A 144179-nucleotide genomic window follows, 5' to 3' on the forward strand; every position below is an offset into this window, starting at 1 on the left:
CTTTACTACATTGTGTAACTCAAACATTCCTCCAGGACACAACCCACCTTTTCCAGTGGATCTACTGCACTGATTTTCCTGGAGGCAGTGTGGAAGTAGTGGGGAGGGGGAAGGAGGGGAAGTATGTGCTTTTGGAGGATATTGTGGATGGGGGAGTGGATGGAGACAAAGGGGGTAGGGAATGACAAGCCAGGGTGGAAAAAATAAGCACCACTGCCACCAAAATATTCTGCTCAAGGATGAGAGAGTACACCCTACAGCTGTTAGCAGTGTTCAGCATATTTAGCGTATTTACATATACCAAGTATTTCCAAACAGCTTTGTGTTTGTTTTAAAATCCCACACAGAGATGTCTGGTAAAGCTGTTACTGTGGAAAGCTTATTTTCTTGGTGATGTTTGCAAAACTGTTTTAAAATTTTGTGTATGCATCATAAGTGGAGCAGAAGAATCAGTCATTACCCACATTATAGAGAAATCTGGATCAGTCCATCTACCACTCAGACAGCATTCAGAGCAAAACACCCTTGTTCTAAGAAAAGAAGGTACCTTCTTGGTAAAATTCATTTTGTTAATTTAATTTTTCCCATCCACATTTATCCCTTCTATGACCTCTTCCACCTCCATCCACCTCCTCACCCCTGCAATCATCATACTATTGTCCATGTCCATGAATTCTCACTCTTTTTTTTCTTTTTGTTCCATCCCTCCATTCCCCCCACAACTCTCACCCCCACCCTCAACCCCCAGAGCTGTCTGCCTGCTCTCTATCTTTAGTCTACAGCCATACCACCCTGAACGCGACTGACCTTGTCTATCTTTAAATTGTTATTTTTGGTTCAATATAAAATAAAACATAGATAATCATACAGTGATCCTTGGTTAGTCCTGAAGCCACCAAAGTATTGCTATTGACTCTCATCTTTAATTTATAACTTTTTTTGTTTGTTTGTTTTTTGGTAAAAAAAAAAAAAAATAGTAACACTGGATAGCTTTTTCATACAGCCATTTTCTTTTGGAATTGTAAAACACCATAAAACCACATATAGTCCATTTGTAAAAGATTAGGAAACTTCCAGCAGAAGGAATGGGGTTGTTTAAAGCTATATTTTCCTTTTAGCAAGATCCACAAGAAAAGGATAGAGTGTCATGCTTAAAGGGGAACAGATTTTGTATTTTTTGGCAAGATATTAAATCCTCTGTTGCTATATTTGGCTCCCTGCAAACAGTCTCTTGTGCAAGTGCAACGAAAAGATCAATGCTGGTGTTCATTCAGCCACAGCCAAAGCTGGTATGGGAAGTAAAGCAGTTGTGCTTGAGTGTTGTTTTTAAGAGAGTCTAGCTCACTTATTGATTAACAGCATTTTAGAGTAAAGGTACCTACTTTACACATTAAATTGATCAAAACATGTTGGCTTTCCATAGCAGTTTTTCCACTGCTTAACTGATAACAGATGCAATGATTCAATCTAGACAGAAATACAAAAGCTTTACCACGTTAATGTGGTCATATATATAGATATTTAGTCAAATGTGTATAAGCAAGTCAAATGAGATGCTTGGAGACTTAGAACATCACAGAATGGGCATATGTTCCCAAAAAAGGAAGCAAAACAATTAAATGGTAGTGATTGTCCCCAAAGAAAACACACTTCAGCTAGGAAGAATCTGCACCAGATGTCCTGTCCCCACCCCCGTGAGTGCCTGTCTGAAATAAATACCACATAACCCTTTGGATCCCAAGGTACTGTAATAACCACGTGAGACGTTTAAGAGAGCAACAGGAATTTCCTTCATATGCAATTATTTAATTGAAGATGAATCTTGCACAAATGACCTTTGAAAACATGGAACAAGCCTTGCTAGTTTCAGTGATACAGTAAATTCCCTCACACTACAAAGCTGATGAAAAAAAATTATTGAAATCTGTAAACATGTTGCCTAACATTTAAGGACTTTGCCGGTGGAATTAAATCAAGGACTCGGAAATGGGAGATTATCCAGGATTATCCAGGTAAAGCCAATGTAATTACAAAAGTCCGTAAGTGTGTAAGAGGGAGGCAAAAGAGGGTCAGAGCGATGCCATATTAGAAAGACTTGACCAGAAATTGCTGGCTTTGGAGATGGAGGAAGGGGGCCATTAGCCAAGGACTGGAGATCCTGAAAACAGCACTGAAACAGATTCTGCCTTGGAGTATCCAGGAATGCAGCTGACACTTTGATTTTAGCCCACTGAGGCCAGGGCCAAATGTCTGACCTACAGAGCCGTAAGATAATACATTTGTGCTGTTTGAAGCCATTGAATTTGTGGTAATTTTTACAGCATCCATAGAAAACTTATGACACTAGTCTGGTCTAAAGATATGCAGACTGTTAAAAAGCCTGTGCCAAGTTATTTCACCTGTAATGCTGGAGGCACTACTGATTTCAATACTGATTTTCAGACTTGGCACTATCACGTTACAGATTCAGTTAATAAGGAAATAGAAGTCCCAGGTAGGGAAATTCTAGCTTCCTTTAAAAATATCAGGTCTTGGACTTCCTTCTTGGTGCATTTCAAAGAATTGTTGGGAAAGTTTGGTTTCTTTTTCCATACTGCTCATCTGTATCAACAAATGCAAAAAAATAAAATAAAATAAATGTCTCTCTCCCAAAGAGTCTATCTATAACTTTAGAAATATTGTATTAAAAGATTCATAAGCTTCCCTCAGTTATGTAATACAGCCCATTTCACTTGCTCGTCCATTATTAACAATTGTTTTATAACCTATTTCTCCCTGTAACATACATTTCTTGGCTCTAAAAATTAACTAAATCTCATTTAAAAAACCCCTATGATGTTTTAATTTCCAAAGATATTTACAAGTTGCTTAAATAAAAAGAAAACAGAGAGCTTTAGTTAAGAGTCAAGAAATACAAATTAAACCAAAATGCTACATTAAATATAAACATTAAGTTCACATTAAATTATTTATTGAACAAATTGAAGTCATTTATTTTTATTACAAAGTCCTCCATTATCTTATATCATCAACACATAGTTATGAGACCTGCATTTGAAAAGTGAATAGAAATATGAAAATGCCTCTTTCCCCAACCCCAAGAAAAACAGGGGGGAAATATGATTTTATAATTAGTTTTAAAGCCAAAAATTTTATGAATTACATCTATTTTTGTAAATTAAGAATGACAATATAGCTAAGATTCATTTATCTTTCTGGAAATGTAAAATTAAGATGGCAAAAATTTGCTCATAAAACTAACAAATCTGGAATTTGACTGTATTTCAAGATTGTGAGATATTTCTAGCATTAATTTTCAGTTTACCTAACCAAGTAACAAATATAAGTTTAACACACTATGTATTTTTTTACAAAAGTACATCTTAGATTTATATGATGAAAACAAAATTAAATCTGTGTTTTCCTTTCAATATATGCACTTTAAAATGATACAAATAATTCACATGAAAATCCTTCCCTATGTTGTTAATCCGTTAAAATATATGGAATAGTATTTTAAAATCAAATATAATATCCAAGATTGTAAATAGCCTAAGAAATTAAATCAAGTATGTAAATAATCATTAATTTTTGCCCTTGCCACAGCATAGGAAAAAATGCACATCTCTATTAGTATAAAGAGATATCATTTTAAAAGTTCACATCTTATGCATATACCAAAAATGCTAAATAAAGAATCTTGTATAGTAAAAGAATTATTCTTAAATCAAAATTTAGTAGTCCAGAAACAGTTTGAAAGAAAGCTAATTGATGGTGACCTGCACTTTTCTAGAAAGTGTCATTGTTTACTTATACAATGAAATTGGCAAATTACACTTACTATTTCTTGGAATTTTAAAAGGGTGATAGATAAATTTATTGGACTAAATTCATTTGCAATTTCAAGATAAATAGTTTGATCAATTATTTGAAACTATAAGAATATTTTCACACCAACAAAAAAAAGCACAATGGACAATAAAAGAAATAAGGAAAGTATGATAGTTTAATAATAATGACTATTTCTATACTTTGGAAAAGTGTATACGTAATATTCCCAGAGAGCACTAAAAGAAAGAAAAACCTACAGAAAAATTCTGAAAGTCTGTTCTGTGACCAAGTTCCTAAGGTAATTAACATTTTGAGGCTATTTAGACTCAGGTCTCCTTGCAGGCCCCACCCGTACCCCAATCTCCAGAGTCATCCACCTTTGTGTAGTTTACAGATTCACTTACAATATACATCACTGATCAAAAACTTTAACCTAATTTTTCTAAAACAACTTCAATAATTGTTTTAATGCTTTAATACTAAAGTGTTCTTGGGCCAAGATTTTAGGAACTACATTTTAATTTCTCTCTCAAACAAGGCTTACATTTTCTCACAGATGTGTCTTTTATCCTGGATGAAAGAATAAAACAAAACAAAACTGCATCCTTAGGTCCTGCATATTAAAATTGGCAGGCTGGTTACAGTCTTGGTCTCAAAGTTTCTGCTTTCTGCTGTCCTTCTGTCTGTTGTGAAGGTGATCAATCACAGGAATTCTAACTGCCATCAATACTCCTTTGTAACTGCAATGGTTCAACTGAACTCTTTCCATCTTCAATAACCGACACAGTGTCAACATCTGCTTCCAATAAAGTTGTTTCTTTTTTTCTCAAGCAGAGTAAATCTGCTGACTGAGATCTTAAAGGGTTCTGTTTTTTTCTTTTTTTCTCCCTTTCACATGCAGACAATTTTTTTCCACCGTATTTTGCAGTTTTTCCTCCATAGCAAGTAGAAAAAAAATGAATAACTTCAAAAAAGATGTTTTTATTCTAGGTGCTAAGGAAGCCCCAAATATAACTGAAAAACAATAACTTTGGTGATTTAATAAACCTGTTGCCTTAATTTTGGAGAAAATAATACACAGGGTCCTAGATGAATCCAATGTTGAAATAAGTAAGAAAACTCAGAGTTGAACCTAGATACCACTAAGAGGTTATTTTCCTTCATAAATGGTACACTCAAATATTAGAGATAATTAAGAATTTTACATTTTATCTTCAACACCTAGAAGGCAAAGATTCTCTTGCATTAATTTGTTATGGAAAAGCACAGTGATATATCTACTGCTGCAGAAATGGGTATGGGAAGTAAAGAGAGAGGACATTTGGGAGCTCAGTTTTATGACCTACTTTCTCAACTGATAGACATGAGTGAGCTGTTATTTACTGAAGATCTACTATGAGCTGATGATGGATTTTATATACATATATATGATTTTCAACCTTCACAGCCTGCCAGTAGGTATTATTATCCCACTTTACTCATGAGATAAATAAACCCCCAAATCACATATATCTAATTGTGGTTAAGCCAGAATTCAGAGAATGACCCAATGCCCAACACAATGCACTTTTCCATTAATTCATTCTACTTCTCAATTCATATCCCCATCAGAACGCTAACATAAATTCTTTCCTTTTCTACAGTTAATGCCACTGCCCCATTGACTTAATTCAGCAAATATTATCTAACAAAGGGACACTCAGTAAGAAATAGGATGCAGTTTCTTGAAATATAGTTTCTGATTGCCCCTTTAAATTACAAATGTAACATTAAACCAGACAGTAAATGTAAAAGTGAGATAGATTCTGTCATGTATTCTATAGGTCTCACTTAGAGTAAGAATGGGCAAATTCTATGTGTATAATGAATGAGTTCCTCAATGGCACATTTAATCCAATGCCTGGGATGTGTTGTTTTTAAAGTTTCTTATAAAGTTAAAGAAATTAATTCCTCAATCATTTGTCATCCACTAGTTCTCATTTGCAAAATTCAAAACAATCCTGGCCACTTTTCCTTAAAATAATATTGTAATTTTAAGAGGAATGAGAAAGAAGAAAAAATAGAGGAGTGGATGGTTAACCTTCTTAAGAAGAAACACTGATTTTTTAAAAGTTTAGCACTCTTTTCAAATAAACAATGAGGGACCGATAACCTGTTAGGATCGACTTGTCACTATTATGTTGTTCCTTAGCTCATGATAGTTTAGGTGGAAGAATAAACTAGATGTCAACTAAATCAGATCATTTTCTAGGGGCTAGTTCACAGATTTTTAGAAAGCTTAAGTAATGATAATGTGATCATAGTAAAGGGTGCCAGACAATTGTAGACATGCACTCAATCTTTTTTCACTTAGATTGGATCCACTCCTTGCATATGCAAAAATCTAATCCTTGCTGTGCCAACACCACCTAGGCCCCTTCTCACTTACAAATCTTTCCCGTGTACAGCAGAATTTAGGTCCCCAACTTTTCTTAGGCCCCCAGAGCCAAGGAATATTTTATCCTATGGTTGCCAGGAGTGACACAGAACACAGTCTCAAGTTAGAGTGAAGCTATCTAATTGCTCTCTCTCCTTCAATTCAATTCAGTGGAGAATAAGGAAAAGAGCAGAAAGTTAATACTTTTCTTCTCTGAACTGGGAAAATCCAATTGAATGATTTAGATGAGTTGGTATACCATACCATTCTCAGAGACACTGAAAAGGAAGTTAATAGGTTCCAAGGGAAGAAGAGAAAAATAAATAATCCCCAGTGAGTCTTCCCATGGGAATACCAAATATTTGTCTTTGAAAACTCAGGAGGACACAAATGAAACCAATTTTATAGATACATTCAACTCTGTGCTCCACAGATTTTGGCAAAATTACTAACAACTGTAATATATCAAATTGTAAATCAAAATGTAGATCATTTAACTAAGCCAGGCCCTAAAAATCTAAGTTCATGTCATTAGTAAGTGGAAGATACCTTAAGTTTGGACCTCACATTAGGTACCAATGCATATTGTGCTAAGGAGAGTCTGGCTAAGAAAAAGCAATGGATGGAGTGATAAGAATACCACAAGACAGTGTATACCTCATGAGATGCTCCAGGAAAGAAAACTAGTACATGAAACACAGCTAAGGGACATATTTGAAAATTATCTGTGAGAACTCTGCCTAGCTAAGCAGAGGTTTTGTTGTTCTTATATCTAAAATGTTCACATACATAATATACACACTTTAAGATGAAAAGTGGTCTTTCACTAAATATTGTATTTCACATGGGTGAAGACAGGGATGGAAAAAATTTGAGATTTTTTTTTTTTACCAAACAAAAAACTTCTCTACAACATTAACTTTTTAACATGACCCATCTCTGAAAAGACCTGGAAAAAAGAATGGACTTTGCATGAAAAGTCCTTAAACTATCATTAACTGCTACTTTCATAAACTTTTTCTAGAAGGGTCTTGATAATTCCAACTTACCCTTATTTACATTCTGATGGCCAATCAATTTGAATTGGGGTTTTCAAAAATAAATTTTAAATAACAAATTATCAAATTGTAAACCCAATTTCAGTAAATGTGGTATAAATTCAAATTGAAATTTCATTTTGCTCTAAGTGTCTTTCTTATAAAGAATTAAATCACCTAAACCCAGATTTAAAAAAAAAAAAAACACTTGCAAAAGCCTATGTTTAAAATATTGCACATACACTACATTAGTTTTCAATTCACAATGATAGGTAACATGATCAGAAAGAGTCATTGAATTAAAGGCTTTGTAATATGTCTAGTAGTTTCCCAAATAGTATCCCTTCAAACTGTGTTTAGGAAAAGAACTCCACTTAATATATGACTTAAAAATTGCCATGAATTAAGAATGAGAAAATAAGTCACTGGCACTCCAAGGTAGCATGATTAAATGCACTTTTTCCCAGTAGTTGGATATAACCTCAGGTTCCATTTATCAAACTCAGATGGACTAGAAAGAGAATTACATATTCTATGCAAACTCTTCATCTGATTGCAGTTTATGTAAAACTTTTTAAATCAAGCTACAAGTACTAATTGGGAGAAATCAAAGTAATCAAATATTCTTTCTTTAGTGTGTTCATTAAAAAACTTCCTTTTCAAGCTATACATATTACTCAAAGCAAAGTAAGGTAGCATAGAATTCAATCTTCACTGAGATTTAATGTGATACAACACTACATCGGCTTGGCTACGGTGTTACTTTTGTAAAAAGGGATAAACTATCAGACACTTGAGGTAACCTAGAAAGCACAGAGCATATCACAGACATCTTAAAAGACAAGCATTTTAAACATTTTTTTTTTTTTGCCAGTGCTTCTCTGAGTGCAAGTTCTTTAAACAGAACTTAACAATTTTTACAATATTAAAAAAAATACATCCCTCAAAAATAGCCCATCAATGCTAAATCAAACTTTCTGTATTTCTACAAAAATAGATGCACATAGAGCTATAAAATTTTATTCCTGAAAGAATGAGCATATTCATTTGTGATTCATCTTTTCCTGACAAGGTGGTTGGTTAAAAAAAAAATCAAAATGAAACAAAAATTAAACCATGTATTGAGATAAAAAAAAACAACAAATAAAATAAAATAAAATAAAAAGAGTTGCACAGTTGGCAAAGGCTCAGATGAGGGGAAAAATAAACAAAAATGCTTTTCTTCAATGTCTAGGACCCACTCTGCTTTCTCAAGAAAAGGCTCCAATGCAAAGTCAGCTGGTTGACACTCCTCTTCTCCTTCCATGTCTATTGCGTCCAATCGCAGAATGGAAAATCCTGGCAGCATCTATTCCCAGTGGGCCCGAGGATTCATGCTCCAATCTGACTTATTAATACTGTGCGTTTCAGTACCATGGTGATTCCTTGCTCTTGTCTTGGTGCTGTAGACCTAGAAAAAGTGACAATGAGAGCAATGAAAAGCATTAATATATGGCACACTAAAAGAATAGGCATAATCTACAATGCATGAGATACAGAAACCAAAAAGACAATCTTGGCTGTGAGGTCAGAACACCTGATCTCTAAGGAAATTCAGTGCTTGAGCTCATAGTTTTAAAAATATTAACCAACAGGTGACAAAAACTCTTGACCAGACAGTAGTGCTATTTGGACAGTACAAATTCTTCAGTGTGTTTTTTATTTCCTAATAAAACATTTATTTCCTAATAAAATGAGTGAATAAAACAATAAAATAAACCATATTATTTCTAATTTCAAAGGGAGCTGATATTGGGGGGGAAATGATGTAACAAATCTTTGGGATATTTAGACAGCACTTCAGTTAATACTGTAATACCTTAGAGTAACAAAAATCATACTTTTTGGACTAAAATAGTAAATAAATTCTAGTGTTATTTTGAAATGTATTCCACTGTGGGATTGCTATAAATTATGGTGAGCAATTAGGGTTAAAAACTGAATCTAGTATTGTCAGCAAAATAGATATAGTCAGTTCCCAGCTAATAGCATGAACCTATATTCTATTTATAAATGTCCTTATTTTTAGCACATTTCCCTCCAGAAAGTAGTTAAGATGGCTTACAAAAATCCAAACTTCATAGAAAGAAAATAAAATTTGCAGGTAAATTTAAAAGAATTAGTGACAAAAGGAAAATATGTGAACATGTATGAATTCCAACTCATAGCAAAAGTTTATCAAACAGTAAGTGAAACAAAAATGTAACTCTGATTTAGTACTCATAGAGTCAATTGACTAATTTCTGATATGGCAATTAGTATAACTCCTTCAGTTTCCATTATTTTTGTCCTGGGGCATAAATATTTGGAAGAGTAAAGATCCAGAATAATGGTTGCGCTGAATTTTTTTAAAACCAAATACCAAAACATGAAGTTAAGGCTATTACATAAGGGATAGAACGCAGCCTGATTGCTGTTTTGTGGGTGCTGGGATCACAGGCTAGCTTCTTGATCCTAGGTCTAAAACTGCTGAAGTCTGGGCTGGATGTCAGCAATAGAACGGTTAAATGAACCAGTATGGCTTTCAACTGCAATTGTTACTAAACCAGATGCAGGGATTTCATTTCTTGTCCTTCCAACTTGTCAAAGAATTTTATAAAACAGTGGGTATCAGTACAAAATGGATACAGTTAGCTAGTCATTGATGGGAGACATTAAGACAGTCTCAAAACAAACTACATGAAGGAAGAGAAAAAATGGAAACAAGCAACTCACAGAACCACAAGTCACTATCTGAGTTCTGTAGCATTTGTGTATTGGGGAAAAACAACACTTCCTGAAGAAAGTTTAGTCCCATCTTATTTTTTCTCATGTGTATATAGATTATGTTTAGATACAGAGTCTACAGCCCCCTTCACCTCCCCCCATTTCAAAGGAAGAATAGGAGGATCAAGAGGAGAATGAGGGGAGAAAGGAGATAAAAGGATTTGGGGTATACCAATTCACTCTGTTTGCTTTACTCATTTTCAAATGATTGTGTGGTTAGAATAATTTACAACATACCATAGTCTCTGTTGGGTGACTCTTATAATCTAAACCACCTTAACTGACAATCTGCTGACTGCATAAATATTTTTTTCATTATTAAAACGTCTCATCTTCTGTATGACTCAGTATTTCCACACTTGAAGACTCCATCAATCTATAGAATGTCAGCACCGCAAGTCATGAATAGTGTTGGAATCATCAAGTGGTTTGAGTGTCTTTTTTCCCCTTTAAATAAAGGCAATCCCTCGTTTGCTTTGCAAAGACATACGACTCCTTCAAAATCATGTTAGCCTTTTTCTGTGGACAAGAATTGAATTACTTAACATAGCCCTACATTTTCCAACCAGAATAACAGAAGGCATTCTCTCATTATAACTTCATCTCTTCAATTTTTTTGTTGTTGTCAAGTCTTTGCATTATCTTGAAAAAAAATCAATTCAATTCATCTATGACCTGAAATGCATTAAATATCTAGTGTGGTGAAGGCACATAAATCAAACCTTTCCTTTAATGGCCAGATAGTCATACCTGTAAATTTCAAAACTGGCATAAGCAAAGCACAAGAAATGAGCCACAAGCACCAGAGCCTACTACTAATCAGTTGCAACAGAGAAGTGTGGCTATAATTTTTCTTGTTATACAGTTGATGAGGGTAGATCAGGACATTAAAAAGCCATTCAGTACACTTAGTTTTCCCAATAAGGGTTAAAGAGGACAAAATCATTAATCCGCATGAACTTTATGTGGTCTCCATATATCATTAGCTTATCATCCTTATGTTATCTACATATATTTAGGATTTCCCTTAATTGTTTACCAGAACACAAAACCCACTGCTATGATTTTGTTCCTATTCAGGCTTTTTTTTTTTTTTTTTTTTTTTTGCCTTCTCACTTCCCTAACTGAAACCCATATAAAATATAAAATAAGTTTATAACATATCCTAAAATCTCCCCACTGGCTATCTGAAATCACCCATATTCATCTTCTATACTTGTAATCCACAATTGCTTTATCATTTAGTCAATGAGATTGTCAGTAGAAAGGAAGATAAACAGCATAAAAATAATGTTAATGAGCATTTTCTTAGGGCTGAATATGCCAGGCACTGTGCTAAGTGCTTTACATGAAATATTTCATTTAATGCCTCCCACCATGCTATCATAGTATCTATTTTACAAATGAGAAAATTGGAACTAAGAAAAGTTATGCAACTATCAAGCAGTAGAGCTAGGATTGAAGACGAGATGGTCTGATGTCAGAGCCTGGCGTCTCCTGTATGGACTACGTAGGCTGTAGGCTGTGACAGTAGCTTATACTTCCTTAACTTCCCAAGTCAAAATTCTTTCATAAATTAATTCAAGGAATTGCTAATGCATTTTTATATAATTTTTTCAGTTTAGAAACACTTTAAGGGAACTGATATCAGGATTAACAAAATAGCAGTCTTAGTGATTTTTTTTAACTATACATCTGCAATGTTTTTCCTAAGATGTAGTAAATGATTAGTACTTGTTATACTTCGAATGAAGACTATGTACTTTAATAATGCAATAGGATATGTCATATTAACTGGAATGTTTTTTGATATTGATAACCACTTCCCCCCAAACTTCCTCAGTGTGAACATTGAAGACATGAGGTAGCCATTTGGCCTACGAGGTTGTCGTAAGAAATGGACCTGGAAACAAAAACATCACACCGTTGGCTTTGGAGTTGGGAGTATGGGACTCAGTTAGAAGAAAAACTGAAAAGAAAATGTCAACCCACAGACCCAGGTCCTCCCTCCATTTCTGTCACCATCACCACCTGACCACCAAAAGAAAAGGGAAAAACCAGACCTAGGAAGAGCGTGAAAAAAGTATGAACATAGAAAATAAATTTAAGATAATTAGCAATAGAAGAGAAGTCTTGATCAAGAAAGATCATAATATGATCTCCCTTTAAAATTTGAAAAATCTGTTGAATAAGGCACCACAACTCATTTTCTAGCTGAGATTTAGGGGGAGGCAATAGCTTCACAGATTCAACTTTTGCAAAAGACTCTAGGGATAAGGAAGTAGAAATAGCAAGCATAAAAAGCCTGGAGAATTCCCCCTCCTTAGATCCTAAATTGTTCCTGGGCTCTCCAAGAAGGATACATTAGCTCAGGAAGTATTATGCAGAGTCTGCCGGTATGTTCCATAGCTACAATGTGGGCACCCCATGGCAGGAGAAATGACATGGGCCACACCACCTGAGCATCTGGGAGGATCATAAGAGGCTGAACTCAAGTGAAATAGTTCATTATCAGGGGAGCCTGGTACAGAGAATGCATGGAGAGGGAGAGCGCAGGGAGGGAATATGCTTGGAAACAATGGCCAGGATAGGATTGAAATGACAAGACCAAACATCTGATAGCAACCTCTTAATGGACAATTTTTGAAATGTGACTAACTTTAGGAGTAGAGAGACAACCCTAGGGAGAAAGTGAGGGAAGACTTTGAGAAGAGGTTTTATCTCTAAATGGGAAAATCTTTTATTTATTGATTAATGAGAGAGAGAGAGAGAGAGAGAGAGACATCGATTTGTTGTTCCACTTATTTACACATTCATTATTGATTCTTTATGTGCCCTGACCAGAATCAAACCCACAACTTTGGCATATTGGAATGATGCCGTAACCAACCAACTGAGTGCCAGACCAGCTCCGGTAAATTGTTTTAAACTAAACACAATGGAGATATCATTGGATTGAGCTAAGAATACTCACTCATACTTGGTGCAGTTAAATATTCTGCTATTGAGTAGAAATAAGTAATAAATTGGGTTACTGCAAAGGTGACACTCTGACGCACCTGAGATTTAGGCAATGTTTGCTAGTCACATCCATTAGAAAAGCACGTCTTACTTCCAAGGAAGCATAATCGCTTAACAACACTTAAATAAGTAGAATATGTTTTCAATTACTTTTATTGCTGGAGATAATAAAAGTAATGTGGTAAACATACACTAGCGGTACATGCTATTGATATAAAGAGAAGAAAAAGTGAAACATAAAACCTGGAAGTGTGGCTAGAATATTTTATGACCTAAAAGTAAATACTTAAATAAATAAATATAAACTTTTCATTTCATAGATAATTAGAGTATAGAAACCCTTTCAAATCAGAATGCTTACTATTAGATAAGTTGGTAGCTTATTTTTACATTAAAAAACACAAGAAGAATCTCTGCTTTAATAAGATATGCCATATTCATTATAAATATAAATATATACAACATTGTATTTGATGCTTTATCAAAATATCCAACCTTCACCACTGATCTCTAACACTGACACAATGAGAAATGATCACAAAGAAAGTGATGCTAGAGACAGTCATATTATTTTCTCCTACTTTATAAAATTATCACTGGTAATGATCATACAACCACATTTGTTTGTCTGAGTCCTGGGACAATCGGTTTAAATGCTGGTTAAGAATTTCCAAATAAGATCTATGTGGAGGTAGCACCTTAACTCTAATGTTCAAGAGCGGGGGCGGGGAGTTAAGAGACAGAGCGACCCAATTTGGGAGCTCTGATTTCATTTCAGGTGCATATCAAAATAGATCGTGTTTAACCACCATGGAGTCCCCCTTTATTCTTTTTTCTTTTTCTAATTTCAAAACATCATAGATTTATTGTTTGAAAATCAAGTTATGAAGTGTTTAGAAAGTAAAAGTTCTACATAATATCCCATCATCAAACAACTCGCTCAGTATATTTTGGATGTACTCACACCTCTATTTATACTGTGCTTACAACATGCTTATTTCACCAGCAATATTATCTTGGAAAGCCGTTCAATGTCAGAATATGTAGATAAACTCTGTGGAGGGGCTGTACAGTATCCATTGCATCCTATGTCATAAATTACACAATTCTCTATAGATCTACATCATTTAGATATATACACTTACAAATAGGTGAATATGTTACTTATGTGAATGCTTTAGTAGATAAGATATTTCTGAAAATGTGCTTGCTGAACCCAAGCACTGTGTACACTTACATTTGCATATTTCATTGTTGGTGTTAAATGTTTCAGGAAGTCTGTACAATCATAATTTATTTCCTATTTATTATTATTATTACAGATTAAAGTATCTGATTGTTTCATTTTGCAGTTTTTCCAGCATTAGTGAAGCTGAACATAATTTGATTATGGCATTTCTTTCTCTGTGTTTTATCTTTGGCCAATTTTCTATGCTTCTAAGAAAGTAATTTCCCCATAGATTTCTAAATATTTTTGTATATTAAGCATATTAACTTTTTTCTCATATATTAAAAATGTTTTTGCCAGTTTGATGAGTACTAAGTACCTCCACACTTAGTATTTAAATGTTGAACAACAGTTCTTTTAAAGTCATTTCAAATAAGATGTACTTTTAAAAAATTTACTTTTATTGTTGAAAGTATTATAGATGTCCCCTTTTATTCCTCATTGACCCCCTCCATCTCGCCCCCGTTACCCCCGAGGCCTTCACCATGCTTATGCATGTAAGTTCTTGGGTTACTCTCTCCCCGCACACCCCCTGAAAAGAGATTAAGTATATTATGACACTTGAATTACAATTACCTTCTTATCATTACATCTCTTATACACTAAAGCAATGGTAAAAGACTCCTAAATATGACAGTGTAGTCATTTATCAGCAGAGGGAGGTTTTTCTGTGTATGAAGATGTTTCCTCAAGGCACATTTAGAATTGATTTTAAATCTCCATGCAGTAGTGCTGTCAGAAGCAATGAGGTGAAAACTGTCTGAACTTGTCAAAATGTCTTTAAATTCAGATTTAAAGGAGTAGAAATGTAAAACCCACTGAGCCTGATGTTACCATTAGACCAACATTTACGATGTTTTTGTGAGGAGCACAGCACCTGCACACTGAGGCAAACACTGCAGGGACAAGCCGTTAGTGCCGACGTGTTCCCACTGCTCCTGTTTCCCAGACCCAGACAGCGAGCACCTCAGTCTGTCTGCCCTCTCAGAACCTTCTCCCTCCAGAATCACAAACCCTCCCAAGCACAGAATCTTCAGCCTTTGCCTTTAGCGACATCCAATTCCTCAGACACGTGCATGTTAAAATGCCCTGCTGGAAGAGAAACTGGCAAATACTTTCAGCATTGGGATATGGAGGTACAAATCTGAATCAGTCATTTAAAAACGAACCTTGCATACAATATAAAATAAAATATAAACCACAGAGTTACATAGTTTTTGATCATAGTGGAAATTTACCATGCTCAAAATTTTAATGTCAGTGTGAAAACCTCTTGGGTAAAAGCAGTTTGGGATCAGGAGGTGCAATATGGAATGCAGACACTGCTCACCAATCCAGTGACCTCAATTTCAAAAGCAGATACAAAGAAACTTTGAAGACAGAGACAAAGAATAAAGGGAAAAGAGAGTGGGGAGGAGTGAAATGGAACACCCTCTGTAATTTCTTCTACAGATTTTCTCCCAGAACTGGAGAGGAGCAAATCCAAAAAATGCTTGGATCACTTATTGTAACTGAAACCACAAGTTATAGTACTCTCAAGAGATTCTAACTATCCAGACATCTGTTGGAGAACAAATGCAGCCAAACATGCATCTTTAAAAAGGTTTCTAGGTTATGCAGTGACAGCTTTATGATCCAGAAAATAGATAATCCAACCAGAGGAAGAGCTAATCGGGATTCCTTGCTTATCCACAAAACCATAATTAGGGACACAACACTGACAGGGTAAACACTTTACCTGTGAGTACTAATGAGTTAAAGATATGAGATTTAAAAAAATTACTTTACAACTGCAGAAATACAAATCTGTTTTTATGACTATTTGGTTTAATTAATCAATCTCTCCATTAAATCAAAACATATTGGGAAAGATATATATATATATATAAATTCTACCTTGACATAAGTAATTTTTCACAAGCTTACTCTCTGACATTTTCCAGAAAAGTCTATCTAATCCAAAAAAACACACCAAAAAACATAAAGAGAGCTTCAATGATTATGAGGATGCTAAGCATAATCTGATACTGCTCAAACAAAGCAGCTATGAAAATACATATTATATATAATAACACACTGTGTTTGACAAAAATCATGAAGTTAAATCTCCAGTATGTCAGGCTGTATAATATATATTTAAAAAAACACAGCTTATTTTGCTTCTCATTGGTCTCTTGCAAGACTGTTTTTGGTCATCTTTTTGCCTAGGAATGCAGGACATGTTGGCCACAGACAACTGTTTGTGAAACCTTATATTGTTGATAAATAGAACAATAAGAGAAGAGTTGGACAGCCCGAAAGAGAATAAAGAGAATCTGTAAATTCCACAGGCCATATAGAATTTTTGTGTATAATCGTTGCAGCCTGTCTGAAAGCTAATGTAAAATTGTCTGGGGACAAGTTCTGAAAAAGATTTCTTCTTTTGAGCTGTTTCTTTTAGATGTACCCTTATATGTGATATGAGAAATATCAAAGTATTATTGAAAAGATACTTTGCTGATACAAAAGAAGCTGACCCCTGAAACAAGCCTTTTATCTTTGAGTGATTCTCTACTTGGAGTCGTGCTAGAATTACCCAGGAGTTTCTTCCAGCCTCTATAGGTCCCCTCTCAGGTGAGCAACATATGTTTCTCTTGGGAAGACATTACAGTTTAAAAAAATCCCAATCCCAACCACAGCTATTTGGTGACAACTCATCTAAGAACAATCTAAGGATGATGGCATTGTCTAATATTGCTTGCAATTTAGAAAACAAAAAGAAAACATTTCAGAGAGCTACACATAAAAACTTGTTTACAAAATTAATACACAAATAGAAAATGAATCTGTTTTTAGTTCACAGTCTTTACAAATTAGCAAATATTAATAGAGTGTGGGTAGTTTAATTATATGCACAGTGGGTAGTTTAATCAATAAGTGATCCAAGTCCTTATTCTGCACATAAAATTTCACTTGTATCTTCATGAGTGACAAGAATAAACATTTCAGCAACACATAAGCACAATGAGATAGGATGTATTTTCTCTTAGTACCCTCTCATTCCATGTGGCACAGTGTTTGTTCTAGAGAGAGAAAATTATGTTTAAAAATGTCTTGAAGTTATACATACCAATAACTCTTCAAACCCTTATCTTTATCTTTATCCCACCTCTCCAATTGTGTGCCCAATAAAAAAAAAAGCACCCTTTTTTTTTATTGTATGCCCAATACCAGCAAACACCACTACTAGGACATTTAACTCCAAAAGATATAGTCAGGAAGTGGCAGAAGTGTTTAAAACTAGCATCTCCATTATTCATTTGTCATTATGATCCCCAGTGTGAACCTCCTTTTTTGTTTGAAATGCATCATACTTATTAAGAATAATGAGAGCTTTAGTTCTGCATCATGTGTCAACATCTAGAAAACACAAGTATGGGTGTTAGTTCATTGATATCTCCTTCCCAGTTGTGTCAAAGGACATATCATTTTCATTTTGCATCTAAGGAAGAGGTTATGAGAGCTATTCGACCTAATATAGCTAAGTGGTGATATTGGTCCCAGAATCTATTTTTTGGTTCTCTGCTTTTCGGATACATATCTCTGGACACACATTTCTACATCTTGCAAAGTTCCTGATATTGGCAATCATTTTCATGGGCCCCTAAGTGATTTGATGGTGAGAGTAAATTATTAATAAAATTAATATCTATTCCTCTCTTTTTCTCTACCTGTTTCTGGTTCACACACATACATATTCATATACACACATACATAAATACATACATATATATATATATATATGTATATATATATATACTCTTCTCCTCTCCTCCTTAAATTCAAATTAGTGACCCCAATACCTGCAGCCCTAAAAGGAAACACATGTTGACTAACTAGTTTTCCCTACTTTCATTGAATTATATGTACATGCACACACCACACAAACTCACATACATCCAGGATTTCTTGTCATCCATTTTTGACAAGAAGTGCATATGTATGTTCTTTTGTAACTTTTATTTTTTTAGTCATTAAAAGCACATAGAACATATTTCACTCATAGAACCTCTTCTTCATGGCAGACATGTGATTCCAGTATTTTGCTACTGTGAACATTGTCACAATAAACAAGTTTGTACATATATCTTCATATGCCATTGCTTATATTTATGTGGCATAGACTCACAGGACCAAAGTCTATGAGTACTTTAAATTGTAATACATTTTCTAGTATTTAAAAAGCTTATAACTTTTCAATTTTCTACCAGCAATGTATGAGAAATAGCATTATTCCTAAAGCAAATTGTATTTAACAGGGATTCAAATTGATCACACACACACACACACACACACACACACATTTATGTGCATGTGTGGTTATTTGTATTATTAAGCAAATCCTAAAACATGCAGATTCCTCTCAGAAAGCCTCTGCACTCATCCTGTAAGGTAAGAGGATCCGTGAGAGAAAACCCCATGCTTTGGGCGGTGTGACATATGGCACCATTCTATGGATGAAGGCCCAGAAGAGAGCCTGGACAAGATCGGCACGGCTCCGGGACCGCAGAGGAATTTCATTAAGGTCCTGCAGAATCCAGCCATGGAGACAGCACTGACAGCAGTGCTCTGGAATGCATTTCCCCCTCTGATTCACCATCCAGGTCCTGTTCATGCAAAGCTGACTCTCTGGCTGGGATCGCCTGGTGTTTTGCATACATCTCAAAGATGGTTCCCATTACCCTTCTGGTCACAAAATTGCCATTCTGGACATGTGCCCTGTACAACTAATGCCATTCAGGAGTGCATAAATATCTTAACACACTTTTTGTGATTTTTTTTCTCTCAGTGAAAAATAGACTTATGACATAAGTCCATGAAGGAGAAGAAAAGTTTTGTGAAAGTGTGAAGCAATTGGTTGTTAAGTACTAGAGTCTTTATTGCAACCAAATCATAATACACTTTTTTAAAAGTCCAGAGAAAGTATTCGTTTGTAAACATTCTGATTAGTATTTTTTTTCAATCAGCAGCTATTATTGCCTTGTGACATTTTAACTATCTGAATTCAGATAATACCCCCAAGGTATCCAGAAATCTATAAACCTTTATTGAACAACACAACTGCCACTGAGAAATCAGAGTCCTAGGGTTGGTTTCTATAAAATGCCATTTAATGTGTCTCCCTGCTGAAGCAAAATGATTAGAAGTAAACTTCTATGCCTATTCTATCTTACAACACCACTAGAGACAATTTGCTTATTTCCCTAGCATTTATAAAAATCACTGTTAATGTCAGGATAGACTTCAATGAATCACTAACTCCATAACCTTCAGAATTGCAACAGCGAATATATATGCTCCATGAGAAGAGGTGATATGGGAGGGAAACTGTTTTCAGTTGGCTACCTTCAATATATGTTACTTTGATATCTTCTCTTCTCTAGGGTGAAAATGCCTTAGTATTTTAATCTTTTATATAAATCATACTATCCTGTTAATTACTACTATGGCTCTCTGATTATTTCTCTTTCTCATTATAAAGTTTGGAATGGGAGCATTATGATATGAAGTAAATATTAAAATTTCTTAGGTTGGTAACTCTTGGTTTCTTTTAGTCTTTTTTGCAGATATACATATTCAGAGAGGGAAATACTTTTCCGAGAGGTTATTGGATATAAAGCTATATGTTTTTCATTCCCTTACTGTCCTCAATAACATTTAACAATTAGTAACATTTTAAAAGGGGATGTTAAAATAGTTTATCATGGTTATTCTGAGAACTTTCATGCAATCACAATCTTTTTTGCCTACACTTGTCAGCACCAGACCACCTCCAAGAAGGCATGGGTCTTGAGATGGGATCTAGTGAGATGGCCCACTTATAGGTTGGATGGAAAAGCAAGATGTAACTTGATGTCCATCCCTCCTTCCTGGAGAGAAACTTCCTTTCCATTTGCTGCTCTAGCACATAGCTATTTTTCACCTTGCTTTTTATTTCCTGTACTTGATAAAACAAAAATATACATGTTTCTACTAATGAAGAGCATGTAAGGCATCTGCATAGTATTGAGTAGGACTGATCATCAGTACCTTAACCATTGAAATAGTTTAATTCACCTATTTTAAAGTGAACACTATATAACAATTTTGGGCAATAATAATTACAACTTAAATCTCATTAAAATATAATTTTATAATTTGTAAACAAGGGCCCTTTCACAAAATATTCAGATTAAAATATTCAGATTAAGTCAGAATTTTTAATGTGGTTTACAGGCCCCATACTATAAAGAATTCAGAAAACCGCTTAAGGTGATTTGACTTTATGATTTCATCAGACACAAAGTGCCTATGAAAAACACAGATAAGAAGGAAGTTGATGTACTCCAATCTTCCCCTGGGTGCTTAGTGCTCCCTATCTATTACCAAACTTTTAAGTTCTCAACATATTTTTCCAGGTTTCTTATAAGAATAATTCTATTCACAGGTATATCAAGCCCATTGGTAGGAAAGTCTCTTCAGAAACAATTCAGTTTATGCCTCAACACCTGAGAGAAACTAGAAACATAGCTTCCTGTACTTATGAAAATTTTCACAAAGTGCACTGAGTAAGTCATTTGTAGGGCTAGTAGCTATTGTGGTATATTGTTTTTCTCTGTCTAGTCACATGCTATGATACATAATCCTGAGTTCACTACATAGCTGAAAACAAAATTCATTAGTGAGAGATGAACCAGATAGTGTTTAATATCTGGCTCTAGCCATCAGTTGGGGCAAAGTCATTCAGTCATAGAATCTATTTCTGCAAATGTCTAGCTAATGTTTACAAGAAAAATTTTTTGAGAAACCAGAGGTACAGCAACATATTAAATCCTTTTTACCTCCAGATTTTCTGAACCTGTGCGATAACACACAATGTTATTTGGGGGAGGGTGTGATTTTAGCCTACCTAAATATATCTTAGCAAAAAGAATATGTGTACCTTAACTCTATGATGTTTATGTACATTTTATATTGAGCAATTATGACATTCCTCAACATAAAAAAATAACAAAATTATAGCTAAAATAACATGAGGGATCCTAAGAAAAATATCTGTGTATCTAGAGATGAAAACAATCTCAAGCAATGAGCAGCTTGTGTTTATAAAGAAAAAGTCATACCACAAAGCATGACTGCTTTTCCTTTTGCTAAATTTAAAAACAGTGGCTAAAGTGGAAGTTATAAATAAAGTCAACTCTGCATTTCAGTAGAAAGACTTTATTAACAAATCTTTACTTGAAAAATTAATTCAAACTGGTGAGGATATGGAACATTGTATATCTTATTTTAGGTAAATTATTGGTAATAACAGAAAATAAGAATGTCAGCATTTCAGTAAAATACATTTATGGTTATGGCCACTGAAAAGATGAATAGTGGTCAGAATTTACTTAATGTCATCACACACACACACAAAAAAAACGTGCATGATAGGAAGAGATATAGTCTTGCATTCGCACATGCATATCTAATACTATGTTGTCTCACAATCACACTTAGGAGACAACATGTAACTCTCTTTTTCCTGACACAAAGGGGCCTAGTACAAGACTCTGAGCATACTGAAGTTAGTCCTCCATATCCTGGACCCTCCCTTCCTCCTCTTACCCTTCTAGGTATTTATCTTTGGCTCAAGCTACCATTTTTAATCTTCCTCTCCACAGTAGCTTAAAGAAAGGTGAAAGTCACTGATTAAAGTTGAAATCTGTGGCTTTTATTATGGGATAAAAACTAAGCTAAATAGCATTCCCAAAGAGCCTTACATGAAAAGTTAGTAAGTATGCTAAAAACAAAATGTGTCCATAAGAAAATCAGAGTGGAAAATCTATTAAATTTTAACATGCTTCTTTTTAAAAATATATATATATTATTGATGTCAGAGAGGAAGGGAGAGGGAGAGAGAGATAGAAACATCAATGATGAGAGAAAATCATTGATCAGCTGCCTCCTGCATGCCCCCTACTGGGGATCGAGCCCACAACTCAGGCATGTGCCCTTGACTGGAATTGAACCTGGAACCCTTCAGTCCGCAGGCTGATGCTCTATCCACTGAGCCAAACAGCTAGGGCTTAACATGTTTTTTTTTTACTAAAGAATGTGTAATAACCTTTCATATGCTAAAATGAATTGTGATCTCAAAGAGAGGTATGTGGTAAGCAATGTTAACTAAGTCATCTCACCATGGACCTTATATTTTTTCAGTTAAGCTCTTATTATCACACTAGAGGCCCGGTGCACAAAATTCTTGTGAGGGGAGGCGGTCCCTCAGCCTAGCCTGCACCCTCTCGCAATCCAGGACCCCTTGGGGGATGTCCGACTGCCCTCTCACAATCTTGGACATCCCTTTCACAATCCAGGGCTGCTGGCTCCTAACTGCTCACCTGCCTACCTGATCGCCCCTAACTGTCTCTACTGGCCTGCCTCATCATCCCTAACCACTCACCTGCCTGCCTGATTGCCCCTAAATGCCTTTGCCTCTGCCCCTGCCATGGCAGCTTTGTCTGGAAGGACATCCAGAATGATGTTTGAAAGGTTGTTTGGCTGTCTGGTTTAATTAGCATATTATGCTTTTATTATTAAAGATGCTGAAACTGCCCTAACTGGTTTGGCTCAGTGGATAGAACATCGGCCTGTGGACTCAAGGGTCCCAGGTTCAATTCCAGTCAAGGGCATGTACCTTGGTTGCAGGCACATACCCAGTAGGGAGTGTGCAGGAGGCAGCTGATCGATGTTTCTCTCTCATTGATGTTTCTAACTCTCTATCCCTCTCACTTCCTCTCTGTAAAAATCAATAAAATATATTTTTTAAAAAATAATAAAGATGCTGAAACTACTGTTCCCATGAAACCCAATTTTGAGATTGTTAAAAGGAATGGGCAAAGCCTAATGTGAGATTTGGGATAACAGTATTTTGGTAAAGATAGGTATTTTCATGAGGAAAGCAGATGTGTTATGATCATATCAATGTGTGTGTGTATATCCTATCTAATAAAGAGGGAATATGCTAATTGACCCTCATGCCATCGCAAAGATGGTGGCACCCACAGCCAATAAGGACAGAACATGCTAATTGACTGCCCCGTCCTCAAATATGGCGGCGACTCAAAAAAACTAAAAATGGAACTTCCATTTGAACCAGTGATCCCACTTCTAGGAATATATTCCAAGAAACCAGAAACACCAATCAGAAAGGATATATGCACCCCTATGTTCATAGCAGCACAATTTATAATAGCTAAGATTTGGAATCAGCCTAAGTGCCCATCAGCAGATGAGTAGATTAAAAAACTTTGGCACATCTACACAATGGAATACTATGCCGCTATAAAAAAGAAGGAACTCCTACCATTTGCAACGGCATGGATGGAGCTGGAGAGCATTATGCTAAATACAATAAGTCAGTCAGAGAAAGATAAATACCACATGATCTCACTCATTTGTGGAATATAATGAACAACATAAACTGATGAACAAAAACAGATCCAGAGACAGAGAAGCATAGATCAGATGCTCAAACTTCAGAGGGAAGGTAGGGGAGGGTGGGGGAAGGGGGAGAGATTAACCAAAGGACTTGTATACATGCATATAAGTTTAACCAATGGACACAGACACCAGCAAGGTGAGGGCACGAGTGGGGGGATAGGGGGACAATGAGGGGATAAGGACACATTTGTAATACTTTAAACAAGAAAGGGAAAAAAAGAGCATATGCTGACTGCCCCGCCCTCAAATATGGCAGCACCCACAGCCAATAAGGAGGGAATATGCTAATTGACTGCCACACCCTCAAATACAGCGGTGCCCACAGCCACAAGATGGCAGCACCCAGTTCCCTCAGCCCTGCCGGGGTGCCTGCCTCTGGAGTCCCCCTGTCCCCTCAGCCCCCCAGCCACCCAGGGCCGGCCTGAGGTTCAGGTAACCAGGGCCAGCCAAGGCTTGCACTGCCAGCAGAGGCAGCAGTAGAGGTGTAATGGGGGCATCGCTTTCCCCCAATCACTGGGTGGCCTCCCGTCCACAGAGCAGGGCCAATCAGGGGGTTGGGGCGCCGCCACTGTCACACTCAGGGCACGGCCGATGGAGAGGTTATGGCTCTACCCTATCACACACAGAGCAGAGCCCATGGGGGGGGGGGGTTGGGGCGTCGCACCCTGTCACACACAGAGCCACAGGGCAATCAGGGGATTGGGGAGCTCCCCCCATCAGGCACAGAGCAGGGCTGATCAGGGGGTTGGGGCGCCTTCCCCAGTCACACACAGAGCCGCAGGGCGATCAGGGGGTTTGGGCGCTGATCCTGGTGCCGGGAGGCATATTACCCTTTTACTATATAGAATAGAGGCCTGGTGCATGGGTGGGGGCCGGCTGGTTTGCCCTGAAGGGTGTCCTGGATCAGGGTGGGGGTCCCCACTGGGGTGCCTGGCCAGTCTGGGTGAGGGGCTGAGGGCCGTTTTCAGGCTGGCAGGTGACTAAAGCTCCCAACTGCTCCTTTTTTTCTTTTTTTTTTTCTATTCTGGGCCAGCTTTAGCTCTGAGGCCTCGCTGCTGAAAGCAGGTTTCTGGCCTTTACCTTCTGTATTTGATACAATGTTGCGGTCCAGCTGGCTGAAGCCCGGCTGACTGAAAGCCGGTTTCTGGGGTTTTGTTTAGCTTCTATATTTGCAACATAGTTACTTAGAGTTGCAGCTGAGAGGCCAGCAAGTCAGGCGGGGAACGTTGGAGTCCGCAGTCACTGGAGCAAGCAAGCCTCCCTGTTCGCTTCAGTGCATGGCTGCCGGCTGCCATCTTGGCTGACAGTTAATTTGCATAAGGATATGCTGATTAGCCAATGGGAAGGGTAGCGGTCGTATGCTAATTACCATGTTTCTCTTTTATTAGTGTAGATATATATATATAGAGAGAGAGAGCTAATATGCAAAGTGTCCCCACAGGAGTTGGACCAGGGGACTGGGAGTTCAATTGCTCACTATAACGTGAACTGACCACCAGGGGCCGGCACAGAACAAAGGAAGGCCCTGGTTTGCAGCAGCCAGCAGCCAGGGATGGAAGGCCCTGGCCAGCAGCCGGAAGGCTCCAATTGGCCCTGATCGCCCTCCAGGCCAAGGACCCTACCTGTGCACAAACTTCATGCACCAGACCCCTAATCGGTATATAATATCTATTCAAAAAAGGGAGTAGTAAGTGAAAGTAAATCAGACATGACAAGAAATAGAGCCAGGGCACAGGTGAGGCAAGTGAGGCACCCTGGGCCCAAAATTTAAGGAAGCACATATAGTCAGGACTCTGAGAATGAGTATTTCTTCAACTTTTATGCCTAAGGCACCTCACTGTTCTCAATCCAGATCAGAACCTTCAGAAAAAAATAGACCATTTCACTTTTCTTTTGAAAGAACTTTGCCTATAAAACCTCAGAGCTCTATTGCTATATTGTGTAATAATTTTATAATTAATTGCAGATATAATAAATGGTCTTTGAAAAAATGTCAAGAAATATAGAGTTATACAAGTTAACAAGTGAGGTTCTCTCAACTGCACAATTCTATTCTTTTGTATATACCCAAGAGAATTGAAAACAAAACTTGTAAGAGGAAGAAGAAGAAAAAGGTAAAGATACAAATTATGAACAACAAATATGCATCTATCAACAAATGAATCTAAGAATCAAGTGAATAAATAACCTGATGTACAGAATGAACTGGTGATTATAATAGAATCAGGGACATAGAAAGGGAATGGACTGACTATTCTTGGGGGGAAAGGGGTGTGGGAGATGCAGGAAGAGACTGGACAAAAATCGTGCACCTATGGATGAGGACAGTGGGTGGGGAGTGAGGGCGGAGGGTGGGGTGGGAGCTGGAAGGAGGGGAGCTATGGGGGGGAAAAAGAGGAACAAATGTAATAATCTGAACAATAAAGATTTAATAAAAAAAAGATACAGTTAGTAGAAAGTTTTAACAATTAATATTCTGTTAAATTAAAACCGCCACAAACCAGAATATAAACCTTATCTTAAAAAGGGTTGTATATGTATACCGAAAAAAAGGAATTAAGGAGTCGATGCGTAATAGGGTAAGATGATATTTAATATGCAGCCCAAAAGTTTGGTTCATTAACAATAAGTCAGATGTCTGAAACTTTTTACACAAATTTGGCTTGGCTTGCAAGAGATGCAGAAAACTCAGATAACTAATCTTTAGCTTCTCTGATGGTTAGGGAGGAACAAAAAAAAAAAAAAAGAAAACAAAAAAAGAAAACAAAACTTGTACATGAGGGTGACTTGTGGTACTATTCTTGATAGCCAAAAAATAGAAACAAACCAATTCATAAATAGATAAACAATGTGGTATGTATGTTCATATAATGGCATAGTATTCACCCCTAAAAAGGAATAAAGTTCTGATACATCTACATGGATGAATCTTGACAACACAGGCTAAGTGACAGAAAGAAGATACAAAGGCCACATATTGCATGACTCTATTTACATGAACTGTCCAAAGAAAGAAAGTAGTTTAGTGGCTGCCAGGGCATATGAGGTGGGAGGAGGGAAATTGGGAGTGACTCCTGAGACATGGGATTTCTTGTTGAGGTGATAAAAATGTTCTGGAACTAGATAGTGAGGATGGTTGCACAACGCTGTGAATATACCAAAAACCACTAAACTGTACATTTTTTAATGGTATAGTAAAGGACATAGGAAATATATCTCAATGATAATAATTTAAAAGCAAAAAAAAAATGCAAAGCTCTATCCATCTTTCCTTTTACATCTAGCATTTATAGAATACCTATTATGTACATGGCACATTTGTAAATTTTTTACTTCATTAGCTCATTTAATCCTCAAAACAACCCAGAGGCATTTTTTAAAGATAAGTTGAGGCATCTAGGGGATTATGTAATTTGCCCAAAACCCTGTAGCTCAGTGGTTCTCAACCTTGGCTGCACATTAGAATCCCAAACTGTGCCACATCTTTGTTATGGGGTGGGGCCACAATATTAGTAACAAAGAAACAGAATTTCCAGAGGATGAGGCCCAGAAATCAGGATTTTAAAAAGATTCCCAGGTGATTCTAATGTGCAGCCAAGGTTGAGAACCACTGCTGTAGCAAGTGAGTGCCATAGGTGGGCTTATAAAATCAGTCTGTCGTCACAGCTCAGGATGCCAAATCAGGCCCACTTAATGATTGCTAATTACTAATAAGCAAGCATTAAAACTAGGGGCATATACTTCCAGATAATTTTAATTGAGGAAGTGCAGGTGCAAATGTGTATGTGTGTGCGCGTGAGCACAAGCTTGTATGGATAGATAAAAATTACACACATGGGATTATATAGGGGTCAGAAAGCTACAGCTCATAAGCCAAATCAGGCCCATTTTTTGTTTATATACATAGCTCATGAGCTAAGTATGGAAAAATAGATTATATATTTTTAAATGATCAAGAAAGAATGGAATCAAAAGGAGTAGTATTTGATGACACATTAAAAGTATACAAAATTCAAATTTCAGTGTCCATCAATAAAGTTTTATTAGAATACAGCCATCCTCATTTAGTTAAGTCTCTGTGGCTGCTTCAACACTGTAAAAGCAAAGCTAAGTAGTGGTGACAGACAGTATGATCCTGTAAAGTATTAAATATTTCTATCAGGCCCCTTTACAGAAAATTTTTGCTGACCCTTGGGTTTTATCATACATGATACTCTAAAATTTTCTTTAGTCATTAAGCTTTATATTATGTTCAACCTTCCAGGTTTCCTACAGATGACTGCAAAATAAAAATGCACCTAGCATTATTAAACCTTTCCCCTACTGATGAAAATGTCATATCCATAACCAAATTGCTTTCAAAATGGTTGCATTAATTTCTTTCCTAATGGAATGTACCTGGGTTATGAGAAGTTTCACAGCTGTCTCACCTGAATGTAGGCTGTTCCCTCAGCCGCTTGGTAGCCACCCAACATTGGTGCTGAGCCACTGTTTTGGGCTGCACAATCAGTCAATGTTTTATAGATTGGATAGAGGAACCTATGTCTCATTCTTCTCAACTAACCTACTTCCCTAGCTTGGGCCTATTACATGGAAACTTCTGTTATTTAGTAAGTCGTGAGAAAAGTGGAAAAGAGCTACTACTCTTTTTTTGTCCCCCTATAATAGATATTGTGATGGGCCACTGATCCTTCCCCATTCCATGTTAAAACATTCATTTCCCCTCTGTTGTCAGCTCATGACTTTCAGCTGTTTCTCTCTTTGGGAATTACCTTCAGCTGAATAAAGCCATCTTGCCTAACGTTATTTCCCCTTTCAATAGGCAAAACCATCCAATAACCAGTCAATGCAGGTATAAAAAAAGCCCATCCACCTCGACTTAAGGCAGGACAATTATAAAAAGCCATCTGGGCTCCAGAGATCCCTGTAGAATCAACTACGATGCAGTTAAACGTAATCATAGCAAGACTGCTACTCAATTCTTCTCACAGCCCAAAGTTGACAACTACAAAAGTAGGTAACAGGTGACAGACAATCAGAAACCGAGAGCAACAAGCAATCACACCATTTTCGGTCTTTATGCTCTAGAATGCACAGAGGGGATGTTTTGGACTGAATGTCTTTGTCCGCCTAAAATTCATAGGTTAAGTCCTAATGATCAGTGTGCTAGTATTAGGAGATGGGAGCTTTGGTAGGTGATGAGGTCATGAGGGCAGAACCCTCGTGAATGGAATTAGTGCCCTTATAAGAGATTTCAGAGAGCTCCCTTGTCTCTTATGCCATCTGGGGACACATTGAGAAGACAGAGTCTGTGAACCAGAAAGTGGGCCCTCACCAGACACTGAAAGTGCCAGAACCTTGACCTTGAACTTTCCAGCTTCCAGAACTATGAAAACTAAACGTTTGCTGTTTATGCCACGCAGAGTATGGTATTCTGTTATAGCAGCCCAAAGTGACTAAGCAAGGAGAGAACATCCTTTTTGCCTACTAAAGGGAAATTGTGGCCATGCAGGTACCATGGAAGGACAATAGAAAAGAACCTCCAGAAATTGGCAACTCAAGATCGCAGCTACCAAACTGGAAGTCTACTCAGATCTGGCCCCAGGCATCCAACAACTCAAGAGTTGCCTTCATCCTGCTAGTATGCGGCTAAGAAAGAAGGGAAGCCTGTTGTTAGCCCCACCACATTCTTTTCTCCTAGAGAGAGAGAGAACCAAGTCCCCTGACAGTTTCTTAGGAAAGCAGTTTGAACCAGAGACTCAATAGGAAGCTGAACTAGATGGGGCCAGGCACGGACCAACATTGGAAAGCTCAGTGCAGAAGCAATAGTCAAGCTTAGACTGTTCCACTCCTGTCAGAGTGAATGCCACTTGATGCTGGGCACCCATTCCTCTGGGGGGTTCTCTTCTGTGAACCAGCACTCAGGTTAAAGACCCTGCATACGACAGAAAAAAAACAACAAGGAAAGAGTGACTTTCTCTAAACTTCTGGAAAGAAAGTTCTAATGTGTCCCAAAATGTTCCAGGGGAAGAACCTGGGACTGGAGGTGAAGGGGGTGACTTTGGAATGTAGACTCTGGGGATGTAATCACTGACTTGATGGGTCCTTTTTTAGCTTCTGAAGCCTATGATTTTGTGAACTCAGAACTATTAATACTATTAATATGACAGTCTGGTCCAAAAACCAAGCTCAAACATTTAACACCATGACCTTCAGAACCAGTGAATTCCAGAGGAGCTGAATACTCTATAAATATTTCCCTTATCATTTTTTATAAGTCTGTTGAATATAAACTTTATAGTAGTTTTATTAAGTCTGGTGTTATTTAAAACAAGAGAGAGAGAGAGAGAGAGAGAGGTGAGGAGGAGAAAGGGGGGGGACAAAAGGGCAAAAAAAGGGAAGAAAAATACAGTTTTTTAAAAAATACATCCCCTAATCTTTTTCAAAGAGTGGACCATGGACTACATTCCAGGAGGCAATTTGTTTTGTTTTATAAACCATAAATAAGACCTAACAAAAAAGAAAAGAAAGAAAAATGACTGAAACATACTATTTGTGATTCTATTAGGCATTGCACATAGCATAGAGCACAGAGAGGAGGGAGATTTAGAGAATATGCTCAATACTTTATAAACATAAAGTACCAAAGATTCCAGTCCAAAGGAACAGATCACTAGCTTCCTCAGACTGTACTCCATGAATTACTCACACCAGTTTCTGCAGGGATGCAGGAATTATTGCAAATGGTTAGGTTCTATAAGCATATTGGCAAAGCTTAACTTTACACATAAGAAAAAAATATTTCAAGGTCCTTAGAACATCCTTTCTTTTAAATATTTATTTCCTAACTTTTTCTATTATGAAAAGGGGGAGTTCCCCCAGCTCACCTGTATCAAACCCCGCACTTGGCACTATGTCCACAGTTCCGTGGAAGGCTCCGGCCCACGCTGAGGTAGCAGTGCTGACTGTCGTCGGATCTGTTTTTGTGATGTCACACTGAGGAGCAGGAATCCTGGCTGCTCGCACTGATGGCATCAGCAGGGGCCCGTAGGATGAATCCAGGGCAGAGCCAGCAGAAGGGTGGTGGTGGTGATGGTGGTGGTGGTGGTGCCGGTGGTGCATGTGAGCGTGGGGGTGGTGGTGCCGCAGGTACACATCATGCATGTGGCTGTAGGATGGGCTCACCTGAGATGCCAAAGGGTAGTGCCAAGACTCAGACACAGGAGGGGGAGGGGCTGGGCCAGTCTGGTGCAGGCCATGTCCCGGCCAGGGACTGGGGTCGGCTGTGGTAAAGGTGCCAGGGGGTGCAGTGACCTGGAAATCAGGATGAACTCCCCCTAAACAGGGTGCAGGGGGCTGGTAAGAGCTGGTCCAAAAGGAAGTCGGGAAGCTACTCCTCTGACTTGCGAGAGCTGAGCTGTCTGAGAAGACAGAAAAATAAATTATTTACATAAGATTCCATTCTGGGAGAGACTTGCCTCCACATGTCCAATATTTTATAGCAGACTAATCAGGATGCACTTTCAGTCCCCACACAGAGGTGGGCTGAGGCTAGGTGAGCCTCTGAGCTCCCAGGCCACATCAACCGCAGGGTTCACCGTGTTGAGTCCCCCCGCCCTAGTCTGTGCAGTTTATGCAGTCACAATTGATATTAAGGTCTCCAAGTTGGGATTGAAAAGCTTCATTTCCTCCTGAGTGACTTGCTGCCACCAAGTCTGAGCAAGGTCCTTAGTCCCAGGTAAAGAAAATGTATGCCATAGATGATGTTCGAGTAGGTTGGAAATGATGATGCTTACTAACTTCCTTTAAATGCAAATATAATTTTCATTCAAACTAAACATTTTAATGCTGAAACAAATGGAAACAAGGTTGCATTTAATTCTGCTCACTGACACTCATTTTCCATCAGAAAGAGTATTCTAAGCTTATTTTTTTCTGTGGAGTTCTGAGAGTCTATAAAGAGTAATAGCTAACACTAAGGATAGTGACCAAATGCCCAACAGTTTCCATGGATGATCTTAACGAATCCTCCCTTCAGGTAGTTATTGTTATCTTGTTGTTACTGTTATTCCCATTTTATCCATGTGGAAATCGAGGCAGGTAAGAAGCCCAAGACTTCACAGCTGGCCAGTAGGAAAATGAGCTTTGAAACAGGTAGCCTGCCTCCTGGATGGCCAGCAGTCTTCATAACTGTGCCACAAGAGGGCACACTTGTCACTATAACCTGAACATTAGATTTTGGTGAAGATCCTGTGGAAATAAAGAGATTTAAGTAGGAGTGATGGATTTGAGAAGGTGTTGGGAAGGGGAAATAATAGTGATAACCTTCCGTGACTCTGCTTCAATTCACTTTCTCCATCCACTCAATCCCCATAACATATTTATGGAAGACCTACTATGTACCAAACACAGGCGGTCAAGAGATGTCATTTTTAATCACAACCTGATAGAGGACAGACAATAAATCGCACATGCAATGTGACATGGTAGGTGCTCTCATAAAGGAAAGCACAGAGCGAGGGCCCGGAAGCCTAAGAAAGAAAGAGCTAAATTGAAAGGAAGAGTAAGGCTAGCCTTGGGAAGAAGTAGTGAAGAGTGTTTTAGGCAAATAAAAAATTACGTGAAAAAAAGACCAAAAATTACACACACACACACACACACACACACACACACCCCTATACATGCAAAGTGCCATTTGAAGGATTAAAGAGTTCTGTGGGCAAAAGGTGGAAAAAATTTAGACGAGGATCCAAGAAGGGCACAGATGGGTATGACCTTGCCAGCCATGCACTGAATATGGGTGCTGTCCTGAGAAGGTCACTGAGCTTTGAAAGGCTTTAATCTGGAGAGTAATATAGTCGGATCTCCATTTAGGAAGACTTACACCACCAGTGGGAGCCTGTGGCCCATGGTGTGGTGGGAATGAGTGAGCACTGGATTGGGAGTCTAGAGAGCTCAGTCAGAAAACTAGCACTCAGTTCTTATCCTGTCTCATTTTTATTTGTTTTTGTTGTTGTTAATTCTCACCTGAGGATAGTTTTTTCCATTGATTTTTAGAGAGAGTGGAAAGGAGGTAGGGAGACAGAGAAACATTGATGTGAAAATGACACATGGATTGGTTGCCTCCTGCATGTGCCCCTACTGGGGCCAAGGATCAAGCCTACAACCGAGGTATGTGCCCTTGACCAGAATGGAACCCAAGACCCTTTAGTCCATAGGTTGACACTCTAACCACTGAGCCAAACTGACTAGGGCAATCCTATCTCATTTTATGACCCCAAAAGGATCTGTTGACCTCTCTGTGGCTCAGTCTTCTGCTAAAGTCTGAGGCACTTGAATGAAAATTCTAAATATCTTCTGACTCCATACTTCTATCACTCTGTAAAGTGGCCTATAAATTATTTCTATCTATAGATTAAGATAAGGTTGCTTAGAATATTAGTCATGCTTGTAAAGTAAGAATGTATTTTTATACTAGGTACACACACACACACACACACACAAACAAGAAAAACAAACAAACAAAAAAAACCAAAACAAAACAAAAAAAACTTGAAAGATCTTTCCAGTGAATAAAGGACATCCTAAGACAGTGATGGCGAACCTTTAGAGCTCAGCGTGTCAGCATTTTGAAAAACCCTAACAACTCTGGTGCCGTGTCACATATAGAAATTTTTCGATATTTGCAACCATAGTAAAACAAAGACTTATATTTTTGATATTTATTTTATATATTTGAATGCCATTTAACAAAGAAAAATCAACCAAAAAAATGAGTTCGCATGTCACCTCTGACACGCGTGTCATAGGTTCGCCATCACTGTCCTAAGAAGTACTCTGAAATAAAAGCATTCAGAAATCTGACATATCCATGTTCTCACTTCATAAATTTCCAGGCCAGTTTGTTTGTTTGTTTGTTTAACTTCAGGGAAAGCTTGTATAATGTGAATCAACCACCACATCTGTAACTTGACTAACATAATTAGGAAATTGCTGTGGTATTCAAACATTTCCTTTCTCTAGCCTCCCTAAAGGCTGTGGCACTAGCACTGCAAACTTTCCCACTCCCTCCCGTCTGCTCAGAGCGTTCATCATTCACTCCATCCATCCTATGGACGGACAGAGTCCTGTCTCACAATCAAGTCTCTCCCCCGCAGCATCTCCGTGGACCTCAACTCCCTTGGGAAACCTAGGAAATATCAGTCTTCCAAAGGCAAAGGATAGAAGTGGGCGCCGTTCTTCAAGTCTTTGAACAATCCTGGCAAACTCCCCATTGAGTGAATTTGTTTTGTCACAATCACAATTCATCAGAAAATAGCACTTAAAATCAAACTTCCTGGCACTGGAGCATATACCTTTTATTTAAGAATGGTCTTCCTTTGACATATGAAAAATAGCTGCTAATGACAAGAAAGAAAATTGCATAAGCTGTGAGAAGAAAATTCAATTTGCCTTAAGTGCGGCTCATTATGGAATATTTCTCTCACACCCACAATGGAAGCTGTCAATGTGTAAAGTTTAAAACCCATACAAGGAGTTTATAGAGGCTCCTTACATCATACATGCAGCTTTGCCACCACCAATCTGCCACTTTGCTCTCATAGATCCAATCTTTGGTACCAAATCCTTCATTCTACTCGTAACCGTCATCTCCTAGTGAGGCCAAAATCCTATATAAACATTGCTGAACCCAACCCGTGGGTGTGTGCCGGAGATACAGAGTTCCTTAGTAAAAGCCACCATTAAAATATCAAAAGTACAGAGAGTATATGTCATTTCTCTGGCTGCTTTCCTTTTATTTCTTTTCATTTATATGTACATGGGCCCAATTTTATTTTATAGATGCCTAAGCATTTTGGATATACATGTACAAATGTGAATTATGAACAAATTCCTTACCAAAAATCTTGTCCTATTTAGGAAGTATTGTATTGTGATTAGTGAACACATTGTCATTGAAACTGAAACTCTGTTTTTAAAAATGCACTTCATAAAGTCTGAACAAAGCTTTAAAATGCCTTAGGGAAAAATAAAATTAGAAGCAACTTAGTATTTTCCCAGTTGGTATGTCTCCTGAGATTAGTATAATATGCAGCCGTTTCAAAAACAATGTTACATTTTACAAGTAAATGAAATGATACTGAATAGAAAATATATTTAAGGACAAGTCTAAACTTCAAAACCACTATTGGCTATCTTGATTGTTAAGAAAAAATCTTGATACAAAGAAACAGATGACATGCTTTTTTTCATGCCTGGGAATCAGTGTACTTATTTCATATATATGTAAATTTTTTTTCATTACGTGAGTCTTTGCTCACGAGAACTTAATCACAGCCACATTTGTTGGATGAAAAAGCATATGAGAAACTGTACGAGCTATTTCCATGCAATATTACTTCTCAGGTTAGCAGAGGCAATTCAGACTGAACAATGTTAACTCTCCAGGGTGACTGTGGGATCAGTGTTACTTGACAGTTGGATGATGTTAACACTGACAATCTGATACGTACAAAAATCTGTACATTGATTCAGCTTGCATTTGGGATTGAAAAATACTATACACACACACACACACACACACACACGCACACACATCCTTATTCCTAAACAACAAAATGACAAACGTGATACATTATCCACCCAAAATATACCCAGTAACTTCACTGTGTGATTTACACCCGAAATATATATTAGAAATATAGAAGAATTTAACTTGGGCCATCAAATGATTCTTTCAATTCATAGTAGCTGGGAGACTTTTTACGTTAACTCTAAATGTCTCTTTAAAAAAATCTAAGGGCAAACAATATAAGCAAGAGAAAATTCAACATTTATGTTTTTAATTAAGTACTGTATCACTTAATATTGGAAAAAGAACTATTTTAAGTGGGAAAATGGGACAATAAAATGCTATAGGACCACTATCAAATTATCTTAAAAACATTCAGAAAACATATTCTTAGAACAAATATTGACTTAAAACAGCAATGTTAAAAGGTAGCATTTATCTTTTTATTAATCTCAGTGAAAAAAAATGCTACCGCATTTTCAACCTAAAGGGTCCTCCCTATAATTTAATTCCCATCCTCTCGTCCTGCTTCCCATGAAAATAAATTGTTGGGCCAGAGGTGAAAGGACATGTGTTCCAATGCTTTCTGTCAGGCGGGAGTTAGGCATTACCGTTATCTCCAAACATTGCCCTCTATCTACTTTGTTCTAGAGTAGCTCAACATGGGTCTTGTGACTCTAAAATAAGAGATTCAAAGGCAACAGCAGACGCCACACTCTGTGGAGGCAGGACACTGAGGCACCTCCGACCGCACTTTCCTTCCATGTGCCTGTTCTAAACGTCCCAGCAGCGATGGTCCCAGCAGGGCCTCCTGGAGATCTGGCTCCCCCATCTCCTTCCCAGCCTCAGTGGCTCAGAAAACCAGTTCTTCTCCCCCTTGCCCTTCTGCTGTTTTAAGTTATTACTCATTTAGAGAGGTCTTTCTGGCCAGAATGAGTTGCTCTAAGCACACACTACTAGATCAATCAAGCAACAATTGCTTTGCCGCTACAGTAAGAAAAGATGTCAGTTAATATGTTACTATTCAGCATAATTTTCTTTTTCTTTTTAAAATCTATTTTTATTGCTTTCAGAGAGAAAGAGATAGAAACATCAATGATGAGAGAGAATCATTGATTTTCTGCCTCCTGCATGCCTGCTACTGGGGATTGAGCCCACAATCCGGGCATGTGCCCTGACTGGGAATTGAACTGTGATATCCTGGTTCATAGGTCGATGATCAACCACTGAGCCACACTGGCTGGGCTCAGCATGGTTTTTAAATCAGTGATTTGTTTTGCTGTGGCTCAACTTAACGTCTCCCCTTTCCTACACACACACACACACACACAAACACACACACACACTTTCTGTAATATTATTGGGGCACTGAGATCAATACATAGACATATTTGAAGCTGATGTTTCTATTTGGATGGGGATAAGGGAACAATGGGATTCATTAGATTTTCTTAACTGAGATGCCTTATTCAATCTCTGCTAGAATGTTTAGTGAAATATGAGAGAATTGATATTATATCATGCCAAAATACAAATATTTCTTGTCAATTGTTTGCCTAACAGCTGCAAAGCACCTAAACAGGACTTTCCTCACACCATCAAGATACACAAAGTATAACCATTATTCCATTATTAGCTGACATTCTATTCTTGTCTAAAGATTTACTGTGTAATATATTCTGCAATCAAACATAATTCAGTTTTAAATTCCTTTGTAGCACTATAGCACTTGTGTGGCACTGTAAAAATTTCATGCCATAAATTAGACCCTATAATTTAATGCAGCTGGTCAGCAGCTCCTGCATAAAGTATTACCACAATGGCCAGCAACGCTGTCAATAGCCTTGAGTACCTACTATGTCCAACACACTGTGCTTTTGCCAGAAATACAAACTTCTAGACACAATGTTTCTGTATAAAGACCCAAGGTTGGTGTTTTATGTGCAAAATGAGTGGACACAAGAAAAAGAGAAAATGCACCTGACCTTCAGTTAGCTCCTTGCATCAAGCCCTATGCCAAGTTCTCCACACACATTATTAAAAACTATTTATTATAACTCCAGGAAATGGATATCAATAAACACATATTATATAGGCAAAGTTGAGCCCAGAGAGATTTTAAGTAATTAATTCCAAATCACATTGCAACCAGACAGTAAGAAAGCCCAAACTTAAACCCAAAACAAATAGAACCCAAAGACTGCATTAACCAAACCTGTATGACTTAGGCAATTAATCCAAAACTCCCCATAACTCTCTTTGTTAGACATGGGGTCTCAATTTATTATACCTCTTTTTAAGATATTATTTTCTAAACCTTTATTTTGTGAATCTATGAATTGTATCCAAGTTATGTTTGGTTTATCTAAAAACGACTGAATCACAACTAGAAACAACGGAATCACAACTAGAAACAACGATGGCAAAGTTCTATTCACAAATGGGAAGTAAATAATACATCTGAAATCACAGAACTTTACAGAGAAAAGATTTCAGTACTCACTTAATTCAACCCCCTTATTTTACAAATAACAAAACTGTAATCAATGATTTCATACAAGGTATTGCTAATAAATTCTCCATTGAGGACACTTTTGTTTTCTAATCTGGGGTACATGGTATGAACTTGGTTTACCTAAGTCAGTCACTTAATCATTCAATTCATATTTATCCCAGATCTTCCTTATAGAAATGCATTATCCCAAGTGTTAGGGAAATAATTAGTGGGAGATGGAGAAACGGAAGTCAAAGAGCACAGGGTGTTTGCCTTTGCTACTCCGGTAAACTGACATAAACAACTCTAAAGATTCTTGTTTCTGCCTCTCACTTTTCATTGCATTCCACACCCACCAGCATTTTACTTTGCATTAAACATTCTAAATGCAGTCTTTACTCAGGGTCTTCGCACTGGATGTTCCCTCTGCCTCACATAATCTTCCCCTGGATATTCATGTGGTGCAGAGCACTCTTTCTTCCTTCAGATATATGCTCAAATATAATGGTCTTAGAGAGAACATCTATTATTACCCTAATTCCCTTGGGTTCCACTGCACATTTGTTACCTGTCTCTTTCACTAATAAGCTCCATGAGTGTAGAGCCTTAGACACTTCGTGCACTGATATAGTCCTTCTACCTAGAACATAGTAAGACCCTAATAAAGATGTGCTGTGTAAGTCAATGAATAAAAGAGGAGATAGATTTGAAAGCCAAATTTAAAATAATGCCAAGAAAATTGTAACAATAGTTACTGAAACATTACCTTATTTACCCTCTCTATACTGAAATTTGATATCTGCCCAAATGTCTTCTCTATTCAGTCATGCATATTACAGAAAAAACCCTGAACTGTAGTTTTTGCATATATACTATACCTCACTTAAAACTATCCTAGTTATAATACTATAGTACAGACAATCACGCTCACATATAGCTATAATTTTAGGCTCTGGTTCCTGCATCCCAGGTTAAATGATTACTAGGGTTGCCTATGCCAGTATTCTAAAAGAAATAGGCACTGTATTTATTACTCTCCTAGCAAAAAAATATCCTGATAGGATCTATTATTGATATAACAAACTATTAAAGTCAGCTAATTCATTAAAGTTTTCTTATTTTTACCCTTTCCAAGTTATTAAGTGTATTCACCATGTACTATCAAGAAGAACATTGGTTGGTTACATAACATCTTATGTTTCCAAGGACTAAGTTCTCAGTTCTTTGGGAAGTCTGTAATATGTATTAATCAAATAAGCAGTTATGATTCCCAATCCATCTCTGTCAAGACAGTCACTTGAATTTGTATTCCTCCTTCTGGTTATAGTCACTGCTTATCTTAATATTCTTCTTATTTACAGGAAGAGAGGGAAGGAGGGAGGGAGGGAGGGAGGGCGGTGTCATCCTATCTACAGATCAGGCCCAGCAATTTCATATGGCCAAAATCTCCCCTACAAAGGAGCAGAGCCATTCCTCTGATGCTGAGAGGAGACCAACCACTCACCACCTCTCACCTGCCCCAACCTCAGGTAGCCTTTCCTCATCATAGGATCACCTGCAGCACTTGTTAAAGTGTGATTCCCAAAGCCTTCCTTTAGAAACAGATTCAGTAGGACTGAGTTAGGTGGCCTGCAATCTGTGTTTACAACAGCCCCCAATCAATGATCATCAAATGGGAGCCTGCATCTGAATCACTGGGAGGGCTGGTTAAAACACAAATTACCCCTGAGTTTCTGGTTCAGTAGGTCTGGGGTGTGGTCCAGGAACCTGCATTTCTAATCAGCTCCTATGTGAGGCCAATATTCCTCATCCTGGAAACCACACTTTGAGAACCATTTGACTAGATGCTTCAAATAACCTAGTGAGTTCAGAAGAAAAGTCCATAACACATTTCTCTAAAACTATCATTGGAATGATGTATTATTTTTTTCTCTAGCCCTGTAATTATTCCAATTAAGATGTCATCCAACAATTTTCAGTGAGCTAGCAATCAGATTCAAACACACCTCTGTGACCTCTATACAGAGAGAAATAAAGAAGGGAATGCCCAATCTATTGTTTTACTTCACCGAGGTCCAAACCATGTAGATATAGTCAGTAATGTCTGGATTGTACAGGACAAAGAGTTAATACACAACAAAGCAGGACAGGGAAAACTATCGAGAGAACAGAGACGGCTTTCAAAGTTGGTATTCCTGGGCCAGACTCAGATCTCTGCTATGTCACCACGTAGCACCTAGTGGAATGAGCAAGAGCTAATTTTTAAAAGCTGATCCAGGCACGCCTGTTATTTAGACATCCAAATTGGGCCATGGGGGCTTAAGGAATGGTGCCTCGCAGCTAGATCCGGCCACTATAAACTCCGGCTGGTTGCATCACTATTTTCCATGAGGAATTTAAGGGGTGTGACTGCATCTTTTCCAACCCTGCATTCCACATGTGACAAAACTGATCCAGCTGTTTGTCTGAAAGAAATTCCTTGCTGTCCTTAAAAATTAAAAAGCAAGTGGATATCCGTCCTTCAGGGGCAAATCTCCAGCTGGAAACTGGTACAGGCAGTTTCGAAACAGAGACAGGGCCCCGGAGAGCATCTGCTTTTAAATTCTTACCTCGCCATAGGGGGGTTAGCCCCATCTTGCTTTTTGTAATGGCAGATTCTGGATGGAGGGTGCTGGCTTGGCCCAAAGCTCTTGAGAAGTGTTCATCCACTACTGACCCAATGTCTCCCTGGAAATAAGTGAAAAGGACACAGCGAGAGTTAAGGTACTCCATCTCGGCAGGCTGGTCTTTCTCCTCCTCCTCCTCCTCCTCATCCTCCTCCTCCTCCTCCTCTTGTTTGCTGGGAAGGGTGACTTCCAGAGAGTCCTGCATCTTGCTGTATACCGCTAACTTTTTCTGGGATGGAATAAACAAAACACAGTATCAAAGACAGTTTGTAAAAAAGCATTAACTATTTAACCTTTCAATTAAAAAATATATATATATATATATTAACATATGTTCTTAAACTGATTCTTCATCTGCTTTACCCCATCTTTCCCTTCCCCAAACCAACCTTCTCCTTCCCACCCTCAAAAACATATATTTCAAATTTAGAAGAAAAATTGAAGTCCTTTATAAAATTATATATTTCCAGAGTGTGAAAGTTTTTGTTAATCTAGATATACCAAAAGAAGGATGACTTTACAAAAAACAAACAAACAAAGACAGATTCCTTCCCCATTTTTCTTCCACTTTTTATTTTAAACATTTAACGTATGGCAACTATAGTTTGGGACATGGAGAAATGGGGGATGGAGGCCTAATTATCTGAGGGTGGGGTGGAGAAGAAAAGAACTTTCCATAAATGAAATAAACTAAAATAAAAACAGGAATGTAGCATCTTATAAAAGGATTTGGCAGATGTGCCCAACTCATTTCTCAAAAATCAAACTAAAATGACAAAATAAGTCTGTGTGAAGATCCATTTTGCATGGAACATATTTTTCAGATGTTCCACTTACCACCATTATCATAGAGGGAAAAAGGGTATTGTTGTGGCTTACAGAAAATAATACAAGATGCTAGCAATGGCTAGTGTGGCTTTCAAATAAAAATGAGAACATTTGGATGATTTTAAAACATTTTTAAACATATAATAATAGTGATACTAATAGTTAAAATATTATGCCAGACACTTACAAAACTTTATACTTATTAATTGCCCCACTTAATCCTTACAATTCTATAATGCAGTTATTGCTATTCTCCACATTTTCCACATTTTAAACATGAAGAAACAAAGGCACAGAGAAGTGAAGTAAACTGCCAAAGCTCACCGAGCATGTAAGTGGTGGAGTCAGAATGTGTAATAAAAATATGCAGATTTACATATCTGTGTACATGTATGTGATGGAGAAGAGCATGGGAGGGGTATCTACTGTGGGAATAAAAATTGCCAAAATGTATTTTGTATTGTTTTTCTGTCTGGTAAGTTTTTCGTTGTTATTTTCTTATTCTTGCTTTTCAGTATTTCCAAACATTTGTCATCGAACACACATTACTTTTATTATCAACAACTTTAATGTGAACTAGATATAAGGAGATAATGCTGAAGATTATAAAATTCATTATCCTAATGACAGAATGAGCATTCTATCATCTATATACCTGTAAAACTTGATTCTTTGTCATACTATGTTTTTAATTTCAGAAAAAAAATGCATGCTGGAAAATAAATGTAGAAAAAATAAATCATTCTAGAAAACTCACTAATCACTGAGTTTTTATAACAAATGTTATCACAACACCTAACTCTAACTCTTATGTTTCTAAGCTTCAAAATCTGTAGCCACAAATTATAAATGCTTCATTCAATAAACTAAACTTTTTCCCCTAGCAGTGAATATGTTGTTCTTGCATGAGGTAAGTCCTGAAATGTTCAGGTATGTTATGAGCAACTGCTTGTTATTTTGGGGCTGCTATTTATAAATATGTGTATTTATAAATATGTGTATTGATTTTTTGTTTAAAATATGTATCAATATAATTAGCACTTTGATTATCTATTGATAAGTAGATAATTCATTCCTTGTGAGTGTATGTGTTCTGCTGGTGAATAGGTGGTTGTAATGATTGAGTGGTTATATTTCTTATAGTCTCTTTGCACAGATTTGAACATGTTTATAGCTAACTCCATTAGTAAAAACACCACAGTAGCATAAGTTATATATAAAATGAGGGACCGATGGTCCCGCTATGTCAAGGTTACAGGTCCAATCCTCTGTCAGGGTGCATACAAGAAGCAACCAATGGAAACATAAGTGGGTGGAACAACAAATCGATCTTTCTCTCTCTTCCTCTCTCTGTAAAATCAATCAATAAATAAAAAAAATTAAGTGAGGGGATTGATCTAAATGACCTCTATAGTTACTCCTAACTTTCAATTCTGTTATAAAATTAAATGAATATTATGATTTGTTAGTCAAGTCACAGTCCTGTTTCTCTGGGCACATGTGCATTTACTCGGAGTCATACCACGTTGAGCATATACACACACTCTTTGCCTAATTCTCTGGCATATTAGGAAGAAGCAGTTTTTATATGGGAAGGAAATTAAAACTAATCTACAGAGTAGCTTCACTGTCCACAAGAGTTCATTATTATCTATGAAGTTGATTTTAATTTTCTGTTAATGTCCAGTTCAGCCTTAGTTTGTGAGAATTGAGTTTCACAGTTATTTCATTTGTTTTCATCCTGGCTGTGTTAATTACCCAAAGAAGGCAATGCATTATTTTATCCCAATTAGCAATCAATTATGAGATGAAATAACACTAAATTGGTACATACGTAAAAATGTTTATATTGCTAATCCTAATATAAATGTAGTGGAGTATTATGACCTATACCAATAATATATTTTTTAATTTTTTAATTGATGGTAGTTAAATTTAGTGTATACATTTACTATTTATTTAAAATGATAGAATTTGATCATTGCAAACTAATTTTATGTTTTCCTTTTTAAACCATTGTTGAATGGCTGGATACAAATAAATAAATCTAAAAATTACATACTTTTCAATATAAAATGGGAAAAATTGAGCAAAATCTGCTACCCTATCATAATGCCTTTTATTAATCTATTTTCTAAAAATCATTCTTTTGTTGATGGACACATTGATTCCCTATATTTTTATATATCATATAAATGTAATATGTCTGCCTATGCACATATGCATTTATATGAATATATACTAATATATTATTCCTTTTAATATGCAAACACCTGTGATTCTACTAAAATGTCTACATTGACTCCTCTATGTAAATAAAAATTTTTGTAACTATTATAAAATATACTTCTTTTTTTGTTATTATTCTCCCAACTCTTTAAGGCAGGTCTACTAATTACATAAATTTGACTGGAGACTATCAAACAAAAAAAATGAAAAAGAGCCTATGACATATTTACCAATAAGGAATAAAAGAGGAATACTTATCATTCATTCCCTCTTATACATTTTTCATATTAAAATTGGGGCAATTTTCACAAATTAGAGTGAATCAATTTAAACATTTACAATACACACACACACACACACACACACACATTTTATAGCCTTACCACCAACATCAATGTTTAAAGGGAAAATTCTAAAGTATCCAAATGGCCTGATAGCTACCTAAAATGCTAACATTTAATTTGCATACATTTTTCAAACACTGAGTCTGAGCATGAAGAAAATAGAACAGAATTTAAACAGCAATTGATCGATATGCTGACATTCACAACATCCTAATATTCTTCTGCATGGACTCCAGTCTCAGCTACTTTCCGTGACCTATGCTTTAGAGTCTAAGTTAGACTGTCAATCAATTGTCTGCCCTTTTTTAAAACTATGTTACTCATGTGCACTTTTCCATATCACTTTGGTGTTTGTTCCCTGGAATGAAACTTTCTTAGTGTTATCTTCTTTCTTGAGAATATAGAAAGCTCAAAATGTTGAGAATAAATCTCAAATCATCAAAACCTAGATTTCTCGAAACAACATTGAAAAGCAATCTAGTTCATATTTTCTCAAAACGCACAATCATTCCCTAAAAAGAGTCAAATCTCTCAGAAACGTTCTTGCTCTTCTTATGAAACCCTGAAGAATGGTTAGCAAAAATAAAGAACCCATCCAAAGGGACTTCAAAAACTACAAGTTGGTTTATTTAATGCACATTAACTGGCTTGTCTCCATCTCAGAGTAATGGCTATTGTCCAGGTAAAATGACACTCAAGTAAAGAGAAACAATGAGCAAGTTAATAGCCACAGAGCTAAGACTAACTCAGGAAGAGGTTAAAGGAGCGGTGTGAAGGAGGCGGCTGGGCAGTGCAAACCGTACCCAGCCACCTCGCAGCCTGCCATCAGGCGCAACAGAAACAAACTTGCACAGGAATGTGCAGGGGAAAGGGTTTGTCTGACAAGAGAAAGACTTCCATGTCAGGAGCCAAATACCACTAACTCCCCAAGGCTTAAGCCTAAGAAAAGCCAAATGATTACTGTGCATATGTGGAAACTTTTTTCCTAAGGAAACAAAAGTATTTTAATGAATCATTGGATATTTTGAAACAGCTTTTTGCTTTTCTTCTTCTTCTTTTTTTTTTTTTTACTTTCGACTGGCTATCTTTTCTAAATGCAACAATTTTATGTCCAAAATATGCTTTGGGTATATAAGAGTAACCTATAATACTAGCCAGAAGTAACTGTTTCAAAATTGTGAAGTCCATAGAAATAGCACATTGCTCTTTGATCATATTTTTCTGAATTCACTTGAATAACAGATTTTAAAAAATATCTCAGACAGACATGAAATTTTGATCCTTAGCCTATTTGGAAGAGGAGGAATCAGGTTATGGGTGGGTGGGTCAGGAGAAGGAAGATATGCCACAAATTTTCATATTTTTGACTAACTCTCTCAAACACATTTTGAATAATTATTCCCAATTTACATATGCAAAAACTGAATTACTTGGCTAGGGTCATCTAACTACTAAATAGCAGAGATAGAACTAGAACCTACTTCTAACTACCTACAAAGCATGTACTGAGAAAATAGACAGCAGGAAATGAGTCTCTATAGGATATTTATTTTAATTGAATAGGAAAACAAATGCCCGGAGTCAGCATGGCATCACATGCTAAGTAAGGGGAGTGTAAAGTTATCTATAACATTAAAATAATTAGTAAACATGTATTGGAAGTATGGCTATTAAGAAATGCAGTATTCTTCATTATATACTAGTATATTGATGAAACTGAACTTCTATATCTAAACATGTATTGTCCCCTTGACCAGTCAGATAGATAATGCAATTGCTGACCATATTTCTGGAAATCTTTTTGGGAACAGTGAGCAGAGCCAGTTTGTGAAGCACAGTCACACCTTGAGATTCTATTTGTTTGCTATTTTTAATTTGTTTTGTTCTTAACAGTTGTAAGGAGCAAACCAAAAACAATATTAACATGATCAGCTATTTTTTTAGCACACTTGCCTCTCAATGATTCTGGTCATGATCAAAAATCAAACCAATTTTTTTTCAAACCCATCTCCTCCAAGAATGAACATTTTCCATTCATGTTCAAAAAAATATGCCACAGGCTTAGAGAGAATTTCAAAATTTTCATTCCCAAAATTGTTTAAGCAACGATCACAAAATGAAGGTATGTGTTCTCTCTCAAACTGACTACTATGAATGGAACAATAGTTCCAATGTATAAATTTCTGGTATATTTGTATAAACCTATTATAAGACTTAGGGCATGATTTCAGTTTTTAAAGATGTATCTGTTATTCATTGAATTGTCCATTAGTTACTGTTTTGTCAGTAATAGTGCATAGACTTGGAGCCACAAAGATCAAAGTCATAGCCTGCCTCTAAACTTGTAGTTGGGAAAGCATTGTAAGGGCCACAGAAAGTAAAGGGAATCTTATAGTTTATTCATATGGCTAATTGTTTTATTTCTTCAAGTAGTTAATACTCAAAAATTTAAAAATAAGAAAAGTAAGAAGGTAAAGTCAGGTAAGTTACTAATTGTTTTCTTGTTTCTAAGGAAAGCTCGATGAGAAGGGAGCACATAGGAAGGACTGCAATAGAAGAAAGGATTTAACCAAAACTTGTCCATGAGTCTGGGTAACCCTCTGGCCCTCAGCTTCCTCTTCTGAAAATGAGGAATTTTGACTTGATTATATTATAGATCTGGTCCAATTCTATATCCTAATAAGCAACATGCTGGAGCTCTAGAAAAATTCACACTTAATTTTGTTTCTTCCATTGGCTGCCTCATCTGATTTTGCAGGACACTAGCCAAAAACACCCTACAGACCATTGAAGACTAATTCATTTCCAGACCAGACATGGGTCATCTAGCCCGATTCCTAGGAATTAGTTTCGGTACTTCTTTTATCTGTCTTCACAGTAACAAGAAATAATGCATCCTTGGAGGCCCCCCACTAAGTCCCACACGGACAAGTGTTTTGGCATACTAAAATAACATACTTTTAAGAGCAAAAGACACCTGTTTACTTTAGGTCATTTTGCTTTCCTATATTAAAGTAAGAGATAAGTGAAAAATAGTTCAGCTACCCCAGTTCAGACCACACTTGTAAATTACTGGCATAAATCTGGTATCCACTGAACTATCTATAAATATGGTATTTATGACTTTTTTCTAGCAGCAGATGTTTGGGTCTAATGGTTCAAGGCACTCTTAGGGTCTTCCTAAATGAATAGTTAAAGCAGAAAACCAGCTGCTTAACGATATGTGTTTTGAAAGATTCAAGGCACAGTTTTGCACCCCCCACCCCCCGCCAACTATTTCCTTTACTTGTATCTGCCAGAGACTGATATTCAAGTATCAGAGAGCTTTTGTTTCTTTCTCTTTTCTCTTTAAAATGATTTTTATTATTTTCCAACCACAGTTTACATTCAATACCATTCCATACCAGTTTCAGATGTACAGCAAAATGGTTAGAAAACCATGTACTCTACAGACTTGTCCCCCTGCTGCCCCAAGCACCCACCTGGCCCTATACCCAGTTATTTCAACATTATTGACTATATTCTCCATGCTGCAATCCACATTTCTGTGGTTATTCTGCAACTACTAATTTGTACTGCTTAATCCATTCATCTTTTTGACCCAGCCCTCTAACCCATTCCCCTCTGAAAACTGTCAATCTGGTCTCTGTATCTTTGAGTCTGTTTCTATTTTTTGTTTGTTTGTTTGTTTGTTTTGTTCCTTAGATTCCACATATAAATGAAATCGTATGGTACTTGTCTCTTTCTGACTGGCTTATATCACTTAGCATAAAACACTCTAGGTCCATCCATACTGTCACAAAAGATAAGATATCCTTTTTTATGGCCAAGTAGCATTCTATTGTGTAAATGTACCACGGCTTTTTTATCCACTCATCTATTGATGAAAAACTGAGCTGCTTCCAAATCCTGGCTATTGTAAATAACACTCTAATGAGCATAAGGGTGCATATATTCTTTCAAGTGAGTGTTTTGGGTTTCTTTGGATTTATTCCCAGAAGTGGAAAAGTGGAATCACTGGGTAATAAGACAATATTTTTCTGAAAATAATACCTTAAGTTATTTCCCATTACTAGATGTATTAGTCTTTTGTTTGTTTGTTTGTTTGCTTGTTTTTAGAGAGAGAGAGAGAGAAAGGAAGGGAGAGGGATAGATAGAAACACCAATGAGAGAGAAACATCATCGACTGGCTACCTCCTGCACCCCTCCTCCTGGGGATCATGCCTGCAAACCGGACATGTGCCCTGACTGGGAATCAAATCAGTGCCCTCTTGGTTCACTGGTCAGTGCTCAACCACTGAGCCACACCAGCCAGGCTGTTTTTTTGTTTTGTTTTGTTTTACACTAACTGGAAACAGGACCTGTGGGAATTTGATCCAGGTTAAGCACCCAAGTTTGAGAATAATAGTCATCTAACTCACAAATTTGTTTTAGGATCTACCTTAAGCATCTGAGCATAATATTGTTAGTCTCCCTGAAAATTCCCTTTGCAGAGAAACATAAGACAGAAATATACATACTGCCTATTGGGGTAAGCTCAGTCTTTTTTCTGTAATAGCCCAGAGTCAGTGTACAGGGTGGTTCGACCTTCTGAACACTCTCATTCCCTTTGGTGTGGGACATGTCCCTGCCACCCCAACATCATGAGACTTAATAGGTGCTCAGTGAAGTGGAGCTTCCTTGCATTTATCCAAACTACCCTTCACTTCAATTTTCAAAGAGCGTTACCTTGTCCTGGCATTTGGTTTCCATCACTCCGAATGATTTTATAGATTTCAAGCCTGCCTTTACTATCAGTATTGTAATCTTCATTCTGGTTGACTGCCAGAGACAACAGTTCAGTTAGTTATTTTAAAGTTTAATTTTCTTCTCTAGCTTTGAATCTTCTGGCTGCAAAGTTATTGGGAGCATAAAACTGTGGGGCACATTAAGCTCCTAAGTCTCTGCAGTCAAGTAAATCTGTGTAGTGTGGAATTATAGGGGCTGTTTTTTCTCAAAGAAAGTCCTGGATGAATTCTTATAAACCCACTTAAGTCCTTGTTTACAGTTGCAAAAAAAAAAAAAAATTAGATCCTGCACCGTAAATAAGTGGACTGTGTATTGAAACTACTTAAGATATAATTGTATTCTTTCTTCTTCATGAATCTAAACTTATGTTGGAATAGCAATGAAATATGAGGCACTTAAAGCTGACTGCTAATACCACTTCTTGCATATTATTTTAAATAAATAAATGTTCATTTGCTAAGTGGATATCCTACCTCATCAACAAAGGATGCAACATGGATAGCAAAAGTCATTAGCATAATACAAATGCTTGCAAAAGGCCTTTGGAATGCCTAAACTTAAAAAGTACACTACCAAGGACTTGGAAAGAATTTCAAGCTCCAAGGCCAAAGAATCTACTGCATATTAATCTTCTTTATCAAGAAGTTGATTTGGAGCGCGAAAGACAAGAATAAGCTTATTGTGCAATAGCAAAAAAAAAAAAAAAAAAAAAATCTTGGGATACTGCATGGCATGGTGGAAAGATGCTATATTGGGGAGTAGGGAATTCTGAAGATTCTAATTTTGTCACCAATTAGCTTTGAGATATTTAGCCAGGCATCTGAGTCCTATGACTATCCATGTTCCTGTTTGTAAAAGGAGGGCTTGAGGCAGGTTTTTCCAGTTTTTTCCCCCAGACAAACAAAATCTCAGAGAGGTTTTATTACCTAACCAGGTGGCAGAGTCCAGAGGAAGAGTTTGAACTCCTACAAATTTATAACTGGAGTTTCTCCCAAGGGCATTGAATTCTTTCAAGTGAAAGATGCATGCAGTGACTGTCATCTTTGAAGAGGACAGAGTAAACGTGCTCTTACTTGAAGCCGGAAGTATGATTGTTAAAACTTCCTACGTCCAATTAGAAAAGTAGCTATTGTTCTCAGCTTTCACTACCCCATCTACGAATTCTACAATTCTGAAAGTTTTGCTTTAAGCATCTTCCCAAGGTTAACATTATTATAGAGGGCGGGGTGGGGTCAGAGAACAACAGACTGTCTGCACTTAAGATGAGAAATCCACTGGGTATGAAGAGAATCTATGATTTCAGATCATTTCCCTCAATGTTTCCTGACACATATTTTAAATTTTTTTCTTGGTTCCTACTGTCACTGTTAGAATACAAGTGCATTCCTCTCTACACATGTTCTGCAGTGTCATCATGCCTTCAGAGCATGTGCCGAAAGACTGAGTCAAGAGTTCTCATGAGATGTGAGGGGCTGATGTAGTAAGGCTGTAAAGAGATGGTGGGCCAGGGAGTTTAGCATTCTTGGCAAATCCTGACTCTGCAGAGAACACGGCAAGATTTATGCAGAGCCATGCAGTTTCTAGGAATGAACGCCAGGGCCTATACAATTTACCCAGACATACTTGCATATTACTTGGATTCATTCAGCCTACTGTACACCTAGGTAACACATTGCAGTTAGCTATGGCGTTACAGTACTAACCCATTACCCACCTACAATGTATACGTTCAGTAAAAACCTTAGTTTAAAATTTTAAGTGTACATGTCTGCTGTTAGGAAAAAGGTGAAAGTACACATGTCTGGAGTAGGAAGTTCTAGTGTTCCAAAATTTTTTTTCAGCTATATGGTCACATGAAGAGGACAAATATTCCTATGTTTAAAAATCCATCATAATGAACCATTTTAAAGTATACACCAATTTACAAGAACTTCAGAGCTATATAGATTTGAGAAAAAATCAGTTCAAAGATACACTACTACAACTGAATACAGAAGTCATATAAAACTTCAGTGCTCTGTCTTCTAACATTTTATTAGTGATCATTACACTTTATCAATAACTCTATCATTTTTTCTGCTTTTCCTCCCTTTTTTTTCCTCCTCAACAAATCAAAAGTTTAAATGCAGTAGAAGTAGTAGCCCTTATTTTTGTCTCGCAGGCAAGATGTTATTAGGGGTCACTTCCCATGTACGGAGAAAAGGATCTTCATGGATAATAATGATAAAACCTTATGGAATGCAAAAACAACCAAAATATGTATTCTCAGATGACTGCATTGGGGCCAAGTCAGTATCAGTCCCACTTCACCCACGCACCACACAGTCTAAAAATGCTGTCAGCCTGATAAGAATTTCCTGATTTACTCTTTTTTTCCAATTGAAAATATAGGTCATCAAAATAAACTCCTGACGGTGAAAGAACAATAGTTATACTAGCAAGTCTCTTTTTCATTTGTTAGCCAGTTATAGGCAAATAGTTTCTTAACTTGACTAAAAAAAAGAATTAATCTTGAACAAGCCATTTTGGTAAAAGCAAGATAAAAATTTGCAAGCACATCTCTCAACTAGGTTATTTAGGTCAACTCAGCCACACATCTATTCAAACAAGATCTACAGAATTCCAAAGTACAGTGAAATTGATCATTATTTACTAATATGTGCCCCTTGCCAATGTTGACAAGTCAGGTAACAGAAAGAGCTCATTCTTCAGTTTATTGATAGTCTTAGCAAAAGAATGAAATTTGGGGATTGAGTCTCAGGTCTATTGCAAATGTTAGGTAAAGGACTGGAGTTGTTTCTTATTGAAAGCTAAATGTTGTGGCATGTAATTTATAAATTTTCTGTTATTAAATTTTAAAGTCTAGCCCAAAAAAAGTATTATAGTTCTAACCCCGGTCACAGATTCTTCATATTTTAATGGGGTTATTTTCACAACTCTAGAAAATAAAACCTTATTCACATCTACTAGTTCAAGTTATTTTTTAAGGGGAAAAATACCTTCCTGGATGTTCAGTAAAGTCTTAGTCTGTTGCACATCCACATTCCAACTGATAATTGAGGGCCTCTACCGTCTCCGCGATGGAAGCAAGGAGAGGAGGAAAGGGTGTGTCACCCAGGACAGTGTTATTAAACACAGAAACTGACTTCCAGCACCTCTTTGCCTCACTCCCTAACTTGTACTAAATGGTTTTCTTCATTATTTATATCTTTTATATTTAAAGCCAAAGAAAGGCAAACAGCATAACCAAAATGTTTTACTCTGTCATCCTTGACCACAAATTACAAAATGTTTTCCCATTTTCCTCCCCAAAAGTAATCTCTGAGATGCTGAGCCTGCTGAATATTAAATAATAAAAATGATAGCAAGAAAGTGGGGTTCCTTCCTCTGTAGTCTTAGTTGGTCCTTGCGAACCTCATTGTGTGGCAGAAAAATCTGAGGCATGTACCCTTTCCGAATCAGATGAACTTCATAGTCCCTAAATTCTAAACAGAAGTTATGATTTCTTTCCAAAGAGTAGCACTACAAATCTAGCAAAGAGACAGAGGAAAAAAATATATAGAAATTAAAAGGCCAGATTAACTAAAGAGCCAAACCCTTAACACTGTCGTAAAACATATAGTTCTTGAGAAACAACAAATCAATAAATTCAGTGGATTGTAATTTTCTAACCTTACCTAGTTCCCTCATAAGTGTATTTTTTAAGTCTCACCAAATCAACCCACTCTAATCCTAACGGTCTGACGACCCTGCTTTGCTATAACCCAGAGCCAGCACTCGCATGTGTCTTGTGAAGCATAACTAAGCTGGTGTCCAGAGAGGAATACCCAGGGATACTGAGTGTCCAGTTCCCCAGAGCCGTACTCTCACTTCTGAAGGACTATGTCATCTCCCTGGCTCCCTCCCGGACCCCTCTCACCAACAGCATTCTCAGTCACTCTCGACATGGTAGAGAACCCTGATCCAAGGCACCTCTTGGCCAGAAGGACACACACACACACACACACACACACACACACACACACCACACTTCCAACAGGCTGAACTCTAACACCTCTGTGCTTTGGTGGAATGCAGGGTGAATGCGGGTGGGGTGAGGATGAAGAGGGCACAGGGGTAAAATATATGCTGACAGGAGACTAGACTTTGGGTGGTGAGCACACGAGGCAATATACAGATGATTTATTAAAGAACTGTACAGCTGCAACATTTAATGTTATTAAACCATTGTTGCCCAAATACATTTAATTTTTTTTAAAGTGAATGAGGAACTTGGGGACTAATCCCCGTCCTCTAAGTGGTAGTCTTAAGAAGACACACTCTGCAAAGAAGTTCTAGTAACGTTTGAGAGATGTTACTCCACACCATGTTCTACCAGAAAAATCCCCATTCCCTGAGCCCACCGTCCAGGTAAGAAGGCTACCTCCCTTATCAATGTCAGGGACACATTTCATCCCCTCAATCAAGGAAACCCTGAAACACTCAACCTCTCCAAAAGAAACAAAATATGTGGTTTAAGGGAAGTTTACTCACATACTCCTAGGATAGATGCCCTTGGTGAGCTTCAGAGAACTGAGCCCTAAGAGCTGGGGTGGCTATGAGGGGCGCCTGTGGGTTCCGGTGACACACTCCCCGAAGCCCCCGGCCAGGTAATGCCTCCCTTCCAGCCCTCGCCGTCCGCCCCCCGCTCGTCCCTTCCTGAAGCCTCGCCTCCTCTCTTCTGATCGCTTTCTGCTCGGGGCGCTTCCGCAGGTCCCAGAGCATCCTCCGCGCCACGGCCCCCCACGGGACGTCGCCGAAGCCCCAGCCCGACGCTCGCGGCGCCCCTGGCCCCCGCCCCCGCCCCCGCCCCCGGCTGGCTGCCCGGCCCGTGACTCACCTGCTGGCCAGGTTGGGGCGACGGGTGGTAGTAGGCTGTGGGGCAGGTTGCAGCTGCCACAGGGTTGGGCAGATACTGGGGCGCTCCATACGGCTGGGGGTGATACATCACCTCCGCACAACTCATGGCAGCCGGGGCAGCGGCGGTCCCCGAGCTGCCGCCGCCGATCCGTGCGCTCGCGCCGCCGCCGCAGCTGCCGCCTCTGTCGCTGCTCCAGCGGCTACTGCGGCGCAGGCGGGTCCTCCGCGGCCGCGGGCTCCGTGCGGGGCGCGGGCTCGGCAGGGCTGGGGAATGAGCGGGAGCCCGTGCGCGGGCACCTTCATCTTCAGCCCCAGCGGAGGTCCCCTTGCCCGCGCTTATATAGCGGCTCGGGCACGCAGCCGCCCGCCGCGCGGCGGGGGCACGACAGCGCCGGGTCCGGCGAGAGCAGCGGCTCCCACGGCAGCGCCCTCCGCAGCCCTGGCCCGGGCCGCGCGGCTCCGGTTTGCATACACACAGGCGCTCCCCGGCCGTCCTATCACCGGCGCTCCCGGCTGGGCGCGGGCCGGGAGGCAGGGGCGGGGGGAGGGGTCGGCTGGGGAGGAGGGAGCGCTCGGCCTCCCGGGGCTGGGACGCGGAGCGCCGCAAAGTTCCTCCAACTCCGTCCAGCGGGCGGGTCACCCGGCAGGGGGACCCCGGGAAGGGCCGGCTGCGATTGGAGCGGAGTTTGCAGCCCTCTCCGCCTCCCGGCCGTGGGACGGTGGTGGGAGGGGAATGGTATGCAGAGCTCCGCGCCCTCGGAGCTCCGCGGTTCCCACCCGTCTCCGTCACCTGGCTGCCGGCGAGGGCTTCCCCACCCCAGGGAGCTTTCACTGGGAACCACAGGGAGAGGCCGGGGCCTGCGGGCAGCCGAGCGCGCAGAGGAAAAGCAGAGCAGGCTCCAAGTAAACTGGGATATCCCCTGCATTCACTATAACCATAGTGAAAGTCAACTTTATTACAAGTGCGCGCATGCCAGGAATGAAACAGTGTTCAACAAGCAATCCCCGCTTTAAGTTTGGTGGTCTGACTTGGCCAGCCTGCTTTCCATAGAGCAATACAGAGCAACAATCCATGTTACCCTTTCAGCTACTCTTTAAAGGTGTGTCTATGTGCAAGTGACTTGTAGCCTTCCCTAAAATTAAAAAGAAAATCTGTTGTAGAGATTGCTATACAATCAGGTAAAGCAGAAACGATTTATGTTTATTTTATAAATGAGTAAACTCTACCTCTGACCTCTAACAAATAGGTTTTCCCCTTCATCCATAGGTATTGTGTTATGACATAGCAACCTCCTGTGTTGTTTTTTTTTGTTTTTTGTTTGTTTGTTTGTTTGTTTTTCACAGAGACTATCCTTTGTCAGAGGGAAAGTCCTTCTGGATGTCAAGTGTACTGAGTGTAAGTTTCTGTTGGTTAAGCCTCCCAGTCTTGGTATTTGTTATGGCAGTCCTGTCAGACTAGTGCAGATATATAGCACCAATATACATTATTACTTTTATATAAGTGTGTGTGTATAACCACACAGACATATACGTACATATACATTTACACATACACAAACTCATACACTTAAACAAACTATAAAAATTGTATAGGAACTTTTAGCTACTTATGCAGCTCTCATTCACTCACCCATTCTTTCATCCATTGAATCTTAAAAATATATTTGTTAAGGGCTTAAACAGTTTGGACTTTAAATGTGTTCTTTGTAGTGGAGCAGTTTTCCTATCAATACATTGTATAGGAAAACTGCTTGGCCAGTGTGGCTCAGTAGGTTGAGTGTCAACCCATACACCAAAAGGTCACCAGTTTGATTCCCTGTCAGGGCATTTGCCCAAGTTGCACATTTAATGGGAGGCAACTGATTCATATATTTTGAAATACATTGATATTTCTCCCTCCCTTTTCCTTCCTCTCTCTCTAAAATCAATAAAAGCATATAAAAAGTATATAAGAATTTTTTAAATGTTTATTACTGCCTTTTCCCAAATTGACATTTCCTGTTTACACCCTTTCCGTGTATCCCAGATTCATCTCTTCAGCTTTATGTCTGGATGGCTCCACATAGATATTCCATAGGAACTTCAGTCATAACAGCACTAGTAGTTTCCCCACATCCACAAAGTGATCCTCTTCTTTATTCTGCATCTCAGGTATTGAACTCCCACTCACCAGTTGCTGAGCTAGAATTCTGGGAATTAATACTCCTTCCTTTTTTAGAGTCCAATTGATCCCAACGTTCACATTTCTACTGATTTTCTCTCCTCAACTCTTTATCTCTGCAGATATAATCCTTAGTTCACTCAGCAGCTCTCACCGACACCTGCAGGAGGCTTTTCTCTGATTCCTAGGCCCCAGTTTGAACCCTCCTCTGGTTCATTCTTCACAACTTACCTTCCCACTCTTTTCTGTCCTAGCTACTCAAAAATCCAACAAATAATAATGTTTCATCACTCTTTTAAAAATGTTCACAGTGGCTCTCCACTGTCTGCAGTCCCAACCTTCAAGTTCCGGCCCCTGCTTAAGTCACCATCTCCCTCAACTGTCCATTCAGCCCTTTGAATTGAGACCTCCATTTCTAGGGAGAAGCATAGTATCTGCTGCTCCCATGCTTTCATACACATGACCAGAACATCTGCACCAATACCCACTCCCCACTGTTTTCACTTGCTAACTCCTTGTTCTTCAAGGCGTTACCTTCCAAAACATCTGCTTAAGGACCAGCTTCAATGCCCCTAACTCTCGACAACTCCAGCACCCCATGAGTACTGCTCCCACCATACTGATAACCAACTATCTGATTTGAAATTGCTTACTTGCTTTTTCCTCAATATGACCATGACTGCTTGAGAGCAAGGACTATGACTTTTATCTCTAAATCTCAGTCATGGCTTAGTAAACATTCATTGAATAAATAAAGCATAAAAAGGGGAGAAAAAACTTTAGGGGAGCTTACAAAAGTGTTACAAAAATTCACAACATTTCATACAAACGTGCATGAAATCAGTGAAGGTTAAAGCAAGGAACATGGTTTCAGACTCTCTTTCAAGCTTTTCCTATATTTTAGAGTGAGAAGGACCTTGTGATATGAGCAAATTTAGGACCTAAAGTGTAAAGTGACTGATTGGGCCAGAAATCTAGCTTGTGAGGGCAGCCCTTCCTCAAAATCCAGACCTCCTATTTTACATCCTTACCGCTTTCCACTTTACCTTTAAATACCTCAATATATCTGTAGTTGATTGTTTTTGGTATAATTATGTGTTCAATATTTCTCTCCTCCACTAGACTCTTGCAGAGACCATTTATATCATGTATAGTTAACATTTAGAAGATATTCTATATGTATTTGTCTACTTAGAAAATAAATTATAACTAGATCCAACATGTCCATACTCCCAATTTCTGCATCTTCCTTGCACCCCACATGAACTCCAGTATGCTGCGAATTATTTATCGTATAACAAAGATGTAGTTCTTGGATACCAATAACTTGTGGACTCAAAAGTCGAGGTATTTGACAAAAAACTTCCTACAATGCAATATCACTGTTTCGATACCTCCGTCATTTCTATTTTATACTGATGGAAGAAAATGAGAAAATAATGATAAATTCAGCCCAGAATTAAAATCTAGAAGGAGGGTAGACAGAGTAGCGGGAGAAAATAACCTGTCAAAGGCTAGAGTCTTCATTTACTTATTAATAAAATGCAGGATAATTCCTGGTAATGAGAGCTAAGTTGAACTTCTGGTAGGAGAGCAGATGTACCTGATTTTCCCCAGAGGAATGTTTAAGGATTTTAGAATAGAAAAGAATCAAAATGATCATCTAGTCTAAAAATCTTCTTTCAAAGATAAGCAAAAATGTAGACTGATTAAATTCTAGGGAACAGAAGACAAAACTAAAACCAAAGCCCCAGGTCCCATGACAAGGACATATAAATAAATACACATGCATATTTACATGCATGCATAAATTATATGTGTATATGTATGCATATATGTCTTAGTTATACATATTCATTTAAACACATTCATATAGACATACATAAAAGAAGAGGTTCTAGATTAGATCATCTTTTGGTCAACTTGGAGTTACAAAAAAGGAGTGGGGGTGGGGGTGGGGAATGTAGGCCAATTGCATTTAACAGTAGTGAGTCACCCAGATCAGAGAATGCAGTCTGACCACTGGTCGTGTCTATTATGTAGAGGTGTCACAATTACTCAGAATAAAATAGCAATGGGATGAAACTTGCTTATTTGCATTTCTGAGCTTAAGTTTCCCAAAATTTACTCTTGTATCTTTTCTCCTCTTCCTCTCACACTTTCCCACCTCTTCTGCTCAGTCCTGATGTGGAACCCGGTCCTAACCATCTGTGGTTATCCTCCTATTCTTTCCTATCCCAATCATTGCAATTTTGACAGAATATCAAAATGTCCTTAAAAGTTTCCAACCCTTCTGAGTCAGGGGTTTATAGTCACTACAAATTTCCCAGAATGCTCCTAAGTTTTTCAGCTGGAATTTAATGAAATGAGCCCCCCAAGCCAGGTATATTTACAGGGGTAAGTTGAAGTGGATTTTCCCAATATCTCTTAAAAGAAGATGGGGGGAGGGGTCGAAGAAGGCAAATTTTTTTGTCTGGTTTTTTTTTTTTTTTGAGTTTGTTTTTACATCAAGCTTGTCTTTAACTTGAGTTTCAGCACAGATCATATGGAACCTCCAGTGAGAATGTGTGGGTGTATTAACCTATGTAAACCCTTCTCCTAAGCCAGTGTTTCTCAACCTTCTGGCCCTTTAAATACAGTTCTTCATGTTGTGACCCAACCATAAAATTATTTTCATTGCTACTTTATAACTGTAATGTTGCTACTGTTATGAGTCGTAATGTAAATATCTGATAGGCAGGATGGTCTTAGGCGACCCCTGTGAAAGGGCCGTTTGACTGCCACAGGGATCTCGACCAACAGGTTGAGAACCGCATCAAACTGTTGATTCTTTGCCAGCCTCTGGCCTAAGCTGAATCCACTAATAATGTAGCCTGCTCTAGAAATCATGACTCTGAGGAAGTGGGCTGGCTCATCTGCACAGGAATTCCCAGGTCTTAAGTATAGATGCATTGTTGTTCTTGGCAGAAAAATGTCACCCCCAAAAAAGATGTCCCACTCTAATCTCTGGAACCTATGAATATGTTTATTTTACAAAAGGAAGTTAAGATTGTAGATGGAATTAAAGCAACTAATAAGTGGATTTTAAGGTAAAATTATCTTTTACTAGTGTCCCGGTGCACGGATTCATGCACATTGAAAAGAAATTAATTAGAATAAATATTTTAATATCACTATTCCTGTCTTGCTAATGAAAAGAAAATAGGATTCTACCGAGTCTCCTATCTGCCTACTTCAGGACTTCTGTGAGGATCAAATGAGATGAGGCACGAGAAAACGCTTCACAAACATTTGGTTAAAGTGTAAAATGTTTGCAGATCGGGTTCCTAGGCTGAAGAAACTACAAGGAGGCTAGTCATCACTAGGGAGAGGAAGCCGGGAGTTGCTATGTGACATGTGACGTCATTACCTAGCGCCCACAGCCACCATTTCCAGGCTGGGCTGGGCCACATTTTGCGCTGTGGGGTCTTGGCAGCATTGGCTGCAATTTGGTGGAGTGTTGCTCTGTAATTTGGCGGGGCCTGTGCCCTATTTGGGGGAAGCTGAGTGTTGGTTTGTTGGCACCAGGTCCTTGGTGCCGTTTCTTTTTATTTTTTAAATTTTTTTCTTTATTGATTAAGGTATTACATATGTGGTGCCGTTTCTTCTAAAATGGCCAGTGTACATCATGGCAGCTCCTGAGTTGAGCATCTGCCTCCTGGTGGTCTGTGCATGTCATAGTTATGGGTCAGACACTTAGCCTTTTATATATATAGATCATCTGGGTGGGCCCATTGTAATCACAAAGGTCCTTTTAAGAGGGAGGCAGGAAACAGAAGAGTCTGTCAACTGATGAAAAATGAGAAAGATTCTATAGTACATGGAGCACTCAAGATGGAAGGCAGCCACAAGCCAAGAATATGGTAGCCTCAAGTAGGTGAAAAAGGTAAGAAAGTGGGGGCTTCCCTAGTTCCTCCAGAAATAACACAGCTCTGCCAACACCATTTTGGACTTCTGACCTCCAGAATTGTAAGGTAATAAATTTGCATTGTTTTAAGTCACTGATTGTGGTAATTTGTTGCAGCAACAATAGGAAACTAATACAATAGTTTAATGGGGGCAGCGGTGCTTGAAAGGATGGGTTGAGGTGAGCTTATCCCCTTTGCCCTATAATTTCCTATAAGGAGAGGCACAATAGGACAAAGGCCAGTAAGCAGTATTAGTACTCTAAAGCTCAGAGGCCAGGAATGGACTGTGGTTGCCTGGATCTAAGGGTGGTGCCAATAATACCAAGGGAGTAAATATGAAAACAGAAGGTCAGCTGAAAGTTTAAAGCAATAAAATCTCTTTATTCATTTGCCCTTCAGAATCACCTGCCTTAAACTATGTTTCTCTAGTGAATTTACTCACTTCCTGTTGCAGCTACCGCCTCCTGTCTTCTTCACCACTCTAAAATCCCTCAAATTTACTTTCTCCCTTCTCTTCCTTTCCATTTACTATTTGAGCCACATACAATCAGATTTAGGCCCCATCACCTCACCATTTATTAAGGTCACCAGTAATGAACATATTAGCAAGTTTGAAGTTCATTTTTTTAAACTTCATCCCAATTGATGCTTCATACATTTTGACATTATGAATTAGTCTCTCCTTAACTTTCTCTCTTCTTGTAACATTCTTCCATGACATCCCCATCTTAATCAGTTTCTTTGCACTTTGGCTATTCTTTTTGTCTCCTTTGCCAAATCCTTCTCTACTTAAACTCTAAATATTGAACTTCTTAGTTGCTTAGTGCTGGGCCTTTTTCTCATCTTACTCAATCCTCTCAACCTAAGAAATTTCATCTCTCCAACCCTCCTCCCATCTGACAACTGTCAAAATGTTCTCTGTATCTATGAATCTGTTTCTGTTCTGCTTGTTTGTTTATTTTTTTAGATTCAATTATTGCTAGACATATATGTTCATATTTTTTATCTTATCTTGTTTTTTCTTCTTCAGGGAGTTGGGGGATGCATGAAAAAGGTGAAGGAATTAAGAAGTACCAACTGGTTGTTATAAAATAGACATGGGATTGTAAAGTACAGCATAAGGAATATAGTCAATAATATTCAAATAACTATGTATGGTGTCTGATGATTGCTTGATTTATTAGGATGCTTACTTAGTAAGTCTAATCACTGGGATGTATTCCTGAAACTAATTTAATAATATATGTCAACTGTGATTGAAAATAAAAAATATAAAGAAAGAAACCTCATCTATGTTCAAATCACCTCTAGATACAAAAATTAGCCCAAGATTTCTAGAGTGGAAATATACCTTATATGGAATTCTGAAGTCAGTAAATAAAGCAAATGAAACCATATGTGACCCAAATTACTATACTTTCTTCAGTGACTCACAATTTGGTCTCTAGCATTGAAAAGCCTACATTTTGTTAGGTTTTTCCACTAGATGAAATATTAAAGGTGCTAATCTTTAAATGCTGAAACCATACTAAAACTGGCATATAATGTGAGAGAGGCATGTGGTAATTTAGACCAACTGAAGGAGCTCAAGGAGTAACAGATTCAATAGATTCATGTCTTCCATCTTATACTTACTCTGGGCTAGCTCAATGTCCACTGACTTGAAGGAGTCAAATGGTGAATATAGTGCTTCTTTATCATAAATTCTCTCTCTCTCTCTCTCTCTCTCTCTCTCTCTCTCTCTCTCTCATCTCTCTTTTTCTGCTTCTGACAGTTTACCTTCACATTCTATGCATTTCTTTCTGTTCACTCTGTCCCATGTCATACATTCTTTTGCTTCAGTGTGGGGTGGGATGGAAAGTAACCTCACAGGGTGATCTGGTCATACGTTCCTAACTGGGTAGGTCATGGTAGATAGTCATGCCCCAGGCCCATAAACTTTTTACTTTTATTTATTTATTGATTGATTTTAGAGAGAGATGAACAGGGAGAGAAAGAGAAACATTGATTTATTGTTCCACTTATTCATGCATCCATTGGTTGACTCTTGCATGTAACCTGCAACATTGGTGCATTGGAGACAACGCTCCAACCAACTGAGCTACCTGGCCAGGACGGCCCATACTTCTTAAGTGAAAGGTTTTAAGATAGTCCTGTCCATTGTTCCTGTGCAGCTAAATTAAAACACCTTTGAAATATAAGAAATATATCCCTCAAAAGTGGTATAAATCCTCAAGAGAGCACATAATCTTAACTATCCTGTACTCTAATCCCTGCATTGCTTTTTCCAACCTTCTTTACATACCTTCCTTAATTTCAAATGCATAAAAGAATCTACAAAACTGTTATTCTCTGGAGCATTTGAGACCTTGCTCTCTGGCATGTCATCAGTTTGGCTCAAATTAACTCATAAAAATTTACTACAGGTTTGAATGTTTTTTATGTCAACAAGTTCAATGACCTCTCTCCCTCAGCCTTTGAATGCGTCCTTTACTTAGATAATTCTCCCCCAAACCCCGTCCCTAAAACCATCTAGGTCTTAGCTTAAACATGCTTCCTCAAAGACATTTCCCAATGTAAAGTACACCCTTCTCACAGTTACTATTCTCTCCAATCACTACCTGTTCACCCCTCCCCTTCCTGGTGTTTACCATATTTTGAAATACAGGCTTTTTCTCAATGTTTTTTTGTTTCTCCATTATGTCCAAAAGGACATAAATTATGTATGTTTTATTTACTACAACATCATAGCACCTAATGGGTATTCATTAAATACTTATTGAATGGGGTAATGATTTTATGCTTTATTAAGGAGTAATTTCCTTTGGGATTCAACATAGTCACAGTTGTAGGGATAGACTTTGTTTAAAAGTAGACTTTTATTACTCAAAATGTAGGTTATAGAATTGTTAGATAATTTAAAGCATGTGCTTTTATGAGAGAATGAAGAATAATAAAGGGGGTTTATAAATATCAGGTGTTTATGATTTTTGTGCTTTCCTGGGGAAAATGATGATAAAGGGAACTCACATTTTATGAGGCTCAGCAATGGACCAGGCATTTATGTTAAGATTGCTTTCTCTCATCCAGTTAATTTTTGCAATAATCCTGTGAGGTAGTTATTATTGCCATTTTATATATAAATGAAGGTCAAAGAAATTAAAGTTGGGGATAGGTGAGTGGCTGAGCCAGGATTTGATACCAGATTGGATTCCAAAACACTCGTGTTGTTTAAAAATTATAATCTACTATCTAATAATAAGTGAGCACTATCTCTAATAGAATTGTCTATGTATATATTTAATCTCACATATTTGTGTGAAGGAGGTAAGGACATAGAATTGACAAACCTCAGAGAAAACTTCCTAGGTCAATGATTTGCCTAATGGGTCAATTTAATTAAAATTCCTGCTGAGCCTGAGTTTCTAGCTTTAAGAACTGGTTTGGACAAATAGGGAACTCTTGAAAATTCCCAAGTTAGGTGGAAAAATTAATCACAAGGGATTATAAAAGCAGCTTAAAATTTTATCTTTGAGTAGAATTGAAAATTTTTATCTCCAAAGTATTTTTCTATTTAATTTTTTTCTCTTATTTTTGGTTTCCTTTGTGATCTATTAAAAATAGAAAAGCAGCCCTAACTGGTTTGGCTCAAGTGGATAGAGCGTCAGCCTGCCGACCGAAGGGTCCCAGGTTCGATTCCGGTCAAGGGCATGTGCCTTGGTTGTGGGCACATCCCCAGTGAGGGGTGTGCAGGAGGCAGCTGGTCGATGTTTCTCTCTCATCGATGTTTCTAACTCTCTATCCCTCCCCCTTCCTCTCTGTAAAAAATCAATAAAATATATTTTAAAAAAATAGAAAAGCATTTTATCTCACCAGGAACAGGGCCATAGCTTCAGGAAACAGAGAGCTTGAATGTAATAGGAAAAGGCGGCCAGAGTAGGCTGCTGGACAGGACAGCAAGCTGTGTTGGTGACAGTGACTGGGGAAGCCACCGGGTTGAAGTCACTGGTGGCAGACCTCCTTACTAGGAGTGCAGAGGCTGGCCCTGTTGTGGGCTGACTATTAAAACCAGGGTCACATTTGAGCCCTCAGATACGCACTTGAAGAATGAGAAGCGCACTAACACTGGCTTCGGAAAATCTCTGATCTTCATACCCAAGTGGACATAGTCCTATTCGCGGGGCTTCTGTGAGGACAAATAAATCACATATAGTAAGTTCACAGGGGAGAACCTGACTCAGCTGAGCTTTAAAATGTTAGTGTGTTTGCCTGTTAGATCTTTTTAGATGTACACCCCAACCATCTAGTCCTGTGAATTCAAGGACAATCCAGGGTGTAGGACATGTGTGAGTTACGACTGGCACATACCTGTTATGTTTTGCATTATTCTGTTCTCTTCATCCTGGTAAGATTTAATGGGTAAGCCTGTCCTCTCTGTGGAATGTTTTAAAAAACATCTATGCAATATTGTATTTATTTTTAAAATATTTTTATTGGTTTTAGAGAGGAAGGGAGAGGAAGAGAGATAGAACATCAACAATGAGAGAAAATCATTGATCTGCTGCTTCCTGCACGCCCCACATTGGGAATTGAACCCGCAACCTGGGCATGTGCCCTGACCATGAATTGAACTGTGACCTCCTGGTTTATAAGTTGACACTCAACCACTTAGCCATGCCGGCCGGGCGCAAGAATTTCTTGAGCAGTGCCACTGATCAAGATATTATTTGTATTCTAATGTTATATTTTTCCTGAAAATTTTTAACACCTGACATATTTACCCCTCTTGTAAGTATTTTAGATTAAATCATGCAGTGCTAGTTAAAAGCTGAAGACCTTATTTAAATACTTTGAGTATGAGGTTTTATTTATCTACTAGAGGCCTGGTGCACAAATTTGTGCACAGGTGGGGTCCCTCAGGTGGCCTGTGGGGATCAGGCCCCAGCTCCTGCCCCCAAACTCACAGCCCCAGCTCCTGCCCCCAGCCTTGTAGCCCCGCAATCCCACCTGGCAACCTTCATTGGCCTGGCACTGCCCTTTCACCTGCTCCACCATCCCACCTGTGGGGCGATTGATCGGAGCTGGGCCCCTGCCAGGCTCCCTCAGCTCCTGGGAGCCAGGCAGCAGCCCCGCCCCCTACCACCACTGCTGGTTGCCATCTGTGGGGTGATTGGCAAGGCAATCAGGACCCTGCTCGCACCTGCCTTGGCCTGGCACCACCCACTCACCTGCTCCACCATCCCACCATGGTCCTGCTCTCATTGGGGCTCAGCAGTGCCAGCAGTGCCTCCACTGCAGCCTGCTGCCAGCACCGCATCACCGACACCTGCCATGTTCCACACTGCCCCCTGATGGTCAGCGCACGTCATAGCACAAGTGGTCGAATTCCTGGTCATACTCCCAGTCTAGGGGACAATTTGCATATTAGGCTTTTATTATATAGGATAATTAATAATGAGGTTGCTTTTAATCCTCACAGTTTGATTTGTTCAATGAAAACTGAGATTATAAATATCCACAATGAACCCAGGGGAGACATACAGAAAATAGCAGCCTCTGCTTAACAAATTTCTCATGTATGGGAGATTTGCCAGGACCCTTTCTCAGTACCTCTACGCACCACTAGGCGTGTGTGTATTCCTGAGACAGTCAGCATGCTCTCAGAAGAGCTTACTTTGTCTTTCTTTTTTCTTTAGTAATTTTGTTTGGAATCATAGGACTTCATAGTACTCCTCACCTATAGAGATTTAATAATAGGAGAATCCAAGTTGGAAAAATAAGATGAAAAGATGTCAAGACACTTAGCCTATATTTTAAAAAAATCAGTAGAGTATGTACTTACCCACGAAATACGGTTATTTGTCTTCATGGAATATAATGATAGACCATTAGTTCAATGTGTACCTTGAATTTGTTGTTTGTTTCTTTGCTAGTTTCCCTCTTAGTAAAGGGAGATCTGGGCTAATTTAACTACATTCTCTCTGTCAGTTCTGACAAGTGGAATACATTCACATAAGTTCTGGCCTATTATGGTACAGCTCTGTCCATGGAATGGAACAAAGCAAAGTAGGCCAGGGGGGATTAAGCCCTTGATCTTGGCATCGTTAGCACTGTGTTCTAACCCACCAGCTAACTAGCCACAGACAAAGACCAACTGGACTAATAAATCACAGCAGCCAGAGCAATCTGGTTTGAATTTATTTCTCATTTTTAATATATTAGTTTTATAATTTGATTTAAATATTTTAGGATAAATGAAGCCAAAGACTCGTGTTGTTGTCATTCAGAAGAAAGAAAGCAGAGAAGAAAAGACATCCCACACAATAACTAGGCACAAAACGACATGAAGGACGTGCTCTCACTTCCTACAGAAGGTGTCAATCTGGAAGATTGAAAGTAAATCACAATTTTTACAAGTAATTTGTTTTTAAAAAGCACAAACAAAGCTTTGTTTTTAAGAAAAACGTTTTGGACCACGTTTTTAAAGACTAATAACTTTTATAAAACAAACAAAAAAAAGTCACTGCTATTTTGTTGTTTGTTTTTGCCAGATTTTCATGCATTGTTTTTTAATCCCAAAATGAGGTACATATGTATCTTTAAAGTCCGAAGTAATTTAGTTGCATCCCAACTGCCACTTCATTCCTATTGTGTAAATAGGTCACTGGAGAGGATGTCTTAACATTATTGTCCCTGTGGCTTTAGATGCCTAGAATATATTCAAAATGCCACCTACTTCCAAGGCCATTACAAGTAGCACCTCTTGTAGTGAGCATACCTTAACATTTGAAAATTGACTTCCTTCATACCACCACCATTTGTATTGCCTGCACCTTATATTTGGCCACCTGTTTGTGGGCAATTACAGATGCTCCTTGACTCACAATGGTGTTGTGTCTAGATAAACCCATTTAAAATTGAAACTACTGTAAGTAAGATATGCATTTATAAACCTAACCAACCAAACATCTTAGCTTAGCCTAGCCTACCTTAAACGTGTTTAGAACACTTCATAACCTAGAGTTGGGCAAAATCATTTAGCGGCTGCTGCCCAGCATCACAAGGGTATTGTACAGGAGTTACTAGCCCAAGAGAAGATCAAAATTCCAAATTTGAAGTACAGTTTCCACTGAATCATATTGCTTTCACACGATCATAAAATTGAAATATCGTAAATTGAAACTTCATGAATCAGGGACCGTCTGGATTATTATTATTGCTCTGTATGTGTCTCTGATTATTTTCATCATTATCATTGCCCCCCTCATGAAAAAGTAAAAACATAAATTCCATGAGGAAAAAGGCGGAGTTGGATATTTCTTCAGTGACCAAGCAGCAAAGAGATGTGCAGTATAAACCTGTGGAAGTTAATTTGAATTGAACAACTCTCTCTGTGATCTGTGGATGTTGTGGGATTGTTAATCTATAAATGTTCTTGCCTTGGTCTCTTTATTGGAAGAACACAGATGTGAACTTGACACAGAATATATCCCTTCATATTTTTTAGCCTAATATTCAGTCCCTTCGTGGATGAATAAAGCATGTCTCAAATACATGTTTCTTTTCATATGATCTATAGAATAATGTCAAAATGTTGGATGTGATGAGCAACATTATATTATCTTTGAAAATACTTTTTTTTTCATTTACTAAAGATTTTAACAAGAGAAGTCTCTTTAGTACAGCTGTAGTACAACTGAAAAATAGAAAATCCATTGAAATTTCAAAAGATAGATCTCATCTCCAGTATGTATAAATTATAGCAGCTCATCCTTTCTCTGTTAGTGTCTAAAGAGTTTGAAAAACCAAAATCATGATGATATAGTTAGAGATAGACTTCCTGAAATCATCTAGCCATAACAGACCCTTGGTCAGAATAAGGAAATAAAGTAGCAGTAGTAATAGTGGTAAGAATAATAACATTCATAGTTAGCCTTTGTGTAGTGCTTGCTATGTGCCTGGCAGGTCTTGAACACTACATTTACATATACACACTCATTTAATCCTCACAAGAGCCACTTGAGGTCAGTGTGATAGTTACTCCCATTATGTAGATTCAGAAATCAAGTCATAAGGTGATGAATTGATCCGCTCAGTATTATTCACCCAAGCAATCTGTTTCCACAGTCCACCTTTTAACCAGTGCGCATGTCTTAAAGGGGGAGTTAAAAAAAGTGGATGAGTCCTTTTGACAGTTGTGGATAATTTTACCAGCTCTATCATAGGAAGCCAAAGTCTCCTGTCCATGAAATTTTCTTAGCAGCAAACAGGCAGCGCCATCTCCAATGTCTGCAATGATGTCTGTGCTCGGGATGGCAGTGGGCTTCACCTAAGGGAAAGAAGCATGACAGATATCATCCTGCCCTCTACCCACACCACCTCCTGGAATCTCAGCAAGCAGAGAAAGTAGAATGCAAACCAACCAACGAAAATAAAACAGTACCTCTGCTGCCTTAATACTTGTCCAATTTTCTTATAATAGCCAAATACAAATGCTGTTCTTTTTAAAAAGCAAATAACTCAAAGAATGGCATGCCTGCTGCCAACTTTGTGGGGTTAAATCTCATAAATTCTTAAGGACTGAAGTGTGTATACTGTCTCTGAAGGCACTTTATGTTCTTTATGGAAAATAACAAACATAAAAAAAAACTAAAATTAATTTGAGAGCATTTGATAATCAAGCCATGACATCATCAACTTTAGATATACTGAGAATACTAGGAACTTTATATCAGATGGGAAAGATAAAGAAATGTGGGGACTATTCTCAGGCAATGTGAAATGCAGCATTGGGTATTAATTGTTACTTCAAGCTCAGAAAATGTGCAAAAATCAGTCCTTAACTGGAGCAATGCTCCTCAAAGTGGGGTCTACAGTTCAGCAGGATCACTGTCATCTGGGAGCTTATTGGAAGTGGAAAATCTCAGGCCCCAGCCCAAACCTGCTGACTGCGGATCTGAATTTCTATAAGAGTTTCCAGGTGATTTCTATGCGCATTAAAATTTGAGAAGCACTAAACTAGGGTGTCTCTCTGCACACAGCAACAAAATGTAAAATCATTTGATATCTTCATTCTGCCTATGAGAAAGTCAGAATATGTGCGTGTTTTTCATGATAAAACTGTTGCTAAGAGAGAAACCGTCATGGGGCCAAAGCCATAAAGGAGGTAATCTTCTCAATCCAAATCTAGTCCTTTTTCTATTCACAAACAAATCATCTGCAGTTGTAAAAATATTTTTAAGTTGGGTCCTTGGAAATGCAAAAGAGTTGATGGATTTTTCTAAGACACAATGTGTTTCCTATGTTAGAGTTCAGTCCTCCAGAAAGCAGAGAAGGTAAACTTAGTCAAGTACAAGTAAACTTAGCTACGTCAAGCTTTTTTCAACCTTTCCTGGGTACATTCAATGATTCCATATTAAACTGGACGTTTCAAATTTTTCTTTTTTTCTCCTGCCTGAGATAATATTAGACTATTGGGCAGTGTGTGTGTGCCACTATGCCATGGTTGCCTAAGGTTCTTAGTCCTGACACCTCACAGAGCCATTTCTACTCATTTCCCAGACTCTGTTGACATTCTTGCAAGGCTGCTGCACTTTATCCTACTCATGCCTGACTTCTGCTGCTCATCCTCTTTTTTCAAGAATTGACTCCAAAGGTGAGGGTTGGGGGAGTGAACAGGACACAGATACATGCTCTCATATGCTCTGCACCTGTGACTAACTCTCCGGATTCTATAACTCTTCCCTATTTCCTCTAGCCCACAGAGTTCTTATCTCTTCAAAGTCAGGAAAAACTTGATCTTCAAGTATTCTTGTGTACATTTTTGTTTTTTGTTTTTTAAAAAAGCTTAAAAGTCAAGAATTTGATTTTTTTTGTTCTCCGGGTTCCCTAGTTGCCACTCCCCCCTGAGGCAATGCCTTGCCTGAGTCTGGTGGCCTCAATGGAGGAGCAGTGACAGGGTAAAATGGAATGAGGTATGGCAAGCACCAATTAACACTGAAAAGATTGTCCTTCCTGGTGTCTTATAATTCTCATGAGATAATATGACAGACTAGAGGCATTGGACTGTCCAGAGTTTAAATCATGGGAATTTAGGTTCACTCTAATCTGTTGTCCGACTATATCTGAAGCGCTATAATCAGTTCTCAGTGATACTCTTTAAATGTTATTGACAGCCTTAAGGATGGCAATAGAAAAACAATCAAAATGGTAAGGTATCTGAGAATAATTTCAAGTGAGGCCTGATTTAGCCCAGAAAAAAACTGTTGACTGAAAAGGGGTTCCACGGAAAGTAATCTCACAGAGAGATCTGACCATAAATTCTTAATGTGGGAGGTCATGGTGGGAAGTCACACCCAGGCATATAACTTTTTTCGGGAAAGGTTATTTTTACCTTAAGCAAGCCCTGTCCATTGCTTTGGTGCATCCAGGTGAATACACCTTTAAAATGCCTCTTTTTTTTTTAAAAGTAACCACCTTCAAGAGAACACATAATCTTAACTGTCCTGTAATCTGATCCCAGCCTTGCTCTCTCCCACCCTTGGGTAATCTTCCTTACATTCCAAATGCATAAAAGAAGCTGCAACCTGTCATTTCCTGGAAGCATTTGTCTCAGTCTGCTGAGGTCTTACTCCCAGGTGTATCTTCCATTTGGCTCAAATAGAATTTTATAAAAACTTTTGAAGGCGTGGATGTTCTTATAGCAACAAGGTTAAGAGGAAATAAATGTTGAAATGTCTGTCATATCATGTGAAAAAGAATAAACTTTAGTTGTTGTCTTTGGCATTTGTTGTGTCTGGCTTAAAAAAGAATTCAAATCAATGAGTTAAGTTTAAGGAATCAAATTTTAATTCAAATTAAGTACGGTAGAGACAACAATGCCATTTTTGTTTTACTCCTGGAAAGAGCTACATTACAGAAAAGCCTCGTTCTTCAGCCATCACTTAAAAGAGAAAGCCACTAGGAAGGTGAGTTTCCTAACCCTTACTTAATGATAATGTGAGAGAAAAATAAACTTTGTTTGTGATGTAACGTCATTCACTAATATTTTGTGATTTGTATGTTACCACACCATATTCCCTGCTAGCATGACATACAGTAAGGAAACTTCCAACAAAAGCAGTTAAGCAATGGACTAAATTTTCCATGAAGAAGTAGCTACTGTCAACATAAGAAACATACAAACCTATTGAGAATTTTTCTAAGCATGTATATGAGCCAAACTGTTGACATCTGCCAGGGAGCATTACCTCAGATGCTCTGAAAAATAATAGTTTTGCAGCTTCTCTTATGCATTTGAAATTAAGGAGGAGAGGTAGGAAGATTGGAGAAAGAGAAAGCAAGGCAGGGATTAAATTACAGGATAGTTAACAAGATTATGTGCTCTCTTGAGTGTTAATACCCCCTTGGAGGAGTATTATTTCTGGTATTTCAAAGGTGTGTTAGCCTAGAGGTACAAGAAGAATGGAGAGGGCTGGATTAACACTTTTCACTAACAAAGTTATATGCCTGAGGCATGACTACCCACTATGACTAGCCCAGTTAGGAATTTATGATCAGATCAATCTGTGAGGTTACTTGACATAGAACCCTTGTGTTTTTTTCATCCACACTACCCTATTATGAAAATTGTCAATCAGTAAAGAGAACACATTTACTAATAAATGTATTCATAAATTATTTATATATTCATAAACTATGTGTTCAATGAGTAAATACTGTGCGCCAGTTTTTCTTTATGTATTGGAGAAAAAGTTGTGGGTAAGATCAGCATGACCTCTCAGCACTAACCAGTAGTTTTGATTTTAGGTGATTCTCATGATTGCTTCCAATTCGAAGGTTTCTAGTGTCAAGTCAGTAGATTAATGGCAGATTGCTACCACCACATTCTACTGGATAATACTCATAACATTTAGTCATCCTCATTTTTTATGTACATGAGAATGTGTTTGTGTATATGTATATGTGTGTGTATATATATACATATATATTTGCATTTATACAGACATGTTTTATATTTCTGATCATTCACATAATGATTGCCAGAAATTGTGAAGTATCTGAGAGTTTATTCAACTTGGAAGTTAACAAGTTAGCTTGAATGCTAGCAGAAGGCAAAAGACACCTGGATCAGAAACAAAGCACAGTTTATTATTCACAGCAAAAGTTGTAGCCAAAATATCAGCATTTGCACTGAGACCCAGTTTCTACAAGAAAGAAGGATGAGGTCCAGGTGACCCAAGCACATGCAATGGATTGCACTACAGAAAAGGAATCTCGAGTTTAGGAAATATCAGCCTTTCAGCCTGCCCACACTTTGTCACAGAGAGAGGCATTAATTTTTTATAACAGCCCATAAATCTGCTCTCTGCTCTGGAGGGAGATACTATCCCTATCTCTGTTTTCCAACATTGTTCTGTATTAAACATCCCTGAGAAGATAATCAGAACAAAGGCTGTCAGTGCTTCTCTCACAACGCTAGAGATCCACAGAGAACTGTCTTGCAATAATGATACCCACTAGATCACAAGCTACCATAAACCAGAACTAAAACTACCCTTTTCATCACCATATCTTCAATTCCTAGTGATGCCTGGGGCACAGTAACTGGATCTCACACTTATTGAAGTCTTATAATATGTCAAGACTTTTCAAACGCTGCATCCATTAACTTACTGAATCCCAGAAAGCACTATAAGATGGTTACCAATAGCCCTGCTGATATGGCTCAGTGGTTGAGCGTTGACCCATAAACCAGGAGGTCACAGTTGGATCCCCAGTAGAGGGCATGCAGGAGGCAGCCAATCGATGATTCTCTCTCATCATTGATATTTCTATCTCTCTCTCCTTCTCCCTTCCTCTCCCTGAAATCAATAGAAACATATTTTTAAAAACAAAGGATAGTTACAAATATTATCTGTACTTTACACATGAGGAAACTAAAGCCAAAATATTTTAGCAACTCATCCAAGATCATACAACAAATAAGTCGTGGAATTTAAGCATGCATTTCTTGAAGAAGTGAATTGAGTGAATGGATGGGTGAGTAACTTTAAAACAGAAAAGAAGCATCTGCAATTACATGCATCAAGCTATGTACCAGGTTGCAATTTTGAGTTTGAACATAAGGCAATTCTGTCCCAGACCTCACATACTATTAAAACCAGACAAAAATCAGAGGCTAATACAGATTGTTATTTTATCTATTTATTTCTGTAAGTGCAATATGCTCGGGGACTCTGCATTAAGTCTGTGCTATAACATGTCTAATTGAAGCTTTACTGCCTACATTTAATTTGCTTGACTTGGCCAAACTTCATGGTAAAAAACGAATTCTCTCTGATAAAATATGAGAATCTATTTCATACTTATTGTTCTTAGCAGTATGTTCATTGGCAGGACATTAAAAACAAGTAGAATTGCTCTGTTTTATTAGCTGTGGAATAAATGTACAATGGAAAAATTAGCTCATGACTGAAACAGAGAGAAGTCATTTCTGTGCTATGTGCTGTCCCTAGATGGAGACAGGACTGGAGCTGCACAAAGAACATACCACACTGTCTTTGTTTTTCAAAAATGCAATCTGTGTATTTGTTTTTAATCCCCTTCCTCATAGAATTAACTCATTTGCCCAGGTTGCAAACATAAATAAGTATGTACTGTCATAGAAAGAGACAGAAATTTTCATTTCCACATTATCAATGAATATATATGAAGGTGGAGGAAGGAAAAGAAATTTCAGAAAAAACAAAGAAAATAACATAGAGCCATTATCACATTAATTTGTATACTTTCTTCCAATATTTACTTTAATTGATTCATCAATAAACTCACACAACACATTTATTGAGCACTTACTATATGCCAGGTACCTTAAGATGCTGGGGACATAAGGGTGTAAAAAATGAAATAGACAGGTATTCCCATTGTACATTCTAGAGATGGCTTTTTAGATAGTATATGTCAGATTTTGAAAACTGCATTTTTAGCATGTTATAAACACTTTCAGGTGTTACCCTTTGATTTTTATATCCATAATTTTAAAGGTCTGAATTAAATTATCTTACCTGAATAGCTAATGGTTTAGATTACTTTTCTGTAGTTGCTACATTTCATTTTTAAACAAATAACCCCACAATGAATATATTGACAGATCAATTTCTTCTTCATATTTTCTATTAATATATCTTTCAGCTCATGTTTTGCCTGGATTTGTGCATATAGTCTTTGGGCACTCTGCTTCTCTTGTTCTGTACAAGAGTCACATTGAAGACATGGAATTTTCTGCCAGCAGAGCTGTCATTGGATTACTTCAGAGGCACTTAAGAATGATGCTCCTGAAATCTTAGCTATCGTAGATGGTAGTTGAAATTTCAAGGTTAGCATTCCATCTCTGTTCTCTTTTAAAATGCCTGTACCATGCCCTACCTGGTTTGGCTCAGTGGACAGAGCGTAGGCCTGTGGACTGAAGGGTCCCAGGCTCCATTCTGGTCAAGGGCACATGCCTGGCTTGATCCCCAGTAAGGGGCGTGCAGGAGGCAGCCGATCAATGATTCTCTCTCATCATTGATGTTTCTCTCTCTCCCTCTCCCTTACTCTCTGAAATCAATAAAAATATATTTTAAAAAATAAAAAATAAAATGCCTGTACCACTGCAATACTAATATCTTGCATATCTACAATTGTCCACTTTACTATAGAGCAGTGATGGCGAACATTTTGAGCTTGGCGTGTCAGCATTTTAAAAAACGCTAACTTAACTCTGGTGCTGTGTCACATATAGAAATTTTTTGATATTTGCAACCATAGTAAAACAAAGAGTCATATTTTTGATATTTATTTGATATATTTAAATGCCATTTAACAAAGAAAAATCAACCAAAAAGATGAGTTCGCATGTCACCTCTGACATGCGTGTCATAGGTTCACCATCACTGCTATAGAGAATGGGTTCCATAAGGTATAAAAAAGCAGAAGGCTGGTGGTATTCATCGTACACTATATATACAGAGCAGGAAGTACATTTTTGTATATATTTATGAGGGTTATTTTTTTCATCATTACTGTGAAATACCTAGTATGGGATTATCTGACATGAAAGAATTCTGTCCAAGTTCAAGCATTTGTATAGTTGGCTGGGTAAAGGGAGCAGGTGTGAATCTCATTAGTGCAACAGTTTAGTTATCTGGAGTCAATAAATAGGAGTGATTTTTATGTATTGCCAGGCTATTATAATACTCAAGTAGAAGAAAAAGCTTGGGATGGAATAGGTTCATAGATTGTATAACTGTAAGATCTAGTATAGTTATTTCACTTTCAGGTAAAGGAGCTGAGGACATTTAAATATATCTCAATATTCACTTTTTGTTAAAGTTGATCTTTTCTTGTTATAGATTTCTCTAGAGTATAGATGAATATTTGTATAAAAGATTTGTGATGGTTACCTTATCAACTCTTCTGGTTTTCAACGGGTTTGTGATTTAGGAAGCAAAAAAGAGAAATAAAATGCTACAGTATCCTTGTAATGCACACACTATTAGGCATAACGCGGTTGGCATGCTCCTTATTAAAGTTGCCTAGGGAATGTTTAATGGCTAGACAGGGGATCATAATACCGCACCAATAGAAAATCTATTTTAGATTCAGATTTCAAACAGAGCAATATTCTTCCCACCAAAATCCTACATAAAAATATAAAATCAACACAGGGAAGCGAGAGCATAAAATGCAACCTCTCTGACTTTCTACAATCCTTAGAAATCAAGAGATCCAGAGCTGTAGTATTATTCTGCTTTCTGAGTCCACAAAGAGAGACTATGAATTTGGTTATCAATAATTGTTTTATGTAAAAATATTCAGAGTAAATCAGACCACATGAGAATGTCTAATACAAGTGTCTAATGCATAATAGTTCTTGATAAATGTAATCCTCCATTTCCCTCCCCCAAAATACCAAAATGAGCAATTGATGTGATTTTTTTTTGTTCTATATTAAAATACTTAGTTAAAAATCTGGGTTTTTCTTTTAATTCACCAGTTCTTCAGTGGAATTACTTAAATAATTAAGATACTAGAGACAGAAACAAAGATTTGAACCATATTTCCCCTATACTATCAGAGCTTATGTTTTATTGTTTAGTGGGATATAAGTAGAAATAACAAAATGATGCTTTCTCCTTTTTTCTGTATTTACTATGTTATCTTGAAATGAGAGAGAAAGAAAGAGAGCAAGAGAGAGAAAAAAGACTAAACTTGATTATTTTTTCTCCACTCATCTTTCTGAACAATTGTTTGTTCCTGAATAATGCATGTCAATTGAATTTGCACATGTTCACATAATTTATAAACTGCCAGAACAGTTTTATGCAACTACCAAATTAAAATATTATGCTCATTAAAATGTAGCATTCTTTATTTATGTTATGCAATATTTGTTAGGGAATGTGAATGACTCAAAAGCATTTTTTAATTATTTACTGAGGCCCACTTCTCCTATAAAACACACAGGCCGTAAAATCCATGAGAGGCATTACATGCTGAGGGTTATTTTCTTTAAAAAAATAAATATTAAATTTCTTAATTGTACCCATGGCCCCTCTCACCAAAAAAAATTTTTAATTGTAAAGTTTAATATTTAAATTAGAGTTATAAAAAGCTAGAACGATCCATGGCCAGTGTGGCTTAGTTGGTTGGGTGTCATTCTGGGCACCAAAAGGTTGCTGGTTCAATTCCCGCTCAGGGCACATGCCCAGGTTGCAGGCCAGATCTCCCGGTGGAGGATGTGCAGGAAGCAGCCAATCAATACTTCATTCATATATTCATATTGATGTTCCCCTCTCTCTCTCTCGCTTTCTCTCTCTAAAAAAAAAAAAATCAATACAATTAAAAAACAAAAAACAAAACTAGAGCTAAATTACTCACCCTCCCCAATAAAAACCCAAAACTATACATAAATGAATATTTGATTTGCCTCTATTTATTTGGTTACATATTTTTAGTTATCTGTTAGTTTTTAAAGTGTAATTCAAGTATGAAGTGATAACTTATGGAAATAAATATGATATTCTATTACCTCATATATTGAGGCATAATTTCCCTCAATAAATTTATTCATTTAGTGTTACAGTTGTATGTGTTTTGACAAACACAAAATTCCCTGGTTCCCACTTGTGGTCGATGCCCTCCCTCATCACCAACCTCTGGCATCCACTGTCTGTTTTCTTTTTCTACAGTTTTGTCCTCTCCACAATGTCATATAAATAAAATAATATGGTATGTAACCATTTAAATCTGGCTTCTTTCACTTAGCATAATGTATTTGATATGCATCTGTGTCTGTTCCATGTCTCAGTAGTAGTCTGCTGCTTTTTTATTACTGAGTATTATTTCATTGTATAGATGTGCCACAATTTGTTTTTCTAAAACAAGTTGATACGCATCCTAATTTCTTTCAATTTTGTTGATTGTGAATAAAGATGTACATTAGCATACATATTTTGTGTAGCTCTATATCTTCATTTCTTTTGGATAAATCACTAGAAATGGGATTGCTGAGTCATAATGCTAATCAATGTTTAACTTCATGTCAACATTTATTTACTGCCCCTTCCTATAAGAAGATTATACTCTTCTCCCTTTGATATCAGGGTTCTTCTCGTAATTTGCTTTATGCAATGAAATGTGAGCAAAAGCACCTGTGCAGCTTCTGAGTAAAAGCTTTCAGGGACAACACAAGATTTTTCCTCACGCTTTTCCTTCAGCCACAAAATCGGCATGTCCCCAATGTGGCTGCCCCTTCAGCCTGGATGTAAGAAAGAAGACATGGTGAGCAGGAGACAGGCAGCCCACAGCCCACATGTAACCTCAGTAAAAAAATGAACATTAGCTGCTCTATGAAATGGAGGTTTTGAGTTTGTTACCTCAGCATAATCTAGGAAAAGCTGGTGGATAAACCTTAGAAACTGCTTCTTTCTACCCTACTTAATTTTATGTAACATTTAAAATCTTCTTTGAACTTCTTTCTTTATTCCTTTCAACTTGCTATAAAACTGCTTTTCTTTTCCAAACTTTTCTTTGCTCCTTCAATACTATTTTCATTGGGTCTTTCTCCTGCTGCCATTCTTTCTACACCTAAGTCTTTAAATCACACCTTTTCCTCCTCACACTAATTATACTATAGTAGATGTTTAAGTGTTCTTACAGTTTTGAATTTATAATCCCCCTAGCCTAAATTATGTATTCCCAATACTATATAAAAGTATTAAAAAATAAAATAAAACAACACACTTTCTGGTGCAGCCACTATGGAAAACAGTATGGAGTTTCCTCAAAAAATTTTAAAATGGAACTTCCATTTGACCCAGAATTCCACTTCTAGGAATATATCCTAAGAATCTCGAAATACCAATTAGAAAGAATGAATACACCCCTATGTTCACAGCAGCACTATTTACAATAGCTAAGATCTGGAAACAGCCAAAGTGCCCATCAGTAGATGAGTGTATAAAAAAAGCTGCGGTACATTTACACAGTGGAATACTATACAGCTGTAAAAAAGAAGGCTCTCTTACCCTTTGAGACAGCATGGAGGGACCTGGAGAGCATTATGCTAAGTGAAATAAGCCAATCAAGGAAAGACAAATATCCTATGATCTCACTTACATGTGAATCTAATGAACAAAATTAACTGATGAACAGAATAGATCCAGAGACATGGGAGCATGGGGTGGGGGACAGAAAGAGATTAACCAAAGAATTTATATGCATATAGGCATAACAATGGACAGAGACAATGTGTGGTGAAGGCCTGGGGAGGGGGAGGGAGTGAAGCGGAAGAGGTCAAGGGGGGAAAAGGGAGGACATCTGTAATATTTTCAACCATAAAGATAAAAATAAATAAATAATAAAATAAAACCAATGGAACAAGAAAAACCCCACTCTCCTTATATTGTTTCTACTAAAACTTTCAGCAACCACTCATTGCTTATGGGGTTAGTCTCACTCTTGTTTATGAAGTACTTTCAATCGGTTCCTGAATTCCCTCCTGTTCCACTTCCCCTGTTACTAATGTCTTCTGTTACTCATTTCAGTGAAACTCTCCCCAGTCACACAGGCATACTCTTTGTTTCAGGACTTGCCACAGATATTTCAGTTTCCCTTGAACCCTATTTTTCCTCATTGTTTTAAATCCTCCAGGGCATATCTGAAATTTCATTCCTTTAGGAGAACCTTCCTACTGATTCCATTCAGTTACCATGGGTACCTCGAAGTCATTCTCCATAAAGCAGCCAAAATTACCTTTAAAAACACATGTCCATCATCCCTTCTCTCACCCCTTAAATCATTTCCCTGGGCACTTAGGATAAGTACTAAAATCTTGAGGCCTAGATGAGTTGGCCCCTCTGTGCCTTTGCAGCCTCTTCCCTCCTCTCTAACATTCTGGCCTTGGGAGTCTTCTTTTTGTTCCATTTAACATGATGCTCCCACCCACCATGGGGCCTTTGTGCTTGCTGTTCTCTCTGCCTAGAATGGGATTCCTTTAGCTCTCTTTTCCTAGTTAACTCCTGCTTATCCTTCAGATCTGAGCTCTCATTACTTCCTCAGAGAACCCTTCCCTGACTTCTCTGAGCAGATTCAAACTTCTGAATACATGTCTTTACAGCACCATTTACCTACCCTTCTTTCAGTGCACTTGCCACAGGTGTAATTTTACATTTATTTGTGATTATCACATCATCTACCTGTTTGGGCTTCAGCATTATAGACCTATTTCACCCATGGAACAAAACAACATCTGGCACATTATTTGTTGGATGCTTCTCTCTGTATCTGCACCGTACTGGTTTGTAGTATTGCGCTTATTCACAATCTAGATCTCTATTATTACTCTGTACTGGCATTTCTTCTTGTTTGCCTGTCTCCTCACTACTTGTATATCAGCAAACATAGACATCTAGTAGGTTTTATTAGTTGAATAAATGAGTGATTTCTAGTTATTCTCAAACATGAATACTTTCAGATTGAAGGTTAGTCACAGAGCAAAATTAACACTTAAATGCATCAATATTAACAGACCACCCATCAATGCAAAATTAACATTTAAATGCATCAAGCCGCTCAAAACATTTCAATCTACAGTTTCCTTGACATGTTCAAACCAAACTGATTTAACGAAACCATTGAATGCCTACTATCATCAGCACTATGATTAAAGTTGCCAGACAAAATTTCAGTCATGAGTAATTTTTAGTGTATATTCCCAATACTGCATTTGGCAGATAAATATTTATTTCTCTGAAATTTAAGTTTAGCTGGGGATCCTCTCATTTTTATTTCCTGAGTCTGGCAAATCTAACTATGATGTCTTTTGAAGCAGTCATGACTGCTCTCCATTAAGCGCTGTCTATGAATTTATTTCATCCTCCAACCAAAAGAGTAGGTCTTGTAAACATTCACTTTGAACACATGGGGAACTAAGGCACAGAATAAAGAATTTTATCAAGGTCACATGACTGTTGAGTGACAAGACTGATACATGTCTTGAGGTATATAAGCCTGCATTCCTGACCACTGTAATATACCACCTCACCTGATAATGTCTATGCTGTTGAGCATAATCAGGTGACAGAGAGACTTTTGTCCTCAAAGGCTCTGAATATCGTGTAACTGTGGTAATCCAGAAATCCCAGTGTAAAACCAGCATTGAATCTGTGAAATATCAAATGAATTTCTGATACTCCCTAAAGAATTTTAGAGCTTTAGCCACTTTATGGATTCTGAATTTACATGAATGTGCTACAGTATCACCAGCAGTGTAAGTTACAACATTGGGTCTATTATTACCTATGAGTTAACTGTTTAAGAACTTTCTATGGCATAGGAAAAAAAATCTAGATACAGTTTGATATCCTCAGATCAATGTAATTGATACCTCCCCTGGTGACAAAAACATCGCCAAGATCAAGTTTTCTTTGAGGATTTATAAAGATTTGCACTATATTCATTTTATTTCAGTGCTAACTTTCAATATTAACAGACCACCCAGTGCTTTCCACTGTAACCATGAAAATATTATATGAATAGGTGCATTTTTTGAAATGTTATTACTTTTGAATCTCTTTTGTAAGTATTCATTCTAATTTCTCTCTCCTTAAATTGAATTGTTAGGTGACTTACAATAGTTCGTGAAGTCAATCCAAAAGGCAGTTTGGGCACAGTGATGGATTAAGTGATTCTTGTGCAGAGATTAAATATCAACTTCGAAAATGGTAAGAAAGAAATTTTAAGGTTTATCAAATGTCAAGAATGTTGGGCCTTCAAGGTGTTGTGCATTCAATCATTCTTTAACAACTTATTTCCAGGAAAATGAGACTCCTCAGGTTCCATGCAAAGTAACCTCTGCTCCTTCATCATGAGATAAATTTCATCAAGCAGTGGGTCTTAGACACAGCTTTAAAATGGTTATATCCCAGACTGAACCCACACATTTCTCTCCCTGGTTCATTAATCGAACCTGGGACCTTTCAGTCCACAGGCCGATGCTCTATCCACTGAGCCAAACCAGTTAGGGCAGGAACTTAGTTTTTATTTAAAGGAATAAAAGACTATATGATTATCTTGTAGTTCTTATTTTATTTGAAGTGAGAATTCTGGGTCTTCAGATTTCCCTGATTCACCCCATTCCCCACTAGGTCCATTAGACACTCTTATAGAACCAGTCAAGACTACTTCATGGAGCTGTATAAATGAAAATATTAGGTATTGACTTGCTATGTGTCCTATTTAGAATGCAAACTATATAAGAATAGAGACTTGGATGTGGTTTCTTGTTCAACATTCTATCCTTAGGGCTTTGTTAAAAGTTTGGCCGAAACCGGTTTGGCTCAGTGGATAGAGCGTCGGCCTGCGGACTGAAGAGTCCCGGGTTCGATTCCAGTCAAGGGCATGTACTGGGTTGCGGGCACATCCCCAGTAGGAGATGTGCAGGAGGCAGCTGATCGATGTTTCTCTCTCATCGATATTTCTAACTCTCTATCTCTCTCCTTTCCTCTCTGTAAAAAATCAATAAAATATATTTTAAAAAAAGTTTGAAACATAGTAGTCTCTTAAATAATATTTATTGAAGGAATTAATAAAAGAATTGAATGTTTAATACACATACTAATTTTTTCTATTTTTTAATAGCTCCCTCACTCTTAATTACCCTCCTCAAACCACTCTCCTGAGATCTTGTCACTGCGCCCACCAGAGATAAGCTGGCCCCATTCTCTGATATGGCGGCAAAATACAAAGTCAACAGTGCAGTTTCTTGAGTCAGACCAAATTGAATTCAAATCCCAGATCTATTTATTAGCTGTGTGACCCAGGGCCGAGTATTTAACCACTCTCTCCTTCAGTTTATTAACTTGAAAATTCACAATAATAGCACCAACTTCTTAGAATTGTTATGAATATGAAATGGATAATGCATGAGGATTATAGATAGAGAGTAAAGCAGCCAAAATGTGAACTAATCATTATTATCATTTCAGGTCACAAAAATGGCAGCAAGGCTATTAAATGTAATAGTTTCAGTGAAAAGCAAAGAGCAGCATATATTGCTGACTTTGCTCACTTCTACACATTCCCCAGTGATACTACTCCATTTTTTTTTTAGGATTTTTTTTCTTTATTATGGTATTTCTTTTCTTTAGTATGGTATTACAGGTATGTTCTTATCCCCCCATTGCCCTCCCACCCCCCTACTCATGCCCTCACCCCCCTGTTGTCAGTGTTCATTGGTTAGGCTTATATACATGCATACAAGTCCTTTGGTTGATCTCTCCCCCTTACCCCCATCCTCCCCAACCTTCCCTCTGACATTGATGGTCTGATCGGATATGCTTCTCTGTCTCTGGATTTGTTTTTTGTTCATTAGTTTATGTTGTTCATTATATTCCACAAATGAGTGAGATCACGTGATATTTATCTTTCTCTGACTGGCTTATTTCACTTAGCATAATGCTCTCCAATTCCATCCAAGCTGTTGAAAATGGTAAGAACTCCTTCTTTTTTTACAGCAGCATAGTATTCCATTGTGTAGATGTACCACTGTTAATCCATTCATCTGCTGATGGGCACTTAGGCAGTTTCCAAATCTTAGCTATTGTAAATTGTGCTGCTATGAACACAGGGGTGCATATATCCTTTCTGATTGGTGTTTCTGGTTTCTTGGGATATATTCCTACAAGTTGGATCACTAGGTCATATGGGAGTTCGATTTTTAGTTTTTTGAGGAAACTCCATACTGTTCTCCACAGTGGCTGCACCAGTCTGCATCCCCATCAGCAGTGCAGAAGAGTTCCCTTTTCTCCGCATCCTAGTTAGCACTGATACTACTCTTTAACCACTAGATTGGATTTACACTTGAGCACAGCCTCCAAATGTATTCATTTGCATAAATCATCACATATATACTACCCTTTCAGAATAAAATCTGTCCCTGATTTAGAGGAGAAAATTACAGCAAATATTTCTTATCGTGTTGAAAGCATTGTCACTCGGTTTTTGCCAAGCATGTAGAATCTCAGATCTCTCCAATAATAAATTACTTTATTTCTTCTCTCTAATAAGAAAAGTTCTTTAATGATATTTCTTTAGTGTTGAATGCCACTCTACCAGCCCTGCTATATATTTTTTAAAATCTGATGGAAATAAATTCATCTATGCCTCAGTAGAAACTCCACCAGGACTGGGATATAATTACTCAGATGAAAACAGCTTCTCTTTCTCTCTCTCCTCCCATCTCTCCACCCCGCCACTCCCCGCCCTTCTCTTGCTCTCTGTCTCTGGCTTCAAACAAAAACCTATATTCTCTTGCTCGTATTATTGTAGGTATAAAGGTTATTATTTTTCATATGTAGGACATCCATATATACCCCAAACAAGGAGATTTGTAAAGGTCCATATTTGTATTAGGTAGAATTTCATGTGCCCGTATCTTAAAAACTGTGTCAGTGATTTAAATAGCAGATATTTTGCCACAAAATAATCTTTGGAAATAGTTTTGGTCTGAAAAACCAACTGTAGATACACAAGTAGCTGCTTATGGTGATTGCCACAATATCTCTATGTTGACCCAGTCTTTATTACCAACAAATGTTGTTCTTAACAAATAATAAGTACTTGGAATCTCTCTCTCTCTATCTGTGTGTGTGTGTGTGTGTAAATAGTATTTGAGAGAGTGACACTGCTACGGTTAAATTATATCACTTTTATCAAAATATGTATCCTTGAGGTCTTTTATGCTAAAAATAAAATTGTGCTGAATATTTGAAAAAAAATAGAAAAAATTAGTATGTGTATTACGCATTCAATTCTTTTATTAATTCCTTCAATAAATATTATTTAAGAGACTACTATGTTTCAAACTTTTAACAAAGCACTAAGGATAGAATGTTGAACAAGAAACCATATCCAAGTCTCTATTCTTATATAGTTTGCATTCTAAATAGGACACATAGCAAGTCAATACCTAATATTTTCATTTATACAGCTCCATGAAGTAGTCTTGACTGGTTCTATAAGAGTGCCTAATGGACCTGGTGGAGAATGGGGTGAATCAGGGAAATCTGAAGACCCAGAATTCTCACTTCAAATAAAATGAGAACTACAAGATAATCATATAGTCTTTTATTCCTTTAAATAAAAAGTAAGTTCCTGCCCTAACTGGTTTGGCTCAGTGGATAGAGCATCGGCCTGTGGACTGAAAGATCCCAGGTTCGATTCCAGTCAGGTTGCGGGCACATCCCCAGTAGGGGGTGTGCAGGAGGCAGCTAATTGATATTTCTCTCTCATCAATGTTTCTAACTCTCTATCCCTCTCCCTTCCTCTCTGTAAAAAATCAATAAAATATATTTTTTAAAAACCTTTTAAAAAAAAGCAAGTTCCTTATGTGTGCTTATTAAGTATAATTATACATATATATTATATATGTAATAATATCTAATTGGTGCTATTTATATTCTACCTGCAGAATGCTCCTTGAAGAAAAAAACTGTATTCTAAAGTCTGTTGTTTTCATCAGTTTTGAAATAAGACAACTCTTTTAGGAGAATCATAGCCCCAAAACTTAACTATAAGTAAATGAATAGATAGAATTTTATATAGTGACTAGAGGCCCAGTGCACAAAATTCATGCACAGGGGGAGGGGGGGAAGTGTCCCTCAGCCCAGCCTGCACCCTCTCTAATCTGGACATCCCTCTCACAATCCGGGACTGCTGGCTCCTAACCACTCACCTGCCCGCCTGCCTGATTGCCCCTAATAGCTTCTGCCTACCAGCCTGATCGCCCCCTAACCACTCCCCTGCCAGCCGGATTGAAACCTAACTGCTCCCCTGCCAGCTTGATCTCGCCCCCAACTGCCCTCTCCTGCAGGCTTGGTCCCCCCCAACTGCCCTCCCCAGCAGGCCTGGTCGCCCCCAACTGCCCTCTCCTGCCGGCCATCTTGTGACAATGTGGGGGCGGCCATCTTGTGGTGACTTGGGGGTGGCCATCTTCTGATGACGTGAGGGCATGAGGGTCAATTTGCATAGTTACTTTTTATTATATAGGATACTATGTTAAATCACATGTAATGAAGTTATAACTATTGACTAGAACATTATTTATATCAGAAAGTAAAACATGTAATGAAAAAAGACACTGAATCATAAGTTAGCAACATTTGTTAAGCTCCTCCCTTGGGCCAGATTCAGACTTTGAGTGTTTAGTAATAAAAACCCTCTTTTTCTGAAGGAAATCAGAAAGGCTCTTCAGATGGAGAGGAGAGATGAGCACTCCAGGGCTATGGAGGAGCTGGACTGACTCACGGAGTTTTGAAGGTGTTGCATGTTCAGAGGATAGTGAAAATAGAATGAATTATTGGGAAGTAATAATGGCATTTTTTATGCCATACTAACAAATTCATGTTTTATTGTGTGTGTGTGTGTGTGCGTGTGTGTGTGTGTGTGTTTATCCTCACCCAAGGATATTTTTTCCATTGATTTTTAGAGAACATGGAAGGGAGGAGGGAAGGAGAGAGAGAGAGAGAGAGAGAGAGAGAGAGAGAAAGAGAGAGAGAGAGAGAGATCTATTGGCTGCCTCCTTCATATGCCCTGACTAGGCAGGGGATCAAACCTGAAACTGAAGTATGCGCCCTTGACCAGGAATTGATCCCACAACCATTCGGTCCAAGGGCCTATGCTCTAAAGACTGAGCCAAACCAATGGTGAAACAACAGCAATTTCCAAGTAGCAGAATGACAAGATCAGATTTGCTTTTTAGAAATGTTTTCTCTGCTGTTAACTAGGGATATGACACATCAAAGTGATCTGAGGATATGAAACATCAAAGTGACACAGACAGACAACTACAGCGATAACCTGCTAAGAGATGACTTATGACTTCACTAAATACACTACATAGTCTGGAATCACTACATCTGTGATACAGTTATGCCTAATATGAAACCATAGGGAAGTTTAATATGTATGGGAGTGTGAAATTATGTTTCAGACTAACAAAACGTATTTAAGCATAGCATCAACTTGACTACTAAAAGTTAGCATCAGGGTGAACAGTTTCCAATCAGAGGCAGAAAACCATAGCACATGGGGAATAACCCTCACAAGCAGCATGCATTCTGATCTTATGCACAAACAATGAGAGTCAGGGCTTCAGATTTCAAATAGTTCCTTAAATGTAAAGCAAAAGCAAGAATGCTTAGACCTACATATGTTCCTTTTCTTATCCTTTACAGATGACTTGCATTTCCACGTTTCTTAATGCTGTGGTCACCAATGTCAATTTCTTCATGAGGCAGCTGGCTAGATCTAACGTTGTTGGGCAAACTCTCTGCTTTGGGTTTCTAAGCAACATGCTCTGCATGTGGTTAGAGTTAAAAGTTTATGGTAGTCTAGAGTGTTTGGGCTGAAACACACACACACACACACACACACACACACACACACACACACACACACACCAAAAACCTGTCTCTTTTATTTGTGTGTGTGTTTTTAATTCCAATCATGCTTATTAGCAGTGTATCATCAAATGCCTACAATGTCTGCCATAATGCAAGTTACAGGTCTGAAAGAAAATGAAGATATGAGCAATACTTTTCTGAATATGAATTTGCATAGTCAGATTCATTAAGCCTATACTCTGACCAATGTTCCTGCTTCTCTGATTTTGACATTTTTCTGTGTTCTTATTTCCCCTGTTTGTCTAGAAAATCAATGAAATCGTCCCAGGTATGGGAGTTGGGTGGAATACAAGGTGAAATGAAAGAGTCTCTTTTTCATGTGCTTCTAAATTATTTAAGAAAATGAGACGGAGCTTGGTGTGAGGGAAATACTAAGCAGTGTGAATGTATGCAGTGATCCACTCCTGGGGAGGACGCTCTTGACTCCCACTCTCAGACTATTTCAAAACCCCATTTTAATATCAAGTAAAGAATGTTTATAAACTAGATGATCTGAAAGATTCTTTCTGTGGTAGTCATTTTATTCATCGGACTCCTCATAAATATCCTCTTTCTTCACGTATCAGGCCCACGTTAGGCTTTAGATGCTGCTGAGGAAAACAAGCCCTGCTCCCCTTAAGTTACCCAACACTGACCATACTTGGGAGAAGAAACCTCCTAAGCACATGTGAAGTGCATTCATGGCTTTCCTCTGGAATGCAGTAGAGCCTGCAAAGCATGTAGAATAATCTCCGGGGTGTCCATCCCCGCTCTGCTGAATCCTGCTTGAAGACTGCAAATCTGGATCTGTTCTTGTTGACCTTCTAAATCACTTAGTAAATTCTTCCAGCCTGTGAAACACTAGAAAATCTAGTCATGGAAGATGGGATTCAGCCCTAACTCTCTCGTGTCAAAGACATGCAAATGAGCACAGAACAGAGTTCCTGAAACCGCCTTCTCCCTTGGGAAGAACTAGGTCATTAACTTACATTCTTTATTTGGTATTAAAATGGAGTTTTGAAATAGTGTGGGGTTGAAATCAGAAGAGCCTCCTCCCCCTGAGTGGATCACTGCATACATTCAAACTCCTTAGTATTTCCCTCACACCAAGCTCCTTCTTATTTTCTGGTGGGCCAGAATCTCATTTATACCTTATGATCCATCCATACTAACTTTCTTTTGCCATTTCATGCCTCTCTTCCAAGTCTCTTAGGTCCGCCTAAAGGTTCTTTTCCTCTCTGTTTTTCTCCTGAATCTTCACTTTTCCTCTATGATGTTATTCTGAAGTCACCTCTTCTCTGAGAATTGTTCGAGTAATTCACCCTTATTCTCTTTTAGTCCCAGGGCCCTAGATCAGAGCTGGCACATAGAAACTGTTTAATATGTAGCTTTAGAATAATTAAAATAAACCCTTGGTTATAACCATTGTTTTTAATTAGGCTATTATTCCAAGCAAACTTCTTAAATTTGCTAGTTTGCACATCTGTAAAATGGTTATAAACTAGATGATCTGATTCTTTCTATGTTAGTCATTATATTCATCAGGACTATTCATAAATATCCTTTTTCTTCGCATATTAGGCCCACATTAGGCTGAACTGTGGCATGGTCCAGTGACTTGACACATGGTCCTTATCAATGTAAGACACTGTGGTGCCCACTTGCCCCTGCTCCCTCCCTCCCTAATAATGGTTGGAGACAGGGATTGAAATGGAAGAGAGCACTGTGACTGCCTGTTTTGGGAAAATAGCAAGCACTACTATTGTTTCACAGATTTGGGATTTGTTATCATAGTTTAGCATTGGCTTTCCTGACTAAGTTCAACCCTTAGATTTTGTAATTCTTTTTTATTTGAGAAGATACACACTTTGATTACAAATCTAATGTCATACCATAAAAGCCATGGCTTTCAGAAACCTATTATGGTAATATATTACTATATAAGGGTTATTTTAAAATTATTAACACTTGAAGCATTAGAATGTGCTTCTATTTAATTGTCAGTAAGCAATTACAAAAAGAAAAAAATGATTCAAAATTAGTTGTGTATAAACCATAAAGAGAAATGGGGTAGAATAGAAACAATTTTCCTCTTCTGCATTTAATTTATATACAAAAAAGATGGTTAAGTTTTTATATTTTGGAAAACAGTGTTGCACATGGACTCAATTTTACTAAAAATGTACTGTTTGCTTACATGATTTTCTAAGTCATTCTTCTTTCCATGAAAAATGGCTAATTTTTCTCTATTCTACTATGATACCTTTTTATAATTTCATGAGTTATATGGTTATGTTTTTCAATATTAAAGAAATTATGAAAATATATTTTCTCTAACTTTATCACCAGAAAGTTAGACCCATGTTAAAACAATCCAAATACATATTTTTAAAATTAGGGATCATATTTTTCTAATTTTCAAGAGTGGTCATTGAACAATCAAAAGATGACTAATATTTTTCAAATTTATTCAGAAAATCTTATTATACTGAATTGATTTACAATTTATTTTCAATTTTATTTTAAAAATATACTTTTCTAAGGGAAAATATTTTAGTGGCTTATAGATGTATCACATTCTCACTTGTAAAACTTTTGCTTTTGCTGGCTAGACTCTGTGTAGCCAGAGAATGAAGTTACTATTAGTCCAACACTCATTCAGAAACACTTCAGATCTCCACTTTTATTCCTGCTAGCTAATAATGAAGCAGTCCTAGTCTCACAGTGGAATCTGAATCACATTTCTTCTTCATACACTAAAGTGTAAGGAGCCCTGAGACCCTGAGAACAGACTTGTGATTTGACAAACTGAGTTCAAACTCCTGGCACTCAGCCAAGCAGCTGGGTACCCTTGGAAGATTACTTACCTTCTTGAAGCCTGCTGTCCCATGTTTACAAATGTAGGTGTTGATAATTATCTGCTTCATACATTGCTTTGAGGGGTAAATGGGATATGACATGTAATTCCAGAACTACAAGTTCCACACAGGTGTTTTGTTTTGCTCACTCATGCCATACACAGACGAGGCTTGTATAATGTTTGTTGAGTCAATACTTAGATAAACACTTAATAAATAAAATGGATCAATGATTAAATAAAGACCTTTACATAATGTACAACATATTGAATAAGTTCTACAAATGGTAGGTATTATTATTGCTATTATTACTATTTTATGATACTCTATTTACTGTTATCCTTAAAATAACACAAGATTTTATAGTCTGACTCTTTTAAAAAATATTTTGATCAATTTTTATAATTTTGATAAATCAGACTGCTATAGTCTAAGATCCCAGACTAATATAAGGAAAATCCTTAAGCCTTACACAGCAGCCCAGGGATCCACGACTTGAACAGCCAAGACTTACGCAGAAGCCCCAGGCTCCGCTACCACTATAGTAGCTGTACGAGCAGCCACCACCTGCGATGCCCCCCGAAAGGAGCAGCCACTGCTTGTGACCGTGCAAAGTGGAGACATCCCACAACCAGGTGAGGAGCAGCCACCCCCATGACCATATGAGGAGCAAGAACCCACAACCTCATGAGGAACCGTGGCCCCGCAAGCAGCCACTGCCCCTCAACCGCATGAGGAGTGGCTATACCTGAGGAGCAACCACCACTTGCGACTGCCGGGGAGCAGCTGTCACCCACAACTGCCTGAGGAGAAGCCACTGCCCGTGACCTTGGAACCAGCCACCATGCCCACCACTGCAACCACACGCCCCATGTGACTCGACATCTAGATCTTTTGGTGAGAGCAAAAATGGGGAGACAGAAGAACAACCCCCAAAGGAAAAAAAAAAAGGAGGAATCACCAGAAAAAGAACTAAATAAAATGGAGGCATGCAATCAGGAAAAGAATTCATATAAGGGTCATAAAGTTCACAAACCTGATGGATGAGAAATTCAACAACCTATGTAAGAATCGGGAAGAAATAAAGGTTGATACAGCTACAATAAAAAACAGTATGGAAGCTTTCAACAGTAGACTAGGAGAAGCAGAGGAACGAATTAGAGAATTAGAAGACAGGGAAGCAAAATACACCCAATCTGAAATGCAATTGGAGAAAAAAATCAAAAAACAGGAGGAGAGCTGAGGGAGCTTTGGGAAAACATGAAACAAAACAACATATGTATAATAGGGATGCCAAAACAACAAGAAAAGGAACAAGGGTTAGAAAACCTATTTGAAGAAATAATGACAGAAAATGTCTCTGATTTGAGGAAGGAAAAAGTCATACAAGCACAGAGAGTCCCAAACAAGATGAACCCCGAAAGACCCACACCAAGACATGTCAAAATTACAATGGCAAATGTTAAAGACAAAGAGAGAATCTTAAAGACTACAAGAAAGAGACAGAAAGTTACCTAAAAGGGATCTTTCATTAGATTATCAAATGATTTCTCAACAGAAATACATCAGGCCAGAAAGGAATGGAAGGAAATATACAAAATGATGCAAAACAAGGGACTGAATCCAAGAATATTCTATCCAGCAAGGCTGTCATTCAAAATTGAAGGGGAAATAAGGAGCTTCACAGACAAAAAAAAAAAGCTAAGGGAATTTACCACTACCAAGCCAGCAATGCAAGAAATGCTAAAGGGACTATTGTAAAAAGAATAAATAGAAAGGGAAGAAGAAACACAGGCACAAAAAATAAAAATGGCTACAAACAAGTACATAGCAATAATATCTTTGAACGTCAATAGCCTAAATGCTCCAATCAAGATATCAAGTGGTTGAATGGATAAGAAAAGATGACCCGTATATATGCTGTCTATAAGAGACCCACCTCAGAACTAGAGACTCACACAGAATGTAAGTGAAGGGATGGAAAAATATCTTTCAGGCAAATGGAAAAGAAAAAAAGCTAGGGTAGCAATAAAAAATCTGAAAAAATAGACCTCACAGTGAAGGCCATAACAAGAGATAAGGAAGGCCACTTCATAATAGTAAAGGGATAGATACAACAAGAGAATATAACTCTGATAAACATATATGCACCCAATGTAGGAGCACCCAAATACATAAAAAAAAAAAACTGCTGGAAGATATCAAGGGAGAGATCAACAGCAATACAATCATAGTAGGGGACTTTAATAACCCATTGAAATCACTGGATAAATACTCTAGACAAAAAATCAGCAAAAAAATAGCAAACCCAAAAGACTCACTAGATCAGATGGTCTTAATTAACATCTTCAGAACATTTCACCCCAAAGCTACTGAATATACATTCTTCTCAAGTCCACATGGGACATTTACAAAGATAGACCACATGTTAGGTCACAGGCAAAGTCTCTCCAAATTCAAGAAGATTGAAATCATATCAAGCATCTTCTCAGACCACAATGGCATAATATTAGAAACAAAGTACAATAAAAACAATTAAAAAATTCAAACACTTGGAGGCTGAATAGCATGCTATTAAACAATGATTAGGTTACCGAAGAAATCAAAGAAGAAATTAAAAACACCCTGGAAACTAATAACAATTTAAAACACAACAATCCAAAATCTATGGGACACAGTGAAAGGAGTCCTGAGAGGGGAGTTCATAGCATTAAAGGCCTACCTCAAAAAAACAAGAAAAACAGGTAATAAATGATCTAACTCTACAACTTAAAGAATTAGAAAGAGAGCAACAGGAAAAGCACAGAGTGAGCAGAAGGGTGGAGATAATAAAGATCAGAGCAGAATTAAATGAAATAGAGACCAAAAAATAATACAAAAGATCAATGAAACCAAGAGCTGGTTCTTTGAAAGGATAAACGAGATAGATGAACCTCTAGCCAGGCTCGCCAAGAAGCAAAGAGAGAGGAGCCAAATAAACAAAATCAGAAATGAAAGAGGGGAAATAACAAGAGATCCCACAGCAATACAAAAGATTGTAAAAAAAAAAAAAAAGTAATATGAACAACTGTACTCCAACAAACTAATCAACCGAGAGGAAATAAACATATTCCTAGAAAAATACAACTTTCCAAAACTCAATCAAGAAGAATAAAAAAGTCTCAACAAGCCGATAACTAAGGAGGAAATTGAAGCAGTCATCAAAAAAGCTTCCAGCAAACAAAAGCCCATGGCCAGAAGGTTTCACAGGAGAATTTGACCAAACATTCAAGGAAGAACTAAAACCTATCCTTCTCAGACTATACCAAAAAATTCAAGAAGAAGGCACACTTCCAAGCTCTTTCTATGAAGCCAGCATTACCCTAATACACAAACCAGATAAAAACACTACAAAGAAAAAGAATTACTGGCCAATAACAAAATTCCAGCAAATAGGAATCGGCAATACATTAGAAAGACCATACACCATGACGAAGTGGGATTTATTCCAGGGATGCAAGGCTGGTACAATATCCACAAATCAATAAATGTGATATATCACATAAACAAATTGAGAGACAAATATCACATAATCATATCAATTGATGCAGAAAAGGCATTTGACAAATTCCAACACCCCATCCTGATAAAAACTCTCAGCAAAGTGGGAATAGGGAGATCATACCTCAACATAATAAAAGCCATATATGACAAACCCACACCCAACATCATACTCAATGGGCAAAACTAAAACCATTTCCCCTAAGAACAGGAACAAGAAAGGGATGCCCAATTTCACCACTCCTGTTTACATAATACTAGTGGTGCTAGCCATAGCTATCAGACAAGAAGAAGAAATAAAAGGCATCCAAATTGGAAAAGAAGAAGTAAAACTGTCCTTATTCACAGATGACATGGTATTGTACATACAAAACCCTAAAGACACCATCAAAAAACTACTATAACTAATAAGTGAACTTGGCAATGTAGCAGGATACAAAATTAACACCCAGAAATCTATGGCTTTTTTATACACCAGTAATGAACTCACAGAAATAGAAACTAAAAAAAACAATCATTTTTGCTATTGCAACAAAAAATTTAAAATACCTAGGAATAAATTTAACCAAGGAGGTAAAGGACCTGTATTCAGAAAATTATAGGACACTGAAAAATAGAAAGAGGAAGACATAAGCAAATGGAAGAATATACCATGTTCATGGATTGGTAGAATCAACATCATTAAAATGTCCATACTACCCAAAGCAATCTAGATATTCAATACAATTCCCATTAAAATACCAACAGAATACTTCAAAGACCTAGAACAAACTTTCCAAAACTTCATCTGGAATAAAAAAATACCCTGAATAGCTGCAGCAATCTTAAGAAAGAAGAACAAAGTTGGAGGGATCACAATCCCAGATATCAAGCTATACTACAAAGCCATGGTTCTTAAAACTGCCTGGTACTGGCACAAGAACAGATATATAGACCAATGGAATAGAATAGAGACCACAGAAATCGACCCAAACCACTATGCTCAATTAATATTTGATAAAGGCAAGAGGATACAATGGAGTGAAGACAGTCTCTTCAATAAATGGTGTTGGGAAAATTGAACAGATACATGCAAAAAAAAGAAACTAGACCACCAACTTACACCATACACAAAAATAAATTCAAAATGGATAAAGGGCTTACTAGTAAACATAAGACAGGAATCCATAAAAATCCTAGAAGAAGCCATAGGCAGCAAAATAGCAGACATTTGTTGTAGCAATATCATTACCAAACTGCTCCTACGGCAATGGAAACTAAGGATAAAATAAACAAATGGGACTACATCAAAATAAAAAGCTTCTGCACAGCAAAAGAAACTACCAACAAAACAACAAGAAAGCCCCACTGCATGGGAGAACATATTTGCCAATGTTGTCTCTGATGAGGGTTTAATCTCCAAAATTTATAGGGAATTCATACAACTTAACAAAAGGAAGATAAACAATCCAATCAAAAAATGGGCAAAGGTCCTAAGTGGACACTTTTTGAAAGAAGACATGCAGAAGGCTGAGAGACATATGAAAACATGCTTAAAGTTACTAATCATCTGAGAGATGCAAATCCAAACAACTATAAGGTACTATATCACACCTGTCAGAATGGCTGTCATCAACAAACAACAAGTACTAAAGAAGATGAGGAGCAAAAGGAACCCTCAGGCACTGCTGGTGGGAATGCAGACTGGTGCAGCTACTGTGGAAAACAGTATGGCATTTCCTCAAAAAATTAAAAATGGAACTTCCATTTGATCCAGTAATCCCATTTCTAGGAATATGTCCCAAGAAACAGAAACACCGATCAGAAAGGATATATTCACCCTTATGTTCATAGCAGCACAATTTACCATAGCTAAGATTTGGAAACAGCCTAAGTGCCCATCAACAGATAAGCAGATTAGAAAACTGTGGTACATCTACACAATAAAATACTAAGCTGCTGTAAAAGAAGGAATTCTTTCCATTTGCAACAGTATGGATGGTACTGGAGAGCATTATGCTAAGTGAAATAAGCCAGTCAGAGAAAGATAAATATCATATGATCTCACTCATTTGTGGAGTATAATGAACAACATAAACTGAGGAACCAAAATGGAACCAGAGTCACAGAAGCATCGAACACTGTCCAACCTATGAGGGAAGGCAGGGGGTGAGGGGGTAAGATATCAACCAAAGGACTTGTATGAAGGCATATGAGCAAAACCAATGGACACAGATGGGGGTGGGGTAGTGAGGGCACGTGCTGTGGCTGGGGGAGGCCATGGAGAGGTCAATGAGGGGAAATAGGAGATTTATGTAATACTTTAAACAATAAAAAATTTAAATTAAAAAAAATATATCCTTATATGGCTTTCATGAAAAGCCATTTATTCTTTTTGGTATTTTTTATCAGTCCACACAGATTGTAATCATCTTTGATTTCAGGATTTAATTCACAGAGATATGTTAATTCAATTGATTTTAATGAAAATGCAATGATTATTAATTATAATTTATTTTGTGTAAGATGTTTTTAGACACATATTTTTCAGGTTTCTTTTTTTAAAATCACATTTTACCAAATGTTCTCCACTCACTCACCCCATGAGCACATGGGTAGCCTCCCTCTTTGTCTCCTCTTAAAAGCATCTTTCTAGAAAAAAGTGGAGTGTTTGACAAGATCACTCTACAGAAAAGGCATCGGCAAATAACCACACTTCTCTGTCTTACAGTGTTGGCTTGTGGACCATAAAGACTGAAACACTGAGCAGGACACCCCTCCTGGAGTTGACCTGCCCTGTAGGCTGGCCTTCTCGGCTCTGGAATTTGCTATTCCCTATGAAGTTCTGCAATGATCCAAAAAAGTAATGAGCAGAACTTTGAAATCCCTCCTGGGTCATGCTAAATGAAGATAGCTGAGCAAAGGCAACTCTTTCAGGTGCAAGACAAATCCAGAAACCTGAGGCTATATAAAATTCCACCTAATCCCAAAGTGAATAGCAAATCTATGCTTGCAAATCCTGCAGAAGGGACAAAAATGCATGCTCATTTATTGTCACCACATATATCTCCTCAACTAACTCACATTTGTGTGTTATTTATCATTTTACACTGTTCCAGGAGTATTTTTCAGTGTGGAACTACCTGAGTACCTTTGTTTCACTGCTAAACTGAATATTCTCATTTGCTTTTTTTCTTTTCTTTCTATTGTATGTATGTATGTATGTATGTAGGTATGTATGTATGTATTTTATTGTTTAAGGTATTACAAATAGTAGCACATATGTATCCTTTTATCCCACCCAAAGACCTCCCCCCAGCTTCCCAGCACTTGCCCTCACTCCTCCCTCCCCCGCAGTGTCTTGAGTCTATTGGTTGTGCTTATATGCATGCATGCAAGTCCTTCTGTTGCTCTTACTCCCCCTCCCCCAATTCTCCCCTGCCTTCCTGCTATAGTTTCAAAGTCTGTTCAATGCTTCTTTGCCTCTATCTATTTTTGTTCACAGTTTATAATGTTCTTTATATTCCACAAATGAGTGAGATCATGTGGTATTTATCTTTCACTGACTTGCTTATTTCACTTAACATAATGCTCTCCAGTTCCATCCAAGCTAAGTGCCAGCTAAGAATGCCCTGGCCTCTTTGAAATTAGTTCTATGAAAGGACTTTTCCAAGGCATGTGAAGAAACACATGTTCTTTCCCTCTAAATAAACTAGCAAAAATACACAACAATGTACTGTAGAAATGCAGGTAAGGAGAATGAAGAATCTGAATACATTCTAGTCCAGAATTTCTTTAGGGAAAAGTGTATAAATTGTTTTAACAGGTCTATACTTCTAAATTATTGCAGATTTCATTGTTCTTGCTTACCTGGCCCAGAGCAATAAAGTAGCTCTTCAGAATACGAAAAGTTTCTGGAGTTTGCTGCCTGAATGAGGAGAGCAGGGATGCTACACACCACATGTTTGCTCAAGTTCTCATGAGTTCTACAAAAACATATTAATATAAAGCTGATTTTTATAATAAATGAGAGGAGCTCTTTGTTTTTGGCTCATCAGTATTTCTCTGCTCCCCATTGAAATGTTTGGTGCATAATAGTTGCTTAATGAATATTTGTAGAGTAAATGATATCCTCTGATACATTGATTAACATGCTTTTAGTATATATATATATATATATATATATATATATATATTCATTTTTTTCAACAAATAATTTGTGGGCAACTTTAGACCATATCAGTTTCAACCTTTTCATTTTAATGATGGGGAATTTGGTGACCAGAGATTTGCAGTGCCAGCCACTTATTCTCAAAGAGACAGGCATCCACATGGTCCCCAGGGCTTGGGAATATTCTTCCAGAGAGATTGATCTACATGCAGAATTGTAAAAAGTAAGAGCCAGACACAATACCGGTGAAGAATTTTACTCCAGGTTGCATCACAGAAAGTCTTAGATTTCTTAAAATCCAGTTCTCTTGATGCTCAAGTCCAGTTCTCTTCTTTTAGTGCCAATTGTGGTCCAGTTTTGTACAGAAATTCCTCTTCTAAGAAAAAAAAATATATATGTATCTCACAACTCTCTCCTGCTCTTCCTCCCACTCCATAAATCTGGAATCAGTCTGAGGTTTCCTTCTGCTCTAAGCTGCATACTTTCCAATAGCTCCCTATGTTTCCCCCTCCCCACCCTCCCCCAGTCCTTTCCCAGACCACAATTTCAGTGCCAGTTCCTACTCCAGCTTGCAACTCAGTCAGCAAGCATTTAATGAGGATCTGGTCACATGTGCACTAATTTGCATGCTCACAATCCTCCCTGTTCACACATCTGAGTTAGGGCAAGCTGGGTGAGGAAGTTTGTCAAAGGCCAGGAGCCCTTAGGCCACCCTTTCAGCTAAAACAAACAAGCTGCTTTACTAGGACTGGCTTTTTACCTCTTGGAAGAAGAGACAACTTGAAATTCATTCCTCCCAATCATAGTAACTAACTTGCCTTATTCTCTCAATCCAGACTTTAAAATGTTAATACTGTTCAAAAGAAAGTAATGTAAAAGATGGTGTGTGTGTGTGTGTGTGTGTGTAAGCTCAATTTAAACTATATCTTTAAATCTAAGCAGTTTGGTAAAAAGAGAAAAGATGTTTTCCCTATTTCCCAAGTGTTTTATAGCAACTGAAAGTTCAGGAAGTTGTTCTTTTATAGTTAATATAAGCACTACCTGGTTTACTCATGAATATGGAAAACTGGCTGTACCACAACAATACAAAAATTTTAAATTTGATATTTTGAGGGTTTTTTTCAATTATTTAGGGAATGAATACGTGTAAGAATTGTCAGTGCATAAAAAAGAATAATTTTCTAACTATTTTAAAAAGATAAGGAGATTCTAGGGAGAGCACTTAAAAATAACATGGAATTGTACCAATTTGCCAATTTAATAGATATGAACAAAATACAGCTTATTTACAAAAACTCCCTATTTTATTCAAACATCACAGAAAACAAAAAAAGGGAAAAAAGGTCATTTCTACTTGTTTGTGGAGATTACAGGTAATATGTACGTGGGAGGAATGAAAATCCTACAGTCTCATCAAAGAAAAGCTCAGGACTAAAGAGCATTCAGAGCCAGCCATAAACCAGGGCTATCTCCCACCAGAGCAATGACTCAAAGTTAGATTCGCCCTCTTTCTCTGAAAAAGATCAAAGGAATTAGCATTTAAATCTTCCCAAAATAGATGCAAAATTTAAACAATGTTTTTTAAGATGTTTGAGTTTTACTCATGTTATTTAAATATATAATATGTTTTGGTGCATATGAGAATGTAATAAGACTATGAAGAACTTATTAAAGCAAATGGCTTAGTCTATTATAAAATAAAGGACAAGGAATCCAGACCTCATTCTGCTGTCAACAATTCTCCCACCAGAGACTATAACTTCATGCCACCTGAAAGGATTATGGGGTTATTCCTAATATATATATATATTTTATTTACCATAGGAATTCTAGAAAGAAGCAAAGACAAATCCAAACCATTACATATTTGGCATCTTCATACATGTTTGGTGAGAATATATTAGCACTGCAAGAATTGAAAATTATAGCCCTAGCCAGTTTGGATCAGTGTATAGAGTGCCCCAGGTTTGATCCTAGTCAAGGGCAAGTACCTTGGTTGCAGGCTTGATCCTCTGCCAGGCCCCTGTCAGGGTGTGTGCAAGAGGTGACCAATCAATGTGTCTCTCTCACATCAATATTTCTCATTGTCTGTTTCTCTCCCTCCCTTACACTTTCTCAAAAAAATCAATGAAAAAAATATCCTCGGGTGAGGATTAACAACAACAAAAGAATTGAAAATTATAATATTAACTAGAGGCCCAGTGCACAAAAATTTGTGCACTCGGGGGGTCCCTCAGCCCGGCCTATGCCCTCTTGCAGTGTGGGATCCCTCAGAGGATGTTCACCCCAGTGAGGACCCTCACCCCATGGAGGTTTGGCCAGCCTGGGTGAGGGGCTGATGGCTGTTTTCAGGCTGGCCACACACCCTTTAGGGTGGGGGGTCCCCACTGGGGTGCCTGGCCAGTCTGGGTGAGGGGCTGAGGGCCGTTTTCAGGCTTTCCAAGCACCCTGGTGATGTAAGCTCCCAGCCTCTCCTTTTTTTTTTTTTTTAATTCTGGGATTTATTTACTTTCTATAATTGAAACTTTGTTGCCTTTAGTGGAGGACTGTGGAAAGCTTGGCTTCCTCCATCATTGGAGCAAGCAAGCCTCCTGCTCGCTCCAGCTCTGTGGCCACGGCTGGCTGAAAGCAAGTATCTGGGGTTTATTTACCTTCTATAATTGAAACTTTGTTGCTATTGAGTGGAGCTCAGAGCCGGCAGCAGGCTGGCTTCCTCCATCACTGGAGCAAGCAAGCCTCCTGCTTGCTCCAGCTCTGTGGCTGCCGGCCGCCATCTTGGTTGGATTAATTTGCATATAGTCACTCTCATTGGCTGATGGGGTTGGCTTAAGGTGTGGCAAAAGTACAGTCAATTTGCATGTTTGTCTATTATTGGGTAAGATTATTAGGTAAGATTGTGCTTCATGGGAATTTATCACTTTAAATTTTGTGGAAAACAAAGTCGTGTGAAATAAATAAATAAACCAAAGCATCTCCCAGGGCTCTGGTATGATAAATACCTAGAGATAAACAATTAAAGTAGTTGTTCTTCCAACTATTTTCTGACTAAGCTTTCTGGTGCTCACTCAGTGTCTAGGCAGGAGTATAGATCTGGGCCTTCATCATTTCATCCATAATGTTGTTTCAGGTGCTTATGAGCATTTTCTTTTCCACATTGAAAAATTATGTTGCATGAGTGGGCACGTGTGTATTTGTGTCTATGAGGGAAGGGAATATTATTTTTAGATTAAACCACTCCATAAAAGTACAAGGCTCACCAAAACTGGTTTGGCTCAGTGGATAGAGCGTCGGCCTGTGGACTGAAGGGTCCCAGGTTCGATTCCGGTCAAGGGCATGTACCTGGGTTGCGGGCACATCCCCAGTGGGAGATGTGCAGGAGGCAGCTGATCGATGTTTCTCTCTCATCGATGTTTCTAACTCTCTATCTCTCTCCCTTCCTCTCTGTAAAAAATCAATAAAATATATTTAAAAAAAAAAGTACAAGGCTAATATTGAGGTCTCCCAGGAAGATGATAATCCTCTCAGTCTGTGGAAATATTAAGAATGGTGGCCCAGCTGACATGGCTCAGTGGTTGAGAATCAGCCTATGAACCAGGAGGTCATCATTGATGTTTTTATCTCTCTCCCTTCCTCTCTGAAATCAATAAAAATATATTTAAAAAAAAAAGTTAAGAGTCAAAGGTGAGAGATGTCAACATTGAAAATACCAATTTTGTTTCCAGATTCAAGGTCAAAGAAGGAAGGTGACAGGAAAGTAGGAAGGCATGGTAAAGATTGAAAATATTGAAAGTCTGTACAAATTTACCCAAACCATGTTTTGTGGTCATGGAATTTCCCTAATCTGCTTTTAGTCCAGCAATCTTACAGAGATCCAAGAATCTCTTTCCAATGGCCAACTAGCCATCTCTACATGTCTTTTCCCCATATCCCTTATCTTGCTTGATTAATTACACTAACATTCCATTCAGAACTGGGAGCTATCATCAACCACTCCCTCATAACTAATGTCTAATTTGCCAAGTCCCATAAATTCTACATGCCAAGTAAATCTCAACTGCCTTCTATCTCCACTCTCAGAGTTTTAACAGTAATAATTTCCCATCAGCTTCCTAAATAGTCTAGCTGCCTCTATTCTCTCCACCTTTCAAAGAATCCTACACATTCTGCCTGTTATATTTATACAAATTTTATTTGTTCCTGCCTCTTCTTAGTTAAAAATATTTTTATAGATCCTTATCATCTCTGAGAGTAAACCAACACTTCTTAGCAAGGACTTTAATGTTCTGGCTCTATCTACTTTTTCACCCTCACATTTCTCAGTTAGCTAATTTCTAGGTCATTGTACTCAGTAAGTTACCTCTTGATCTTACTCAAACAAACAGTTCTCTCTCATCCGTTTATAGTTTTGCCTTTACATTCACTTTCTCTAAATGCTCCTCATTCAGCATTCATCAAGAACATTCCTATTCATCTTTGTAACTTTGCTCAAATGTTGTCTTCTTTGCTAATAGTGCAAATCTTTCCCTTCTTGCAAAATGTTTGCTTATGTGTATATCTTAATAGTAAGTACAAGTGTCAGTAAGTGTACAGGAACTTAGTGTGCAAAAAACATAACTTTTTTGTAATACAAGTTAATTTAATTTGAACACTCATTTTGTCAATATAGCAGAAAATTGTTGTAAGTCAATTTAGGCTTTCTGCTCCTTCCCCTGGGATTGGGTTTAAGATTTGGTAGGGTTAAATAATTCCAAGTGCTTATGCGGTGAGGGAACCACATCTTTAACTCTGTCACCTATGCATTGCTGCCTGTGGTCCTTAGTCATCAGACCATTCAGCCCAGCACCGAATCTCTACTCCTGTTGCACCTTCAAGAGCACAAGTGTTATATGCTATTATTATGATACTAGTGTATAGATAATATTCCATTATACATATACTAGAGGCCTGGTGCACAAAAATTTGTGCACTGGAGGGGGGGTGTCCCTCAGCCCCACTTGTGCCCTCCTACAGTCTGGGACCCCTCAGGAGATGACGACCTGCTGGCTTAGGCCTGCTCCCGGTTGGCAGAGGGCAGGTCCAATCCCTAGGTGCAGCCCCTGGTCGGGCTCAGAGCAGGGCCAATTGGGGGGTTGGGGCGCCGCCCCCGTCACACTCAAGGCAGGGTCGATGGGGAGGTTGCGGTGCCACCCCCTGTCATGCACAGAGCAGGGCCGATCAGGGGGGTTGGGGTTCCATACCCTGTCATACACAAAGCAGGGCCAATCAGGGGGTTGGGGAGCTCCCCCCCAGTCACACACAGAGCAGGGCCTATCAGGGGGTTGGGGAGCTCCCCCCTGTCACACACAGAGTAGGGCCGATAGGGGAGTTGGGGCACTGGCCCCTGTCACCCACAGAGCAGGGTGGATCAGGGGGTTGGGGCACCGCCTCCTGTCACCCACAGAGCAGGGCTGATCAGGGGGTTGGGGAACTCCCCCCTGTCACACTCAGGACAGGGCCGATGGGGAGGTTGGGACGCCTTCCCCTGTCACAAACAGAGCAGGGCAGATAGGGAGGTTGTGGCCCCGCTCCCTGTCACACACAGAGCCACAGGATGATCAGGGGGTTTGGGCGCTGCCCCCTGTCACACTGCACCAGGGGCCAGGAGGCCTCGCGGCTCTGCTGATCCCAGTGCTGGGAGGCCTCGTGGCTCCGCTTGACACCAGGGCAGTGAGGCCTCACGGCTCCGCTGATCCCAGGTTCGGGAGGACTCACTACTCCGCTGATCCCGGTGCTGGGAGGCATATTACCTTTTTATTATATAAGATAGAGGCCTGGTGCACGGGTGGGGGCCGCCTGGTTTGCCCTGAAGGGTGTCCTGGATCAGGGTGGGGGTCCCCACTGGGGTGCCTGGCCAGCCTGGATGAGAAGATGATGGCTGTTTGCAGCTGGTCACACCCCCTTCAGGGTGGGGGTCCCCACTGAGGTGCCTGTCCAGTCTGGGTGAGGGGCTGAGGGCCCTTTTCAGGCTGGTGGGTGACTGAAGTCCCAACCTCTCCTTTTTTTTCTTTTTTTTTTTATTCTGGGATTTATTTACCTTCTATGGCTGTCACTGGAACTGAGAGCCGGCTTTAGCTCTGAGGCTCGGCTCCAGCTCTGAGACCTTGGTTTGTTTGGCTTCTATAATTGAAACACTGTTGCAACTCCAGCTCCGCTGGCTGGCTGAAAGCATGGGGTTTGTTTAGCTTCTATAATTGCAACATTGTTTCTTAGAGTGCAAGCTCAGCAGGCGGGGAACCTTGGCTTCCTCCTTCACTGGAGCACGCAAGCCTCCTGTTCTCTTCAGCTGCCTGGCTGCCGGCCGCCATCTTGGTTGGCAGTTAATTTGCATATCGCCCTGATTAGCCAATGGGAAGCGTGTCGGAGGTACGGTAATTACCATGTTTATCTATTATTAGATAGGATTTCTATGACATGTTAGAATGCAAAAATTGCTGCAATGATTTTATTGGTTTCAGGACCTAGAGGTCAACCTGCCAGGACCCTAACCATAGACGTGAAGTGCATGATGAATCTTCCTGTTCAGTCCTCATGTCTCTCCCAACCTTTGTTCTTATAACGTCTTCTCCATCTCACTTTCCTCCTTTTGGGAAAGTTTTTCATTTATTTTCATCTATATCTCAGTTCCTCTTAATTTTCTCAAGGCATTAAGTATCTGAAAACCAAACCTATGAAGAAGCTCAAACATTTTCCTTCTTTGAAATTGATATCATTTTGGTTATTGTTGTGGTCATTGTGTTCCTGTTTTGCACTTCTATCCTGAAAATGATGAATGGAGAAAAGTCTATGCTTGAGTCGGGAGGAAAGGAAAGAATAAATCCAGGTGGGAAAAGGCAATATCATTAGTATCTTTACAGTATTATTCTGACCCATATCACAACTAACACAGAGAAAACTGGCAGGGTCTAAAACTACCAATATCTTCTAACGTTGCTGCAGGTAAAAATGTGAAGTGGAAGAATTTGGTCTTCAGACACCACATCTCTTCTATCATTCTCTTATCTTACTTTGACCATTTTCTCCTGAATCCACTAAAATGTGCTTTCAGGAAAGGTTCATTTAGCAGTTATTTACCATTAAATGTAAAAACTTTAATAATGATAAATTCACAACAGTTGATTTTTGCACGTTAATCTCATTTGCATTACAGAAAGTTGTGGTCATAGGTTAGCATAGGGCAGAGGCAGGGAGATATTTAAGAATAAACATATACTCTTATTCTGAAGAAAGAAAAAAAACACCTTTTGTTTTGTCCCTTCAAAGGGGAAGTCCAAAAAACTACCTAAGAAAACAGACATGCATGAGATTACACCAACCACAAATTTTGTTTTCTGCTTGTAGGCAATCAGAAAACATAATTGTTAGTAATTCTTTGACCAACACATTATCCAGTTGTGCCAGGGGTTGCTGTGGGTCAGTTACTCATCATAATTTGCAATAATAATCCTGTGGGTCTTTTCTAGCTGCCAACAACCAGCTGCCAGGTTTGATTTACATAGTTACAAAGAATAATATTTTTATTATTATTATCATCTGAGTGTTTATTCATAAAGATACTTCTTAATACTATCTTGGTCCAATAAAACAGGTTTAATATATCAAAACATTAATTTTGAACTACATGGGAAATATTAAATTGAAAATTATCAACTTTTGGGTAAAATAAACATATGATTATAGGTAATGTCCAGGTTTAGGAAAAAATATTACTTTCATAGAAAAGAAACCAAATATTATTAATATTTATATATATTTCTAGACATTTATTAAAGTTTCTCAATATTAAATATTTTAAATGGACAAAGTCTATATGTAATATACACCAATGAAACACATGTATTTGAAAGTTTCAAATTATCATTCCCAAATATAGAAGCCAAGGGCAACTTTTTGGTTCATGCATGAGGCCAAGAACAAAACCTTGAAATAGACCCAAACCATTCTAAATCTCCTTGTTTTTCCAGCTGCACATATTAGAAGAGCCTACAGATATCTAACAGTTTAAATTTTAGATTTCACTGAAAGGAAATTTTTTTATGTCAGATAACTATTTTTGGTAAATATAAATGTAAATGAAACCAGAAGGTACACTGCAATGTTTAGCTGAGGGGAAATTTTATCTATTTACAAAATTCGTGTTTATTCTCATTTGATTTTGATTTGAATGTCTTCCAAGTCGATTTACCTCCTATGTTTAGGGTTCATGGTTTCCTTCCCTTAGCTCATCGTTAAGGTAGCGTGTCTATTAAAAAGTTTCAGAATGCTGTGTCTCAGAATTAATTATTCTCTCCCTTTGTTTAATCACTTGCCTATTGTAGAAGGTGCTCAATTCAAAAGAAGGATATATATATACATTCCTCACCCAAAGGTATTTTTTTCCATTGATTTTTAGACAGAGTGGAAAGGAGGGAACAGGCTGGGGATCAAACCTGCAACCAAGGTACATGTACTTGACCTGGAATCAAACCTGAGGCCTCTTGGTCTTTGGCTGACAATATAACCAATGAGCAAAACCGGCCAGGGCAGGACATATATTCTTGCTCTCATACAGCTTTCACACTTAAGAAAAGTATTAACTTGCTCTACTTGACACCTTTAACAGAGGAATTAAAATCATTTTATGAAACAAATTATGAGTAGATTCTATTTCATTCAAAAGACTAGTTAACTAAAATAAAAACAGTTTTAACAGTTCCTGATAGTTTTCCTTCATTTTTTTTTGACACCAGCCAGCAGAGATTATAGTTGCCACAGAGTGATGCAAAGTTATTAAAATGTATGTAAAATGTCAGGGCCCTTACTCAGTGTAATTTCCAAAATTGTGAAAGTCCATTACTTGGAAGACACTAAGTACAAACATAGATAAGTAAATTCTGTTTCTAAATTTTCTTAAGAGTTGAGATTAGTGTTTTCAAAACAATCTTTAACGTTTTCTGAATGTGTGCTTGGTTTCATAAGATAGTTAATATCAGATTATAAAACTGGCTATTATCATTTTTATTTCAGGGAGAAAATTCAAGAAGAAACTATCTGATTGACTTACACTTTAAATTGTGTGTATATGTACCTATCTACTTACATATGCATTCAGAAAAATAGAGCATTTGGTTATTGTGTGATACAATATTTTGTCCACTAGATGGATCTCACTTTCATATTTTTCAAAATAAGACACCCATTTTTTTGTATTCATTCTGGTTGACCTCATGAAGCTACATGCTGGAGTTAAAAACAATACCTAACTAATAAGTACTCTTCAAATTACAAAGTCACAAATGAACAAAAAAAGAAAACAAACAAACAAAAACAAGTTTAAGTAAGTGTCCTAAGTATAACTAAGGATAAATTAAATAAGTATATGCAATATGGGAGCCTGTGTCCAATCCTGGGACAGAAATAAAGAAATTAGTGAAAAAGTTGGTGACATTTGAATGCCTGGATTTTAGTACTAGTGTTATATGAATATTAATTTCCTGTTTTTGATAATTGTACCATAGTTATGTAAAGTTTTATCATTAATGAGATTACAATAAAGAATATGAAGAAACTATTATTTTTATAAGTTGTTTTAATAAATTTACAGCTATTTAAAAGTAAGATGTTTTTAAAAGTCAATGTTATAGAGTTGAAGTGAATAATAAATTAAGAAAAATAATTATCAGTAGTACTACAACTGTGTTAACAAAAAATAGAAAAGGCTCAAAAAATGAGATGTTAGAAAATGTGTAGATTGTGATTTTTTAAATCCTGAAAAACATGATATTTATTTATTTATTTATTTATTTATTTATTATTTATTTATTTATTATGTAATTCTAGTAAAGATTAAGAAATGTTGGTCTGGTCCACCAAAACAAAAGTAATTAATTGATGAAAATAAGGTAAAATGGGTATGCTTCACACAGATTTTTTCTCATATAATTTTCTAATTTTGAATTTTTTCTTTTTAAATTGAATTATTCCTCAATTAGTATAGACATCTATTTTTTTCCAGAAAATATACATGAGTAGTATATTTTCTGAACTTGTGATTACCTGAAAACTAATTATTCTTGCATTTTTAAATAAATGACTTAATCAATTTATAATTATCATGCCACACCATATCCTCCTCAAATTTGTAAGGTACTCTTGTAGTTACCTATTTTATATTTTTTTCTCTTAGAAACTGTTAGAGTTCTATCTTTGTCATAGAGATTTAAAATGTTACAAGAATATATTAGGTATATGTCTTTTATTACTATTACTAGAGACCCAGTGCACAAAATTCACGCAAGGGAGAGGGGTATGTCCCTCAGCCCAGCCTGCACCCTCTCCAATCTGGGACTCCTTGAGGGATGTCTAACTGCCCTTTTAGGCAGTGGGATTGGGCCTAAAAGGGCAGTTGGACATCCTTCTCACAATCCAGGAATGCTGGCTCCCAACTGCTCACCTGCTTGCCTGATTGCTCCTAACGGCTTCTGCCTGCCAGCCTGATCACCCCCTAACCATTCCCCTGCCAGCCTGATTGATGCCTAAATGCTCCCCTGCTGGCCCAATTGTCCCAAACTGCCTTCCCCTGCCAACCTGGTTGCCCCTAATATCCTCCATTGCAGGCCTGGTCAACCCAAACTGCCCTCCCTTGCAGGCCTGGTTGCCCCCAACTGCCCTCCCCTGCAGGCCTGGTCCCTCTCAACTTCCCTCCCCTGCAGGCCATCTTGTGTCCACATGGGGGCGGCCATCTTGTGTGTTGAGGTGATGGTCAATTTGCATATTACCTCTTTATTATATAGGATCATTACTTGATACATATTAATAATGGACAGTTTATTCTTTAGATACATGCTTTTATACAACACAGGGGAGTGTCATTCCATAGAGTACTTCTGTTGCTTATGTTTTGCTCTGGTTTATTCTTTGAAAACAATTCTTTATATGTAGGATCCATATTCTCTATCCTTCACATCTAGTAATATATGATCCCTTCCTTTCTTCCTTCATTTCTTCCTACCTTCTCTCCCTCTTAGCCTCCTCCTTCCCTCTTTCCCTCTCTCTCTGTGTGTGTGTTGGTATTCTTATTCCTAAGTTCTGCATTATTTTATAATTTTTCTCTATTATTACTGATTTAGATTTTTTGTTTATTTGACTACATTACATGCAGATTTTAATTTAGCTATTGCATTTTTAACTATTGTATTAGGGGTATCACAATTGTCCCTAAAGAAGACTATATTATCTGAGGTGGCCAAAGTTCCGTGTTTCTTAGCTTGCTTTAAACTTCATCGGTAACATTTCCTAGATTCTTTTGAAAATTCAAACTACCTGTATGTAACAGAACTAGGGATAGATATAGATACTTTTTTTAGAATATCAATAAATTGCAAAGTTATGAGTAGTTAGAAAGATGGTTAGAAGTTTCAAACTATGTCACATGAGAATGAAAGAGTTTCAAGAATAAAAGAGAAATCTGTTTAGTATCGAAAAAACCAAGATGGCGGCATAGGTAAACACCTGAAATTACTGCCTCGCACAACCACTTCAAAAATACAACTAAAAGACAAAATGGACATCATCCAGAACCACAGGAAGGCTGGCTGAGTGGAAATTCTACAACTAGAAGGAAAGAGAAAAGCACACTGAGACTCGGAGGAGGTGCAGAAGTAAAGTGCAGAGGTATGGAGGCACATGTGGAAAGGGCTGGCAACTGAGGACATGGTTGTTTTTTTTCAATCGGGAGGGAGTCTCAAGATCCCGGCAGCTCTGAACTCCAGTTCTGGGTGAGTCTCTGGCAACCAGACTCATACGGGGAGAAACTGGACTGTCTGGCATCGGGAGGAACTGGAGGGCGGCTTGCTCTCAGAGGTGCTGGCAGCGATTACCTTGGGACACTGAGAACTAGGGCCTCTTAGGGCAGGGCTGAGGATCAGCCATAGCTGTTTGCTCCACCCTGTTGATTCCCTGAGATGCCGCCTCACCCAAGCTGTGCGCAGAGGCTTTTGCATATGAATGACCTGGCCCTTTGCAATCTACAATTACCTAACAAACTGCAGCTGGGTCAGAGAGACCCAGAACATCCAAAAAAAGGCCCAAGGCCCCACAGCAGCTTGCATTGCTTCACAGCTGGGCCTCATCTGGGCACCTCCAAACCCCAAACAAAGAAGAGGAATCCCAGATCTCTCCATAGCTCCTGCTGGGTAGCCTCAGGAAGAGGCTAAATTAGCATCTCCTTAGAGATCCAAGAGCCAGTGTACCTGTTATGGGTTCACTCAGCGAAATACACCACCGACTCAGAATTTAAATTTAAGAGCCTTTATTAAGCTGGCCAGCTGACTACAGTTACAGCACCCTGCCGAAGCAGAGGCTGAACTGCAGCCCAGACTACAGGAGTTACAATTAATTATTAAATTTTGTGGAGGCCCAGAGAAAAATGTGTCTTTCAAATTCTGGGCCCCCAATATGAAGGAAACTTTATTTATACTTTTTCCAGTCCTTTGTTTCTCAAATTTGGAATGAGACTTCCGGGCCTTCTAGAACGAAGGCCTAAGTGCTGGGAAGGGGCCATGAGACCATATCTCAAGGCCTGGCCTGATGTCAGTACCCTCCTATCTATGTGATTTAGGAACAGACAGCACAGCATGACCCGTCTGGCCAAAGCGCCAGATATGCAGCCCAGCACAGTACCCAGTGGTCACAGTGGGACCATCAGATTACAACTCCTCAGACACATAAGGGACACACTCAGGGGGCAGACTCAGTGAGCACCAAAGCCCCACTGAAACAAGTCTTGCCCCAGAAGGGTGTCTCCAGGACAGAAGTTCTCCCACCATAGACACAGCTGATTCTCACAGCCAATTGGCCTGGAGGTCAATTCCTCCCAGTGATACCAACAACAATCAAGGCTTAATTACAACAAGATTGTTCACACAGCCCACAAATGGGTGCACCAAGAGTCTTCACCTCAAGTAATTGGGGAGGCTGAGCCACTGGGCCCTATAGGACACCTAGCACAGAAAACCACTCTACCAACACAGGGAAGCAGCCAAAATGGGGAGACAAAAAAAAAAAAAAACAGGTCACAAATGACAGAAATGGAGGAAAGCAAACTACTGGATATAGAGTTCAAAACCAGTTATAAGGTTACTCAAGAATCTTCTAGAAACTGCTGATAAATTTAGTGAGACTCTCCATAAATCTAGTGAGACCCTCCATAAATCTAGTGAGACCCTTGAGGATATGAAAAGGACCAAGTAGAAATTAAGCATACACTGACTGAAATAAAGACTATTATACAGAGATCCAACAGCAGACTAGAGGATCACAAGAATCAAGTCAAAGATTTGAAGTACGAAGAAGTAAAAAACACCCAATCAGAAAAGCAAAAAGAAAAAAGAATCCAAAAATATGAAGATAGTGTAAGGAGCCTTTGGGACAACTTCAAGCGAACCAACATCCGAATTATAGGGGTGCCAGAAGAAGAGAGAGAGCAAGATATTGAAAACCTATTTGAAGAAATCATGACAGAAAACTTCCCCTACCTGGTGAAAGAAATAAACTTACAAGTCCAGGAAGCTCAGAGAACCCCAAACAAAAGGAATCCAAAGAGGACCACACCAGGACACATCATAATTAAAATGCCAAGAGCAAAAGACAAAGAAAGAATCTTAAAAGCAGCAAGAGAAAAGCAATCAGTTACCTACAAGGGAGTACACATATGACTGTCAGCTGATTTCTCAATAGAAACTATGCAGGCCAAAAGGGAGTGGCAAGAAATATTCAAAGTGATGAATAGCAAGAACCTACAACCAAGATTACTTTACCCAGCAAAGCTATCATTCAGAATTGAAGATCAGATAAAGAGCTCCACAGATAAGAACAAGCTAAAGGAGTTCATCACCACCAAACCAGTATTATATGAAATGCTGAAAGGTATTCTTTGAGAAGAGGAAGAAGAAGAAAAAGGTAAAGATAAAAATTATGAACAACAAATATATATCTATCAACAAGTAAATCTAAAAATCAAGTGAATAAATAATCTGATGAACAGAATAAACTGGTGAATATAATAGAATCAGGGGCATAGAAAGGGAGTGGACTGACAATTCTCGGGGGGAAAGGGGTGTCGGGGTGTGGGAAGAGACTGGACAAAAATCGTACACCTATGGATGAGGATAGTGGGGGGAGGTGGTAAGGGCAGAGGGTGGGGTGGGAACTGGGTGGAGGGGAGCTATAGGGGGAAAATATAGGAACAACTGTAATAATCTGAACAATAAAGATTTAATTTTAAAAAATCTGTTTAGTATCATCACTGTGGTGCTGCATACATAGATATACACAGGTCACAAAAATTATATGAAATATACTCACAAATAAGTACAAATAAAACTGAGGAAGTGTAAATAAGATCAATGGGTGGTATTACTGTCAATATTTTGACTGTCATATTATACTATAGTTTTTCAACATGTTACCATTGGGGAAAACTGGAAAAAATATACAAGGGATCTTTCATATTATTTCATACAGTTGAATGCAAATCTATAATTATTCCAATTAAGAAAAAAATGTGAAGACAAAATAAAGATATTTTCCAATTGTAAAAGATAGAAGCAAAAATAGCTTAATATATTTGTTGTTCTATTAGAGGAAAAGACAATACATTTGCTTGTGTGGTTCCTGAGGAATCAGCACACTTTTTCTACAAAGGGCCAGACAGGAAACATGTTAGGCTTTGTGGGCCATGAAGTCTCTGCTGAGACTGCTCATCATGGCCATTGTAGCATAAAAGCAGCCACGGTAAATAAACAACCTTAGCATGTCTGTGTCCTAATAAATATTTATTTATAAATGTTTAAATCTGAATTTTGTATAATTGTCATGTGTCATTAAGTATGATTCTTTTTTTGCTTTTTCTCAACCATTTACAAAATGTAATGTCCATTCTTAGCTTGCAGGTCAGATGCAAACAGACAGCAAGGCAGAATTTGACCCGAGGGATTAGTTTGCTGACCCTATGCTATAGTGAGGCAGAACTGGCTGACAACAAAATGCGTACAGTAAAACGGAAGCTAGGTGATCTCTCTGTCAGGGTGGAAGGAGGATCTCCCCAAAACAGATGAGAGACTGAAATCGGTTACCCAAAATGATGCCTGACTGGAAGGTTCTGTGATTCTTTGGCCTTAATATCCTGAAATGTAGTTTAACAGGTAAAAAGAGATTTTGTTACTTGTTTAAATATAGTTATTTTTAAATTTGGCTAAAAATATTACCTATTTTTTTTTTTTTGCAATATCTCTAAAAAGAAATCTGTACCCTTGTGTTTTTGAATCCCAAAGCTTTCTCCAAACTAGGATTCTTCTTTACCTTCTAATTCATCTCTGATGTTGCAGGGAATTTGTTCAGTTAGTTTATTTCAATTGTGTAGTGGAAGCCACAGTTTAGCAAAGGTTCTGGCATTTAACAAGTGCTCAATAATAGCTAACTAATATTACAGTTGTTATTATTATTTTTTGACAATTTTGCACAAATATAATGATACTAGAGGCCCAGTGCATGAATTTGTGCACAGGTGGGGTCCGGCCAGCCCACCCCAATAGGGGCCAATCCAGTTGGGCTGGCTGCAAGGAGGAGCCGGCCAGCCCTGCCCCTGGTCAAACTCCTGGTTGAGGGGACAATTTGCATATTAGCCTTTATTATATAGGATTATATAGGATAGCTACCCATGCCACAGAGAAGAGAGAATGACTCAAAGGACCCCCATGTAAATTCAGTTCACTGAGATATCAATGTAAAAGAAGCTGAAATATTTGGCTTTTGAACCTTGGAAAGGATTCCGTTTTTCATTGCCTTATACCTGAAATTCAATTGTAACAACTTCATCTCTTTATTTTAAGGCTTTGGGCTATGTGTAAATGCCAGATCCTTGGAAAAGCTGCCAGACTAAACTGCATGAGTAGGAATGAATTCAGGTTTTGTGAGACCTGAAATTATCTTTAAAAATAAGACATAATTATGAATAAAAATTAGGTACAAGAATTGGGCAGGGGGCTGTGCAAAAGAGGGATCTGATGAATTTGACAGCAAATTCACTTCAGAAATCAAAAATGAATGTCTCAGATTCTTTACTAAGAATATTTTTGAAACAAAGGAAGAAACACCCCAAGGCTTAGAAAAATTGAGTTTCTGTGAGCAATGAGATTTTCAGCATATGTTGAGCAGAAAACATTGGAAACTGGGGAGGCCACAGAACTTTCTGTAACAAACTGCACCTGTGTCACAATTTTATGTTTTCCCCTTTCTATTCACGGCCTCTTCATTATTGGTGCCTCCTGTCACCATAACGTCCCCCTCCCCAACAATGAAATAGGCAACTAAAACCAAATAACCCAATGAATATGTCTTGAAAATGAGCAAATGTGGGTTTTTAGTAAAGCAAATTATCCAAGATAGGAAACAGATTCAGTTAATGAGAACATCTTTTGGAAAGGTACTATCTTCTAAAAATGATCAAAGCTTTAGGACCTAGGAAAGTGTAGATCTTTGAACCAATAGCCTGGAGTTCTCTGAGGCAGTTCAGGCTCTCATTCCTCTTGTCATTAAGCACACACACCGAAGCATGTAATTATGGCAACATGCTGAGAATTGAACTGCTGCTACATGAACATATGTCTTCCTAGATGTGCTCTGAGCAATAGCTGATCAATGAGCATATCTTTGCAGTTTGTGCCAGCATTTTTGACTTAGGTCAATCAGATGTTACTGAATCATTTAAGTCTTAGCTGAATATTAGAATTTTATCTATGAAGTCGGGAAGAGTCATACCCATAGTGTGCTTAACAGAATTTCACCAGATTCATAGAAGCTGTAGGCCTTTGGGGTGCAGCCTGGCCCAGGTCCCATGCATCTGAATATGTGGATACCTGCAACATCAAAAGCAAACCTATTATCTACAGTCTTTTCAGTCTTTTTTAAGTGGACTGTTAGCTATTGCCAGATAGAATTTGAGTCACATTTCAAAAATTGAAAAGTACAAATTGTATGATGAACTCTTAAAAATTATAGCAGATTCAAGAGTAGCTACAAAATGCATCTGTTTCATATGCTGCATTATTAGGCTTTTTTTTTTTCAGCCTGAGGGGTGGTACTGTAGCCACTGAACCAAAATTGTGCATCACTCACAATATTGGTGGAATCTTTAAATAGCTGTTTTCATTATTGACATAATCTATTAACTGCTTTCATAATGCCTCACCTGAAACGACGATGGCACTATTTGATATGTCTAATACTCCACAGCATATACAAACAGGAATCTCATCCACTGAGCCTATCACAGTGCAGAACATTTGAAATGAACTATGCCTCCCTGACATCTGCAAATCCATAAATGCGCCAGGAATTGCCTCGAGATGGAATCAACTTTGTCTCACATACATATCTCACACATATACTTACAATATTTTAGTGTGCAAATGCTGCCATGATTTAAACTCGTTTTTTAAGAGTTTCTGATTTTATGACAGATGTTTAGCTTTATGTGTTTTTATAATTCATGGACGCTAATAATACAATAACTACCACATGAAGGTGTGATATATTTTGAATTATTTTTTAAAAGTGAGGTAATTGAAATTTACTGAAAGTTTCCAAAGGTGGAGTTGATAAATAGGCAGTGCCTCCCTCCCCAGAACTCTTTCTTTGCATGTGCTCTCAGGATTCTGGAATTGAACCTTGTGATACACATGCACATGGTAGAAGTGCTATGATAGGACCTGCATTTTGCTCAAGATTGTGTATTTTCCCCCTTTTGTACATGTAGAATAATTCTGCTATACCTGTGCTTATGGAATTTCCCCCAATATGATTTATGAACCAAATCTTTGCCTGAAAAAAAAATTATGAGTATATCTACCCTAAATCTCACTGCATAAAATAGCCCTATTTTAAAATATATATATTTTTATTGATTTCAGAGAAGAAGGGGGGAGAGATAGAAACATCAATGATGAGAAAGAATCATTGGTTGGCCACCTCCTGCAGGCCCCACACTGGGGATCAAGCCCCTAACCTGGGCTTGTGCCCTGACCAGGAATTGAACCGTGATCTCTGGTTCATAGGTCCATGCTCAACCACTGAGCCATGCTGGCCCAGCAAAGTAGCCCCTTTAAACCTTAATAATCCCTCAGTGGCAACTAGCTCTTTTTAACATTCTTTGATTAAAAACAATTGTGATTTATAGAGTGGAGGTAATAGCTCCACTTAAGATCCTACTGTTATTAACAGCACAGCAGGAGACCTCTCAAGACAACAGCTTTTCAGCAGAGAATGTTATGGAGTGACTGTAACATGTTTTAATAGCTGCAGCCTATCCCCTTTTAAAGTGCCCAAAGGAAGAATGTTGCACTGATCTGTAGGCTAAACACATACATATCTGAATGATTTCATAAACCAATTCCATGCATCTTGTTAATTTAGACTGTTTTTAAAAAGTCACATTATACAAATGTTTACGGCAGCACTACTTGAAAAGATTTATTATGTAAGCCACTATGTCTTACATAGCATTAGCATATTGCAAATGAGAAATCCATCCATTTTGTGTTTCATAAAATGTTTTCCTTTGCTTCATATAGACACTTAATACAATTAAAATTTTTTTTTACTTAATCATTTATTTGCTGTTTAATCCTAAAACCCTGATGACATCACTCCCCTACCCTAAAACTTTAATGCTTTAAAAAGAAACATCTTCCTTTACTCTCTACTATTACAATGTAATGATATTTGATAGAAAAGTAAGTGACACTCGGGAGAGGAAATTAAATATCCTTTACCTTTTAAACACATTAGATATGTAATTTAAGGTAATTGAAACTATTATATTCCAGAAGTTAAAACAAATTCTCCTACCTTATTGCATATCTGTGCTAACATTCAATAAAGTAATATTGAGGTTAAGAGTTGTATTAAAACACCATGGAGAGCTATTTTTTAAAACCTGTTCTTTAGGTTGACATCAGTGAGTTATTGAAATTATTATGAGCAATATTCTCACCAGACAGATATTGAGAACAAACCGCTAACATTTGTCCAGAGGGTTGGAATGAATATTTGAATATAAGCACTGAATGGAAACCCTGGGGTCATTTAGTAGAACGTTCTCATTTTATTGATTATGAAAACTCAAACCAGAGAAGTGATTTGCCCAAAGTCAAACAAAGGTCTTGGCTAATCTGGCCTTTCATTGTCACTTTGATGCTTCTGCTACTCTACCACCTTCCCTTCCTTAGCACATGTTTAAATAAAGATTTGGAGGCTTCTGGGAAATATTTTTAGGGGATTTCATCCTGTTACAACTTTTTTTTCTTCCAACTATGCTTTAAGTAAAATTTACCCACTCTTCAATTATTTAGTGAGTCAAAATTTTGGCAGTGTCTCTCTTCTTTATCCAAAGTCTTTATTGTTTATTATATGCTATAGCAGTAAAGCTCCAATTGCCATTGGTCAAATAAGAACCCTAAAGAAAGGATTGGCTCTCTGATTCCCCTGAATCAGCTGAAAGGACTGGGTAGAAACATCTCCAGGAATGCTCCAAATACAACAGGAAGCCAGGCTCTTTCAGACCACTGAGAAGGGTAAAGTATACAGGGATGACTCTTTGAGGCTGCTTATCTTTGCTTCAGGAATCTAGGTAGATATTGCAAAAGGAAGTGAGGTAGGGAAAAGAGAGAAGGAAGGGATATACCAGGAAGGCATATGTTGGTCTTGTTCTCAATGCAAAACTATGTCAACCTTTTCAAGACCAAAGTTGTTTGAATTGATATTCACCGAAAGTGAACCAAGAGTTTCAGAAATATTACAACCACAAGGTTGCTAAGCATCCCTCTAATGTACACAGAGGAAGACTAAAGACTTTTACCACAGGCCAAGACTATTCAAATAGAAGGATCTCAAATAATCCTGAAAACAACGTGACCTGAATGCTCACAGACCCTAATAAGAGTGGCTCTTGCCATCATTGTTTTACAAAACAAACTTTTATGCAATGACATTTCCTAATTTAAAAACAATTTCAGTTGATGTCCCTCTAATTGTGTTCCTCATCAAGTTTCATTTTGCATTTATAGGATTATTATGCAAATAAAGTTACATAATTGAAGGTAAAAGATCCTGAATAAATTGGAGGTCTAGTAAATAGTAAATACTGAAATTTAAGTGATGTTTTATTTATTATGCCAAAATATATTGCTTTATAATTAGTAAATTTGTATTTCTTTTATGTTACATCAGGACCATACATCTAAGTGAACATTTCATTAGCAAAATATAAACAAAGCAAACTTAGTTGGTCAAATATAGGAAAATGCAGCTTTTTGTCTGTTTTTAGTTCATTCAGATATTGGCCATCATGTTTCCAGATGTGAATGTGTGTATATTTAAAATGAAGGTATGGTATAAGCTATGTATTTTCAATTTTAAAAGGGAAAAAGACCCTAAAATGAAAAGGTTTTATTTCTTCTAATTTTAAAGCAAATATTTAACATGGCCCTTGGATATGCTAAGCTTTCATTAATTATTATTTAAGACTTTAAAATATCTAAAGAGAGATTGAAATGTAAGAGTTTCCATCCAAACAACTCTTCGGTCTCACCAATGTTTCTATCACTCCACTGAATTTATACTAGAAAATCACCAGTTAATCACAATTTTGTCAAATCTAATGGACCTTCTCAGTGACTTACTTTCAATACAACTTCTCATCAAGTGAAAAGCTTTACACAGAGATTCAGTCCAAGATGGCAAAGTCGGTGGAAGCTGGATTTACCTCCTCCCATGGCCACATCAAAATTACAACTAAATTATAAAGCAATCAACCTGGATAACCATCTGAAGATTAGCTCAACAGAAGTCTTATAACTGAGGAAACACAAAAGAAGCCATATGGAGACTGATAGGAAGGATAGAGACATGAAAAGGGCTGGCTCACTCCCACATGTGGCGGTTGATAAGCTGGAGGGATATCATGGCTGCAGAGGTCCCTCTTGAGGAGCAATGGTTCCCCAGCCCAGGGCACCAGTGCCAGGAAGAGGAGCCCAGGTAACATCTGGTTGTGAAAAACAGCAGGGATTCTGTCTACCCTGGTGAGACAGAAGGCTGCTGGAAACCCAAGCTTTTTCTAAAGGCCCCAAGCACAAACTCTCACCTGTAGGCATTCACCTTAGACTCTGTCAGAGGGACAGTGGCTCAGAGGGTGCCAAAGTCATACAGGAGAGACTAGTTGTGTGGCTTCCATGAGAGGGCTGGAGGGACAGTCACAATGTCTCTGTGTTGAGTTCCTCTGCTGTACCGCCAAGGATGGCATCTTTCCTGGTTAGAGGATTTCCCCCTTCAGAGCATTTGCCTGTTGAGTTTCACTGGCCCCACCCTGACATCTCCCAGAAGCCCCACCCTATGTACTGAGCTGGGCTGTAACTGTGCCAGAGGTAACCAGCCTGGGCCCGTTGTGCCGTCTTTCTAAAAAACTCCTGAAATGTTCCAGGTGAGCTTGAAGGTTCTAGAGACACAAAGGGAGAAACTGAGTTGTGAGGCTTGAGGATGAGGGCCATCTTCCTAAAGCTCCACAGACACTATCTTTCTGGTGTGAAGCCCTCCCGCCACTGGCCAAATCTTTCTCTGTTTTAGCCTGATGAGCTCTACTAGCTCCACCCTGTTGACTCCTTCCCACCACAAAGATCTCCAGGCCCCACACAGATACAGGCAGGCCTCAGTATACCTTGAAATATTTGCTGAGTGTCCTCAGAACCAGCACTGGTGACAAGCTTGAATCTGTGTTAAGCTGGTGAACCAACTTGCCCTTACCTGGTGGCTCCCTGAGAACCTGTCTCATGCAACTCATAGGGCCTTTTCAGTGGCTGAGCCTAATTGGCAGCCAGCAGGCACAGTGAGCCTGGGGTGCCTTGGGCCTTTTGCTGACCTGTCCCAGGCAGGGTAGTGATGGCAGTCAGCCTTCATGTGCAGCTTGGCCCCTCTCACATGCACCCAGGCCCAGCATTAGCATCTACCAATCATGTCTTGCTTTATAGCTATTAACAAGTGGCCTATGGCCAGACATAGGCAATATTTGACACTAACCTGCACTAGAGTCTCTCCCAAGAGACCCCAAAACCAGCATATCAAGTGGCTGGCTATAGACTATACAGAGTACCACCTGATTAGCTCTATAAATGTCATATTCACAGGTAGGTCTCAGCAGGCGCCAGACCCTGCTCAGCCAAATTCCACTTTGTGGGGTCAACCATTGCAAAGCACTGTGTCCATGGCTCATCCTCACACCCAGCCAGCTTGAAGGTCAACCCCATCCACAGATGTGTCAGCAGCAATCAAGGCTCAACTACTGCAGAAGCGCACACAGAACCCACACAAGGGACGCTCCTGATACACCTGGCTCAGATATCAGGAGATTGTACCACTGGGCCCCACATGACACCTACTGCATAAGACCACCTTACCAAGACTGGAAGACATAGCAGATCAACCTAATACAAAAACAGAGAGGCAGCCAAATTGGGGAGACAAATAAACATTACCCTAATTAAAGAACAGAAGAAATTTTTAGGGAAAGGACTAAATAAATGAAATGGAGGCAAGCAAACTACCAGATACAGAGAACAAGACAATGGTTATACTAATAATGATGCTCAAGGAATGTAGTGACAACTTCAATAACATAAAAAAAACCACATAGAAACCATAATTAGAACCAGTCAGAAATGAAGAATACAATATCTGAGATGAAGCATACACTTGTAGGAATCAACTACAGATTAGATGAATCAGAGAATCAAATCAGTGATTTGCAAAGCATGCTTCCAGCTTATGGCCTTTCAAGCCTGTTGGGAATAAGAATAGGATCCACATTGGGCTGCATACCCATTGTTATAGAAAGAGAAGCTTTGAGATAACTATTCTAATAGAATCACGATTCAATTATTTGCCAGTGGTACTCAAACCCTCAGTTGTTTTCTGGATGGAATGATAATTTTGACTTATTCTTTCTGTCATATATTTATAGGCAACCCCCAAAAGGCTATTGATAAAGGTTTCCAAAATACTCCCTTGGAGATTTATGACTGGGGGTGATTCACAATGAAGAAACATATTTCCATCCCACTTTCTTGTTATTATCTTCAAATCTCCAATGGTCCTGGCATCTAACTCCCTATGATTCCTTGGATACATAGCTTCCAGACAATAACACTTTATTTCCACATATGTATTCTGCACTCTCAAAGTGAAGAGAGAGAGAGTGAGAGAGACTACTAATTTGAATTTATGAATTGGCTAACATCTGATAATATGTTGACTATTAATGAGAAGAGTGGAGTATCTTTTTTAAAAAAAAATTAATGGAAGTATCACTTGAGTTTCTGTATTTATTAAAATACTGGTTTTAGGGTTAAGATTATATAAATTATGCATGTTAAAGTTAAACATCAATTATAAAAAAAAAAAAAAAGCCAAGGAGAAACCAAGATGGTGGCATAGGTAAACACCTGAAATTGCTGCCTCGCACAACCACTTCAAAAATACAACTAAAAGACAAAACGGACATCATCCAGAACCACAGGAAGGCTGGCTGAGTGGAAATTCTACAACTAGAAGGAAAAAGAAAAGCACACTGAGACTTAAAGAAGGTGCAGAAGTAAAGTACAGAGGTACAGAGGCACACGTGGAAAGGGCTGACAACTGAGGACACAGTTGTCTTTTTCAATCGGGAGGAAGACACAAGCTCCCTACAGCCCTGGATTCCAGTTCAGGGTGAGTCTCTGGGGACCCAAACTCATACGGGGAGAAACTGGACTATCTGGCAGCAGGCAAAACTTGAGGGCAACTTTCTCTCAGAGGTGCTTGCAGCGATTATCGAGGGACACTGAGACCCGGGACCTCTTAGGGCAGGACTGAGGATCAGCCATAGCTGTTTGCTCCACCCAGTTAATTTCCTGAGACCCCGCCCCACCCAAGCTGTGGCAGAGGCTTTTGCATATGAATGACCTGGCCCTTTGCAATCTACAATTACCTAACAAAATGAAGTTGGGTCAGAGAGACCCAGAACATCCAAAAGAAGGCCCAAGGCCCCACAGCAGCTTGCATTGCTTCACAGCTGGGCCTCATCAAGGCACCTCCAATTCCCAAACAAAGAAGAAGAATCTGCAGATCTTTCCATAGCTCCTGCTGTGTAGCCTCAGGCAGAGGCTAAATTAGCGCCTCCTTAGAGATCCAAGTGCCAGTGTACCCAGTGGTCAGAGTGAGACCATCCAGATTACAACTCCTCAGATCCATAAGGGACACACTCAGGGGGCAGACTCAGTGAGCACCAAAGCCCCACTGAAGCAAGTCTTGCCCCAGAAGGGTGTCTCCAGGACAGAAGTTCTCCCACCATAGACACAGCTGATTCTCACAGCCAATTGGCCTGGAGGTCAATTCCTCCCAGTGATACCAACAACAATCAAGACTTAACTACAACAAGATTGTTCACACAGCCCACAAAGGGGTGTACCAAGTGTGTCCGCCTCAGGTAATTGGGGAGGCTGAGCCACTGGGCCCTATAGGACACCTAGCACAGAAAGCCACTCTACCAACACAGGGAAGCAGCCAAAATGTGGAGACAAAACAGGTCACAAATGACAGAAATGGAGGAAAGCAAACTACTGGATATAGAGTTCAAAACCACAGTTATAAGGTTTTTCAAGAATTTTCTAGAAACGGCTAATAAATTTAGTGAGACCCTCAATAAGTCTAGTGAGACCCTCGAGAATATGAAAAAGGACCAACTAGAAATTAAGCATACACTGACTGAAATAAAGACTATTATACAGAGATCCAACAGCAGAATAGAGGATCACAAGAATCAAGTCAAAGATTTGAAGTACGAAGAAGTAAAAAACACCCAATCGGAAAAGCAAAAAGAAAAAAGAGTCCAAAAATATGAGGATAGTGTAAGGAGCCTCTGGGACAACTTCAAGAGTACCAACATCCGAATTATAGGGGTGCCAGAAGAAGAGAGAGAGTAAGATATTGAAAACCTATTTGAAGAAATCATGACAGAAAACTTCCCCTACCTGGTGAAAGAAATAAACTTACAAGTCCAGGAAGTGCAGAGAACCCAAACAAAAGGAATCCAAAGAGGACCACACCAGGACACATCATAATTAAAATGCCAAGAGCAAAAGACAGAAAGAGAATCTTACAAGCAGCAAGAGAAAAACAGTTAGTTACCTACAAGGGAGTACCCATACGAATGTCAGCTGATTTCTCAACAGAAACTATGCAGGCTAGAAGGGAGTGGCAAGAAATATTCAAAGTGATGAATAGCAAGAACCTACAACCAAGATTACTTTATCCAGCAAAGCTATCATTCAGAATTGAAGATCAGATAAAGAGCTTCACAGATAAGAACAAGCTAAAGGAGTTCATCACCACCAAACCAGTATTATATGAAATGCTGAAAGGTATTCTTTAAGAGGAAGAAGAAGAAAAAGGTAAAGATAAAAATTATGAACAACAAATACATATCTATCAACAAGTGAATCTAAAAATCATGTGAATAAAAAATCTGATGAACAGATTAAACTGGTGAATATAATAGAATCAGGGGCATAGAAAGGGAGTGGACTGACAATTCTCGGGGGGAAAGGGGTGTGGGGGATGCGGGAAGAGACTGGACAAAAATAGTACACCTATGGATGAGGATAATGGGGGAGGGGGGTAAGGGCAGAGGGTGGGGTGGGAACCAGGTGGAGGAGAGCTATGGGGGGAAAAAAGAGGAACATCTGTAATAATCTGAACAATAAAGATTTTTTTTAAAAAAGCCAAGCTGCAACCTGAACACCAGGCAGCCCCAAAATGATCTACGGTAGCACTTTGTCACATCTAATCTCAAATTTAATATACAATACATATTGTATTTTATTATCTACATTATTAACTTTTTTATGGAAAAGATCATTTCATATTATTAACTAGCTTGCATCATTCTATCCAACCACAAATTCATTACTCTATAATAATAGCTAATATTGGTTGAATATTTAATAGGCACTGTTGTAAGTTCATTAGATAAATCAATAGATAGATAAATAGATAAATAGAAATTGATAAATTGATTTGAAAATATACACTCATTTAAATATCACATCAACTCATAAAATAATTGTTAATTTATTTCCATTTTATGGACAAGGAGGAAACTGAGCTATAGAGAGGGTAAATAATTTGTATAAAGTTGCAGATTTAGTAAGAAGAAAACTTTATATTTAAACCCAAATACTGCTGAGCCAGAGCCATGTTACAGAAGATAATCACTATCCTATACTGTCACAAGCTTCCTTTTAATTACTCTTCTTTCCAACATCTCTCACACTCCCTTTTCTTTTTTTTATCAGTCAGACCAATTGAATAACAATTTTTTTTTATTTACTTCACCATCTGCCCCCCAAAATACCTCAAACCTTTCCCCCCCCCAAAAAAAACACACACAAAAACATGTCCCTTTATTTCAAGCCTATCTCCATAAGTATCAATGATTCTACCATTTGTGGATATTGAACAATAGCTTCTATGGATACCATCTTAGTCCTGAAATAAATACAGACTGACAAGAAAATTGAATATAATAATAATTGGCTCATCACATTTTTTCCCTTTTAACATTATTTTTCATTTCATATTCATAATAAAATCTGAGAATAACTCTGCTTTCCAATGATTTAATTAATACCTTTCAACTAGGTAGTGAGGCAAAGAGCTTGTGATTTTGTCAGTTCCTTTACTCATTTTTATATTTCTACATAATAATCAGTGGAAAATTATTAACCCAGAGCTGAAAGATACAATTTTAGAGGATTTCAATATGAACTCACTAGATATTTATACAATTTTTAAGTTTTAAAAAGAGAAAAAGTTTTTGTTTTGTTTTTAAGTAAAAGAATGTCTTATAGAACATCATACTTGTCACAGAACGAAGGGATTTGTTTGCCTGTGTGCATCAAAGCTCAGTCAACCATGAACAGAAGTTTGCAGCCAAGAAAGTAAAGTGTTTAAGGAAATGGCACCAAACCCAGAGTCATAAGTGAGCTTCTTCTCAAAGACCTGGCTCCCCAATGGCTTCTGGGTAATAGGTTATATAGGGGGATAATCATAGTGGAGTTAGGGTGTTGTCTCTATTGTTTGGTCTATGCTAGTGTAGCAGGCAGCTGATCATCGCCATTGATGTCAGCCATGGCTTCACTCTGTCAGGTTTTGCAAGGGTGTGGTCAGTGGGGTCCTTTCATTTTTTCTGGGTCTGGAGCTGTAACACAACTGAGGCTTAAATGTTATCTTTGGTTTCACTGTAATTCTGTCTCTGTGGTCAACAGACCTGAGGCTTTGTTCCTAAGGTCATCTGATGCTGACTAGAACCTCATTGTCCTGAGGATTACTGATGAAGGAAGTGGGACGTTCAAATGAGAGGGTGGGAGGTGAGTCAGGGAGCTGGATGAGGCCTGTTTGAATGACAAGGAAAGAAAGGAGAAAGGTCATATTAAGGAAATGAAGTTTCTGCATGGAGTTGCATACTTAAGACACTAAGTCTGATTCTAATACCAACTCTACTTCTAACTTGCTGTATGGATGTGGGCAAAATTACTTTCTTCATTTGTCAATTATATTAACATAGAGGCTTCTTTCTATGTTAAAATTGCATTTCCATATTATTACAAACAAAGGTAGTGGCAAGTTGATATAGATGGCTTCTTTCAGAATTGATATCTAAGGTCAAATCATTTTCACTTCCCTCTCAAAAATGTTGAAAACTCAATAGGATATTTATTCAAATGTTTCGTGATAAAGTTGACATAATTCAGCTACCTACACCTCACCCAACCCAAACCTTCACTACCCATCGTTGACTATATGGGCTTGCTTAATTCTTATTCATTTGTATTATAAACTCCACAGATGAGTAGATGTTCTTTAAGAAATAACTTCTAGCCCTAGCCTAGCCAGATTTGCTCAGTGGGCAGAGCATCAAACCACGGGTCCCAGGTTCTATTCCAGTCAAGGGCACATAACTTGGTTGCTGGACCCTGGTTGGGGTGCATGCAGGAGGCAACCAATCCATGTGTCTCTCTCACATCGATATTTCTCTCTGTCTTTCCCTCTCTCACTTTCTCAAAAAAAAAAAAAAATACAAAACTTCTAGGCCTCACTTTTCTTGAGGCGCAGTGGCGACTGCAGCCCGCATCTCCCCTTCTGTAGCATGCGCGGCTAGGTCCCTGGACTGTGTCCAGTTGTGCTCCAGTCTGGCGGGTGCCACCTGTCTCCATGACGCTCCCCAAGAAACAGGCTCAGGTTGGGAGGAGCAAAAAGATGGAGCAGAAGAAAAAGGAGAAGATGATCAAAGACAAAACTTCTATGTTAAAGAACAAAAAAGGAGCAAAGCAGCAGAAGTTTATCAAGGCTGTCACTCATTACATTAAAAAGGTTTGGGTTGGGTGAGGTATAAAGGTGCTGCTGATCCCAAAGCTGTGGTGTGTGCGTTCTTCAAGCAAGGTCAGTGCACTGAAGGAGACAAGTGTAAGTTCTCCCGTGACCTCACTCTGGAGACAAAATGTGAGAACTGAAGTGTTTACATTGATGCAAGAGATGAAGACCTTCAAAAAGATACTATGGAAAATTGGGCTGAGAAAAACTGGAAGAAGTAGTGACCAAGAAGCACGGTGAAGCAGAAAATAAAAATGAAAAGATCCAATGGTGTGCAAGCATTTCCTTGAAGCTATTGAAAATAACAAATAAAACTGATTTGGGGTATGAAAACATTAAGCCAGTTTAGCACGGATTGAAATTGACAGTATTATTTTTTTTCCACCTAGAATGCTTCCACAGGATGTCACCCATGCTGATTTTGGAGGGCTTACTCTCCTCCAAAAAAGGACTATTCTCCCCCCGTCTTATCTTCTGGTTTTGGTTACATCTCATAGGAAGTGCAGAGTAGTAAACAAAAGTATCTCATTTCAGAGAATGGTTGATGGTTATAACTGTGTCCCCTCAAGTAAGAAGTGTCACTGTTTGCCAGCTTTTGATTTTCATTGGGCATGTGTTGCTACAAGAACAATTTAAATTTAAATTTAAAATTCCCTTTATTTAATGCAGGTTTTAGGGGATGATTTCATTTCTTTTGTATTTACATGTTTAAAAGACTGCCTAAAACATGAGTGCTGTACTTCGTAAAGGAAACTGCATATGCAGATTCAGTGTTGTATGTTTTTGGATGATTAGATGGACCTTTAAAATGAAACATCTTTAATCTGGCAGGATCAGCTGCAGTGCCCTGTGATAAACTGTTTTAAACTTATTCCTCCTCTTTTATGCCAATAAAGTTGTAAATAAAGACCATCATACATGCCCTAACTGGTTTGGCTCAGGAGATAGAGCGTCAGCCTGAGGACTCAAAGCTCCCAGGTTCGATTCTAGTCAAGGGCATGTACCTTGGTTGCGGGCACATACCCAGTGGGGAGTGTGCAGGAGGCAACTGATTGATGTTTCTCTCTCACTGATGTTTCTAACTCTCTATCCCTCTCCTTTCCTCTCTGTAAAAAAATCAATAAAATGTATTTAAAAAAAAAGACTATCATACATTAAAATCCCCCCCCAAAAAGGAGAAATAACTTCTACTCTTTCTAAATAACAGAATAGGCAAAACACTTCTGACTTCCTCAGCACTCCCCCTGCCCCCATTACTTTTGATAGAATTTGTGCTCTTGACAAGATGGCCTTGGCCACTAACTAGCCATGGCCGTATCTCCATTTTTCTCCAGATCAGTCATTCCAAATTTTGGCGGCACACTGTTGTTATATCGGAAAGTTTTTAAAACTATTGATGCATGGGTTACATTCCCAGAGATTCTGATTTAATAGATCTGATTGGGGCCTAAGCATTGGGATTTTTTAAAAGCTCTCCAGGTAATTCTAATGAGCAGCCAATATTGAGAATTCTACTGAGTTATGAACATTTGTTGAAGGAATCCAAACTCTGGATCTCTAAAAATGCTGTGCTCACCTTTCGATATCATTCTCTCTTTCTCACTCCTGGTGTATTCTGAGTTGAAAGAAAGCATACACTAGTCACTGTGGCTATAAGGAAATATAGCTACCTTAAAAGAAGAAAAAATTGCAGGTTTTTTTTTTTAATTCACAATTCCTCCTAAATAGAAAATGAATTTTTTTCTTTAAAAAAAATGTTATTTTTTGCCCTGTCCAGTTTGGCTCGGTTGGTTGAGTGTTTCCCAGTACAACAAACGGTTGTGGGTTTGATTCTCATCCAGGGCACGTACCCAGGTTGGGGGTTCCATTCCCAGTTGGGGCTCAGAGCATGTGTGGGAGGCAAATGATAGACGTTTCTCTCTCTCTGTGTCCCTGCCTCTCTATAAAATCAATAAAAATATTTTTGTTATTTTTTATGAAAGATAAGACATAGAGCAGAATTAGAATGAGGAAACATAGAAAAAGATAATTAACTGGTTTGCATAATAAACTTAATATTTGTTCTTGCTGATGTAGAGAGATTGTTTTTACATAAGTACTTTTAGCTTTGAACAGGCAACCTAGAGAAAGTAAAGGTGCATGGGGAGGAGGCTTGGTTGCTGAATTTTTCTGCAGTTTTGCTGGGGTGGAGGTTGTGAAACATGGAAAGAGATGGAGTGGTCGGGACAGAGAGAAGAGAACAATAACTAGGAGAAAATACCTGAAAAAGAGAATAGGTCCTAATAACATAGGTACAGATTAAGACCAAATATTCCCTGAGACAGTGTGTGATTATGTGTAGAAAGAGCAATTTCCCACTCTGTGCTAAAATTTCCTTCATCCAACTCTCCCCAAATCTTTATTATAGATTTATTAACTACCAGCTTAGTAATGCTGTCTCTTCTCTCTGCTTTGGGGAATAAAGTCTACAGTTATATATTGAGGGGGGAAGCTAATCAGAAAGGCTAAAGGAACATGTGGAGGTAGAGAGACGGCCAGAATGATCAGGAAGAAGACAGCCAAAACCAGGAATTTGGCACAAGAACTAACAAATAACCACCAACACATATAAAATAACCACCAACACATATAAGCACAATCTCCAGGAATTCTCAAAACTATTTGGGAGAAATATTAATTTATTAGAATCTAAAGTGTGATCAATATTCAAATTATTTCATTTAGGGATTAAGAAAAATTTGTCCCACTCAAATTATTTATTCCTATCTCAACAGCCCCATAACCCTTGTGTGTGAGTGTGTGTGTTTGTGTGTGTGTGTGTGTGTTACATACCTTTGAGTCGATTCCAGCTTCTGATGACCCTATGAATGAGTGATATTCACAATATCCTGTCCTCAACAGCCCTGCTCTGCTTCTGCAGACACATACTATAGCTTCTTCTATGGAGTCAATCCATTTCATATTTGGTCTTTCTCTTTTCCTGCTGCCTTCTTTCCACCCCGTCCCACCCGCTAACATTATTGTCTTTTTCAGTGAACCCTGCTTTCTCAGGAGGTACCCAATGTACTAGTAGGACAGCTTCAGTTTTGCCTCCAATGATGTTTGGAGTGAATACACCACAAAGTCCAGGCAAGATTCTTGATGCTTTCATCCTATATGGAGAATAAGAGCTTAGCATCTACCCTCAGTGTAAAGAATTTCCGATTTTTAGATAACAGATATGACTTCCATGCACCTTGTAAAAAGTCCTGCAGGTGTGACTTCCATGTACCATGTAAAAAGTCCTGCGGGTGTCACAATATCTTTTTATCCAAAGTATAGTTGTTTCCTGTTTTTGTAAGTGAGATGGAAATCCTATCAAAAGAAGAAAATAACTCATAAATTATCCAACATTAGGACAATTACAGGCTGCTTAATAGTTTCTAAGTCTGTAGCAAGGGACATTTTATCGAATTACTAGTAGTTTGTGTTTAGATGAGATATTTTTTTCTTTAAGACCTTAAGATAACATATGCTTAAATTCTCACTAATGGCCAATCTTACTATACTCATGGGTTATTCTTGGAGATAGGCTGGCATTTATTTGTTCTTAGAGATTTTTTTCTTATAAAAATTCTGGTATAACTTTTAGTCCAGCAGTTCCAAAAATATATAAAACCCAAAAATAAGTAAAATAGAAAAAAATACATAGGCAGCCTATGTAAGAACCATCTTGGTGGCTTATTAAAACTGCAAATATTAGAGTCCCAACTACAATAGTGTAAAAGTGAGAAGCAAAATCTTTCTTTTTAGGAAAAACATGAAGGAATCAGATTTGAGAAATACTGGGTTGTATGATAGACCCCTCCAACAAGTTCTGGTGAGAAACATGAGGAAGCTATCCTTGGTGGGTGAGAAGTATAGGCAATGAGGCAAAGAGAGGCAATTTTCAAGATCAGAGATACAGGTAAGAGTCAGATGTAAATGGCTTTGTAGGCCATTGCAAGGGTTTGGATTTTATTCTAATTGCAATGAAAGGAAATCAGAGAGTTCAAAACAAGGAGCAAGGGGAGTGGGGGGCGGGCATTGTCTGCTTTGAGGAAATGAGTTATGGGTGGTCAAGAGAAATTTTGCTAAGAAGTTACAGCAGAAGATAAGAAAGAGATGACAGTGCTTGGACTTGGGTACCTCTGACAAGAGCACATATTGGTTATTATATTTTGGTGCTCAGTGTTACCTCCACCTCCTTCTACCATCTCCCCTTTACTGTGGGTACTGCATACTGGGAACTATATTTTCCCAAGCCCCTCACCAACAAGCTTCTGGTTTAGACTCTGCCTGTTATATGCACTCACACAAGATTCAGAAGAAGAAAAAGAGATTCATTCTTCCTCCAGTATGAGGCGGGCATCAGAGACTAATGGAGTGGTGGCAATGGCTTCATGTAGCTTCTAAGAATCCAAAGTCCACCATGAGTGTACTATTTCACAGGTTCAACTTCAGCATCAGCTTCTCACAGTTTTTTAATTTCTAGACAGCCTCCCCAATGCTTGCATTTATTCCTCTATCCTCTCCAATAAAACTGCAGGTAGTTGGTTTTGTATTAAACCTTTCTGTTTGAAATACATAGGTTGATTTCTGTTTCCATGACTGAACTCTGACTGATGTAGTAGTTTTCTTTGCCCAGGAATAGTTCCAAGAAATAGTCCCTCAAAGATGGGAATCTGGGAGTAATTATCTGTTCTGATTCTGTTTGAAGGTAGTGATGACCTCATCTCCAGGAGAAATTGGGATATTGGTCATACAGATCATTTAGACAAAGTGGCCATTAGGGTATAAGTGATGATTGCAAGTGCTCTGTGGATGAGTTACTTCTGGCTACATTCAAAGGATAACATAAAGAAAATGATGAGTTAGGGCTTTAAATTAAGTTATAAGCAAAAAACTAGAGCATTTCAATGACTAACCAAAACAATCTCTTATCTACAAGAGATAAGATGACCCATGTAGGCAAAACCAAGGTTTGGAATTTTAATTCTGTGGGTTTGAAAAATTATAATTTAAACTCTATTCAGAGCATTAATAGAACTCTAACTTGAAATTTTTAAGTTAAAATTTTAAGTTCCCAGTGTACTTAAAAAACCCAATCAAAACAAAAGGATTGGATAAGGAAAAATTTTATTAACTTAGAGGAATCTTAGAAACTGAGACTCTAAGCCCCACTGTGCTTCCTGGAGGAAACAGCCTCTTCTTCCTTGATTGGGGAGACAAACCCTTCCTTATCTCATCTGAAACAATTGTCCTACAAAGTGTTACCAATCTCTTCAAGATCCACCCATTGCCTCTTATTTTCTCCAGAATCATAATTAGTTCATGCCTCAGGATTAAACATACCTGTTCTCCCATAAGGAAACACATTATATTCCAAAATAACTACAAAATGTTGCTAATTATTGTTAACAAAACCATGGGAGATATACTTAGAAATGGCTAGTGAAGAAAATACATATCACTGGGCTAAGTTTAAAGATATAGTTGCCCTGGATCTATTGAATTAACTCAAGGAGTACAAGTTCCAACAGTTATTCAGGTGATTGGCTGAAATCTCAACTCAAGTGTCCTACATGAAAGTTCACTTGTCAAAGAATGTATTAGTATATGTAAAGGAAAGGACCTCAAGGCTTGGAGAGAAGGGAATGTTGAAGTGGGTATATTCTCAAACTATGGTTCCTAGGAATGGCCAGAGGACTGCTTTCACCAATACATTGCAAGAGAAAAGCTCTAATACAGTGAATCTAGGAAAACTTCTGTACTTGCTGTGCTTTTTGGATGTCTAGAACTGTGAGATGATGCTATTAGAATGGGCCCTCTAATTTTACTAGGAATGTGGACCAAGAGTGGCAGCAACTGAAACTAGGTTGGCAAGACTGCCAAAATGGGTCCTAGGGTTGACATGGTAATCAAAATGTTTTCATCTACAGGGATCTTTGGTAATGGTCAACTCATCATGACAAGATCTACTTAAGAATTCAATGAAAAAGCTCCAAGTCTTGTAAATAGGAACCTGAGCTGAGTTATTAAAGTGTAAGATCTCAGCCTCTTACTAGGATCCTAGATCTCAGGTAGTTCACACACCTAAGCTCCTTGAATGAAGGATTCTGAAAATATGCTGAAAATGTTTATTATAAGGCATCCTCCTAACCTTTCCCAAAGGATCCTGTAGACATTTGCCAGGGTCACTATGCATAGAATAAGAGGAAAATACCCAAGCTTTGGGGGTGATTATAAGACATTGAATCTGGGCTAACACCATTGCTTGGGAATTCAAAATGCCTCTATGGTCCAAAAGTATTTACAGAAGTGATGTGATACAGATTTAGCTCCAATGCACCAGCTGGACCCAGTTGAGCTGTCAATCTGTCTCCTCCAAGTCTTTAAAAGTATCATTAATCTGTGTTTTGTCCAGATATGTAGTATTATATTTGCTTTTATAATTTTGATAGAAATAAATAATTTCAGAGCCATATTCTTGGTCCTATCTTCTACAACAGTCCTAATTTTTTTGCTTTTAGACTTGGAAAATATCAGATCATTGAGAGAAACATCCTTATATACTTGACTCTTTAGTGTGTGAAAATAATTAAGTCATAGAAAATAGCAATAAACTACTTTAAGTTAAAATAAAGACATTAATCACAACTGATGTTCCAGTTGTGATCTCTTTGCGAGAGCAAATTTACATATCTATTTTCATTAAGTTTGCAAAGTTTGATCTGGCATGTGCCTCCTCGCCCTGATTGTAATGATTAAACATCATCTGGCAAAGGCAAATGGTAAAACTTTATTCTTTTACTCTAGGAGTATTTCAAGTTCCTAATTAGCTGCCATAATCTATTACTCAGGGCAGCTGATCACAGCACCATCCCACAGGACATTATACTGGCCCATGACATTTATGACTTCATCCTGATCAGACCTGGTGAGCAGGAAACAGCAAATACCTTAAATGTGTTGACAAGACATATGTATGCCAGAAGGAAGAGATAAACCTTATAAAAATTTAGAAACCTGTCCTCTTTATGAGGTTCTAGAAGTTGAGTGGAACTTCAAGAACTTCAAGGAATGGCCATATATTTACTCCAAAATGGAAGATAAGTTCCTTTGCCTTGTATCTGCATAACTCAGAATGAGATGATGTTCCTGAGCTTCAGATTTAGATAGGGAGTGTGCACTACATCATAAAGTATGCTGCTTTTAAAGCATTTCACAAGCAGTTTTGATGTTAGGCACAATAATTGCCCTCCATAAATCACAGTATCCTCTGGAACCTGTGGATATATTACATTACTGGGCAAAGGGACTTTGGCCATATGATTAAGTTAAGGGCCTTAAGTGGGGGAGATTATTCTGGATAACGCAGATGGGCCCAGTCTAATCACATGGCTTCTTAAAAGCAGAGAGCCTTTCCCAGGTGTTGTAAGAGAGGAAGATGTGACTACCAAAAAATAAAGAGATGCAGCAGTATTGGTTTTTGAAAATAGAGGAATGGGGTCTCACAACAAGGAATGTGGGTGGCCTCTAGTAGCTGAAAAATGCAAGAAAATAGGTCTTCTCCTAGAACAGTAAGACAAAAACACAGTTCTGCCAATTGATGTTGGATTTCTGACTTACAGAACAGTAAGAATGAACTTTTGTTTTAGGCCACTAAGTTTGTGGTAATTTGTTACCACAGTCAAGATAGAAAACTAATACAGAACTAGAGAAAAAAGTTCTGAAATTCATAGTTATGGTGTAAGCTGCTTTCTTGCTTGGGATTTTGAACCCCACAGATTTAACAGTGCTTCAAATGTCTATGCAAACAGGAATGCTAACACCAGGGAATCCTTTATAAGAGAATCATGATACAGACTCCCATATTTTTTAATTGAAACCCTCTGTTATTACACAAAAAATTTGGTGCCACTTTGCAAGAGAGCTCTTGGCCCTGCTAGTAGGCAGCACTCCATTCTCAAGTGGAGTTAGATAAGTCTTGGAGTGTCTGAACGCTTGCCTTATACAATATCAGAAGCCCGTTGAACACTCGGTTATGGGACCAGTTGGGAGAACACTTGTGAATTTGAGGTGCTGTCCTACAGGATGCAAAATATGCTTTGAACATGATTTTGATCCTATAAAGAAAAATGTAGCTCTTTCCTTCAAAGTCAAATTAATGAATCTGGAAACCAAAGAATGGAAGAGGATGGGGGTGATTTCTATGACTATTGCCTCTAATAAATCATTCAAATAAAATTTGTTCTTCATCATCAGAACTTTGGATGAAGAAACCTTGATGCAGTTAATTGCCAAGAAAAGAATACTTTCATCAGGAAATATGGCAGTGTTATAATTGGGGGAGAGAAGGGGAAGTGGTGCTCTTTTTGGTTAGAATGCTTCTTTTTAGCTCTGCAGCCTGGCTTTCCCTTCTTTTTGCCCATATATCAGACTATGTCTATACTTCTAATCTAATAAAAGTGTACTATGCTAATTAGACCAGACATCCTTCTGGACGTCCTTCCGGATGACCTTCTGGATGAAGCCGGGACTATGAGGGAAGCTTGGGTCCTGGGTGCCTGCCAGCAAGCAGGGGACAGAAGACCTACTCTTACACAAATTTCGTGCATCAGGCCTCTAGTAATCTACACTAATAAAAGAGAAACATGGTAATTGGCGTACGACCGCTACCCTTCCCATTGGCTAATCAGCGTATCCTTATGCAAATTAACTGTCAGCCAAGATGGCGGCCGGCAGCCATGCACTGAAGCCAGGAACTGCAGACTCCAACGTTCCCCGCCTCACTTGCCGGCCTCTCAACTGCAACTCTAAGCAACTATTACTATGTTGCAAATAAGAAGTTGAACAAAACCGGCTTTCAGTCAGCCCCGGACCGCAACACTGTATCCATGTTTTCAGCAGCGAGGCCTCAGAGCTAAAGCTGGCCCAGAATAAAAAAAAAAAAAGAAAACAAGGAGCAGTTGGGAGCTTTTAGTCAACTACCAGCGGGAAAGCAGCCCTCAGCCCCTCAGCCAGCCTGGCCAGGCACCCCAGTGGGGACCCCCACCCTGATCCAGGACACCCTTCAGGGCAAACCAGCCGGCCCCCTACCCATGCACCAGGCCTCTATCCTATATAGTAAAAGGGTAATATGCCTCCCGGCACCGGGATCAGCGTGACAGGGGGCAGCGCCCAAACCCCCTGATCAGCCCTGCTCTGTGCCTGATAGGGGGGAGCTCCCCAATCCCCCGATTGCCCTGCGACTCTGTGTGTGACAGGGTGCAGCGCACCAACCCCCTGATCGGCCCTGCTCTGTGTGTGACAGGGTGCGGTGCCCCAACCCCCCAACCCCCCATGGGCCCTGCTCTGTGTGTGACAGGGTAGAACCATAACCTCTCCATCGGCCCTGCCCCAAGTGTGACAGTGGTGGTGCCCCAACCCCCTGATTGGCCCTGCTCTGTGGGTGATAGAGGGTGGCGCCCCAACCCCCCTCCACGGGCCTTGCTCTGTGTGTGACAGGGTAGAGCCATAACCTCCCCATTGGCCCTGCCCTGAGTGTGACAGGGTGCAGCGCCCCAACCCCTTGATCCGCCCTGCTCTGTGTGTGAGAGGGGGCGGTGCCCCAGCTCCCCTATCGGCCCTGCTCTGTGAGTGACAGCGGGGAGCTCCTCAACCCCCTGATGGGCCCTGCTCTGTGAGTGACAGGGGGCAGCGCCCCAACCCCCTGATGGACCCTGCTCTGTGAGTGACAGGGAGCAGCACCCCAACCCCCTGATTGGCCCTGCTCTGTGAGTGACAGGGAGCAGCGCCCCAACCCCCTGATTGGCCCTGCTCTGTGAGTGACAGGGAGCAGCGCCCCAACCCCCTGATTGGCCCTGCTCTGTGAGGGACAGGGAGCAGTGCCCCAACCCCTGATCAGCCCTGCTCTGTGCGTGACAGGGGGTGGCGCCGCAACCTCCCCATTGACCCTGCCTTGAGTGAAACAGGGGGCGGTGCCCCAACCCCCCAATCGGCCCTACCCTGAGCGTGACTGAGGGTGGCATTGCAACCTCCCGATCTGCCCTGCTCTGTGCATGATGGGGCGGCGCCCCAACTCCCCAATCGGCCCTGCTCTGAGCCTGACCAGGGGCTGCACTTAGGGATTGGGCCTGCCCTCTGCCACCCGGGAGCAGGCCTAAGCCAGCAGGTCATTATCTCCTGAGGGATCCCAGACTGTGAGAAGGCACAGGCCGGGCTGGGGAACACCCCCCCCCCCCCCCCCCCAGTGCACAAATTTTTGTGCACCGGGCCTCTAGTACATATATAATGGAATTAGTGACAGATAAATACTAAATTTCTCTCTCTTAGTTTCTATAGCAAATTTTTAGGAAAGCATGTTTAAATGTGCCTGTTGGGGTCAGATTCTAATCCCAATCTGATTAGCAGATACCAGCTGGTGATCAAGGCTAGAGGCCTAAGGAAAAAAAAGGGGGCCATCACTTTCTATGTAAACCTCCCAAAATGTGCCTCAGTGCCCAGGAGGTCATGTTCATTATCTCATTAAATCTTTACATCAAATGCAATTGAGATGACAACTGAGGACTTCCTGTCCATTGAGTTATAAGTACGGTTGACTTTAGCCCCAACTACATGCTCTATGGAGGCTCAATTTCCTCCATAAGATGTCAGTAAATTCCTAATAGGCTTATGTTCTCCATCTCCAGAGTCCTGCTTCTATATTCCCCTCTAACCCAAATATAAAGCTCAATCAATTCATTTCCACTAAAACAACACACAAACAAAAACTATCCACATATATCATGCGATACTAAGAGTTTAGAATGATAAAAAACATCACATCAAAATCTCAACAAATCCCACTATAGTCTATCTCATAAGATTTTTAATAATGCCAACATTGGTCATTGAATTCATATATCGCTGGCTTCTCTCTGGTCAATTTCTACTCTGAAATCAGAAAAATCTAAACAAAATCATCAAATTTTCTAATGTTGTACAAGTAACTCTCTCTTAGTTATATTGCTAGAAATAGCATCTCAAATTCAATATGTAAATCAAGTTTTTATCTTCCCCCCAAACAGAAAATCTCCTTTTTAAAAATATATTAAGTATTAATTTATCAAATGATAATTTTATTAAAATGATCAATTTTTATATAGTTAATTGATCATGAGATATTGGAATGATTATCTCTGTATTAAAGAGGAGTAATTTGAGACCAAGCAATGTTAAATAAAATGCCACAAAGGAAAAGATGGAGCTTTAATCCAAGTGTGCTTTATTTCAAATTCATGCTGTTTCTACTGCAACAGACTTCTTCTCAGATGTTTCTGATGCCTTGCTATGTACCACAATCTTCATATTATACTTTATCTATTCTTTACAGCAAGCTTGTAAAGTCAGCGGTCAGGATATTTTTAGTTTTGGCATCTAGTCAAAATATGGTTTCACTAGCTGTGGTAACTTTTTGAACCTGTTTTTCACCTATAAAATTTGTACTTAATTATCAGGTGGCCATTTGGTCCCATTCTTGGGGAACTATATTATGTTTTCTGTCATTCTTTACTACTCAGACAGTAGTAATTTTACTCTGGCTTGATAAAAAACTATGAACATTTGTCATGTATATTACAGTTAATTTTTATATGTATGCCTGTTAGCTCTATTCTGGAGGAAAAACCAGAATATTTATTTTTATGTTCCCAATGACTGTATATAGTAAGGGTTTAATGAGTATTTGTTGATTAACAAATTAATGACTACATATGGTTTAACTATAAAATCTAGGACTGCATATGAAAAATGGTTCATATTTATTAAATGGCTAATGTGAAAGGATGCATTAATGTTTAGTACAATTCAAGTGAAAACTGTTTTCTTTCAGCTAGAGAGATATTATTTCAATAAGTGAAGCACACACACACATACACACACACAAATTCCATATACAGAAGTGAAAGTGAGTTCATTTGTGAGTGGGGACTGCATTCTTTGTTTTGCTGTTGGTGGATTGGATTGGATTTATTTATATTGAAACTAGTGACCTGGTGCACAGATTCATGCACATTGACAGGAAATTAATTAGAAGGTGGCTGGCCAGTGGGGCAGGACTGGGCGAGACAGGCCAGACACACCCTGGAGCCAACCTCCCACAGTCCCTCCCCTGTGTTTGTGGAGTGAGCCAGGTCTCTCTGGCAGGTGGGGTCCTTCGGCCTGTCCTCTGGGGATTGGGCCAAAACTGGCTCTCTGATATCCCTTGAGTGGTCCCAGAGTGAGAGAGGGTGCTCTGCAAAGTGGCTGTTGTACAGGGTGTGGACCACAAATGCAAGTGTACAGTAAACCAGATTCAGGGCCAACAGTGCCCCAGCAACAACATAACCCACGGCTGAAGGTGGAATCACAAGGCCCCACAAGGCATTGGGCTCCCTTCTCTTTGGTTTGGGATATGTCACCCGAGAACCACCACTTCTAAGTCACTGCAGCTCAGCAGCTCTGCATTGAGCATCTGCTCCCTGGTGGTCAGTGTGTGTCATAGCAACAGGTTGGATGGTAGGAGGGACACTTAGCCTTTATATATATTAGCCTGTATATATATATATATATATATATATACACAATAGTGGCCCGGTGCACAAAATTTATGCATGAGGGGGGGTGTCCCTCAGCCCGGTCTGCACCCTCTCCAATCTGGGACCTCTCAGGGAATGTCCGACTGCCGGTTTAGGCCCTATCCCACAGAGATCGGGCCTAAACCGGCAGTCGGACATCTCTCTCGCAATCTGGGACTACTGGCTCCTAACTGCTCACCTGCCTGCTGACCTGCTCATCCCCCCAACTGCCCCCCAACCAGCCTGCTTGCCCCCAACTGCCCCCCACCAGCCTGATTGCCCCCAACTGCCCTCCCCTCCTGGCCTGATCACCTCTAACCACCTCTGCCTTGGCCCTGCAACCATGGCTTTGTCCAGAAGAATGTCTGGAAGGTCTCCTGGAAGGTGTCCTGGTCTAATTAGCATATTACCCTTTTATTAGTATAGATAGATACTAGGGGCCCAATGCACGAATTTGTGCCCCTTGAAAGGAACTGTGGGCCACAGCGGGTGCGAGCGGTGGCTCTGGTGCCTGCTGAGGGTGCAAGCGGCACTGGAGCCAGCAGTGGGTATGAGTGGCGGCTCTGGTGCTGGCAGCAGGTGTGGGCAGGGCTGTGGCCGGCAGTGGGTGTGAGAGGTGGCTGCTGGCCCCAATCCCCCCTCAGGAGCTGGGGGAGGTGGAGAAGCCCTGAGGGGCAATCGGGGCCAGCAGCCACTGCTTGCACCCGCTGCTCGCACCCACTGATGATGCTGAACGATTGGGGCTGGTGCCAGGTGCCAGCAAATGATGTGAGTGGAAGCTCCAGCACTGGCAGCAGGTGCGAGTGGGGCCAGCACCAGCAGCAGGTGCAAGCACCAGGCAGGAATGCAGTGAGCAAGAGCAAAGAATTTTCAGTAACCACCAGAGGCTCGCCCGCATGACAGCAACTGGCACCTCTGCCTTGGTCTGGCACCCCTGCTCACCTGCTCCACCAGCCCGCCGTGGCCAATGCCCACCATGTTTCGCATGTGCACCCTGGTGGTCAGCGCATGTCATAGCAACCAGTTGTTCTGTTGTTCCGCCAAGTGGTCTATTTGCATATTACCCTTTTATTATTATTCTAGAGGCCCGGTGCACAAAAATTTGTGCACTCAGGAGGGGGTCCTTCAGGCTGGCCTACGCCCATTTGCAGTCCAGGACCCCTTGGGGGATGTCCGCCTGTTGACTTAGGCCCACTCCCGGGGATCAGGCCTAAGCTTGCAGTCAGACATCCTTCTGGCAGCCAGGGAGCCCTTGGGGGATGTCTGACTAAAGGCTTAGGCCCCCAAGGGAGCTGTGATGAGGAAGCTGGGGTGACAGAGGAGCCACGCTGTCCTGCCCAGCCTCCCCAGGTCGGGTCGCACACGGGATGCCCACCGCCCCAGGTCACAGATAGCAGGCCAGGATGGCGGCAGGGCAGGCAGGATGGCGCTGTCCCACCCTGCCTGCAGTATGCAAATTAGCCGCCATCTTTGTTGGCGGTTAATTTGCATATCATGCTGATTAGCCAATGGGAAGCATAGCAAAGGTACGGTCAATTGCCATGTTTGTCTATTATTAGATAGAATAGGATGAGTCTGAAAATGTGTTTACTTGGCCTTTCATGTGCTTAAATTTTTATGGCATTCCATAATGCATTTATACATGTATTCCAGGTATTTTTGTATATATAAGGTAGAGTAGCTCAATTCTATTTTTTGGGGAAAAAGAGAATTTGACATCTGTGAACATGCCAACAGGACTGCCTACAATGAAGTTTTTTAAAAGAACACATAATTTTGTCTTTCCTGTTACTTATCTGTACAATGTATTATACATATATTTGACCACCTTCTGTATGAAGAAAGAAGATAAATTTTCATTTATGAGATTTAGAGGGAAAGTTCAATTAAGATCTTAATTATACATTTTTGTTTTGTTTTGTCCTATTTTGTTGTCCAAGCATCTCCTGAGCAAGGTTCTGGGTACAGTGCTGTGCCAGGCTAGAATGCTGCCCCTGTTTTAGAGTCTACTCAGCTGCTTTTCTAAAGGTGGGCAATTGATTCTCCCACACATGTGCATGAAAGCATAGAGTACATTAGCATTTCTTGTTACCAAAAATTAATAAATAAATGAAATGAATTAAAAAGTAAAATGAAACAAAAAATCAGTGTTTATCTTGTTGTTAAGCATTTAAGCTGTTTTTTTAATAAAATGCTTTAGATGTGTTATTGGCAATTAGATTTGCTTATTAGCATTCCATCTTTCTTCAGTCAGAAGCATTATCCTATAGATAACATTATTTCACAGAGATAACTGGAAATAAGAAGCAAAGAAACAATTTTACCAGCCAGTGTGATTAGTAGAGATACATAATTACCTGCCTATTTACTTGAAGCTATCTTTAATGAAGTGGTTCTAACTAAAACTCTAATGGGGAAAATTCTTAATTCCTTTTTAATATTTTCCTATGTCAGGGAATGTAATTTAAAGTAAATTTAAATGTTGATTGCTAAATTATATTCTCTCCCATCAACACATTGAGCTGTTTCTGTCTTTATAGGCAACAAAACAGATCATTTAAGATGTTATACAAAATAAACAGCTAATCATTATGAGGTAATCATAACAAGTCCAACAAAAATAGCAATTCTTACTCAGTTAACACAACAATCTTTCCTTTTTCATTCAATATTTTTAATATATTTATCCCTGAAAGGTTACCAAGTCTCATATGTTTCCTGCATTATATGTTATTTTTTAAATTATATTTAAACAAATGCTTTATTATAGAATCAAATGGAATCTTGTCTGTAGAAATTGTATAATTGACACATTTAAATTTCCCCATTAAACATATCTATTCAGCATTACAAAAGGCCAACAAGTATATGATTTTTCTTATAAAGTGTTCTTGAAATAACAAAATTGTAGAAATGGAGCTCAGACAAGTAGTTGCCAAGTGTTAGGGACAGTGAGAAGGAAGATGTGACTATAAAGCAGTAATCACAAGGGAGCTCCTTGTGCTGATGGACTAGATCTGTATCTTGATTGCTGTGGTGGTTACATTAATGTACATGTGATAAAATGGCACAGAAACCATGCACTGTACTGAGGTCAATTTTCTGGATTCAATTTACTTCACATACGATGCATCTATTAGGAAAAAAATGAAAGTGACTATGAGACCTCTCTGTAGTATATTTATAGCTTCCTGTGAATATATTTATTTCTAAATAAAGTTTAAAAAAGATATACACTGAAGTAGTATAGATAGTAGTTAAAGTTCATAAGCTCTAGAAACAGATTGTCTTAATTGAATTCCTGGCTTTACCTCTTACCAGCTGGTTTTATCACTTATCAGCGGTAAGACCTTAAATCAATCTAGGAAACTTGACTACAGTTATCCTTCTCTGCAAAATGTAGAAAGTAATGTTCCTCACCTCATATATAAGTAACTTAATACATGGCCTGGTCCTCTGGAAATGCTATTAAGTGATTTCTATCATCATCATCATTATCAACAACAAGAACAAGACTATGGATTCCATGATTCAGGGCATCATTGAGAAATCATGGAAACACCAGCGTGTCCCTAACAGTCACTGTTTCAAAATGTTGTCCAAAACTAATTATTAGCATCCTCTTTTACCTTTAAATGTATTCTATTGGGCTTATGAAAAGATTTAGGCATCTTACTTAAAAGTCTGTTACACTTGGATCTAGTGAATGTTGATGCTCCATACCCCAATCCACGTTGCCTTAACCCTGACTAAAAATAGTCAACAATAAAAAATGCAATAGCTCATGGCAATCCATTCAATTTTTAGGCATTGATAATTGTCAGAAAGTTTTTTTTATTTGATTGAGCTGAAATGTGATTCTGTAAGATGACTCCTCAATTCCCATGATCTCAATCTGTCTTCTGGTGCTATACAAATCATGCTACATCTTTCATATCTCTGAGGCTTTTCATATTCATCAGACTCTCAATCCTTTCTCTTCACTTTTTTCCCCCTTAGCTTTAATATCTACCATTTCTATTAAGCAAATGTCTTACATTCTCACTGCTTTCCCCTGGAATCATTACAGTTTGCCAATATTTCTTCTAAAGTGTGGTGTCTGGAACCAACGCCCACCCAGATGTGATCCATGTGCTGTATATAGTAGGACTATTGTCAGCTTTATTTAAAATTTAGGACATGTTTATTAATGCAGTTTAATATCACATCTGCTTCATTGGAAATCATGACACAATGTGTAGGTGCTTGTGTAATTAATATTTGGACTTAGACGCTATTACTTTCTTGGCATGTTCCATAATACATTTCAATAGTTTTCCTGATGTGAATGCTTTGATTGTAGGCAGTCAGGTTATATAATTCAAAAGTATATAGATTAATATATAATAATAAATGTTATATTAAATGCATAATTTAGTAATTAATATAAATTAGTCCATTGATAATTAATAGATTATATATAAAATATATTATCAATGTATAAGTAAATTATATTAATGTTACTACAATTCTAATAATATTCATACATTATACATATATGCAGATCTGTGTAATCTACCTGAGAAAATAATCTAAAGTTATATAATATTTTACCATGTTTATTGAAGTATAAATGATGAAAATATAGTACATACAACTTTGGTTCCTGGACACTAAATATGGTTTCAAAGAAAATGACTCTAATCTTCTATTTTTTTTTTTAAATATATTTTATTGATTTTTTACAGAGAGGAAGGGAGAGAGATAGAGAGTTAGAAACATTGATGAGCGAGAAACATCGATCAGCTGCCTCCTGCACATCTCCTACTGGGTATGTGCCCGCAACCCAGGTACATGCCCTTGACCGGAATCGAACCTGGGACCATTCAGTCCGCAGGCCGACGCTCTATCCACTGAGCCAAACCGGTTTCGGCAACTCTAATCTTCTATACTGAAAATAATAGCATGTATATTTGGAAAACATGATGCTAATTAATGTCATATTCCCATTGTATATAGTAACAACAAAAACAATTTTTATTGAGGCTGGTTAGTCTATCACAATGTAACCAGGTTCTACTACTTATAATTCATACAATCAACACCTAGTCATAAAACATCCCAATGTACTTCTCATGGTTAGCTATATTTTATTGGTACCAGCCTATAACAACCTCTGTAGAGATTTCTTTGTCATTGCTTCACATTAAGATATGTCTGAGAGCTACATAAGAGTGTCTGAGATTGAATATTTAAATTATCCCTGAGAAAATTTACATAGCAACTCATTGTTTTCATTGCCTGCAAAAGAAAATATATATTACCTTGGTCCCTTTGACTTTGTATGTGTGTGTGTGTGTGTTAAATATGAGTTATAATCCTATGCCTCTTAAAACATTTTAATAATATATTTACACATGATTTTGATGTAGTCTTTTAAATTTATAACTGTATAGAGTGGTATTTAGAAATCACCTTCTCTGCATTGAGAACTGTGAATAAACCATGCAAAAGGCATGGCAAGCATGATTTCTTACAAATGAAAAAGCAGAGCTTTTAGGAAACAAAGGCAATGCTTGAGTTTCATTCTTGCTCTGTTATAACTAGTTATACAAGCCAAGGAAGTGTTTAAATTTACTGAGCATTGCTAATCTCAAGGGAATATTGGAGATAATGAGATGGAAAATTTAAAACACTTTGATTATTATAAAAAAATACAAGATTCTTGTGAGATCACTAGGTAATTCAAAA

At 38.4% G+C, this 144179-nt stretch overlaps 1 protein-coding gene across 2 annotated transcripts; it reads right to left on the reverse strand.

Moving 5' to 3' along the window:
- Positions 1-1785: 1785 nt before the first annotated feature.
- On the reverse strand, positions 1786-53986 carry VGLL3 (vestigial like family member 3). Of its 2 annotated transcripts, none has more exons than XM_070406027.1 (4): positions 53643-53986; positions 40518-40635; positions 30730-31263; positions 1786-8734 (listed from the first exon to the last, which is right to left on the reverse strand). In XM_070406027.1, exons 1-4 carry the CDS (start codon positions 53766-53768, stop codon positions 8691-8693), a joined length of 822 nt encoding a protein of 273 aa, XP_070262128.1. In that variant the 5' UTR covers positions 53769-53986; the 3' UTR covers positions 1786-8690. The 2 variants fall into 2 exon arrangements, with proteins under 2 accessions (XP_070262128.1, XP_070262127.1); XM_070406026.1 differs by having other exon boundaries at positions 40518-40803.
- Between the last annotated feature and the right edge of the window lie 90193 nt (positions 53987-144179).

The sequence above is a fragment of the Myotis yumanensis genome, unplaced genomic scaffold (assembly GCF_028538775.1).
Source record: "Myotis yumanensis isolate MYYU_CA2020_CCGP unplaced genomic scaffold, mMyoYum1.0.hap1 SCAF_2, whole genome shotgun sequence".
NCBI classification, from domain to species: domain Eukaryota; kingdom Metazoa; phylum Chordata; class Mammalia; order Chiroptera; family Vespertilionidae; genus Myotis; species Myotis yumanensis.

Coding starts and splice junctions, on each gene's coding strand:
- VGLL3 (XM_070406026.1), bottom strand. CDS start 53,768: ATGAGTTGTGCGGAGGTGATGTATCACCCCCAGCCGTATGGAGCGCCC. Junction 40,804..53,642: donor CGCCCCAACCTGGCCAGCAG/GTGAGTCACGGG, acceptor ATTCCATCCCAG/AAAAAGTTAGCGGTATACAG. Junction 31,264..40,517: donor GCTAACCCCCCTATGGCGAG/GTAAGAATTTAA, acceptor CTGTCTTCTCAG/ACAGCTCAGCTCTCGCAAGT.